The sequence below is a fragment of the Rhinatrema bivittatum genome, chromosome 12 (genome assembly GCF_901001135.1).
Source record: "Rhinatrema bivittatum chromosome 12, aRhiBiv1.1, whole genome shotgun sequence".
Taxonomy (NCBI): domain Eukaryota; kingdom Metazoa; phylum Chordata; class Amphibia; order Gymnophiona; family Rhinatrematidae; genus Rhinatrema; species Rhinatrema bivittatum.
Genome location: NC_042626.1, coordinates 56,598,524 through 56,711,075, shown reverse-complemented (window position 1 = coordinate 56,711,075; position 112,552 = coordinate 56,598,524). Strand labels below are relative to the sequence as shown.

At 47.5% G+C, this 112,552-nt stretch overlaps 2 protein-coding genes across 6 annotated transcripts; both read left to right on the top strand.

Annotated features, from left to right (window-relative positions):
* The first annotated feature begins 6,745 nt into the window (after positions 1-6,745).
* Positions 6,746-46,842, top strand: ITGA2B (integrin subunit alpha 2b). The gene is made up of 30 exons (XM_029573688.1): positions 6,746-6,999; positions 7,766-7,896; positions 9,044-9,141; positions 9,943-10,108; positions 17,786-17,835; positions 18,153-18,198; positions 18,734-18,859; positions 18,968-19,012; positions 19,992-20,035; positions 20,340-20,399; positions 21,303-21,355; positions 22,431-22,639; positions 23,175-23,357; positions 23,510-23,555; positions 24,002-24,109; positions 25,126-25,181; positions 25,874-26,025; positions 27,668-27,793; positions 35,916-35,983; positions 36,485-36,636; positions 37,676-37,767; positions 38,281-38,360; positions 39,006-39,086; positions 39,460-39,565; positions 41,697-41,849; positions 42,534-42,683; positions 43,274-43,387; positions 43,639-43,740; positions 45,457-45,579; positions 45,853-46,842. Exons 1-30 carry the CDS (start codon positions 6,821-6,823, stop codon positions 45,919-45,921), a joined length of 3,168 nt encoding a protein of 1,055 aa, XP_029429548.1. The 5' UTR covers positions 6,746-6,820; the 3' UTR covers positions 45,922-46,842.
* A 2,244-nt stretch (positions 46,843-49,086) lies between these two features.
* FAM171A2 (family with sequence similarity 171 member A2) lies at positions 49,087-104,371 on the top strand. Of its 5 annotated transcripts, none has more exons than XM_029573684.1 (9): positions 49,087-49,344; positions 80,821-81,048; positions 83,246-83,338; positions 86,884-87,048; positions 87,253-87,429; positions 90,777-90,893; positions 92,749-92,884; positions 100,619-102,200; positions 103,590-104,371. In XM_029573684.1, the coding sequence occupies exons 1-8, from the start codon at positions 49,215-49,217 to the stop codon at positions 102,192-102,194; spliced, it is 2,622 nt and encodes an 873-aa protein (XP_029429544.1). In that variant the 5' UTR covers positions 49,087-49,214; the 3' UTR covers positions 102,195-102,200; positions 103,590-104,371. The 5 variants fall into 5 exon arrangements, 4 of the variants coding, with proteins under 4 accessions (XP_029429544.1, XP_029429546.1, XP_029429545.1 ...); XR_003852219.1 differs by having other exon boundaries at positions 49,088-49,344; positions 100,619-102,402; XM_029573685.1 differs by having other exon boundaries at positions 49,088-49,344; positions 100,619-102,051.
* The last annotated feature ends 8,181 nt before the right edge of the window (positions 104,372-112,552 follow it).

Here is a 112,552-nt window from a genome sequence, read left to right as displayed (position 1 = left end):
TTGCTCAGCCACGTGGAGATCCGATGCTGCTGGATATTTTTTTTTTTTTATTGTCTCCACCGCGTGCAGCCTGTTCGCCTCGGGTGTGATATGGCTGCCAGGTTTGGGGCTGCTGCGGGTTTGCTGCTGCTGCCGCTGCTTTTTGTCGCCACCGCTGCAAAAGAGAGCGATGGCGGCGACCCGTCCTTTTATTCCGGCCGCGATGTGCATTTATCGCACGCCGCGGGCCGATGATGTCAGGAGGGGGCATGTAGGCCGGGGCCGCGCTCTCGCGAGAGGCCCCGGCCTACATGCCCCCGGAAACCCTTTCGCTGCCAGAGGGGAGCGGAGCACGCTCCCTGTGCCCAGCGGCGCCGCCGTTAGCGACGGGCTCGCACACGGGGCTCAAGCCCTTGTATATATGTTTCTCCAAGATTTCAAGCCAATGAAATGCAATTTTTTTTTCAAAGTTATATACAGCATGTGCCATATGTGGTTCTTTCATTAGCAAAATATGGCTCTTGTCCTCCTGATCCCATGGCAGCCAAGTATTACTGCAGAGGGCTGGAGCAGGGAGCATGCAGAGCAGAGAAGAGCCTTTCTGCTCCAGCTCCTCCCCTCCTGTCCTCCCAGTGTGGCTGATTGCTCCCTGCTCCAGCCCTTTTGTTTGCACTGCAAAGGCCTTTCCCTGCTCACTCCTGCACTGCCCCTTCCCTCTTGGCTGTATGTAGCAGTACTGGCCAGGAGGGGATGAGGCTGACAGGACAGCAAAGAGCCAGTCAGCACCCTGCTTCAGCCCTCCCCATCCTGTCCACCCTGCCTGGAGCAGATGGCTCTTCTCTTTTTTGCTGTCTGGAAGAAAGAGACCTTAGTGAACGTTGCCTCGGGTCCAGCAGATCACTGTGCTCCCAGGACTTGGCATTCAGTTAACAGCAGCGGGTAGGATGGTGTCACCCAGAGTTCCCGTCAGGCCAGAATAATTTGTGGCCAGGGAAAGGGGGTAAATGCTGAAAGGGGAGGGGGGGAGCAGTGTAGGAAGTGAATGTTGGTGAAGTGAGAGCTGTGGAGGAGTGGGGTAGAGAAGAGGGAGGTGAAGTAATCCGGGAAGAGTGATGTAAAAGGAGGGAATATTGGAAGAGGTGGGGATAAATACTAGGAGGAGGTGAGAATAGGGTTGGATGATGGGGACAGCACAAAGAGAAGCTAATGCTGTGGGGGAGGTAAGGAGGGGTGAATGTCTCCCTGACTCCCTGAAGCCAGGAATGGACAGTCTGGCTCCTTATTCCTTGCCAATGTCCATGCTGGCATGTATTCTGCAGCAGGTGTGAGGGGGAGTAATGGAGGGATGGAGAGAAAGATGCTTGAGAGCCATGTGGGAGTGGGATTAATGTGTGAGATGGGCTGAGGAAAGTGGAGTTCACATGATTTAGCCAAGGCTGGGGTTAGAAGGGGTTTGGAAGAACTGGGGAAAGGCAGTAGGGGTACAAGAAAGCCAAAGGGGAAGAGTATGGGTGAAAGAAACCAGAGTTGGTTATTGTGAGGATTGGGTGAAAAAGTCTCAAATGGTCTCAGGCTGGTGGTGGTGAGGAGGAGGTGTGAGAAAGCGATTGAAAGGGGGTGAAGTGTGGTAGTTGGTGAAACGCCTTCTGAAAATTCAAATACACTACATCTACCGGTTCACCTTTATCCACATGTTTATTAACCCCTTCAAAAAAAGAAGCAGATTTGTTAGGCAAGACTTCCCTTCGTGTGCCCCAGGTCACTGTTTAGTAACAAACAGTAACAACTCTCCACCCCAAAAACTCTCAGCTAACAGATTCTCTATTTATTTATTTAAGAGTTTTTTCTATACTGAGGTATAGCTAGCTGCCTTCACTCCGGTTTACAAGTACAACAACCTATTACATATAACAGAGATATTTGCCAGTCTTTTACTCAGCACCCTAACTAAAGGATTCTCTCACAGCTGATTAACAGACGGACCCTCTCTTGGCCAAGGACTCTTATGCAATACTCTTACAGCAGAATTCCCACAAAGTCTATTCTCCCACCATTCATCTTCTTCCCAGCTCTCCAGCAGACGCACTACTGCTCCACACTCCACTCAATTCAACTACCTTAACATACAAGAAGACAAGCATGACACAAGGCTACCCAATTCCCATACTACACCACAGTCTCCGCACCACTTGGAAATCACTCACGCTGAACCGGACTCGCTCTAAAAGATCCTTAATTCCAATCATGATCTCCCCCATTACACAACTTCTAGGTCTAGCACTATTCTCACTGACTCTCTTTAACACTCAATCTCTCACTAAGAAATCACATATTCTCAATGACTATCTCTTCGAAGCTAAGCCAGACATCTGTGCCATAACGGAAACCTGGCTCAAACCTACGGATATAGCCTTGCTAAACCAGCTTCCTACCCATCTATATGATCTCTTCTCACTTCCCAGGCAAAAGAAAAGAGGCGGTGGCCTTCTTCTAGCTGCCAAAAAAGAATTGAAATTAACCCTACAACCAACCAAAGCTACATCTAAGCTAGAGGTGGGCCTCTTCAAATCTAATTCGCTACAAATACTCCTCATTTATGCCCCACCGGGAATTCTAGACTCAGACGCCTCCCCTTTGGTAGAAACCATAGCTAAATATTTAAACCTGGACTCCCCAGCCATAATCTTAGGGGATTTCAATCTTCACATCAACTCGAATCCACTCTCAAGCAACTGTGAAGCATTTCTCACCTCCATCTCGGCCATGGGCTTCAAGCAAATAATCAACAAGCCCACTCATAAAGCTGGCCACACGCTCTACCTCATCTTCATTAACTCTAATTTCATACCTTCTACACCCCCCTTATGCACCCCAGTCCCCTGGTCTGACCACTCACTGATCTCTACCACTCTCAAGATGAAAGGAAGCCCTTTATGTCACCCCCCTTCCCCAAATCTACCTTCCATTACAGGAGATCATGCACTTCGGAGGTCCTCAGCAAATATCTAGCCAAAGAACTCCCTAACCTAGACATCTCAAACCCTGACTCAGCCCTTCTCTCATGGCATAACATCACTGAAGCGGTGGCTAACAAATTATGCCCACTATCGACTAGAAAAATCAATCCAGCTCAAAAAAACAATCAACCCTGGTTCTCTAACGAGCTCCAAAATCTAAAACAAGACCTTAGACAGAAAGAAAACAAATGGCGAAAGGCCCCCGGCCCCAGCACACTAGCTACATATAAATCCGCCCTCCACTTCTACAGGCACGCAACACTAAGAACAAAAAGAGATTTTTATGCTCTCAGAATTCATGACCTTGTATCTGATGCGAAGGCACTATTTTCCTACGTATCGGAACTCACAAAAACCACCACCCCACCCATTCCAGATGACCAAGCACAATCGAAAGCCAATGAACTTGCAACCTTCTTCCAAAGTAAAATTTCCAACCTACTAACTTGTCTACCCCCCAGCTCCACTCCTCTTCCCAGTTTTTCATCCTCTTTGTCAAATACAGGAGCCTCATTTGAATCATTTGAACCCACCTCCGCTAAGGAGATTGAAACCATACTAAGAGAATGAAACCATCTACTCATCCGTTAGATCAAATCCCGACTAAACTTCTCCTATTGGTGCCGGACTATCTCTAAGTATTTGGCTGATATCATAAACTGCTCCCTTTCACAAGGAATTTTCCCAGACGCGCTAAAACTTGTCACTCTCAAACCCCTTCTTAAGAAGCCGAACCTGGACCCTAGGGACCCCAACAATTTCCGCCCTATTTCCAACCTGTCCTTTGTTGCTAAGATCATGGAAAAAGTAGTCAATGCTCAACTCTCGGAGTATCTTGAAGACCACAAAATACTCCACTCTACGCAATATGGATTCCGCAAATCGCTAAGCACCGCAACCCTACTTATCTCCCTCACAGACCACCTCATCATGGGCACGGACAAAGGGCATTCCTTCCTACTAGTGCTTCTCGATATCTCTGCGGCCTTCGACACAGTGAACCACGCCATCCTACTAAACCAACTAGCAGAAATAGGAATAACAGGAACTGCACTCAGATGGTTCGACTCCTTTCTCAGCAGTAGAGGCTATAAAGTCAAAGTCAACAATAAAGAGTCACCACGCATTAACTCTTCACTTGGAGTTCCGCAGGGCTCCTCCCTATCTCCCATCCTCTTCAACATCTACCTCCTCCCCCTCTGCCAACTGCTTACAAACCTAAAACTGAAACACTATCTATACGCCGATGACGTACAAATTCTGATCCCTATAACTGAATCCCTCACAAAATCACTTAAGTTCTGGGACAGCTGCCTCCAAGCCATAAACCTCCTCCTCACCAGCCTAAACCTAGTACTTAACTCTGCCAAGACGGAACTCCTTCTCATATCACCGGAATACAGTAATACCCATCTACTGCCCCAACATACTGTCCCAACACATGGTTCCAAAACACTGATCACACAAACAAGAGATCTCGGAGTAATAATTGACAACCATCTAAGCCTGAAGAAGTTCATCAACCACACAACCAAGGACTGCTTCTACAAACTACAGGTGCTGAAAAGACTCAAACCTCTCCTGCACTTTCACGACTTCAGATCTGTTCTCCAGGCCATTCTGTTCTCCAAGGTAGACTATTGCAACGCTATTCTGCTTGGTCTCCCAGCTTCCTCTACTAAACCCCTTCAGATGCTCCAAAACACAGCTGCTAGGATCCTAACAAACACCAACAGAATAAATCACATCACACCCATCCTCAGAGATTTGCATTGGCTTCCAATAAGCTTCAGAATCCTTCACAAATCCCTTACTATCATTCATAAATCTATTCACCGCTGGGTCCCCATCGACCTGCAAATCCCTCTCAAACTCCACACCTCCTCAAGACCTATCAGGGAAGCATACAAAAGTTCCTTACACACCCCTCCCACCAAATCCACCCATCTGTCAACCACCAGGGAACGGGCCTTTTCGACAGCGGGACTGACCATCTGGAATGCCATCCCCCCAGACCTCAGACAGGAATCTTGCTTACTGACTTTCAGAAAAAAACTTAAGACATGGCTGTTTCAACAAGCCTTCCCCTGACCAAGGCCTACATCAGCCATGCCACAAACCCAATACTAAGGCCTATTAAGTACACACATTCGCTGTTTTTGTAACTAGTTATTGAGTTCTCTCTGTACTTCTGTTTTCTTCCATCACCCCAGTTCATTACCCCTGTTCTTTGTAACTTTTGTTTTGCTTGTGCATCCTCTTCTTCTGGTTAAGGTTAATGTTATTACCCCTGTTTCTTGTAAACTGATATGATATGATCTGTATCATGAATGTCGGTATTAAAATAAAATAAATAAAAATTAGTAAAACGGAAACAAATAATTAATTTAGTCTTTCTGCAATGGCTTTATCTTCCCTAAGAGCCCCTTTAACCCCTCAGTCATCTAATGGTCCAACCGACTCCCTCACAGGTTTCTTGCTTTGAATATATTTTAAAAAGTTTTTATTATGAGTTTTAACCTCTATGGCCAACTTCATTTCAAATTCTCTCTTTGTCTGTCTTATCAATGTTTTATACTTAACTTGGCAATGCTTATGTTTTTTCCTATTTTCTTCAGATGGATCCTTCTTCCAATTTTTGAAGGATGTTTTTTTGGCTAACAGCCTCTTTACCTCACCTTATAACTATGACGGTAATCGTTTTACCTTCCTTCCACTTTTCTTAATGAGTGGAATACATATGGACTGCGCCTCTAGGATTGTATTTTTAAACAATGTCCATGCCTGTTGAGCACTTTTAACCTTTGCAGCTACACCTTTCAGTTTTTTTCTATTTTCCTCATTTTATCAAAGTTTCCCTTTTGAAAGTTTAGTGTTTGACCTGCAGATTTACTTATTGTCCCCCTTCCAGTTATTAGTTTAAATTTGATCACTGTTGCCAAGTGGTCCCACCACCCTTACCTCTCTCACCAAAATCCATTACCTGCTATTAATTAAGTTGACTTAGATAATAACCACCGCTATTACTAGCAACGGTAACATGGAATAGACTTAGTTTTTGGGTGCTTGCCAGGTTCTTATGGCCTGGATTGGCCACTGTTGGAAACAGGATGCTGGGCTTGATGGACCCTTGGTCTGACCCAGTATGGCATGTTCTTATGTTCTTATGTAAATCCTGTTTTCCACTAAGAATTAAATCTAAAATAGCTCCCTCTCTTGTTTGTTCCTGAACCAATTGCTCCATGAAGCAGTCATTTATTACATCCAGGAACTTTGTCTCTAGCAAGTCCTGATGTTACATTTATCCAGTCAATATTGGGGTAATTGAAATCTCCCATTATTATTGTGAGACCCTCCCCCAGTTCTTACAAATGTGAGGCTCTTAAGGTACTGTGCATTCTGATTCCTTGGCTCTTGGAGCATAAAATGTTGGCCACCCTGCACTAGGCAATGGTTGTACAGTGGCTCTCACACTCTGCCTTCCATGCTTGCTTACAATATTGTTATAAACTTAGCTTCTTTTTTACTCCCTGTCTAACGACAGTTGCTCTGTGTGGGGTTTTTTATTTTATTTTATGACTTTAATAAGGACTTAAATACTGGAATTCCCCCTCCCCCCAGCACCATCTGAGGCACCATGATAATGCCTCTTGTGGTCCGTTTCTGATAGGATGCAGTAGGAATGAGGTTGCATGCAGGAAACGGGGTTATAGACAAGTGATGGGAGGGCCAGTGTTTCTGCTGCTGCTGCTTTGGGAAGCTCTCATTTCAACACCGGTCTGGGCGTTGCCTGAGTTGTGTGGGACAGATCAGAGCAGGTTACAATGGCCATGGCCTGCACCCCGTTTCCTCCACCTTCCCTGGTGACTTGCTGCTGGTGCCTGCTGATGCTTCGAAGCACATTGGCTTTGAATCTGGATGGGAAAAATCCCCAAATCTTCTCTGGCCCCCAAGGCAGCCACTTTGGATTTTCCCTGGATTTCTATAAGGCCTTTGATCAAAGGTAAGAACCACTTGGGGTTGGTGGGGGGAGGGGGGGGGGGATCAGGAGTTTCAGCGTCTTTCATTTACGCTGTAGATAAGTGTACATTTGTGCTGGTTCACTATCCCTGACAATAGTGGGGGGACCCTCTGGATTATTGGGGGGGGGGGGGGGGGAAGAGTGTCAGGCACCTCCTGCAGATCTATATTCTGGTTAATATCAGAGTGTGCATGTTTATAAAGCATATTATAAAAAAGCTGCACCACCAAGGCCATAGCAGCTGCATTCTGTTGGGATTCCTGGATCTGCAAATCCTGCTATCGTTATTGTGTAATGCATTTTGATGAGCTACATTTATTTGTGACGCGCCTTAGGGTGTGGAATCAAGAACTACTAAATAAAAAATATACTTCCCTGGACCTATATAAAGCGCATGTTTTAATATCTAACTTGGTGTACAGCAGGACCGTGTTATCACTAAAAATAAAATATGTCCTGCAAGTATGGTGAAAAAAAATATATAAAACTGAAGTCCAAATGTTCTACTATGCCAATCCGTCCGCTAGCAGTGCTCTGTTTTGTGGTGATAGGTAGCGTTGGGGGGGGGAGCCTATTTTTTGTCTATACATTCAATGAGAGACTGTATTAAAACCACAAAAATACTGGCCAAATCTTGAAAGCCATACTATGCATATATCCATGGTGGATCTAAAATGGCTGGTGTTGAAGAGTCCGAAGATCAGGCAGTAACTGCTTCCCTTCTCATTGGCTCCTGTTGCGCTCCCAGCATGAGTATCGTGGTGGGAGCTCCAAGGATGAACACCTCTCAACCCATGGTCCTTGAAGGGGGAGCAGTATACCTGTGCCCTTGGCAACCTGAGGAAAACCCCTGCCGAGTGATAGAGTTTGATGGGACAGGTAAGTGCTTTGGAAAGCAGGCCCTGTGACATAAAATGATGAACTCCTCATGCTTGCAACCTGAACGAGCTTAGCCTTCTCAGAAAAGATGAGAGCAGGGAGGAAGCTTGGTATGCCAGTGAGAGCAAGAAATGAGGGGGCTGCAGTCAGCCCCTCCGACTTTGAGGGAGCGGGTGCTCTAATGATGAGAGGGGCAGAAACACATTTCTGTGGGATAGAAACTAAACAGAATAATCTGAAGGCTCTGTTCAATGGTATTCTTAAGGTTCAAAAGTTTGACTCTTCCTAAATTTGCCAGTCTTTTTTCCATAACGAAGTGTAAGGGGACGCGAGTTCCAAACGTTGGGGTTAGATAAGTAAAAGTCAGCTCTGGTTCTTTCATAAATTATTTCTCTGAACGTAGGGATTCTCAGTCACTCCTGCTGCAAATATTGTAGAGGAGTTTATTTTACTTATTTTTATTTTATTTCCGGATTTCTAACCCACTCGATCCTGGGTACTTGGCGGCTTACAAATTTGACATGCATAATAAAAATTAAAATGCAAATACAAAGATTAAAAAAAAAACTGTGAAATAAAACAATAATAAATACAAATGAATAAAAACAAATTACAAAAAAAGAAAAAGACATAATAATTGATATTGTAAATTACAATGGCCTAACCGCCACAAAGGTTAGCAAGAATTGAAGGAGTGCCAATGTGAAAGGCTCTAAAAATGAGGCAACCAATTTCAAATAGTATTTGAAGCGAGGCAGGAAGTCGATGGAGTTTATGTAAAAGAGTGGGAGACATGGTCATGTTTTCCCAAAAATAAGTTTTGCTGCTGAGGGACAGAGAGATATATAAACAGACGGAAAGACGGAAAGCATGAGGGACGGGGTTGTCAAGAGCTATAGAGACATCTGTCTAATGTGAGTCAGAGGGAATTCTAGGGGAGAAAATCAGTGTAGAACGCATAGGGGTCAAATATACAGAGTCAGCCCCATCTTAATGTAGGAAAACGGTAGTTTTGGGGGTAAGGAGAGGAACTGTATTTTCATAGATTTGTGAATCCATTTCTGGCCAGAAAGGTTTGCGGAATGGGTCTAGGTTTGGGGTCTAGGTGGGACCACTTGTATAACCACATTTTACATTTGTGTTTCAGGTGATCAAGTTTTCAAAGACGAAACTTTAACTATGAAAATCTTTAAGTCTCATCAGGGTCTGGGAGCCTCAGTCAGAGTGTGGGAGTCCAACATTGTGGTGGGTACCAGATGGAGGCATGGGCACAGAGAAGATCTCCCTGCATCGCCCCCTACTTAGGGGAGAGTTTCAGAGACCCTTGCCATCTCACTCTTCCTCTGTTGTTTAAGGCCCTTCGTACTTGACAGAGGACCATTCCTTCTGATATAAACCACTCATCCAAGGTGGGAAAAAGGAAACCGAGGTTTAGAGAGATTGTGTCGACAATAGGGGTGGGAAGGGAGGAACAGAGGTTAGGCAGGTTCTTATGAAAACAAAATAATCAAAGGTGAGGCTAGGGTCCCTTTGAGCTGCTTGAAGCGCTGGGGAATGTCAGTCTCCATTTGCCTAGCACTGGCCATGTTTGGAGGTCAGAAAGTAGAGAGATGCAGATGAAGCTCTGGAGGGTAAGAGGGGCGTAGATCATTCCTTCTTGCTATGGGACTCACAAAGATGGAGATAATTATTGGCATTTTCTTTTGTTTGAATTGTTTTTTCGATTACTGGTATTTCTCTCTGTTTTAATTGTAACTTATAGATATTTTATTATAAACCATCCAGGGCTTCCGTATGGGCGGTACATAAACCATAAAAAACAAAGGCTGGGTGATGGCTATGATGTCTTCCAGGGTCATGCAGCTGCTTATGTAGTTGGGTTTCAGGGACAGTAAGTGTGTCTGGCCTCATTCTTGGTGATATTGGCTGGGGAGAGGAACTTGAAATATGCAAAAATGCAAGACATTCTTGTCAATGTGCTTGAAATGAAATGACCTGGAAGAGTCTTGGTACTGATCATGTCTTGTCTCCTTTTCAACCTCTCAGGCCTGTGCTCCCCTGCAGCATTGGAATGCCATAGAAGGGGATCTGGAATCGGGTATAACACCAGTGGGGGGCTGTTACCTAGCCAGCAACAACCTGAAGACATTTGTCGAGTATTCCCCCTGCCGCGATTCTAAGTCAGAAGAGATATATAACAAAAGCTCCTACTGTAAGTTGTTTAGCCCCGCCCCCAATCTACACCCCCCCTCCCCCCACTGTGCACGTGCTGCTCCATGTAAACACACACGCTGTGCCCCTTTCAAACAAGGATTGAATGATTGTTGAGTAGACCATCTCATGCTATCATGTTCTGCTGACTTCAGAAGTCATGGTGAATGAGCTGGCCTCCCAACTTTTAAACAAACAACTGAAATCAGCCCTCCTACCCAGAAAAGGAGAGAAAGTGCTAGAGTAATGGTTCTTAGCATAAGGCTAGGGGATGGAAAAGGGGGGTCAAGCTCTATTTTTTTTCCCCATGGGTGTGACCATATATTTTAATTGCCTTCAGAAGAGTTTTTATAGATAATTTCCATTTAAGTGAATGTAAACATATTGGAATACAAAATTGCTCTGACAAAAATATGACATCAGGATGGAGGAAATTACACTAATAAGTGACACAGGCAATAGATCTAGCATATTTGCATATATGAAAATAAGAGTAAAAACAAAACCATTGTTAGCAATACGACAATGTACAGAAGAGCAAAAAGAGAGCGAAATATATTATAATACAACAGTGCAATAAATTATTGGTTTACTTCCTTTATCTCGCCCCTAACAGAAAAGTAACATGACCTGTAGTGTTCAGGTGTGCCTGATACTTCACTTTCGATGCACATCCAGCATGGCTCTCTGCTTCAACGGCATGGGAGAAGACTTATACATCACACATATCCAGCATAGCTCCCTGCTTCAACGGCAGGGGAGAAGAAAAACAACCAATAAGGGCTAATAACATAGTCTGGGTAAAACAAATAAGCATGGGTGCAGCTTGCTTATTGCGGCGGCTACTACCCCTAACGAATCAAGCTAGATATTTCACTTGGATGCAGCTCCATCACTGCTCTCTACATTAAAGGTGGGGGTGGAAGGGAAATAGAACCAAGAGCTAAGAGAAACAGATAAGTATGAGAGAAAATATGTGTGAAGCTTGCTGGGCAGACTAGATGGGCCATTTGGTCTTCTTCTGCCGTCATTTCTATGTTTCTATGTTTCTATATGTTTCTATAATGCAACGTACTCCCATAGACAATCTCCATTATTTCATGCATTTATTTGGATTTAGCTCGCACCTTTTCATTGGCAGCTCAAGGCAAGTTACATTCAGGTACTGGAGGTATTTCCCTATCCCCAGAGGGCTTACAATCTAAGTTTATACCTGAGGCAATGGAGGGTAAAGTGACTTGCCCAAGGTCACAAGGAATGTCAGCGAGATATGAACCCTGGCTTCCCTGGTCCTCAGCCTGCTTCTCTCACCATTAACCTGCTTCTCAACTCCCATCATATCTAGGGACGTTCAGTGGAAAAAAATTAATTTTTGGTTCATTTTTAGGAGTTATTTTCCCCACAAATTTCAGTTCATGGCTTGCTTAATTTAATTCATTTCATTTGTATGAAAAAAATGAATCAAACAAGCAAACAAAAGAAAAACACATAACGGCCAAAAAAACCAAAAACTAGGCCTCTCTCCTACCTTCCCGGAAAAATGCCCGGACCAGGAACCCTCTAGCCCCCCACTTACCCGGTCCGGTGGGGATCGCCAGCTACGGGCCTAGCCTCAGACTTATATAGACAGAGGCCATGGTTGGTCATCACGGCCCAAGTTGGAGCCCAGACCCAAGCCAGATGCTGTGACCCAGCCCCGGAGGCTGAGTCCTGATGCCGGGACCTTGGCCCAAACCCAGACACAATGCCGCGGCCCAACCCAGTCTGGGTTCCAATGCCTGGGCCTAGGCCTAGGCCAGAGCCCAAGCCTGGGCCTGACCCTGGCCAAGGCCCTGGCATCGGGAACCGACCTTTGGGTCGGGTTGCAGCATTGGGACTGGGTCCGGGTCTGGGCTCTGGCTCCAAGGCCCAGGCATTGGGACCAAGCCTCTGGAGCGGGTTGTGGCATTGGGCTTGGGTTCAGGCCAAGGCCCTGGCATCTAGTCCCAGCCTCGGGGTGGGCTGCAGTATCAGGACTAGGCTTGGGCTCGGACTCCGAGGCCCAGGCATTGGGTCCCAGCCTCCAGGCCAGGTTGCGGTATTGGGCCTGGGTCTGGGCCAAAGCCCTAGCGTTGGGACCTGGCCTCCGGATTGGGTTGCAGCATCATGACTGGGTCTGGGCAGAGGTCCTGGCATCAGGATGTGGTGTCGGGCTCCGGCCAAGGCCCAAGTGTCAAGACCTGGCCTCCAGGGTGGGTCAAGGCACCGGACCTAGGTCTGGGTTGAAGCTCCAGTGTCGGGACATGGCGTCAGGCCTGTGCTCAGGCTCTGGCCTAGGCTAGGGCTCCAGTGTCAGAACCCGGCCCCTGGGGTGGGTCACAGCATTGGCCTGGGTTCGGTTTGGACCCAGCCTTTGGATTGAAGCTTAGGTCTGGGCCCTGGCCTAGGCCAAGAACCTGGCATCGGGACCTGACAGATCAGGGTTTTTTTTTTGTTTGTTTTTTTATTTTCGAGGGCCGAGGCTCTATCATTGACCTATGCCTCTGCTGAGACCCCAGTGCTGCACTCGGGGCTAGGCTGCGGCCCCTGCTTTGGGCCTCAGCCTCTGCCCTAGGCGAGGCCCTGGCTTCAGGCTTAGTCCTAGGCGCAATGCATTGGTTTAAAATGAAATGACCAAATAAGGTTTGTTTCATTCAGGGCCTCATTCATCGCGTTTTGCACTTCATTTTAAACAAATGCACAGCCCTAATCATATTTTCATCTTCCTATTTTCTGCAAAAGTCACTGGTTGTAGATAAAACACATTGGTTCATGTTTAAAGTGAAGTGAAGTTTCGGCACCTATCTGCAAGATTTCGAAATAGACTTGGATTACTACGAAGCATCCTCGTGTGCCCATTACATTTCATCTCTGCGCTCTTGTAGGGTAGGGTTGTTCAGAGAGATTAGTGTAAGATTTAGTTGTTAAAATAAAAAAAATGTATATAGGGAGTAGTGGAACAGAGCAGGACGATTAACTAAAGGACACCTTAAAAACCATGGGGGACTGTTTTCCTTTTGGTAAAAGCAGGCATCGCAGATTTCTGTAATTTCATGTAAGTGATGCACTTTTGTTAGGAACACACAATTTAGACGTCCATGTGCCCGACCCAATAAACTTTTGAGCGTAAAAAAAAAAATCCCTCCTTAGCACGCCCTTTTTGTATGCAGCTCCACTTTCTCTCACATTTAAATATCGCATCGAGCACACACGGGATGTAGAAGCGTGCGCGTTAGGAAAACGGGCGCTGGATATGCCCCTCTCAGAGCTCAGCCAGAAGCCTCACCCCCCCCTCCCTTTCTGTGACAATAGCTTGCCCCCACTTCTCAGGGCCTCTCCCCCTCCAGCACTTGCGCATTGATTGTGTGCTACACAGTCGACTGCTTTTATGGCTCCCTGGGCTCTGCTCTGCCTTCCTACTCCCGGGGAGGGGTGGCCCGAAGTAATCTCTACTGCCTGCTTCCGCCAGGGTTTAAGGAAAAGAAAGTTAAGCCGTGGCCAAGACTGTATGCGTCGCCGCTGCAGCCGAGAGTGGAGAGAGCCTAGCCCAGGACAACACAGCTCCAGATGAAATTCTGCTTCCCTGCATGGAGCCAGTGCTCCAGATCTGGTGCAAGGGTATTAGGTATTCTAGGCAAACCTTATATGCTCGCACGCCCAGTCTCCACCCCCCACCCCCTACACACACAATTGAAAATTATGCATTTCTAATAAGATTTTGTATGAAAAAAGGGCATTCAAAGTTCAGTCTTATGAAGTAAATAGATCACAACTTGTATACTCTTTTTACATGCACTGCTGTGGTGCCAACCAGAAAACCCTGCACAAATGTAGACAAGATTGGAACTCGTATGGTATTAGGGATATTGAAATATGCGTTGAATGTGGGCCTGGGCTCTGGAGGTGGCTCGCAGCCCTCTCTTCTCTTTTTTTTTGGCTGCTGGCGGCCTGAAGACTCTCCTGTTTCTTTGGTCGCCAATAGGATGAGCTCAGGTGGAACTCCTCTGGGCCTTTCCTTCTATGCTCACCAGAGCATGGGGGACACTGCAAACAGAGGTCATGTGGCCAGTTTGACTGGCCACATGACCTCTGGTCACCAGGAGCGGCTTGGCCTGTTGGGGCCTGAAGCCCCGACAGGCCAAGCCGCTCCTGGTGAAGGGATCGGAGAGGCTGTGGGTTGTGTGGGGGAGAGGGGAAAATAGCGAGTAGAGGATCAAAGATGCTGCGGAGTATGAGTGAGGGAATCTGAGGGACTATGAGATGGGCAGCAGCGTATGAGTGAAGTGCTCAGAAGGATGGAGAAAGGATTGGGTGTGGTGGAGAGAGAAGAGTGAATTGCGTGTGGCATTGCTCCTTTCCTTTCACCCCCAAGGAGGTAAAAAGCAGGTCATGCTATTGAATTCCAGGCCCCACACCCCTGTATGAGACTGAGGACAGCAGACAGTGCTCACCAGTCTGCTCCTGCTCCCTAAAGCAGAGGTGAGCCAGAAGAGGAGGTGGCTTGAAGAAGAGGCCTCGATTTTATTGGCTGATGAGGGAAAGGTGATTTTCCAGGGAGCAGAATGTCTTGAGGATCACCAGGGATAAGACTTAAGAGCTGTAGGACTACTATGGGAAGGAGGGGGACAAGGACCAATAGGGAATTTATGGGGGGGAGCTAGGGATGGAGGATCAGGATCACCAGGGCAGAGAGTAGGAGGGAGTTAGAGAGAGCCCCATCTGCCTTCTGCCATCCTTCTCCTGCCAGTGCTCATCGAGCATTTTAAGAGTGTGAAGAATGTGTTCGGGTACGAGTGTGTGTGAGAGTTACATCTGGCCCTGATCCTGCCCTTGCCCGTCTCACCACCCTCTTGACTATAAATTAAGCCTTGCCTTTAGGGCTTAATCTGAGACCAGAGTGGAGCGTTTTTCTGTAATTTCTATGTCTTTACATCTATAGAAAATAAAGGGGGAGTATTTATTGCAGTATGATGTAATTTTTTCTTGTGGTTCCTGATTGGTTGCTAGCTGGCCCGTAGCCAGAATCATTTTATATAATGTGGGCCATTTAAATGGGCTTCTGATTGGTGACTGCAGCATTGGAGTTCCCTTGTAGATACAGGTTTTTGCTTGTTGATTAACGTGTTTGAAAGCTGCATTGATGTGGGTAGTATATTATGCTCATATTTTGTAGATTTTGTACATTTCTTAAATTAATATTTTCAATTCTGTTATTTTTTTTTAATTTAAAGGTTGTGGTTTCTTAGATTATTTCCCCTGAAGAAGCTCTTTATAGGACAAAACATGGACCATGATGGGTTTTAGCATTAGAGGGCCTTCAGTGTGGTTTAATTGTTAAAGGATCTCCAGGATTTAATTGCCAGGGGACTTTGATTGTAGTTCAACCATCAAAGGCCCTTCTCTTTCAAAGCTAACGTGACTTTGGTCAAGGGGCTTAATCGTTGGAGAATCTGCAGTGAGGTTTGTTCATCAAAGGACCTCCAGCACAAACATCTGGCCAAGGGTCAATTTTTGTGCAAGATATGTTGAACCTTATCCCAGCATTCATGGAATATTGTCTTGTCAACTGAGACCTTTTGAAGGTAGACTTGATGATCCATTTTATAGCATTCTATGCCCTTTTGCATTGTGATGAGTATGTTGTTGTGATGATTAATATAAAAAACATTTGTGTATTAAAAATTGTTTGAAATTGATCTTTTATCTATGTAAAATAGTTTATTGAATCTTTAATTTTGTTAAAAAGTTTGTTTATACCACTATCTATTTTTTTTGTATTTAACATTTGTGGTATTGTTTTAGCCACCATTTATTTTATTTTCATTTTAACTCCCAAAACAAGAGTCTTGGCTGTTCTCCTACCTGGGCAGGATTGGCTCCTGGGGCAGTAGTTTGCACAATTATTTCCCTAGGAGCCAGGGCCTAGAAACCTATCAGTGAGCCCTTTCACCCAGCTCCCAAAATCTCTGTGGAACCTGGTTGAGCCAAGAGAGTAGTGATCTGCCCAGGCAGGTGTGCCTGGGATTTTCCCCCTTGAGATCTTCTCCTCCCCCCCCCCCCCCCCCAGCACTCTCTCTAGCTTCACCTTAGGGCATTAAAGTTGGCATGCACACAGAACCCCCATGGATACATGGCGAAGCCTGAGCGGATACGATGCTGAGGGAGCCAGCACATGAGCAGCGCGGTCGGCTCCTATTGCCCCACATGCGACGGAGGAAATGATTCAAGGGAGTCGAACAAGCAGGACTCCATTTACCCTGTGAATGGCAAGCCTACCACCATGGAAGAACGAGGGACAGCAAGTTCCTCAGCCTGCGCGCGCATGTTATAAGATCGGGCGTACGTGTGCGTGCACCGGGTAGCGCATGCCATGGACGCCCGTGCGTATTTTTGAAAATCTACCCCTTTATTTGGAAGTTCCTATAAGAGTGAGTTAGTTTCCAAGTTGTCTCTTTACAGACAGTTTCAGAAGATGATTTCCTCAGCATTAACTGAATGGTTGTCAGGTTCTGGAAGTATTCCATGCTCATTCTATGAGGGCTCAGGCTGCTTCGTGGGTAGAGACTACAGTTCTGGCTCTGGAGGACATTGGTAAGGGGGCTACTTGGTCTTCCTTGCTTTCTTTCACTGAGCAATGCAGATTACATGTACATGCCAAGGGCTAGAGTGCTTTTGGAGTAGGTGTTCTCAAGGCAGCCTTGTCTTCTTCCTACTCATATTAATATGGGTTTGGGTACTTCCCATGCATCTGGACTGGTCTATCAGGATGATACGGATGGAGAAATTTAGTCTTACCTGTCAATTTCCTTTCCTTGAATCCTGCTAGACTACTCCTGGATCTTGGTTGAAAGCTTGGGTTTTGCAGAAGCTTATTATAACTCCTTAGGGAGAGATCGCAAAGTTTCTCTTATATAGTTTCTGTCTGACATATCAATCTTTCTGATCCTCCTTTTTCATTCCCGATGTGGCTTGGAAAGCAGGATCTATTTTTAAAGTTTATGATAGCGTTTTAGGAGCTTTGCTTTGACATAAAGGTAGCTGGCATTTGCCTGGCTAGACCATGCGAAGTTCTGGTGATGATATTTAAAGGTTGTGGCTCTCTGTCTCCATCTGCTGGGAGGGTGGTATAAACCCACACATCTGGACTAGTCTAGCACAATTTAAGGAAAGCAAATTAACAGGTAAGACTGAACTTCTCCTTCCTTTGGGATCATGGTAAGGAAGGTTTCAATTTGCATGCCTATGGGCAATCTTATTTGGAGTTGGAGGGCCTAATGTGGCTGTTTTTGATTCCATGTGATCTTACAAAAGCTTTTGTCTTGCCTGATTTACCACAGGCCATGCCAATGCCAATTATCTCTTAAGAGATGGAAATTGTACTTGCAGAGTTTACTGATTTTTGGCTTCTTCCTCAAAGAGCAGACCTCCCACACACCTGGTAGCAAGCTCTCTATTGTGCCCCTTCTCCCCAGGTCACCAGGGGTTGTGAAAGCCTCAAAGAGCTCTGTACAGGGTGTCGCCTGTCCTGAAATGAGTCCAAGAGCAGCATCTTGTGGTTGTGCTGGGGATGAAGTCTTTTGATAACTTCCATTCTCCCTTACAGCCTGGCATGGGCTGGTGGGCCTGCTGCAGAGCTAACAATGCTGTATTCTCTTTGCAGATTATGACAAACGTTACTGTGAGGCTGGATTCAGCCTGGACATTGCGCACGTGAGTACTGGACGCTCCACTGGGCTCCCATCTGCCTAGCGGGCATCCACTTTAGAACCCTAGAGAAACAATTGATGGGAGATTGTGGGAGAACATTTGCATGTTTATTCTGTGACTGTGATCATAGTCTGTAAGGATCCTTTGCTATGAAGAATTTCCTTAAAGCTCTGTGTATTTCCCAACAAGACAGAGGGAATCTGGATTATTGGGGATTTTGAGTAATTGTAGTCAATATGAAGTTGTAAATGACAATATTGCTGTGTTTGTGTTTGCTGGAGTTCCTTTTGGCGTTACCTCTTATGGCTTCTGTTTTTTAGGATGGAAAACTCCTGTTTGGAGCCCCAGGTGGATATTATTTTACAGGTGAGTCTTGCTGCTGTCCATATGTTCCGCAAACCCCATTTGTTTTTGAGGTGGTAACAAGTCCTTGGTCACTGCATCATGCCTTGACGACAACATGCGGTACCAGAATGCATCGACTGGCAATTACAAAACCTCTTCAACTGGACTAAGACTAAATCTGCTCAGGTAGGCCAGAGAAAGTCAAGAGTCAGATGTTCCAGAAGCACAAGAAAATCCTAGCACATTCCTATTGTCTGGCATGAACACATTACACAAAGTTATCACTCTTATACTCCATAGCATGAAATGCTGTTTGGAATCCCTTGCCAAGATTGGGGGTCCAGTTGTGCATGTGGTTAAGCTGAGCATTAGTTAAGACTGTAGGCAGTAACGATTTGGGGTCTATGCCAGTATGGGTTGCTCTATTGGAGAGGTTTTGTTCCCTCCCTCCCCATGAAATACACATGAAGGAAGATGAGAGTCCAAGAAATGTTTGCAGGATCAGAAAGTGTGCTGTGATGTCTTATTCTATCACTTCTCATCCTCCTTGCCATAGGCTTGATTGCGTTACCCACATTTTCCTCTGTTGTAAGCAATTACAATCCCGCCAACCCTCTGCAGCAGGCACCAGGGAGGCTGTCCAGGGACACCAACCACAAGGATTACTATGACTCTTACCGAGGTAATCTCTCCTTCTTCTCTCTTTCTCTCCTTACTGCTGTGGTGGCTTGAGGCTGTTCATTCTTGCCGGTCTTCAAAATGTTAACGCCGGGCCTCTGTTCTCTGCTAGGTTTTTCCGTGGCGTTTGGGGAGTTTGCGGGAGATGCTTCTGTAGGTATGTAGCAGTTTCTCTTGTAACTTCTTCACCTTTTAGTGAACATAAGTCTTTGGGATCTTGGACCCTGGGACTTTTATCCCTGTATCAGCACAGTGCGCCCAGACCATAAAAACAGCAAATTAAAAGTGTAATAACAAGTGTGTCTACCTTTAATTCTATATAATAATCACGAACATTAAAACCAAAAATAGCATCCGACGCCAAACAGGAAAAGTGCAGCCTTGTCTCCCCAAGTCCTATCAGCATGGCAGCAGATACAAGGGAGATAGCCCGTCTGACCCTGCCCCTCACCCAGCCCAGGTCTTCTCCTGTTCTCTTTCCGTGGTCTCTTTTTTTCCCTTCTCAGCGTTCTCTTCGTAGGAGCCCATGCTTTTGTCCCATTTTGACATCACATTCACACCTCGTGATGATTGGCCGGATTCTAATTACGGCTATAATCCCTATTGGTATATTCAGTACTACCTAAAGTTTTCTTGCAGCCTTTGTATTTTGTTTTTGGTAGACTAGGTGGTACGTTTGGCTGAGCTAGATACCTTTTATACTTTGGAATGTACTTCATTATATCTGACCTAACGAGGACTCCTTATTTCTGACCTATGCAAACTATACAAGATGCATTGCAGTTAAGAGTTTGCACGGGTTAGATCCTGACCACCAGCAGCCCTCTTTTATGTTTGTGTCCAAGGGTGAGAGGGCTTTTCATGTTTCTGGGTCGTTGCAGTTCTTGCCGAATTTCTTGTGGCAGCGTAGGAACTCAGTTACTCTTTGCAGAGGCCTGTGGGCATTTCAGGACTCCCTAGCAGAGGCTTCTGGGAGTTTTGAGGAGTGTCCCAGGCTACGCATCAAACCTTGCCTAATGGGGTTTCACGATATATTCCCAGTGTCCTTTGGGGCTTTACTATTTAGAAAGGAACCTAGAGCCAAGTCATTCTCAGTCCTTTGTGTTCAGCAAAGACGTTGGTGTTTTGTTTTACAGATTACGCTGTAGGAATTCCCAATTTCAAGAACACACTGGGAGCTGTGAGTATGGACTTTGTTTCCACTCCCGATACTCTGTGCTGGGACCAAGCAGACTTGCACACAGACCTTCCCTATACGCGACAAGCCCTTTTGTCTAATTTCCAGTGCTCAACCTATATCCTTTCTCTTCTCTGCTATATGTAGGCCAAGAATCTCAGTGCCTCCTGTGACTCAGAGCAGGATATGCTTTCACACAGTTTCACTGAATGTGGCCTCTTCACCAGGGGCTGAAGGAAGCCTGGCTGATTGGTCAGCTTCCTCGATGCTCTTTCAAGCCTCTTACTGAATGTCTTCCTTTTGACAGGTGGAAATCTACAATGGAAATTACCACAACAAATTTGTCCACCAATTCCTCGGGGAGCAGGTACAAGAAGAAAAAGCAAAGCAGTGCAATGTCTGTCTGAGACTGTGTGCGTGCGCTTGGTCTGTGGATGTGACTCTTCTGCACCCCGAATGCCATGTCCTAAGAGCCGGATCGGAGTGCTTGCCCCTGCAGGAGGAGCACCATTTCTGGGGGGAGGGGGCAGGGTTGTGGAGCTTGTATGGTGCTGTGCCCCTCGCTTTCTCAAGATGTCTTTTTAAAATCTTTTTTTTTCACGTTGCTTTCTGTGATTCCTCCGACTTAATATCGCCACGATATTAAGTCAGAGGGACAACAGAAAAGCAGTATTTTCTGCTTGTCTGTAAACGTTTGGGGCTCCTCAAGACTTAACATCAGCTCCGGGGCTGGCATTAATTTTTGAGGGTAAAAATGTGCGCATCAGGCATACATTTTATTTTTTTTTACATAAGAGGGTAATAGCTAATATCCTCATCAACGTGGCTGTGATGAATGCTATTAGTTACCCGCTGGTTTGGATGCACTAATCTCCTTATTGCATCAGGGGTTATGGCTGCGCATCCAAAACGCGGGTTAACCTGTGCGCTAGCCTGAGCACGCGGTAATGCATCATCGGCCTGCTTGAGCCTCCAATTCAATCGAAACCGTTCCCTACTGGGGTCTGGAGCGCCCTAAGCATCCATTCGCAGCTGCCCGGGGTTTCACCCCCTTGTGTTTTTTTCAAACCCCTTCCTTTGCCCCTTTCTGTTTCAGTCATCACAACAGGCAGGGCTCAGCCTGCACTGTGATGAACGGGCACCTCGATTCTTATCAGTGAGGGCTGCTGTACGAGAATGGGGAGTCCCTCCCTCCCTCCGTCCGCGACCTTCCTGTCCTGACCTCCAGTAGTGCCTCGTGCCGCACCTTATATCCTGCCCTTTGTTGCAGGTGGCATCTTACTACGGTTACGCAGTAGCTGCAGCAGATATCAATGGCGATGGGTAAGGACTGTTCCGGACGATGACGAAGCACATCCGGGGGCGATGCTCTGTTTGTAAAGGGGGAGAGCGGGAGAGACGTGGAAGAAGTAGCGCAAAACTTTGGAGACTTCCAGTGTGGGATTTGTTCCGACACAGAAGTAAAAATCTCCCACACTGATGTGACTGCACATGGGAGAGTAGGACAGAGAGCTTGAGATCTGTGGGGGTTTTGTGCCTCCTGCGGCAGATGTTGCCTGAAGGTCGTTGTTTAACCTTGAGGCCTTTGTCACTAAAGAAACACATCGGTTGGCTCACTGCCTTTCCTCGCTCAGTCGTCCTGCCAGATTTATAATGTACTACTGGCTGTTTGAAGGGAGTTCAGGCAGGCAGGACGACCTTCTCTTCTCTTTGTGTGTGCGCTTGAATGGTAGAGATGGGGGCAAGAGCCTCGCCTCCCGCAGTCTGAAGCAGTCAACGCTGTGCACCTTTGTCTGTCGCTGGAACCTTTTCCTTTCTCGCACGTCGGTCCAGCTGGTGCTGCCCCCTGGTGTCCTGCTGCAGGTCCTGCCTTCATTCAGAGCCTTGAAATCTCTCTGTTTGCTGCGGGCCCGGACTCTGCCAGCTGCCTGTCCTGATTCATGGGCATTCTCCACATGGGGCACGCACATAGCCTGTGGCTTAGCTCGCACATTACATTGATTGGGCAGCTTTTCAGGGTTAGATATCCTCACTTTGATATCCCCCAGACGACCACCAGGCTATGCCATGGGGGTCCTTTCTGTGATGCTGGGCTGCGCCATGCGCTCACCAGGAGCACTTGCACTATTACCTACGCTTGCTTCTTGCGCATAGTGTGCACACTGGCACTAATCCACACGCTCTCTGTGGGCTCTTGCAGAATCTCATGCTCTTTGTGCTTTTGCGCTATTGTGCACTGATAGCAGAATCTCACACTACCGTTTTTTTTGCGTAGGTTTCAGGGGCAGATTGCCAGGAGGTGCCCCTGTTTGCTTACTTGGTGTGACCCACATGGTCCTTCCCCCTACTCGGCACAGCTCTTGAGTGTTTTCCGTCTCTTCCTCCCTTTCATTGGCAGGAGGGATGATGTTTTGGTCGGCGCCCCGCTCTTCATGGAATGGCGGTCTAACAGGAAGCTGTACGAGGTGGGCCGCGTCTACCTGCACCTGCAGACCAAGGCCTCCCAGTTCGCGCCCGGCCCGCAGCTCCTCACTGGCACTGACCTGTATGGGCGCTTTGGCTCTGCCATCGCGCCCCTGGGAGACGTGGATATGAATGGATACCAAGGTAACAGGGGGCCTGCTGGGCATCCACCCCCGTCCTCCGCCCCATGCCTTTCGGAAGGGGGGGGGGGCCTGTGTGCCTGTAACTTTAGTGGCGGCAGCCTCCTCTTCCTCCTCCTCTTCCTTTGGGTTGCTTTACTGTCTCCTAGGGCCCCACGCATTATATGGGCTTCTTCAGGGTCACAGCCACTCTGTAGGCCGCGTTGCGTGCATACCGCCTATCTCAGCCCTCATTACTGCCCGTTAGCAGAACTAATCAGTGAGCAGGTGAGACGCACATCCTGCTCAGTTAGTAATTGCCGGGAGCGATGTCGCTTATGGAGAAACTCTTTTCTCTCGAGATGGATAGAAGTGCTGCACTCATTTTAACATTTCCAGGGGAGGATGGAAAAATGGCTCCAGGTGTATGGGATCAAATCTCTCACCCAATGCTACTATGCATGGAGCACTTTTTGCCTTTTCTTTGTGGGTGGTTGTTTTTGGTTTTTTTGGTGTAGACATGTAACAGATCCCATCACCTTCTGTTGTCCCTTCGGTAGATGTTGCCGTCGGAGCCCCATTTGCTGGCCGAGACGAACGAGGTCGCGTGTACATCTATGGGGGGCAGAGCACGGGGGTCATAGCCCACCCGACCCAAGTCCTGGAGAGCCCCTTCACCGGGCGTTCTGCGTTCGGGTTCTCATTGAAAGGGGCCACGGACATCGATAAGAACGGCTATCCAGGTATGTGCTGTGGAGGGAGCGGCGAGGGAGGCAGGGCTTGGGCTGCCCCCAAGCCTCCAATGCAAAGCAAGAGCTGAGCACTTCACAAGCTGGCCTGCAACCTTGCTTTTCCCTTCCTCGCGTCATTTACACCATCTTCCTTGTCTCTGCAGATCTCTTGGTCGGTGCCTTCGAAGCTGGAAAGGCTGCCATTTACAGGTGAGCATGGAAGGATGACTTGTGTCCTTTGTATTCCACCAGTGGATTCACTTAGTAACTTATTCATCGTTCTTCATTCCAACCTCTTGCTTCAGAAGCTCACCTCACCCCTGTGCTAAGGCATCGAGGATACCACTTTGAATCTGATTCTCACTGAAGTGCCAGACTGTGCCCCTATGATTTCACACGCATGTCCGTGAACACTGTGCACATACATACAGGTGGGGTTGTGGGCAGATGTGCTTTTTATTTATTGGTGCGCTTCGGTGCACATTTACATGCAGGCGTGCATGTGTTCACAAGAAGCTAGCGCTCTGGCATCAGGTTTTTTTGCTTGTTGGTTGGGATCTGCAGTTACGCTTCCATTATGCTTTTCTCAGTATTGGCAGCAGTAATCTCTCTCTCTCTCTCTCTCTCTCTCTCTGTTTCTCGTTCTGTATTCACAGAGCTCAGCCAGTGATTTTGGCAGAAACACAGCTCTTTTTCACACCAGATGTGCTGAATCCAGATGTAAAGAACTGCAAGATGCTTGATCTAGTGGGCCTCGTTAGCTGGTAGGAAAAGGGGACTGGGGAGGGTCCATTGCTGCCCAACAGACGAGCTCTGGTTTTTAATTCCCCCTATAACTCATCATCAATATATCAGAACATAAGAACTGCCATGCTGGGTCCAGACTAAGCCCAGCATCCTGTCTTCAGCACTAGCTAGTCCAGGTCTCTTGGAAGTACTCAGCAGGTCCAAATGGGGAGATCCATTTCCTGCTGCTCATTCCCAGGACAAAAGAAGAGCTACCAAAATGATAAGGGGAATGGAACAGCTCCCCTATGAGGAAAGGCTGAAGAGGTTAGAGCTGTTCAGCTTGGAGAAGAGACGGCTGAGGAGGGATATGATAGAGGTGTTTAAAATCATGAGAGGTCTAGAACGGGTAGATGTGAATCGGTTATTTACTCTTTCGGATAGTAGAAAGACTAGGGGGCACTCCATGAAGTTAGCATGGGGCACATTTAAAACTAATCGGAGAAAGTTCTTTTTTACTCAACGCACAATTAAACTCTGGAATTTGTTGCCAGAGGATGTGGTTAGTGCAGTTAGTATAGCTGTGTTTAAAAAAAGGATTGGATAAGTTCTTGGAGGAGAAGTCCATTACCTGCTATTAAGTTCACTTAGAGAATAGCCACTGCCATTAGCAATGGTTACATGGAATAGACTTAGTTTTTGGGTACTTGCCAGGTTCTTATGGCCTGGATTGGCCACTGTTGGAAACAGGATGCTGGGCTTGATGGACCCTTGGTCTGACCCAGTATGGCATTTTCTTATGTTCTTAAATGATTATAGAGCTCCGAGGTTAATGGCCACCCAGCTGCCCAGTGGAACATGCCCTCCTCTGGGGGAGAAGGGAGGATGACAGGCGTGGCTGGTTTGTGTTTAATGGTGGCCTTGCTTGTGTCCAGGTTCCATATGTGGGATCCACTTGACACCAACTGAACCCCAGAGAGTGTCCCCCACCATCCCAGCATGGCATAGGAAACTTCTGCCTTTCTTTTGCTAATGATGACCTTTCCCATTTCAGCTTCGCCGTCCACGTGTGTGTACGAGTTTCAGGGAAGAACATCCCAGAGAGGGTCGGTGAGTGCATCTGTGCATTCTTGGTGGTGGGGGTGGGTGGTGCCATGGGTGATGAATACTGTCAGAGCAGGGTGGGGAGAAGGGGAAGAGACGCACGACACCCAGGGTACTTACGAGTGCTTTCGACAAGGCAGAATTCAGTGCTGGGGGGTGAGGGGGGAGGAGAGAGGAGACGAGGCCAGCGGGGTGAGTGACCAAGGAGGGAGAGAGACGGCAATAGTGGAAAAGAGTGACAGTGATAAGAAGGTGGACCAACAGTGTCAGAGACAGATGACGTGAGAAGGGAAAGAGAGGAAAGAGGGACAAAGAAGGAGCAAGAGAGAGATGGCATCAATGAATAAACAGAAGGCTGAGGCGTGAGGCTAACTTTGGTTTATCGGTTGGACCCCACTGAGGGGAACATCGACCCCCAGCCCCACTCAGAAAATATCACAGAAAGGAGAAATAAATTGCCCTGTCTGTCAGAATGTTTCCAGTTGCTCCTGGCAAGACCCTGAGTACGCGGCAGGTGGGAGGGTAAAACCAGATCCGGAGAGTCTGTCCTGAAAAAAGTGGAAGCAGTTGATATCCTTAGGTAGGCCTGGTAGCGACAGGCCCCCACTGCCTTATATCAGGGGAAACTTCGCAGGAGGAGACTGCGGGTGGGGGTGGCTGCTCCAGTGCTGACTCAAGATGGGCTCTCGCCCTGCCAGGTCTGAATGCCGAGGTGCAGCTTGATCGCCTGAAGCAACGCTTTGCTCGTAGGACCTTTTTCCTGGACTCTAACCAGCCGAGCAGAACTGTCCCTCTGGAGATCACGAGGAACGCCAAGGCCGACTGCCGCAACTTCACCGCCTACCTCCGGGTATGCCAGGACTAATGCCATTGAGTGCCGCGGGTGTATATTTAACCGCACACACATGTGCCCAAGGCAGTAGCTAAGGACTGGGCCCAGTCAGTGCCAGGAACTCTGAAGCTCTGCTTCAGTGCCATCATCCAGTTTCACCAAGGAGACCTTGGAAAATTGCCCTGCTTGCCCCTCTTAATGCTAGCTCTGCATACATAGCATGGAGGATGAGTGCTCCCAAATATGTATCATCTCCTAACGTTTTGCTTGGGTGCCAGCAGGGGGCACCCTTCTTTAGCAGTGACCATCCTGCTTCCCTCTCTCCCTCCCAAAATGGGCCCGCCCCTCGCTGCTTCTGACCAGCAAGACTTGACTCAAAGGCAGGTCTCGTTCGCCAGGTTGCCCATCACTCCTGCCAAGCTAGCCAGCCATGCACTGTTTAGGGCCGGGGTCACTTTTGTTGCAATAATTTTATCAGTGATTTAGAGGAAGGAATAAAACAACAGGCTTCCCATTTGATGATACCAAACTCGGTTGAATTGTAAATATGCTGCAGGACTCCTCTGATCTTACAGAAGGAGGATGATACTTTAGAAAAATTGGCAAATACTGGGCAGATGCGATTTAATGTGGACAGGTGTAGGGGAACACGCTTGAGGCTCACGATTAGGCAGGTGCAATGTACTTTAGGGTGATACTTGCTAACACTTATTAGGGGGAAGACCCGGGGATATTCAGTGATTCTTGGCACCCAGCGGAAGACAAACCCTTGGTTCCCGTGACCTAAACAATATCTTCTACCTTTTCATAAATTAAAGGTGAAAGGGTGGGGTAGCTTTACGGTAAAGCAGGGAATAAATAAAAAAATAATAAAATATAACCACTTCTTGTCAAGTAATATCTAAAATTAGACATTGACGTTACTTGTAAACAGTTTTAAACATGAGATAAAATAAATGTGGTAAAACAAGTCGACCAAGTCCATTTAATGTGATGGGTGGTTCAGCCTTTTTCTGAACTCCTGGACTGGGTCAAAAGATGAAAGTGCTGACATAGTAGCTTTGTTCTTCTCTCATTTATAAGGTTGTATCTTACCCCTCAATTGATTACGTTCTCACCCTCCAAAGCCCATTGCTTACTCTCTTGCTCTTCCCAACCCCCACTACTCACTGTCTTATCCTCAGCCTTCAATTATTAGCTTTGACCCTACTCTCACTTCCCCAATCTTTAATTGCCCACTCTCTCATCTGGCAATAACTCCCTGTCACCTCCCCGGCCCTCATTGCTCACTGTCAGTCACCCTCAGCCCTCGCTTCTTACTGTTACCCCAGTCAAGGATACCCCAAGCGTTTACAGCCCCTCGAGGAGAAAGTCATAGTTATTGTGCAGTGGTCACCCCTAGCGGCCAAATGAAGAACCCAATATTGTAGGGTTGTGGAACGAGTTCTGCTATGTGCCCCCCCCCCCCCCCCAGCTGAGGACTGTCACTGCAATGGGAGCCCTGGTTCTGATTGATCTGAAGTCCAAAGAATCAAGAGGAAATTGCTGGGTCAGCCTTCACCAAAGCAAAGGTTTTAGAAGACGTAGCCATGTTGGAGAGTAGCTTCCTTGGTTGGTAAGGGCCTCTTTGTTTCCATGCTTTGTTGTTGTTTTTGAACAGGATGAGTCAGAGTTCAAGGACAAACTGAGCCCGATAGTCATCAGCCTGAATTGCACCCTTGTAACCTCACCATCCTCCAAGACATTACAGCCCATACTCCATGGCCAGACTTTCATTCAAGAACAGGTGAGGTTTGTTTTCTGTTTTATAGCTTGAAATAAATGCCTGCTGATAAAGATGGGTTCCTGTTGATATGAGGAAAGGATGATGAGGTTAGGGCTGTTCAGCTTGGAGAAGAGAAGGCTGAGGGGGGATATGATAGAGGTCTTTAAAATCATGAGAGGTCTTGAACGAGTAGATGTAAATCGGTTATTTACTCTTTCGGATAATAGAAGGACTAGGGGGCACTCCATGAAGTTAGCATGTAGCACATTTAAAACTAATCGGAGAAAATTCTTTTTCACTCAATGCACAATTAAACTCTGGAACTTGTATTGTTTTTATTGCTGTCATTGTCAATAAAAATTTCAAATAAAAAAAAAACAAAAAAAACTCTGGAACTTGTTACCAGGGGATGTGGTTAGTGCAGTTAGTGTAGCTGGGTTTAAAAAAGGTCTGGATAAGTTATTGGAGGAGAAGGCCATTACATGCTATTAATCAAGTTGACTTAGAAAATAGTCACTGCTATTACTGGCATTCGTAGCATGGGATCTACTTAGTTTTTGGGTACTTGCCAGGTACTTGTAACCTGGATTGGCCACTGTTGGAAACAAGATGCTGGGCTTGATGGACCTTTGGTCTGACCCAGTATGGCAATTTCTTATGTTTTTAGGCTCCTTCTTCAGATGTCAGATCAGAGATATTCACATCTAAAGACGAGTCCTATATTGTCTCAATAGCTCATGTACAGTATTTTGAGATAATTTATTTATTTATTTATTAAAGGCTTTTATATACCGACTTTCTTGATACAAATCAAATCAACTCGGTTTACATCGAACTAAGTAATAACTATAACCAACCAATCAACAAGAGACATTTTAAGAAGGAGCATAAAGTTACATTATAACAAGGATGCCTTAACTGGGAGTAGGAAAAAAAAGAGAGGGAGAACGAAGATAAAGTACTATATACAATAGAGTATGGGAGGGAGGCAAGGAGCCGACCTCATGATAACTTGTAAGCGTGATTTAGCGTTTGTTTATTTACATAAGTGATGGAACAATTCTAAGTCAGGCTGTTGGGCTAGTGGCGGGGAAGGCTCGGCAGAACAGCCATGTCTTTAGTTTCTTTTTAAAAGTTAATAGACAAGTTTCCTGCCTGAGGTCAGGAGGCATGGTGTTCCAGATGGAGGGACCTGTGATAGAGAATGTCCTGTCTCTGATGTTTGAATGGTGTACAATTTTGATTGGAGGAACATACAAGGATCCCTTGTATGCATCCCTTAAGGGTCTGGCCGTCGAGTGCAATTTTAGAGGGTGTAGCAGATCAAGAGGGGTCTGATGGTGAATATTTTTGTGGATAATTGTGAGTGATTTATGGAGAATCCTGAAGTTTACTGGGAGCCAGTGAAGATCTTTTAGAATGGGAGAGATATGCGCTCTCCGATTGGTATTCGTTAAAATTCTCGCCGCTGCATTTTGGAGCAACTGGAGGGGTTTTATAGTAGAAGCCAGGAGACCCTGCAAGATGGAATTGCAGTAGTCGATCTTGGAGAACAGAATGGCTTGGAGGACAGATCTGAAATCGTAATGGAATAGGAGCGGTTTGAGTTTTTTGAGTACTTGTAACTTGTAGAAGCACTCCTTTGTAGTGTGTTTTATAAATTGCTTTAGACAAGCAATTTATATAATTTATATAAATATAAATTTATATAATTTATATTTATATAAATTTATAAATGTATATAATTTATAAATTTATATTTATATAATTTATTCTTATAAATTATAAATTTTTATAAATTCTTATAAATTATAAATTCTTATAAATTATAAATGTATTATATAAATTTATATAATTTATATAATTTATATAATTATATAAATTGCTTTAGACAAGCAATTTATATAATTCTTACATAACTCCAATAAAAGCTATCACAGCCTACCAAGAACACAGTTTACCCCAAGAGACAAATCTGCCATATCAAAGCAACACTAACTCCCAGAACTCAAATAGCATTAACTCTAACTAGGAATGAGCACCACTACATATATTACATCAAAAAAACAGGAGACATTTCAAACAACATCCAACAATTAAAACTAATAGTGATTTAAAAAAAAACAACATACCAGGGAACTTTTGATTTCCAGTCACCTTGAGATTGTCCTGGATTAGTTTGAAGGGGGGGAGCGTACAGATCTTATCCTCTTTCTCTCCTTCATACACACACTCTTAACTCACACACACATACTCAGTGGATATTTCTTCTTTGCACGTGCGCTCACACATATACACTCACATGCATTCATACACATACACTTTCTCAATCTGTGGCTTTCTGTCTTGCACAAATACAAAGGCACTCACTCAAACTCCATGGCTCTCTGGCCCTCACACACACAAAGGCATGCTTTCACACTCAGTGGCTCTCTCCCCTTCTTATTCACACACAGGCATTCTCACATTCGATGTCTCTCTCTCCCTGACATACAGACCTTCTCTCACATGCTGGCTCTTACACATACAGGCACTCACACAAAAAAGGCACTCTCACACTCAGTGGCCCTCTCTCCACCACACACCCACCCAGGTACTCTCTCACACTCAGTGACACTCTTCCCTCACAAACACACACATACATACTCAGACATTCTCTTACATTCAGTGGTTCTCTCTACACAAACACACATATACTTAGGCACTTTCTCACATTCAGTGGTTCTGTCTCCCTCACACTCAGGTATTCTCTCACATTCAGTGGCTCCCTGCGCATATACACACACATATACACTCAGGCACAAAAAGACACTCTTATACTCTGGGTTTTACACACAGGCTCTCATACAAAAAAGGCACTCTCACACGCACACACACTCACACACATTTTCTCACATTCAGTGGCTGTCTGCACACACAAACACACACACACAGGCACCGGCACTTACATTCGGTGGCTCTCTGTGCACCTGTACACACACATGCGCATGTATACACACAGACCGTAGCATTCTCTCACATTCAGTAGCTCTCTCTCCTTCTCACACACACACACACACACACACATATTCTCAGGCACTCTTACATTCAGTGGCTTTCTCTCCTTCTCACACACACACACAAATACACACACATTCTCAGGCACTCTTACATTCAGTGGCTCTCTGCGCACACACACACACACACACACACACAGGCACTCTCTCACGTTCAGTGGCTTTCTCGCTCTCAGACACACTCATGATCTCTCTCACTCACACAGGTTCAGGGCCTCCCCCTCTCTTCGTCATGCTGCCAGGTCACAAGTCCTCAGTGGCCTGCTGGGACTTGTCTTCAGGATTTTACCCTGAAGTTCCTGTGCATACCCAGGTCAGTCGAGACAAGTGGGTTTTGCATCCCTACCAGCAGATGGAGACAGAGAATAAAAACTTTTCAAGCACTGCTACTTAACCAAGAGTGCCACCTGCAGTCCCTCAGTATTTCTCTGTCTCCAGCAGATGGTAGAGGTCCAAACCTGCAGTCTGGAGTTCCACGAGTAAATTAAAAAGGGAATAAAGAAGATACCTAGCAGGAAAGATCCCCGAGGTGTTAGGTTCCTTCATGGGCCATCCCTTAGGTAGAGCAGGGCAAGTGGGGGGTTGGTGGTCCCTGATCTAGCTCGACTCTTGTCTTTCGGGGAGGGGGGGGGTGAAAGCTGGTGGCAGGTTTGGCTATTCTGAAGGATGTCCAGGATAGGAAACTGGAAATTCTGTTAAAAAGGCTATTTGAGGTTTCGGCTTTAAGCCTTTGTGCGGTGGTCTGCGGAAGCTTGATGCAGAGAGCCTGCTTGTGCTGGGTCCAGAAGGCACACGAAAAGATGTCAAGGACGATGAGTGAAGGTGCTCAGGCTGCCCACTTGGAAGCGGAAGTAGCCTATGTGGCTGATGCTCTGTACGACATGGGTTGGACTTCCGCCAGGAATATGGTCTCCAGTGTTGCAGTGCGGAGGCTTCTGTGGTTACGGAATTGGTCAGCGGATATTTAGTCCAAAGCCCATCTGGGTAACCTCCCCTTTAAAGGGAAGTTGCTGTTCGGAGAGGATCTGGAGCAACTGATGAAGCAGTTCGGGGAGTCGAAGGGAAATTACTCGAGGATAAGAAGACCACCAAGAAGACTTTTCAGCCATTTTCGAGATGCGAGGAGATTTCGATCAAGCAAAAGTTCTTTGCCTACAGCACAGAATCAGGGCTCGGGCAGGCAGCAGTCTTTTCAAGCGCAGCATAGGACTCCCCGTGATGGTTCCGGCCAGGGGGTTGGTGGAAGTAAGATTGGCCAATGAAGGCAAACTAGTCTGCTCCTCTCTGGAGAGAGATTGTCCCTCTTTTATGAGGAGTAGACCAAGATCACATCAGACCAATGGGTTCTGGAGGTGGTAAGAGATGGTTACGCCTTAGAATTTTTTTGTCCTCTCAGGGACACCTTTGTAGTCTCCCATTGCGTCTCCCTGTTCAAGTGGGAGGCTGTGCAAGACACCTTATAATGGTTACAGTGCCTACATGCAATTGTCCAGGTTCCCACTAAGGAGCGGGAACAGGGAAGGTACTCAGTGTATTTCATGGTTTCCAAGAAGGAAGGGACTTTTCAGCCCATTCTCGATCTTCAGAGGGTGAATGCGGAAATCTGGATGCCATGTTTTCAGATGGAAATGTTGCAGATGGTGATAGCGGCAGTGCGCAAGGGGGAGTTTCTGGCATCATTGGATTTAATGGAGACCTATCTCCATTCTCATAAGGGCCGATCACCAGTGGTTCCTGAGGTTCGTGGTTCTAGGGGAGCATTTCCAATTTTGGGCTCTTCCCTTTGGGTTGGCGACAGTGCTGCAGACGTTCTTGAAGGTGATGTTGGTAATAGTGGCGACAGGAGGGAAGGAATCCTAGTGCACCTATACCTGGATGATTGGCTTACCAGAGCGAAGTCGGAAATGGAGTCGTCATTCAGTTTAGGTCATGCAGCTCCTGAGTTCGTTGGGCTGGGTGATGAATCTGGCAAAGAGTCACTTAGAACCAACCTAGTCATTGGAATATCTGGGAGCTCTGTTCGATTCCCAGATTGGGAAGGTATTTCTGACAACAGAGAAGGTGGTCAAGTTGCAGGATCAGGTGCTCTGACTTCTGCGACTTTCAGTTGCCTAATTCGGTATGGTTCGGGGAAACCTAAAAACGAATTAAATTTTTCTGAAATTTCAGAAAAATTCATTTTTCGGTTAGAGCGCGTTAACTTTGACCAGTTAGCGCACACTATCGGGAGTTAGCGCGCACTAACACGAAAATCAGGGCACTCCAAAAAAAAAAACAAAAAACAAAAAAACCCCTCCAAACCACAGGAAAAACTAAATTTCCCGCGGGGGAGGGGGGCACAAAACGAAGCCTGAGATGATAAAAAAAAACAAACCAATGCACATCTCTAGTAGTTTCTGCATTCCATCTTAGTCAATCAGTGGAGCTTCTTCTAATTTCCGAATTTGGATTCAACCGCGCCTCACATGAAGGAACATCTGGTGTTGGATGTACGGCACACACTGCTGAGGTATCTCAAGGTTATTAATGGTTTCCAGATGTCAGATAACCTCTTTGTACTTTCAAGTGGTCTGAAGAAGGGATGTAAAACGTCCAAGGCTACAATTGCGCATTGGCTGAAGGAAGCTATTGGCTCAGCTTACATTTGTAAGGGTCAACCGGTGCCAGAGGGGCTGAGTGCTCACTCATTTTGTTCACCGACAACCTCCTGGGCCATGACAACAAGTGTCTCCACAGGGGATTTGTCAGGCAGCTACTTGGAAGTTGTTGCACACTTTCGGTTGGATGTCTGGGCTCCAGATTCCATGGGCTTTGGTGAGGGTTTTCTGCGAGTGAGATTATCAAGGTCCCACCCTGATTAGGGGAGCTTGGATATATCCCAGGAATCTGGACTGATTTGGGGTATGAACAAGAAAGGAAAATTGGTTCTTACCTGCTAATTTTTGTTCCTGGAATACCACAGATCAGTCAAGAGCCCCACCCAATTGGGAAGTCTGCTCGTGTTGGCAGTATGTAAATGATGCAGAGTTGTTGGGAAAAGGATTTTCCAATTTTGAGGCTTCACCTCCCTCCTGCTCATTGAGGGGGTTTTGAGATCTTTGGTTATTATTATCTTGTCTTGGATATAGGACGATACTGCAGATGGCACACTAGGTAATATGGCAGTGTCATTGAAACTTTTTTCTTTGTCTCCCTCTGCTGGCAGGGAGGCAAAACTCAGGAGTCTGGACTGATCTGTGGTATTCCAGGAATAAAAATTAGCAGGTAAGAACCAATTTCCTATTTTCCCCTTTTGGAAGTCTTAGTGACATTTTTTATGCCAGGTGTGTGTCTCAGGTTAGCTGAAAAGCCAACGTGTACAAGTGTGTAGCTATATTAAGGAGTCCCCTTCTTGCATTCATTAATCTCTAGAGTGATGCACTTTTGGCTTTCTTTGGATCAGACCATTTCTCCCGCAAATTCATCACTCTAATGTCATGACTTTGTGGCAGCATATGTGGGATCAGTAGGGGTTTGGAAAAATCCATTTTATTTATTCCTATTTGATTATGTTCATTTCCATAAGCAATAGTCTAAGTAAATCCAATGTTCCCCCCCCCCCCCCCCCCCCAAGCAAAACAAAAAAAAATCAGAACCTACTACACACCATTATTAGCTGGGCAGATATGGGAAAGCTACAAGGAAGGGATCTACTCCTTGGGATCTGCCAGGTTCTTATGGCCTGGATTGGCCACTGTTGGAAACAGGATGCTGGGCTCGATGGACCTTTGGTCTGACCCAGCATGGCAATTTCTTATGTTCTTAGTCCTAAGACAACTGCCAGAAGGAAACTCAGCGAAACTGGAACCTCGTGTTGGGCGCCAGTTGTGCTCTGTTCTCTTCAGGTGTTTTCAGGACCTTCACAAAGGTATTATTGTAAGAATTAGATGCCTGTTTTAGCCCAGAGCGCTGATTTATAAAGTTCTGCATCAGAGTAGTTGCAAAAGAATGATGTTTAAGAGATTGAGTGAATGATTATCCATGTGCATATTATGTGGCCACTTGCATGGGCTAACCCTCAATGATTTATAGTAATTTGTTTTAGGTCACCTTTCACATAAATACAATGGTGGAACAGGGGAACTTTTCCATTGTCATTTCCAGAAAGTGCATTGGGGGAGGGGGAATGGTTAAGATATTTTTTAAAAATAAATTACAGTAAGAGATACAAACCATTTTATAAACTCTGTAATGCAGAGGTGACTGCTTCTTTGTGGAATATAATAACATTTTGGGGCCAGTGCAGTATCACGCAAGTAAAATCGTGCATCCAAACTGGGGGGCCTGTTTTTTTCAACCCACACACATCCACATCTCCTGGGCGCCCGATGCAATAATCAAATGAGCTGCCGCGCTGAAAAGGACACACTAGGGATAAATTGTGCGTCCCAGCATCTCCTTGGCACGGGGCACCCAGGAGATGTGGCTGTGTGCGGGTTACGAAAATGGCCGCTCAATATGGTGCCCGTTATATCCCGCGGCAGCTGATTTACCAGCACAATAGACATGTCCTGGATTGTGTATATTGTGCGCCCAGAAATTGGGGTTTTTTTCCGTCAAGCCTTTTTATTTTTTCATGATGCTGCTTTTGGTCGTTCCTCCTACTTAGGTATTGTGACAATACTAGTAGGAGGAACCACAGAAAAGCAGTATTCTTTACGCCAGCTCCGAGGCAGGTGTTAAATCGCCCTTGTAAACACTGCGCGTTGGGCGCACGGAGATTTTTTTGCATCGGGGATAATAGTTAATAGCCTCATCTACGTGGCATTTACATGTGATGAGTGCTAGTAGCTTCATCTTTGTTTGGACGAGCATTTTGAACGTGCTGATCCCCTTATTGCATCGGGGGTTAGTCTAGCGCCTCCGGCTGCTTGTTTACCTGTGTGCTAGGCTGGCCGCACTTAATTGCATTGGCCCCTTTACGTGGCAGTTGTATTGAAAGTCACCTGAGAGGAACTTGCTGCTCTCCCCTCGGTCTCACGCTGGTTCTCCCTGCTTCTCATGCAGTTCTTGGGGCTGGGGGTGGGTTCTGGCTTTCTTCACTGCAGACTCATATCTTACTGGACTGCGGAGAGGACAACGTCTGCATCCCGGATCTGCGGCTGTCTGCTGAAAAGTGAGTGCAGCCCCCCCTGCCCTTTCTTCTTTATTACGTGCATGGACCAAGTCTGGTCATAAGGGTCCCGCAGAGGTGGAATGAGGCTCAGTGCGCGTGTCCGAGATCCGGGCGCTTCCATTTCCAGTTCACCGTTTTCTAGTTTGACTTTGTTCCCTGCTAAATGTGATCAAGCTGGCTTCTGTGTGCAGTTCCTAACGACTGTGGTTTAGCAAAGCTCATATGGTCTGTGTTTCTCCTGTACCCCACCCTGAACTTTGGAGAGAGTGAGAAAGAAACATTTTCAAATAGATAAATTTCCTATTGGCCATGAGCTGCTTCAGTTTCCCTATATCGTGCTGAGTCCTGCACAGTCTATACTCATTGAGCTAAAGTGACTTCTGAATGCTTCCTAATAGATCTTATTGGCTAATTATAAAAAATACATTTCTATGCTGTTCTTGTTTTTTGGGGTTTTTTTTGCTGCTGTTCTAATTGTGTGTATAATTTATTTACCCTTAGGATTAAGGATCCTCTTCTCATTGGAGATGACAATGTAATCCCAATCCTGTTTAACGCGACCAATGAGGGTGAAGGAGCCTATGAGGCGGAGCTCCACGTCCATCTCCCTCTGGAGGCTCACTTCATGCAGGCCCTCTGGGACATGGAGGTGGGTGCAGGAGTCGGGCACGGGTAGAAGGCTCACTTCATGCAGGCCCTCTGGGACATGGAGGTGGGTGCAGGAGTCGGGCACGGGTAGGAGGCTCACTTCATGCAGGCCCTCTGGGACATGGAGGTGGGTGCAGGAGTCGGGCACGGGTAGGAGGCTCACTTCATGCAGGCCCTCTGGGACATGGAGGTGAGGGCAGGAGTCGGGCACGGGTAGGAGGCTCACTTCATGCAGGCCCTCTGGGACATGGAGGTGGGTGCAGGAGTCGGGCACGGGTAGGAGGCTCACTTCATGCAGGCCCTCTGGGACATGGAGGTGGGTGCAGGAGTCGGGCACGGGTAGGAGGCTCACTTCATGCAGGCCCTCTGGGACATGGAGGTGGGTGCAGGAGTCGGGCACGGGTAGGAGGCTCACTTCATGCAGGCCCTCTGGGACATGGAGGTGGGTGCAGGAGTCGGGCACGGGTAGGAGGCTCACTTCATGCAGGCCCTCTGGGACATGGAGGTGGGGGCAGGAGGCTTGGTTCTTGCCCCATTACAAGTTTGGAGATGGTATTCTTGGTTTCCTGAACAACAGCGGGTCTATATGTCTGGCCATGCAATGGAGAAAAGCCAGGCTTGACTTGGACATTTGGAACACAGAAATAGAAGCGTGACTCTCCTCAACTAACTCTGTTTGTTACATAGTTCAGCCTTGTTTTATCATGTTGTCATCAGACTTTGTGACTTAGACCAGTCAAATGTTCATAGTGACCCACATTCTGTTTTTATTTAAGAAATTTCTATTTTCACAGACAGTTGGGGGTCACTTTAGGATCATTTGTATGTGATCTGTCTAGGATGTTTCTCCTGTCTTGTCTTATGTCATTTGTTGTCATATCTTATGACTGTCCCCTCAATTTGGGTTCTTAGGGTTCAATCTTGGCCAGTTGACCTCCTTTGGGGACTGTATGGGGCCATCTCGCCTTCGCTGGGAGATAGCAGGCACTTGCTTGAAGTCACTTTGCTGTTTTGGTCTGTATCTTAACTGTCCTTATACTTTAGGGCTTGAGAAGATCATTTGCCTTCCAAGGAAAGAGAATCTGACCCATGTGGTGGTTTGTGAGCTGGGGAACCCTATGAAGAGAGGCCAGAAGGTAAACACGGCCAGGGCAGTTCCCCTGAGGCTCGCATCCTGTTCTAATGCCAATCCTTTGAGAAGCATCCCAAGGCAGGAATGCTACTGGGCAGCCCTTTCTCCTAGCCACAGGCAGTATATATTACATTGAAATAAATAAACAGGTTTCACTGGTATTTCCCAGCAATCGATGCATTAGCCAGAGGGCTGACTGTTTGAAACAAGCATTGGATTCTGGGTGCATTTGTGGTACCTCTTGTTGAACTAATGATAGAAAGATGCAAAGGTAATGCAGCACTCGGGTCCCTTCTTCAGCCGGAAACCTCAAATGCTTTAGGCAGCTGGAGACGGGATTTTCAGAATGGTAAAATGTGCTGGAAGGTGGATGAGCCGTGTCGGATTTCTGCTGAGGTGTGACCTAATAACTTTATTTATCCGTCCAATAAATAAATAGACCGGCAGTGCTCCCCCCTCCTCTTCCTGTAGGCAGTGCTGACTGACCCTTACCTTTTCTCTCCTCCGTTTTTCTCAGATCCGGGCTGGCTTGCAGGTCAGCGTGAGTAACCTGGAGGAGGTGGAACGAGGAGTCACGTTCAAGCTACAGATAAAAAGGTAGGTGAGAAGGCTACACTCCCGTGGGAATGTGTGCACGTGTGATCCAGGGACCAATTAAAACCAAGGGCACTCAATGACCCTGTCATGGCGGGGGAAGGAAGCCATGGAGGGCAGGACTGAGGTTCCGTTGACTGAAATTGTATTTGGGGGCCGAAGCCTAAGGCCAGGCTGATTGACTGCCAAGGAAGGTGGTCTCCCTTCCCCCACCCCAGGAAACTCGGCTTTCTGGGACATGAATTGAGAGCAGGGGTGGTGGGGGAGTGCTTATGATAATCCGGCAGTGTGAGGAACCCGAGTCTTGATTGGCCATAGATATTGTGTTGACGTTTGAAGAAGGAGGTTGAAGGAATAGGGAAAGAGCTGAGAAGCCCAACAATGAAAGTGAAAAAACCTGATGACTGACTGAGTGGACAACCTAGAAACTCTCTGCTGGTGTTTTCCTTCCTGATTCTTTGAAAAACATTTTCCCTGAATGGCCCATGCCCCCATCCTGAAACTGACAGCATATGCCCACTTTTAGCAACTTTTCTCCCTCTTCTTGGGATGCTCTGGAAGCAAACCAGGCTTCCTCCCCATGGACATTTTTGACTCGGTGATTGGGTTGATTTTTTTTTTTTTTTAATCTCAATTCTCTTTTTGCAGCAGAAACAGTCAAAATCCCAACAGTGCCATTGAGCTGGTGGAGATACCAGTTGCTGCCATGGCAAAGGTTGAACTGCGAGGGTAAGAAATTGTCCGAGTGGCGTGGGTCTGTCTGCAGGGGAAAAACTCTTGCCCTCACCCTCCAGCAAAGTAATGCACTCTCGCCCTTCTCGAAATGCACACACACAGGCTTCACGCAAGCCGGCATAAGGCAGGCTTACTGATGCTCAGATCTCGGTGCCTGCTCGGCACACAAGGGAGTGAGGGAAGGAAATCCCGGAGCAGCGTCCAAGCAAGCCCTTGATCTCTGCACCGTATCTTATTTTAGGGCAGGGTTGGGGCCATTCTTGTGTCAGGCAGTATAGGGGAAATAGGACTCCCCTGGAGTCTCGACCGCAGGACCTCTGGAGAAAGGGGGGGTCTCATGGCTACGGGTCTTCGTTGGATTTGGCAGGAGCTCGGTGCCAGCGGTTATTATCCTGCCACTTGCTGACTGGGAGCTGAAGGAGGATTCCAAGAAGCCGGAGGAAAATGGAGAAAAGGTGATGCACATCTATGAGGTGAGGGTGGACTTTATGAATAAACATCCCCGTTCAGCTCACAGCTAGGTGCTGGCAGCTTCACATCCTGCTGTCATGACTCGTGTTGCAGGACACTCCGGCACTCAAAAGGTTTCCATGCACAGGAAAGGAGGGTCTAGAGTGAGGGGTCAGGGGATGAGGGTGAAAGAGGAAGAATCTTAGGAAATATTTCTTTACCTCGAGGTGTTGCATATATGGAAAGGCCTCCCACTGGAAACAGTGGAGACAAAAACAGGATCTGAATTCAAGAAAGCATGGGATAAACACAGGGGATCTCTAAAAGAATGACGGGATTTATAATGCTAAATTAATTGGGCGAATGGGCAGACTTGGACGGGCCATGTGGTCTTTTTCTGTTGAGGTTTGATAGTCGCGTGCCTCAGGGAACGGTCCTTGGGCTGGTGCTGCTCAATATCTTGCGAGTGATATTGTGGAAGTATTAGGAGGAAAAGTTTCCCTTTTTATGGATGATGCTAAGATCTGCAACAAAGGGAACACGCCTGACGGGGGTAAACAAAATGAAAAGTTATCCAAGAAAGTTTGAGGAGTGGTTGAGTGCTTGAAAGTTAAAATGAAATGCACTAAAAGTGCAGTCTCGTGCGTTTGGAGTGTGGAAACTTGAAGGAGCTGTGTGAGTTGGGGAGTTAAGAGGCCTCGGGATGATAGCATCTGATGATCCCCAGACAAGAAAACAGTGCGATAAGGCAAATGCTAGAGTCAGAGGGATCATGGCGAGGTATAACTAATAGAAAAAAGAAGGTGATAATGCCTCTGTATAAGTCCATTGATGAGACCTCAGAAGACTGTGTGTAGTCTTTAGGGGAACTGGAAGGGATTGATTAGGAGGGAATTGGTGGTGGTGGTGGTGGTGGGGATTGGTAGTCTTTACGGGAGCTGGAAAGAGTTGATTGGGAGGGGAAGGAAGGAAGATTGTGTTTAGTAGTGGCCTGGGATGGTTGGAGGACGAGGATGAAGGCTTGAGGAATGGCAATGCTGGTGATGATTTGGTTGTTGGTGATGAGGTTGGTTACTTTTTAAAAAAAAGTGTTGTCTTTAATGTCTTATGTCTATGATTTTTATTCTGCCAGTGGTTGAGTTATGTACAGCGCTTTGCGTAGTCAGAGATGAACATTAAATGAAGATGTAGGCCGTGACAGGAAGGGCCTTTTTCAAAACGATTTACATAGAAACTTGATGGCAGAAAGACCATGCAGCCTATCTACTCTGCCCATTCACTCCAACTAATTCAGCTTTAAACCCCCTCCCCCCCAGCCTCAGAGATCCCCTGTGCTTATTCCATGCTTTCTTTAATTCAGATACTATCCTGGTCTCCACAGCTTTTATGGGGAAGCAATTCCACACATCCACCACTCTCTCTGTAAAGAAATATTTCCTAAGATTACTCCTGAGTCTACATTCTCATCCCATGACCTCTCATTTTAGAGCCTCCTTTCTGTTGAAAGAGGCTCACTTCCTCTACATGGAGGTATTTAATTCTCTCTAACATATCTCTCCTATCTCACCTTTACATGGGTAAAGAGAGTGAGGACAGTTTGCAAGTTGCACTGTATAGAATTAAACTAGCAGCTGGGTCTGTCTGGCAGACTGTAAGTCCTGTAAAACAAAGTCCTAGCGGAGAGGCAGGTGATCGCTCAATCGGGTCTGTCAGTTAGGTTATGCAGGGGAAAGAGGACCTAGGAGGCTAGATGTTCAGGCAACGGCTTGTGGTGTGACATGTGAAGAGAGGTAGTAGTAGGGGTGAACAATACGGAGGGAGGATCTTGTAGGCTCCTCTGCTCAAGATGGGAAGCATTAAGAAGGAAGATGACAAAAATGGTACTAAAAAAGGAGCAATATCTTACAAGTTGTTATGCTCTATGGCTGGTAGCTAGGATATATTCTTGCAATGCAGATAGGAATAATTGGGCAGAATGTAATGGGCCGCCTGATATTTTTCTTCCATCATATCTGAGAAATATTTTGAATGACACTAGGACAGAAATTTGATCTGGGTTGACCTTCGTTTGTCATGCTGTGCCTTTGCGCTTGAGTGTGTGCAGTTCATGTGCTGTCCTGTATTTCTCCCTTGGGGATTGGTGGTGGTTGATAGCTGCATAATGCAGGCCCTGGGACTGTCACAGATGTGGATTTGATGCTAGAGTTTCCAGACCAGTTCCAGGATGACTATTTCCTGTACATTCTGCAAATTGAAGCTGATGCCGGGATCCAGTGCCTCAACAGTATGGAGCTGAACCCGCTAGGGGTAAGAGAGGTGGGGCATGGGAGTGGGGGTGGAGTTACAGGGGCAGAAGGGGTCACTTATGGGGTTCTCCCTCAGCTTGTGCTAGTGTCCTGCGAGGAGATGGGGTGTCTCAGCCTGGGCTGGAGCTGAGCACTGGAGACCATACTTATTTTATTTATTTAGTTAGTTTTATACCGTGATTCACATTCATAAATTACAATAAAATAAAACCTAATTAATTAATTTAATTTATTTATTTATTTATTTATTTAGAGTTTTTATATACCGACATTCTTGAAAAAAATATCAAATCATATCGGTTTCCATTGAAACAGAACAATCGCGGTTATGGCGTTACATTAAAACAAGTAATCAAATAACAAATATAGATAAGTATAAATAGAACAGCAAATAAAAATAACAAATATAAATAACAATATATAAAATTGTTTTTATATTATATATATATTATATATTATATATATATAATAACAATAACAAATATAAATAACAAGTATAAGTAGAACAGCAAACAGTGGTAATAGGTAGCAAGTCGACAAATATCATACATAAGATCAAAGACAGTTATTCTAATTTTAATGAGATAATACAATATAGGCACATACATAAAACATGAGGCATTTTGGGAAAGGGGGCTGCCTATTTCTATTTTCCTGCCTTCCTGAATCCACCCCGCCATTTCAGCTGGAGATCCAACGCACCACTGCACCCCCCACAAACAGAAGCAAACAAGAAGATCGCAACCGGGAGAAGCGAGAAGCAGACCTCCCGGAGTCTGAGCCGGGGGAGACGGAGGCCGGGAAGAGCCCCTTCCTCCGGGAGCCTGTTCGTCTGGTAAGTGTCAAACTAGGACCACTGCAGACCCCAGGGCAGCAACAAGAGGGGGGAAGGGAGAGAAAGAGACTATGTTTAGACCTTACAAACCCTGAAGGACCCGGGAACGCCTCCGTGCAAGGCATCAGGTTGCCACATGTTGCTTTAGCGCCAGCCGCCAGCAGAGGGGGCCGGCTGTGAAAAGGTGAGCCATGTTCCTGCCATGCGGAGCTGGACGGGCGAGGCACGGAGCAAGAGAGCGAACGGGCAAGAATAGAAGTAATGCAATCCATAGAAAGAAAGGTGGAGAAGGCAGGAAAGAGACTGGGGGAGGGGGGGAGAGAGAATGCAGGGTGGAATAGGGAGATTAAAAAGAAGGGGGGGGGAGAAGAAAAGGCAGGAGGACTGGAGGACCAGGAAAGGCATAATGAAAGATGGTAAGAAAATCAAACCAGAGAGGGAGCTGAGAAGAGGAAGAGAGTTGGATCGAGAAGGGATGGAGGGGAGGGGGTGGGGGTGTAACTGAATGGGGAAGGCAGGAGGCAGAAAATGTGAGCAGGGGAAAAAAAACAAAACAGGACAGTGGCGTTGTGCATTTTCTCTCCTTTCAGAACTGTAGCACTATGCTGTGCGCAGAGGTAATCTGCCACCTAGAAAGCCTGGAGAAGAGCCAGCGGGTAACTGTGAGGATCCAGTCCATCCTGTGGATGCAAAGCTTCCTGAAGGTAAGGGATCCTGGCAGGGTGCACCCCGGACGATGTGGCAAGGCAAGGCTGAGGTATGCCGGCAGAACTGCAAGACATTTTGATGGCTCCAGCTGTAGCGAGCGATATTGGCCCGCCCCTCTCTTCAGCACTGAAGTTCAGTGAACCAAAGAAAGGAACTGGGAGACCCATGAACTTGCAGGAAAGAGAGGAAAGCCGCCAGAGAGGTGAGATGATGGCCTGATGAATCCTTTTCTCCTCTCGCCCTCCAGAGGCCCTTGGAGCAGTTCATCATTGAGTCTGAAGTCTCCTACGTAGCGCACAGAATGCCGTACCGCATCGAGCCAGCGAGCTTGCCAAGTGGCGTGGCAATGGTAAGCACGTAAATTCAGCCCCACGCTGTTGGAATCATTTTCTGGTTTTCACCGTAGATTAGAACATAGATTCTCAAGCAGAATTCCATCTCGTTTCTCTTGATTTACCTCTTGGCAGTCCCCTCTTCTGCTTAAATATTCTCCCTATAGACCCGTTCACAAGAAAAGCGTTAAACGTGTATTTCAATAGAAAATGTGACCTTTAGCAGGCTTTGCTACTGTTATGTGACTTTTGGCAGACTTTACTGCAGTTTTTTAATTTTCGGCACTTTTTTTTTTTTGTGTGATTGCAGCTTTTGCTTCTCGCCCTGGTTTGTATGTTTTTTTTTTTTATTTTTGACTGCTGCTGGTTTCTTCTCTGCCAGCCTCATAGATTGTGAATTTTGCTATCTGTTTTCACCGGACCTAAGAAACATGTAGGAGGGAGGGGAGAAGTGTAACCAATTGTTCCCTCCAAGGACTGACTAGGTGTGTACGGTTTTTTTTTCATATGAGCAGCAAATATTTTTTAAACCAACAATTTTTGAGCACCAGTATTAGCATTGCATTTTTGTATTTAGCACAAAGCAAAATGTATGTGAGCGACCATGTAAAACCTGTGAGTGATGCTCCAAAATCTATAAGCAATTGCTCATGTGTTCAGCTTAGAGGGAACTATGTAAACCCCCCCCAAATTGTAAGGAAGTGAAGCAACTCCAGATCTAGAGTGAAGGTGTTCCAGAGAAAGTTCTACAAGATAGGTGGCAAAATAAATTCCAACAAATCTCCTGCAATGTTTAAGGGAAATGTTCATTATTTATTTATTTAATAGGGTTTATATACCGATAACCGTTTGCACATCGTATCGGTTTACAAGGAACATTGCGTTTATATAGAGTAGCGTAAGAGTTACATAGCACAATTGGTAACACATGGGGTTAACAGATGTATAAATAATTAAAAGCTAAGTACAAGTTTATAATATGGCGAACGTATAGAGTTAAATGAATGAGTAGAACTATGTACAAGTTGGTAGGTAGTGGAATAATTGGAGGGGTATTAGTCGAATGGCTGTAAAACGAGGCAAAAGTCACAAATACCAGTGATAAATAATCAAACTACCCTTTGATCAGGGGGATCAGCAAGCCAGTTCACGTGAGATTAAACAAACCGCCGCCGGACTGTTCAATCATTTACCCCAAAAAATACTTAACACATTTTTTTTTAGATTTTTGTTAAGTAAAATATAGTTCTCAACGTTCACAATGGGCATTGTGTTGAACATTGAGACCTTTCGCATTTATTTTACTTGCTAAGAAACATCTAAATAAATGTGTTAAGTACATTTGGGGTAAACAATTCAACAGTCCCGGTGGCGGTTTGTTTAATTGCACACGACCCGGCTTGCTGATCCCCCTGATCAAAGGCTAGCTTGATTTATTTATCACTGGTATTTGTGACTTTGCCTCGTTTTCCATTGCTTAGTTGGCTCCATTTGTGCACCCCTTTGGATTATAAGGAAAATGTTCTACACTTTTGTTCTGATTTTTCTTATATGCCAGAGTGCAAATGTACAGACCACTGGAAGAATGTGTCTTTTTAATGCTCTACATGTCTGAAGTCCTTATTATTGATTTGTCTTGTGAACCATGAGGGACAAATAGCATTTGGTTTTCATGCCCTCCCTGTTCCGACTGAACCTGTGCTGAATGCCTTCTACTCGTTCCTGTTTCTCAGGCAGCCACGCAGGTCCTGTGGGTCAGTCCAGGGGGAGAAGCGGAGATTCCTACCTGGTGGATAATTGTTGGAGTACTGGCTGGGCTTCTTCTCTTGGCCATCTTTATCTTTATCATGTGGAAGGTGAGATTCCGGGCCTTACAGAGGAGCAGGTCTGGTGTGGCCTCCGGCAGTTATTTATATGCACCACACGTCGCTAACGTGGTAAACTTGATTCTGAAGAGGTGTGGTGGATAGGCAGGGGTGGCACCACGTGAGCATGGCCCTTTGCAGATGCGGTGCTCAGTAGACGTGGCGGGTGATAGGTGAGGTGTTTCATGGGATAGCAGATGGTAACATTCGCACCAGGGTAAGCCCACGGAGGCACCATCTAACGTCAGTTCTCCTACTTGGCAGCTGGGGTTCTTCCAAAGGACTCGCCCCCCCACGGAGGATCAGGAGGATTTAACCAACGATGAGGATTAGGAGGCGATGTTTCCGTGCTGGATGAGCTCTCCGGGGATATTCAGTTTTGCCACCTCCGAGCAAGCCGAGTCCCCTGACACTGCCCTGAACTTTGGGGAGACACGTTTGCTACAGAAGGAAGAGCACCAGAAGATAACGCTTCTCTCTGTTTCCTTTTCCAAAGTCATTTTTATTCTGTGTGAGCACATATCAAAACAGCCATACAGGCCACAAACACTGCAACATTAGAAATCATCGCATAGCAACATTAACTGACTAATATCTGGTTATATATTGTACTAACACACATCGAACTTTCCATTTCTAAAAAGAAACACAACCATAACCTGACAAAGCAGTAACTCCCCCCCCCCCACACTTCCCAAACCATCCGTCCTCCTCCTTCAGGTAGTCCCCACTATCTTGGACTCTCCTTAGCTGTCTGTCCTTCCATGTTGTCCATCTTTTCTCCTTCTGCCTCTCCCATTCATGCTTTATGATCTCAGATTTCTTCCCGTTGATCGTCAAGCCCCATTTGCACCGCATTTATCATATGCTAAGGTTTTCCGGTGGCTTGCTGAACATGGGGGCAGTGGCTGATGATATCATCTCCTTTTTTTGGGGGGGGGGGGAGGGGCATAGGAGATATTGCACATGCTGTGAACGATTCTCCGTGTGTGTGAGGGGGGGGGGGGGGAAACAGTTTTAAATGTAGCGTCTCCCCGCCGTGATGCAGGAGTTAGGCCCCAGCCTGCGCAGAAAGCACGAGAGAGGACTTCATTCTTCACCCTGCACTTATTCACACATCAGGCCTCATTCAAAGGAACTCATCCTCTCTCTTTGCATAAAAGAGCTTCCTGAGGTGCATACATTTGGGCTGGATGAGGTCTTGCTTGCGGCTTTGGAACATCTTATTAGTAAAAGTGCTGTGGCTGTCCATTGCCTGGTGGTGTATTGTCTTCTTTATTTCAATTTATAGAGCAGCTAGGTCTAGCAGGAAGTGGGATTGGCTATACTGGTACACTTTCCCAGTAAGCAGTTCTGGTTCCCCTTCCTTGTATTGATAAGGACACAACAAAGGAATGACCATTAGCATGAGTTACATGTGTCCAGCAGAATCAGTGCTTTTATTTCATTGTGAAGAACAGGCCTGGAAATCCCATGCTTTGGGAGTATAAAAAAATTCAAAACAGAACTGGACATAAACGTTCCAGTGTCCCTAGAGTTATCTGTTAACTTCAGAAGAAACAGATATCCCATTGCTTTAAAGATCTGCCCTGTGCAATCAAACACCCTTTCGCCATGGATGATTCTGGATGCTGTTGTTTAGGTTGTGGGTGATGAGGGCTATGAATTGTACAGTAGGAGCTGGACACATGTGACAGTGGTGGAAAACAGACTGTCAGTTTGCCAGTTTCTGCGGGAATCATGCCTGGCCCTATACATCGGGCTATATCTGAGCCTGATAATAGAAAATGCTGTGACTGTGGTGGCAGGGCCTGAGAAGGCAGCACCCTCCACTTCCATCTTCCTATGCCTATGGATTCCATATGGCTATGTGTGTGAAACATATGTGGAGAGAAGCCAAAATCCTGAGGAGCAGCCCCAGTGAATGGGAATTGCCCCATCCGTGACCTATGGTCAGAGTGCTCTCAGCCTCTCCTTCCCTTTATCCTGTGTCTCAGGAAAGAAGAATCAGAATGTGCAGTCTTAAAGTCCAATAAAATTCAATGCATTGTCTCTTGGTCTCATGTTAGATTGTATCCATTGATTTGGTTACGTCACTTAAGTACTCAGAATTGATGGCAGTTTGACTTTGTCAGGAGTCATCATTTAATACACAGGATCACTTTGATCCAAAGATGAAGAGACTGAGAGCTACTAAGATGGCCAGGGACAGACTGATTCAGGCCTGGTTCTACCCCATTGCATGCTGTAGAGACATAATTCTGCTTTCCTAAGAAAAAAACAGGACTACGTGTCTATAGATGCAAAGGCATAAAACTCCGTTTGACATTCTGGAGCCATCTGCTTTCCTCAATATGCCTGCTGTGTGCACATAAGCAACTAAGACATCCTGGGGATTTTCCCTCTAGCAGTCCCACGTGTGTGTGTTAATTTCAAGCTTACTTGACCAGATTTAATGACATCCATACTAAAGCATTCTGAGATTTGCAGGGGTTTTTTTTGTTTTTGTTTTTAAATTGAGCAGACATGATTGCAACTCCCAAAGTATTTTGATAGTATCCTGATGCCTTGTTTAGCAGAAATAATAAAATAAAATAGTGATTATATTAAAGGGCAAAGAAGGGGGGGGGAGGAGAGACAGAAAGGCAGCCATTTTGGTTTGCAAGAGCCTCCAATTCCCATGATGCAGTGCTGGTGCAGAGGTCGATATTTAAGGCACTGTGCAAGAGCCTCCAACTCCTATGATGCAGTGCTGGTGCAGAGGGTAGCCAGCACTGTGCTGAAAGTCAGGCACAAAGCCGGGAAACGTTAATGGCTGGACAAGCCTGGAGTCTTGAAATTTACAGGGTCTGTCGTTGAGAAATAAAATAGTCTCAGATCAGAGTCCAATAAGATTCAGAAGATGATCAAAGCAAAGCAAGAAAAAAAAAAGCCCAGGAGAAAAAAAAACGGTGATCAGTATTGGATGACTCCCGTGCATAAATAGGATGACAAGCTGAGCCAGTCCTGGTTTTACCTCGTTGCGTACAGGGAGCTGTAGTGCTGCTTTTCTTATGGAAGTCAATGGGGAAATCGGCGGGACTGGCCGAACGTGTACCCCCTTGATGTGGAGCTATAGGCGCCCCCTATGTATAAACGACATTAAAAACCGCCTTTACGAAAACAATCTGAAGCCGCCTCAGATGTTCCCTTTGCAAATAAAAATCTCCGTTTGTAGGTGACGCTGACATACACTCCATTTATCATGGAAAGAGTCAGTCTGTGTAATGGTGGTTAGTGATGATGATGATTTCCACTCCTGTTCCACTCCTGTTCCTGTTTCCTGATCCTAGAAAGGTGAAGGATCCTCAAATCTTTCCCAGGGCGCTGGGTGGGGGGGAACTGGGGGAGGAGGGAGTTGGCCTACGAGGGGGTGCAATACCAGTGTCGGCCTGCAAGTGGCACTGCTTTCAGCCCGTGAGCTGGGGGGAGGGGGCAGCAATTTTTGGGGGTGTGTTGCACACGATCGCTTCTTGTAACTGGATCCAGAGTGCGCTGGTGTTGTGTTTCCTGGGTGGATTTTATTTTGATTTTCCTGCATGGCTGGGGGAGATCGCGTGCATGGGTAGCGGGGGAGGGAGCCTGGCATGGAGGGGGATGCATTGGCGCTGAGGATGCAGTCCTGGGGTGGCTGCAGCCGCTTCCTCCTCTTCTTCCTGCTCCTCGTCGGTGGCCAGAGTCATGGCAAGTCGCTGGCGGATCCCCCGAGCCCACAGGGTGAGTATCCTGGGGGAGGGGGCTAGCGAGATACAAGCTCTGAAAAAGGGGAGGGCAGGCTTGATCGGGGGTTGACTCTGGTTTGGATTTTGCTGTTTCTCCTTTGTTTTATGAAGCTGGAGGGAAAAGGTTTGCATTGCTGCATGGGGCGATCGCAGTTGTTGGGTTGTTTTTTTTTTGAGGGGGAGGGATCAGCTCCTTGCACTTGTTTTCCTTTCGTTGGGACTGCAGTGAACACAGCTGAAGGTTGTTTTTTTTTTTTTAAATATATTTTGGGGTGGCGAGGCGGAGGCGATGGAAGTGCCCGATGGCCCTCTCTGGTCATGCCATGCTTGTGTTAGGAACTGGAATGATTTTTTCCCCTCGCACTCTTCTCCCCATCGCAGTGCAAAGATGGATTCTGCTCCATTTAGCAGGGGTTTGCTTGTATTATTGTTGGAGGTCCCATCCCCCCGTCCTCTTTTCCGCCCTCGAACCTGTGCGATCCGACTTAGAATTTCTTTGGAAGGCTTTCTAAAATGCAGGACAGAAGATGGGGATTTGGCACTGAATGACCACAACCCACCCCCTCAAAAAAAAAAACAAAAAACTAAAACAAAACCCTATTAGAGGTAGAGGAGGAGGTCATTTTTGATTCTGTCGTTCCCTCCTGGGGAAGATGCAGTAGCCAGTGGCTGGCGACAGGATACAATGGCTGGGCTGGCAAAGGTGGCCGCTCCCTTCTTTATCTGTCTGGGCTGCTGAGAGGTTACTGTGGATCCCCCCTCCCTCTCCCTCTCTAAGAGCTGGGGGCTCGGGGGAAGGGTGGCACCAGTACAGCGGCTGCACCTTAGTGACTGCATTCTGCTCTGGTTTCTTACCCGAGCTCAGGTAGGGTGGGGGAATCGGATGGAAAAAGGTCACGACTGGGTTACACCCAGCAGAGCTAGGGAGCACGATCAGCCAGCATAGGTGGGAACGGACACGTCGCCCTTCCCTTGCCCAGACACAGAGACTCTCCTTCTGTATGTGTCTCTCTCTCTCTCTCTCTCTCTCTCTCTATATATATATTCACATGCATCGTATTATATATATATATATATATATATATATAACTACTAATATGATGCTATTTCCTAGGATTGACATATTTTTGTATTTCAAACTGATCAGTAAGTGTGTCAGACCTACACACAAGTGCTGGCATACTAGTGTGTGTAACCTCTGAGCCAGACGGTGCTGTTTTTATAACGGAGCCAAACTAGATTTCCGGCCCCCCCCCCCCCCCCCCCCAATCATTTGTGGTGCAAAAGCTTCCCATGCAGCGTTTGAAAAGGTAGAAAGGACACAGGTACACACCAGTGGCTGACTTCAGGCAAAGACATTCTGCTTTGTTACCGTGGCAGAAGCTTTTTTACAAGCTTCCTGACCTCCAGATGCTTTTCCGTGCTGGGGACTCGTGTGTTTCCTCCCTGCACGGAGGAAACTCGAAGATCAGGAGATTGCAGAGGAAACCTGCCTCCTGCCCTTGTACACAAACACAAATCCATCCAGTTAATGTTGGCAGAATACTGGAAGGGATAATTAGCTAAAGATCTCGGTTTTGTGTTCCTCTCCCAGCTATTCAAAAGTTGGTGAAGAGACAGGAAATGAAAACAGATTTTTGTAACCCCCGGGGCAAAAACTGTATCCTGAACGGGGGAGGGGCAGGGCTCCAGGACAGCTTCATCTGTTCCACCGCCCTTCCCTCACACTTCACAAAATGGGCCCCATACCAGTGAGAGAAGAAAGATTAAGGAAAGCACAGAGAGACAAAATAATAATAATAAAAAAAAAGACATCAACTTTGCAGACTACAAAAAGATTTGCAAAACCAAAATCCTCCCTTTTGGTGACTTAACGGGAATTATTAGAGTCTTTTCTCCACTTGAAGGGTGTACAGTGCTCTTTACCCAGGGGAAGGTATTTACTCTTTGCAAAGCTGGCTCTTCCATTAGGCCAACTAGGTGGTCACCTAGAGTGCCAATTTATTTATTTATTTGGGGGGGGGGGGGTCCTCCTGCAGGTGCCATATACCTGGTGTTGTAAGGCCCAGCACCACCAGAGAGAAGGGATGCTGGCTAGATGTGGGGGTGGGGACTGGAAGCTAGGAGAGTGGTGGAGTTGTTGGGAGAGAGAGAAGATTCTGGGCAGGTAGGAGGTGAAGAGAGAGAGAGAAGATTCTGGGCAGGTAGGAGGTGAAGAGAGAGAGAGAAGATTCTGGGCAGGTAGGAGGTGAAGAGAGAGAGAGAAGATTCTGGGCAGGTAGGAGGTGAAGAGAGAGAGAGAGAAGATTCTGGGCAGGTAGGAGGTGAAGAGAGAGAGAGAAGATTCTGGGCAGGTAGGAGGTGAAGAGAGAGAGAGAAGATTCTGGGCAGGTAGGAGGTGAAGAGAGAGAGAAGATTCTGGGCAGGTAGGAGGTGAAGAGAGAGAGAGAAGATTCTGGGCAGGTAGGAGGTGAAGAGAGAGAGAGAAGATTCTGGGCAGGTAGGAGGTGAAGAGAGAGAGAGAGAAGATTCTGGGCAGGTAGGAGGTGAAGAGAGAGAGAGAGAAGATTCTGGGCAGGTAGGAGGTGAAGAGAGAGAGAGAAGATTCTGGGCAGGTAGGAGGTGAAGAGAGAGAGAGAAGATTCTGGGCAGGTAGGAGGTGAAGAGAGAGAGAAGATTCTGGGCAGGTAGGAGGTGAAGAGAGAGAGAGAAGATTCTGGGCAGGTAGGAGGTAGAGAGAGAAGATTCTGGGCAGTAGGAGGTGAAGAGAGAGAGAGAAGATTCTGGGCAGGTAGGAGGTGAAGAGAGAGAGAGAAGATTCTGGGCAGGTAGGAGGTGAAGAGAGAGAGAGAAGATTCTGGGTAGGTAGGAGGTGAAGAGAGAGAGAGAGAAGATTCTGGGCAGGTAGGAGGTGAAGAGAGAGAGAGAAGATTCTGGGCAGGTAGGAGGTGAAGAGAGAGAGAGAAGATTCTGGGCAGGTAGGAGGTGAAGAGAGAGAGAGAAGATTCTGGGCAGGTAGGAGGTGAAGAGAGAGAGAAGATTCTGGGCAGGTAGGAGGTGAAGAGAGAGAGAGAAGATTCTGGGCAGGTAGGAGGTAGAGAGAGAAGATTCTGGGCAGGTAGGAGGTAGAGAGAGAAGATTCTGGGCAGGTAGGAGGTGAAGAGAGAGAGAGAAGATTCTGGGCAGGTAGGAGGTGAAGAGAGAGAGAGAAGATTCTGGGCAGGTAGGAGGTGAAGAGAGAGAGAGAAGATTCTGGGCAGGTAGGAGGTGAAGAGAGAGAGAGAAGATTCTGGGCAGGTAGGAGGTGAAGAGAGAGAGAAGATTCTGGGCAGGTAGGAGGTGAAGAGAGAGAGAGAAGATTCTGGGCAGGTAGGAGGTGAAGAGAGAGAGAAGATTCTGGGCAGGTAGGAGGTGAGAGAGAGAGAGAAGATTCTGGGCAGGTAGGAGGTGAAGAGAGAGAGAGAAGATTCTGGGCAGGTAGGAGGTAGAGAGAGAAGATTCTGGGCAGGTAGGAGGTGAAGAGAGAGAGAAGATTCTGGGCAGGTAGGAGGTGAAGAGAGAGAGAGAAGATTCTGGGCAGGTAGGAGGTGAGAGAGAGAGAGAAGATTCTGGGCAGGTAGGAGGTGAAGAGAGAGAGAGAAGATTCTGGGCAGGTAGGAGGTAGAGAGAGAAGATTCTGGGCAGGTAGGAGGTGAAGAGAGAGAGAGAAGATTCTGGGCAGGTAGGAGGTGAAGAGAGAGAGAGAAGATTCTGGGCAGGTAGGAGGTAGAGAGAGAAGATTCTGGGCAGGTAGGAGGTAGAGAGAGAGAGAATGCTGGGCACTGCAAAAGAGGCAAAAAGAGAGGTAATGCTGGATTGCTGAGATGAGATGAGGATGCTGGGCACTGAGGACAGGGGGCAGAGGGAGGCAGGAGAGGGGGAGGCGGCTGCTGTGCAGGAGCTGCTGCCGGTAGGGGGATGTGTAAGGAGAGAGAGCAATGGGATTGAGGGTTTGCCCAGGCTGCCTAATACCCTTGCACCAGCCCTGACCTCTTTGGTGAGTGAAGGAGGCTGAACCGCCCTTCCAAGAGCTGCTGAAAGGCATAGCCCGGAGCACGGGCCTTTGGGGCAACAAAGTGGCAAGTGTTTCATTGGGGCGATTGCCAGCATCTTAGTCGTGTGTGGGGGGAGGGGGAATGCGCTGCTGCTTCTTACTGGATGGGGGGATATGGAGATTTCCAGGTACATAGGGCACTGAAGATCCTTTGCTTTCTGTCCTGGCCTTTGCCTTGGCACCGGGGGAAGAGGCCCCTGTGGGTTGCTCAACAACCTACAAATATTCCAGCTTTCTCCAGGGCCCAGGCGGCTCCTGAAACTTGGCTGTAACTGGACTCTGGGCCTTTCTTTACATTAGCCTTCCTGTCTGCATCTTCTTTTTCTTTTATTATATACTTTCCTTTACCCCGTTTGTTGCTCTTCTTTTCCTCCTCTGCGTTCCTGCCTCCCTTTCCTGTGTTTGGAATATTCGGTGGCGGCGCTCGGGGCCCAGCCCCTCCTAATCTCTTGGCTGTGAATCGTCCATGTGGTTTGCAGCCACACGCAGCGGGGAGGAGGGGGGGCTGGTTCCCAGATGCAGCTGCGTGACTTAGAGTGGCCAGGAATCTGGGGTAGGGGGCACATTCCTGCCTTCTGGTGTTTGGAGACGGCCTGCCCTGGCATGCGGTGCAGGCGGAGGCCGGGCCACGGCAGATAGCCCGCCCCGGACAGTGCAACCGCGGAGGGGCCATGCTCTCTCCTCTCCTCTTGACTTGGAGGAGGTGGGCAGGTGTGGCCCTCAGAGCGCAGGCTGAGGCTGGGGCCTAGCTAGAATGATAATAGGAGTCGTTGGCAGTCACGGCCCCCTCAGTCTGCCCACGTGCCCTTGCCTGCCACAGACCTTGCTCAGCCTCCAAGCCTCTCCCTGCCTTATCACCACCTGCTACTGCCTTGGTTCCTACCATTTTTGCTGGTGGCGATTCCAGGCTTCCACCGCCTCCCCCCTAAAGAAGGATTTTCTCGGAGCCTTCTTTCAGCTTTGTATAATTTGGAAACAGGAATATCCAATCAGCTCCAATATCATTCGCCAGTTCTTCTAAGCTGCCCTTAAAGTTTCCTTGAGGTTGCACCACTGCTGTTAAAACCTCCTTCCCCCCCCAGAGCTTGGTTCCTGGTTGCATGTCTGGGGCAAGGCCCCAGGCGATGTGAGAGCACCTCCTGCATTCCCACTGCAGGGGCGGGGTGGGAGTTTAGACTAGGATGAGCTGGGCGGGTGATGGCCCCGGTTTGGATCTTGAGGGGCGGTCCTGGCATGGCGGAGCACCCGGGAATGGGTCGCGGAACTGATGAGATCTAAATGTCCAAGCTGAAGTAGCATCCCTGTATCTCTTCCCAGCAGTCTCCTGTCAGCATGCATTAAGGTATCCGAGGGCCGGATTGATGCTGTCTTACTTAATATAATCCTCTCTGCTGAGCTTATTTATTTAAAAACATTTCTACCTCGCCAATCCAAAAGGCTTGTTCGCAGCGGGGCACGACAGATCCAGTGTTATCCCACCATCCTACGAATTTCAGGGGCGGCATCATCCACGCTGCAGAGTACGGGTGCAAGCCCTCGGCATTCTCTGTTCTTTCTCACCCCAACGCCGTTTCCTCCCCTCCATCCTCTGTCCAGGGCAGAACATTTCAGGGAATACTTGCTTGTGTCGAGCCAGTGGCCTCCGTGCGTCCTGTTTCTAAGTCTGGAGTAAACTATGTTCCTCTACAACCTCTGTGAGGTGCTTTGTGGCAAGCGGTGCGTGGGGGTGGGGAAAGAGGGATTTTGGACCTGAGCTCACATTGGAGAGGGTTTGAGGTATTGCACTAGCGCCAGTGAGGCCTGACTGTTTTTGGTTGGGGGAGGGGGCGGGTGGATGGATGTGACTCAGGTCAGGTTGAAACCTGGCTTCAAGTGAGACAGAATGTAGATTTTGCCCCTGAGTTTGCAAGTGTGAATCCTGGCACTAATGCGCTGGTGGGCAGATCCTGGTGGCAGGCTGGCAGTGACATAGAAGCCAGTTTTGCAAAATGATTGGGATGGTGCAAAATGCAATACAAGTTATCCCTCCCTAGACGCACTGAAGGAGTTTGCTCAATATTGAGTGTGCTGAGGCACCCACAGAGCTGGCCCCTATGTGCAGTGTAATTCCAGCACTGGTTTCCTCATGGGCAGAACCTGATGAGGGCAGAAACTTGCATATGATTCCTGGCACTAGGATGCTAGTGGGTGGATCCTGGTGCACCCAGAGGCTTACAGTGTGAATCCTGGTACTAGTGCACTGGTGCACCCAGAGGCTTTCAGTGTGATTCCTGGCATTAGTGTGCTTGTGTACCAATGCGGGCTGGAGCTAGCTTTTTGCAAGCAGTACTGTCTTGCAATTGTGGCTCTCTTCTAATGTGAGACAGTCGCTGAGCACCATGAGGTGGCGGTTTTTTAAATCCATCTACACTAGCTGCCTTTACTATGTCCTCCGGTAGTGAATTCCAGAGCTTAATTGTGCATTGAGCGAAAAAGAATTTTCTCAGATTTGTTTTGAATGTGCTACTTACCGTACTAACTTCTTGGAGTGTCCTCTACTCTGTATTTTTTGAAAGAGTAAATAACTGATTTATACTTATCTGTTCTATTCTACTCATTATTTTATAGATCTCCATCATATCCCCCCCTCGGCCATCTCTTCTCCAAGCTGAAGAGTCCTAACCTCTTTAGCCTTTCCTTATAGGGGAAAAGTTTCATCCCCTTTATCCTTTTGGTCACCCTTCTCTATCTTTTCTATAGCAACTAGATCTTTTTTGAGATGTGGTGATCAGAATTGTACAGAGTATGACATTCGCCATTTTATTCTCCATTTCTTTCCTAATAATTCCTATCATTCTGTTTGCTTTTTTGACCGCTGCTGCACACTGAGCCAAGGATTTCAAACTCCCAGGCCCTTTTCCTGGGTGGCATCTCCTAGTATAGAACCTAACCTCGTTTAAGTACAGTGTGGATTACTTTTCCCCATGTGCATCTCTTTGCTGTTGTCCACATTAAATGTTGTTGGCCATTTAAAGGCCCAGTCTCCCAGTCTTGCAAGATTGTCTTGCAATTTTTCACAATCCGCTTGCGATTTAACAACTTGGAATGATTTTGTATTTTCGGCAAATTTGAACACCTCACTCATTTCCCTTTCCACTCGCCCCTCAAGGTGTTCTTTCGTGATAATGTTCCCCTAGCTTGGAAGCTGCAGGTTAGCGCCGATGATAGTAGGACCCGGGGGCATCCCAGGGGTTCAGGTGGCTGGGACATCTGGTCTAGGGTCCACCAAGGCTTGGGGACAGGGACAGGGTCAGCTGGAGGGAAAGGGAATCAAGTCAAGTCTGTGGTATTGCAACAGTGAGGGAGAAGGGAGGCACTGGGATACCGATCTGCACATTTTACACTCAGAAATTAGCGCCTGCCCAAGGGCAGCCTGAAAAAGTGCAGCACTATTGTCAGAGGAACCAAACGGTAAAAAAAAAAAAAAAAAGTGCCGGCAGGTCAGGTTAGGAAATCGGACGCTCGTAAACTTGAGCGTTGGTTTTCCGAGCCCGCTGAAGGCCACTTCTGGACCAGGGAGGCGCTAGGGGCGCCTAATGGGCCCTGGTGCCTCAGGAGAGGTGGCTGGGCGCGCGTTGGGAGAGCGGGCGCTCAACACCGAGCTCCTGGTTTCCCGCACGCTTTACAGAATCGGCCTGAAGGACAGGCCCAGAGGATTCCTGCTGGCACAGAAGTGAAGAGGAAAGCTGGCGGTCCCGCGGTTCCTCGGGCAGACTGGACAGGCTTTACGGCCCTGGTCTGCCATCGTATTCTGCGCTGCTGCGACTGGGGCAAGATCGGATGGGGCCTTGGGGGGGGGGGGGGTCAGGGTGTCTTTATCTTACTGTTGGTTTCCGTGCTTGCACACAGTCAGCTAAAGCAAATCCTGTGTGCTTCCTTCTCGTCTGTGCTGAAGGCTCAGGGGTGATAAACACAATTCCTTGAGACAGTTTTGCGTCTGCTTTCTGTTTCCCTGGCGCGCGCAGTGCCACGTCTCTGACACACAGCCCTGTACTTGGAAGCAGACTGCGTTCATGTGGCTGTGCTTTCCCTCCTCTCTCCCATCTCCCGGGCTGGAGAGAGAGAGAGAGACTGGGACCTCTCAGTGGCGTCGGCGCCTGTGTGTTTGGCGACTCAGAAGCAAGGAAGGGACACTGGCAAATTCCACTGTGACACCGGCACCACCATCTCGGGCCTGGCACCTGCAAAACTCCTAGAAAGTCACCGCAGTCAGGGAACTCCCTTTATTAATGAAAAACATTTATATTCTGTACTAGTGTCAGAGAGACTGCATGAGCCCGAGCTGCTGCGGGGGACACTGAGTCTATGCAGGGGTCAGAGAGACTTCCTCAGTCTGTGCAGGGGTCAGAGAGACTGCATGAGCCCGAGCTGCTGCGGGGGACACTGAGTCTATGCAGGGGTCAGAGAGACTCCCTCAGTCTGTGCAGGGGTCAGAGAGACTGCATGAGCCCGAGCTGCTGCGGGATGCGCTCTCTTACTCTACAGGGGTCAGCGAGACTCCCCCCAGAAGGTGTGCTGCACACTTTTTTTCTGCCCCAGGGCACAGTCACCTTTCTCCCTGGAGCATTATTTGATTTCCAAGGGCAGCTCTTGCGTCCGAAGACCCTGCCAGAGCTGGTAGGGCCGGAATAAGAGAGGTTTTTCCCGCACGAGTGTGTCTGTGGTGGGCCTAGGGGGGGTCCCCCTTTGAAAAATCAGACAGGCGCTTACGTTCCTTAATACTGCAGCAGCGAAGGGAGCAGACAGGGAATCCTCTGCTCACCTCTCATGAAGGAACATCCGCATCGTTATTACATTTTTACATTTGCACCAATGAAAAAGAGAAAACCCAGCTTTTCTCCTCTTATCAGGACGTGATAAAAAGCTCAGTCCAAACCCAGCTCCTCAATGTTCTCTCTGTCCAGCTCATCTTCTCGGTCTCTTCCTTATTTTTTAAAATCCCATTATAAATCGTCTCTTTTCTGTCCTTTGATATCCAGGATCTCTTAAATCTCTTAGGTCTTGCTTTGCTCCTCTTTCCTCTGTCTCCCAGTAATTCCAGAAACCTTCCCTATTCGGAACGGGTTGCAACCAGAAGCAAAACCCAAGTTCTCAAACTGAATGCCAGCAACAAATCCTAAAATAGATTGCACAGCTTTTATTGATATTCTATAATAACCCAAATGCATTTAATATCACCAGCAAAGAAAAAGGACAAATACCAGCAAAATTAGAGAAAAGGCTAGAAATACATAATAAAGTTAGAGAATCCAATAAAACTATATCATAAACCTGAAGCCAATAACCAAGGCAAAAATAGAGGAACAGGGAACCAGCAATCAGCATACGAAGGATGGATGTGTGAAATAGCAAACACGGAACAAATATCAGCAGAGAAAAGAATACTTGGCACACGTTGCTGTGATGCCAGTCCCTAAATAAAGGTACAAGAATGCAAACGTGAAGGAACAAGCCAGCTTTTGGCTTAAAAAAAAAAAGTTTTGCCCATTGAATGGTTGATCACATTCTGTGCGCTTCCTTTACCTTGAGCTTGAGAGAATTTCAAAGTTCCAAAAAAAAAAAGCCTCCTTTTTATATTCCCTCATAAGAAGATGAGAAGTCCCACACTGAAATGGAATAGTGATCCCATGGTGCCCAGAGTCCTGTCTCCGACCAGCCTTGCTGCCCTGACCCAGACTGATCCTGGACTGGTGAACGAAGTGTGCATGAAAAACAAAACCCCAATTCGTACCCTGAGAGAGGATGCAAAACGGCAATCAAACAACACTGTATTCGTACTATTTACGTTTTGTAATTGTATGTTGCTAATTTCTATTATTGTATTGGTGTTAATTGATAACTTTGCATTCTCCGTCAACAAGCAGGGCTGAATTAGCCTTGACCCATGGGCGATGTCGTCCGACGGCGCTGCGATGGACCCATCTCTCTAGCTCACCTCTGATCATGTGCAGGAGTTCCCACTTGTATGCTGCCTTGTGGACCCCTCAATCTTTTTTTTTCTTCATGGCTGAGCTACTGCATGTACCTGTACCCCTTCTTACAATTTTATCTAACTTTTTAGTGTTTCCTTGTTTTGCCTCAGCAGCCCCTCAAACAGCACTTTTCCGTGCTCTGAAAAAAAAATATTTTTGGGGAAAAAAAAAAAAAGTCTGGTTCCAAGAAGGGCCACCGTTAGTGGCTGCAAAGACTGTGGCTGCAGGCTGTCAGTCACCGATGACCACGTCATCTGCTACAAGGGCCTGGGACCGGACCATGTCTGCGGTTGGATGTTTCCAGCAGACCTGAGCCTGGAAAACGGTGGAGCTCCCCCAGGTCAGTGGAGAGACAGGAGCCAACTCTTCCCAGAATGCGGCCTCCTCCAGCTCCTTGAACCGAGCCAAGCGTTGGGCTCCCCCTCTGTGGTGCAGAACTCCAGATCCACCAGAGCCCTGGGGGTGGAGCAGGGCGCGGAAGCACCTGGCGTAGGAGCCGGACGCATTCTTTAGCCTCTTCCTTTTTTAGAGGCTCGTTGACATCAAAGAAGGAGCATCCCTCAGCTCCAATGGCACAGATTGTGCTGATTGTGCATCAGCTCTTGAAGCGCATGGTACTGCTGAAGCACACAGCACCTTCTGAGTACTCAGTACCATCCATGACACAATTGGTGCCATTGGGACAGAAGACCATGATACATTTGATGCCGTCAAGGTCCATAAAGGATTGGGCAATGATGGGCCCCAGGGAGATACAACTCAGGTGCCCATACTGTGCCGTTAACACAGCTTGCCTTTTCTACTTGGATCCAAGGCTCACCAGAGCCCCCTGTTGGCAGCATCCAGCGCAGATCCTTCCCTCTGTGCATGGAAACGCCAGATCCTATTTGCTCCATTGTGCTCCTGGTGTCACTGCTCCAGGATGAAGGTGCAACCTGAAGTCAGGTTCACCTTTCCCAAGATGATCCTATTTTAGTATCAGAGGAGGGTGTCTCTTCTCCCACAGTGGCCCAGAGGACACCACAATCCATGGATCATATCACAGAACTGGTGAAGACTGCCTTTTCCTTTTTTCATGGCAAGTAATGAGGACATCATCAGCCTCTCCTGTCCAGGATGGGGGATATATTCCCACACAAGGGAATCCCCTCCACTTCCACGCCACAGGAACTCCTGTCCGAACCGCCAGTGGTGGAAGTTAGCCCATGTCTGTTGGGGAAACCATCCCTTTCTGCAGAGGATTCCAGCCAACCGTTAGAGGATGAAGCATGGGGCACAGCCAATTCTGACCTTACCTGAGATTATTTCCCTCCGAGATGACAGAGGTCTCTGCCTTGGTTGCCTTTATCTTCATCAGGGTCATGGGTTTCCATTCATCTACCTCTTGGTTCGAAGGAGGGATCAACAGGAATTCCCTCAAACCCTTTACCTGACCTGCTGGAACATTCGTCCGGAATCAACATCCATAGGGACAAGGATCCACGTACAGAGTTCTTGGGTTTGCTTCTGACTCTGAAAACCCCTGTACATCAGATTCTCCAGGACCTGCAAAAGAGAATGTGGGACACTATAGCCACCTGCCCCCTCCCCTCCTTACCCGGTAGCCAGGAAGCTGGATCTGAAATACAGAGTGCAACAGGCTCTGGGCTTTAGTGTTGTCCAGTTGCCCCAAAAGTCAATAATGGTCAACTCGGCAAGGACCCTAGATTACTAGAGAGATTTGGGAAGAAAGTCTTCCAGATATGCTGAAGGCCTGCCTTAGTACTTGCATGACTGCATCAACAAGTTAAAGCCAATGGTGGAGTCCCTGGATAGGGAGCAGGAAGGCTATTGTCAGGCTCTCCTGGATGCAGGAGAGGTGCCTTATCTGCTCAGTATATGAATCCTTTGACACAGTGGGTAGATCTTCTGCAGGGACCATTAGGGCTTAGAGAATGGCCTGGTTGAGAGCCAGCAGTCTGCAGGAAGACATGCATGACAAATTATCCAATGTCTTGTGTTCTGGGGACAATTTCTGGTGACAAAGTCAGGGAAACTGTCACACAAATCAAGGAGCAACATGTGGCTATCCAGTGGACACCAACCAGCCTTCTGCCTCCACACACTCATACTTCTCTTATAAGAGACCTTTCTCCCAGAGATGCCTCTTTCCTCAGTTTCAGTGGTATTGTGCTCCACTTGTGCTGCCACGGCAGCAACTTCCACTTAGAGGATGCACGTGAGAGGCGACAACCTAAGGCCACACAACAGTCACAACCTAAGCCGGGGCCTAGATTTTAATGACCCTCTTATATCCGGCTCCAACCTCTGTGGTACAGGGCGATCAAACTGTTCCTCAGTTAATGGAAGAAGACACCAAGGATCATTGGGACCTCAAAATTGGTGGTGGTGGTGGGGTCTTGCTAAGAAGCTCAGATGATTTGGGAGTGGGCTCTTCGTTACAGGGCTTCTCTTCAGGCAACCTACCTTCCTGGAGTCTCCAACACGGTGGCTCATCTCATCAGGATCTTTCAATCTCACGAGTGGTCCTTGGAACAAAGTGTCATGAACTGGCTGTTTGACCTCTGGGGTCATCCGTTGATGGACTTGTTCACATCGGAAAACAGGAAAGTCGAAAGATTTTGCTGCATCCTTCGAAGCAAATTCAGATCCGCTTTGGATGCTTTTCTGCTACAGTGGGATGCGTTTCTGCTGCTTCCGCTGGTGGCGAGGGCAGCGCAGAAAGTGCTGAAGAACCAGGCCCGCCTTATCCTTTTTTTAAACTTAAATGCTTATTAAACCAACCGGTGTATACAACAAGAAAAATACTTCAACATGCACAATAAATCAATACTAAACAAAATCAAGCAAACAAAATTGTCAGATCTTTTCTTCCTCTCCCAGCACACATCCACAAGTATCAGCAAAGAACATCCTATACACCCAGTTTTCTGGTTTTTAATTTTCTTTCTATTTGAATTTTCCTTTAAATACAAACATTGACTTGTACCAGAAAATGAGATACCGTTACTACAAAACTTACATATCACAAGAAACATACCAAATTATTAAGTAAAAAAAGAAAAACAATAACAGTGTCTCCATATATCATAAGAAAAAGGAGGAGACCGAGGAAAAATATAGAGCGAAAATCAAAGGAAATCTTACTAAAAGAATTGCTTTCTAGACATCCCCTACAGATATTTTATGCCAGACGTTCCTTAGGAGGCAATATTGGGGTGTTTTGGAATACTTTACCTATTGGAAGAATCCCTGGGCAACTGGAGGAGACTTTGTTTCTGCTCTATGTGAGTTATTGCTTGCACCCGCTGTGGTGTGAGTTTGTTAACTTTCACATGAGATTCCTGCTACCGTGACCCTGACGTCAGAGGGAGGAGCCTGACAGGCCCATAAGATTGGTGATTTGCCGGCTCGCAGATGAAGCCACGCGCGACAAAGGGGCGCGCGGCTTTATCTGGCTTCATCCGGATTAGTGCGGATTATTACAGTTGGTCCGTTCCCTGATTGTTTTGCTGTGTTATAAATTTAAATTTGAATTTTCGTTTTTGAAATACTGAACCACCCCATACAGGAGATTGTTTAAATTATTATTGGCTTGTATGAGAGAGTTCTTTTAGGTATAGAGATTGTTAAATTAAAAGATTTCCAATTGTTTTAAAAATGCCTCATAAAAGAAAAGCTAAGGTTAAGTTCTTTTCAGCTGAACCTAATTCCTTAACTCAACAACGACTCATACCTGAATTTACAATTCCAGTAACACAGGGGGTAGCACCCATTGGTCGAACTGTGGGAGGAACAAAGTTATTACCCGGGGAAATATCCTTAAGCCCCCCTGAACCTCACCAGTTGGTAACAACTTCCTCCCCAAATCTTGCCCTAGTTGCTGGTGGACATGAAGGTATTCCTATCACAGTACCCCAGCCAGCTGGAAATTTAGGGGAAGCATTGGAGATAGTCTGAACCTCTACTCCAGACCATAGTTTGAATGTAACCCAGGGAGGGAGTGCTCCTATGGGAGGTAACCTATCTGGTATAGGTAGTGAAGAACACAAACAAGGATCTGAAGAAGTGAGGGTAAATCTGAATAAGATTGAAGAACATACAACTGTGTCATTGGAGTCCTTGGCGGACTTAATGAAAAGGCTAGCGAATAGCATTCAGGAGCAATCTTTAATTCTTCAGAATGTCTCTAAGAAATTAGATTTTGTTACTCAGGATCACCAGAAAATCCTAGCAGAGCAATGTACACAAATACAAAATCTGGGAGAAGAAGTTAAGGAGTTGAAAGAACTAACCTCAGAGTTTTCCCATGAGAAATTGGTAACATCTAGAAAGATGGAATACCTTGAAAACTCTTATCAAACATTTAAATGTTCGGATACTTAATTTTCTCAGAATTAAAGAAGAACAATTGCTTATTACCTTTAAAAAATATTTGGTGGAAAATTTAAAAATTCTACCAGATCGTATACCGGATATTAAAAAATTAATTCAGTTACCATACAAGCAAAATGTTATTGATAATAATTTATCAGGGAACGCCATAGACTTTCAAAATTTGACATGTTTTCTAGAGGAATCTCAGGTTGAAAAAGTAGCCCGGATCACATTATTTATTTATTTATTTAAAAACATTTTCTATACCGTCGTTTAGTGATATACCATCACAACGGTTAACAAATAGGCACATAAATAAATTCAAAATGGATTATACTTTAACTAGGGGGTGCCGCAGTTGTTCAGATACATGATTCAATATTATAAGCTATATGTAAAGTGTATTAAAATTCCCTTTATGGGCTAACCGTAGATGTGGTATACTGTAATTCTTTAACTTAATACTTAAGTGTGATAAAATAAAAATAAAAACACACATATGTTCTCAGGTGACTTTGCTTGTGCGTATAAGTCCTTTTCTTGTTTCTTAGTACTACCTATTTCCCATTCTCACTTTGAAAGGCCTTTTTGAAAAGCCATGTTTTTAAGCTTTTTTTGAAGAGTTTTTGATTATTTTTTGATTACTAATAACGTTTTGATTATTAATAACGTTTCAATCTACACAGGATATGAATTTGGTGATGAAGGCTTATTTCAAGAACATGGGTAATTTCTTTGTGGGCGGGAAGGTAAGGATGTTTCCTGACCTGGCCAGAAATACACAGGCACGCCGTAAGGCGTTTTTACTTTTAAAGCCTGAAACTCTTGCAGTGGGGGCTACAATGATTATAAAATATCCATGCAAATGTGTTCTAAAATTTCAAGGGACAACATATATTTTCTTTGACGTTCATCAGTTGAAAGATTTCCTGAGTGCGAAAGCTAGGTCTTGATTGATGGAAATGTGAATAGAGGTAAATTAATAATAGGCTGGAATCATACAGCTAATAATATTACTACTTAGTTATAGTTTCCTTATCATTTTTTTCTAATTTATTTACAATCTCCTGTAAATTAACTCTTTGATGGATTAGCAGTTTGTGACATACATGGATAGAAGGGAAAATCTTGAAATATTTTATAATGATTTGATGATTATGTTTTTTCTGGTGGTTATGATCTATCTATTGTATGTATATCAAAGGCTATGGTATTTCATTTACAAAGTTTTTAATTTTCTTTGTAAAATTTTGAAAAAATAATAAAGAAATATTAAAAAAAAAAGGAGGCAACATTAGGAGTGTGAGTCCAAAAATACGCGTAGTTGAGATGGCTCAAAAAACAAATAATTAGAATTTTGATAATTGAGTAAGCATTTACACGGATATTTCAAACAGAATCTAGCGCTAAGTGATAGAGCTTCTGTTTTCATTGCAAGAAACTTCTTTTGTCACTCGAGTAATTCTTGTTATGTCTGGATACATCCAGATCTTCTGACCATGGAACAACTGTGTTTGATTCCGAAAGAAGAATCTTTATACTGAATTTCTTTCTGATGAAAATGCAAAAGTTACTAACAAAGTCCCTCTTGTCTGTATATCCATTTCTTGAGAGAGTTCTAGAATATCTGCAATATTTGTAGAAACATCTTGTAATTGGTCACTAGAAGCTGCATTTAAGGATGATGGCAGGTAATACATTTTTGTAATTGCCGGGACCTCTTCTTTAGGAAGTTTGAGGATTTGTGTGAGATAGTTATTGAATAAGTCCCGAGGAGAGACCAATTTCAAATAGAGGAAATTGAAGACCCTCAAATTTAAACTTCTTAGTGAGTTTTCTAGGTTTTCCAGCTTCTTAGAATGAACAGTGTCCGATTGAACCAGCTTGGCTTGGACTGCTTCCATAGAGGACATTTTTATATCTAAATCTCAGTTTGGTATCAGAAGATGCTATTGGAGAATGCATTATCATTGCCTCAGTGGTGTTTTCTTTCAGAACTTGTGTTATGAATGAATAGTATTTTCCAGAGAGGTTAATGCATTCCATATTGAGTCTAAGGTAATTACTGGTGGTTGAACCAAAGAGGGTTGGAGAATCAAATGTATTTTAGAGTAACCTTCTCCTCCTTCTGAGGGATTCCCATCGCTCAGCTCAGCACCATGAATTTGTAGGATTTCCAAAGAGCCAGTGGAATCTCCTAAATGGCGATTCTCCGAAGGTGGCATCAAAATGGCGTCCCTTCTTGGGGCAGAATTATTTTCCTCATTGCATAATCCTTTTTGTCAAAGATGGTAACAAATCCCCCGAAGTATCAAACTTGGCAGATGACGGCAAGAGTATCTTCGGGGCACCGGGGCTCAGAGATGTTTCCTTGGCCATAGGAGCCGGCGTTCGCTCACCACCAGACTCCAAAGCAGTCCTACCCTCTGGTATATGTAGGGGAGACAGCTGTATCCGTTGTTGGCGAAGTTCAGGTAAAAGAGGGGAAGTTGAGACTTTCCTCAATCTTGCCTTTCTCTTAGTGTGCGGCATTACGAGTAGTGGCAAGGAGAAACTACTGAGGTATTCACGGAGAGAGTGTCTCAACATGCACTCTAGAGAGCGGCCATCTTGGTCTCCCCCACCCAGTTTTCTATTTCCGCCTCCCTACATCTTTCCCCCTCCTAATCCTTAATTTAGCTAAATACAACCAAAGAGAAAAGGGAAACTCGACATATCAGACAAGCTGAACGCAGTTATAGTTCCTTAGCACACCACAAGTCAAATGGTCTCCTGATCTCATGAAATTTAGGGCTGTGTCCTTTTTAACTTCCGTTAAATGACACATCAAACGTACCCTCCATATCCAGCACTGTAAAAACTCCTTCCCAGGAGGCCTAGAGCCCTTCCAGTGAAGGGCTTGCACCTAATTGCTATAATTATTTGGAGAATCAACTGCTAGCTTTTTCCTAGGCATATCCAAATCCAAATCAGTAATACCCAATGAAAACATCTTAAGATCTTTAGGCAATGTAAACCCTGGTATTTAAAAAAAATCATTAAAATCACCCTTTCCCAATAAACTTGAATCCTGGGACACTCCCAGCATATTTGAAAAAAGACCCCATACCTCTACAGCGACTCCAACATACATTCTTGACTCCAGGATATAGCTGATGCAACCATTGAGGTGTCAAATTTCATCGATTTAAAGTATTTTATATCCATTCTCGACAGAGAAGAACTAGAACTCTTTTTGACAAAACATACTGGTCCTCATCAATTTCCATCCCAAGATCCTCTTACCAAGCCAATATATGTTTAGGTTCAGCTGATAATTCTTTATTAAGTATAGAGTAAAGCTTAGAAATAAGGCCCTTCGAATTTTGAGAAGCAGAGCATAAACCTTCAAGCAGTGATTTCCCATTATCAAAGTCTGCTAAAATCTTTCAACTCAGTAATATCTGTCTGTGTCTGTAAGGGAGAACTTGGTCATTAAGGCAGCAAAAGCAACATAGCTGACCCAAATGAGAAAGTCCCATTTGTTCCCACTTTCTAAACAGCATAGAAGTTTTAATCCAGATGAGAAAAACTTACTGTCAGCAATGGAAGTTAGAATAGAATAATCGTTCTCTCCGATTAATAAAGATTTCCGCCGTTCCCACACTTTCAAAGAAAATATTGTGAAGGTGCTAGCCTGTATTTCAGGGAGAAGAGCCTGCCTTGGGAGCCAAATCAGAATCTTTAAAGGGGTACCACCCGTCAGTATTTGTTCAATAGTTACCCATTGCCTAACTTTGACCTGATCATGCCAAGCTATTCACGTGTGCTGCTATATAATAATATTTAGTGTTAGGCCCCCACAAAGCCTATTTGAAACAACACCGATCTAGTTACCCTAGGCAGCCTGTGTTTCCATATAAATCGAAAAAATGCAAATATGGAATAGCTTAAGAAACCTATCAGGAAACGTAATTGGTACCATAATTTGGGCAACCAAGGTATTTTAATTGTCGCTCATCTCCCCAGCCAAGACAAATGAATATCAGACCATACCTCTAACAACAGTAACGAATCTTTAAGCAATGGGGAATATTTAGTGAGTACATTTGTGTTATGTTTGCTGGAATTTGAACTCCCAAATATTGTATGTGCCCTTTAGCCCACCAGAAAGAAAATTGTTCTTTCAAATGAGCTACTAAGTGTTGAGAAAGATTAACATTCCAAATCTCAGATTTATCCATGTTCTCTTTAAAGCTGGCTACCCTCCCAAATAATCCTACCTCCTCTATCAAAGAAGACAGAGAGTGCAAAGGGAGTAAAAAGAACCTCAGCAAACCCATTTTTATGCCACAAATATCTTAAGTTTTTTCAAATTCTTTCTGCAAAGGGCTCCATAACTAAAACAAATAGACGTGGGTACAATAGACTTCCTTTCCTAGTTCCCCTCCCAGTGGGAAAGGACTGAGAATAGCCTCCATTACCTTAACCCATGCATTAGGAGCGTCATAGAATTTATCTACCCATGTGTCAAACAATCTCTCAATCCCAACATGAAGAGCCAATGCACCCTATCCAAAGCCTTCTCCTCATCTGTAGTTTTTATTTGCTTATTTGTTGTAAAACATGTATGGTCTGCACACATCACACAAAATGCTTGTGGCGAAGTACAAAAAAAGGAAAATGTACAAAATCATATAAACATCATTACAATAAGACAAACCGCAAGGAACTTAAGTTGTCTACTGCTTTCAATATGTTCTCATTTAAAGATTTTAAACACTTGCATCCTTGGCCCTAATCAGAGAGAACCTGTGTTAAAATCTTTACGAAAACACTGAAGACTTATTTGTTAAGATACGATATAGCACGGACACTATTTGGAAGAGACTTCTAAAAGATGGGCTAAGCTACTGAAAACTGTCGATCACAAGTGAACTCTAGATGTGTCGTACGTGTGAGGGTACCTCAAGCTGATTTTTGTTAGATCTTAAGGATCGTGTTGTTTTATAAATCCTTAATTGCGATTTCAGCTATGTGGAAGAATTCCCATATATCAACTTGTGACTTGGCGTTGTTACTTGGCCCTCCTTATCGCCCTAGCATGGTCCAGGCAGGTGTGGTTTCCTTATCTTGTCAGGTGGTCAGTATTCAACACTATTCTCATAGAAGGAGGGTCGATTTTATCATCAAAACCTCCTTTCCCTCAACTTGACAGCATGGATGTTAGCGCTTGGCAGTTTCATCCTTGCCTCTATCCAAGGAGGTGGAAGATATTATTTCAGCCAGGGAGCAGTCCATTAGAGAGTATGGATTTAAGTGGGAGTGGTTCTCTTCTTAGTGCCAGATGAGCTCCCTACACCCTTTTACTTGTAATCCTAGGGATCTGTTTCAGTATCGTTCACCCTCTCTGCATTGGTTTTCTGCACATCTTCGATGAAAGTGCCATATCTGCTTACAAGCCTCAGGTGGAGGGTAAACCAATCTCACTTCATCCTCTTGGTGTCAAAATTCATGAGGGATTGTGGTTAATAGAGATTACACTGGTTAGTAAAATGGGCAGCCCAGTAATAATGGGAGACTTCAATTTCCCAAGTATTGATTGGGTAAATGTCACATCAATACGTTCAAGGAAGGTAAAGTTTCTAGATGCATCAATGAATGCTTCATGCAGCAGTTGGTCATGGAAACATTGCGAGGTGAAAGGGGGAACTACTTTAGATCTAGTTCTCAGAATAACATAGGACCTGGTGCAAGAGATAAGTGCTGGATCCACTTGTCAACAGTGATAATGTAATAAAATTTGACAGACTCACTAGGGCGAATACAAAGGAAAACTACTGCAGCAAATTTAATTCTAAAAAGGGAGACTATAATAAAATGGAGAAATGTGTTTGGAAAAAAACTGAAAGGAGCAAACCACAAGGTTAAAAACTTGCAGGAGACATGGACACTGTATAAAATTACCATTAATGAGGCCCAGACAAAATGTATTCCATGCCTTAAAAAAGTTTGAAGGAAAACCAAATGACTGCCGGTGTGATTTAATAGTGAGGTGAAAGAAGCAAATAAAGTCAAAAGGGCATCATTCAAAAATGGAAGGCAGACCCACATGAGGAAAACAGGGAAGAGCATAAGCACGGGCAAGTTTGATATAAATAATTGAGTAGGCTAAGAGAATTTGAAAAGAAGCTTGCCAAGAGGTAAAAACAAGAAGTAAAATCTTTTTTAATTACATTCAACGAAAAAAGCCTGTGAGGGAGTCATTTGGGCTGCCAGATGACTGAGGAGTAAATGGGTTGGTCAAGAAGGACAAGGAAAAAAGCAGAGAAACTAAATGAATTACATAAAACAAGAATTGCCATACTGGGTCAGACCAAGGGTCCATCAGGTCCAGTATCCTGTCTCCCAACAGTGGCCAATCCAATCACTAGTACCTGGCAAGTATCCAAACATTAAATAGATCCCATGCTATTAATGACGGCAAACAAGCAGTGGCTATTCCCTATTAATTGATAGCAGTTTATGGACTTCTCCAGGAACTTATCCAAGCCTTTTTAAAACCCAGCTAAACTAGCTGCCTTAACTACATCCTCTGGCAATGAATTCCACAGCTTAATTGTGCGTCGAGTGAAGAAGAATTTTCTCTGATTTGTTTTAAATGCGCTACTTGCTAACTTCATGGAGTGCCCCCTAGTCCTTGTATTATCCGAAAGAGTAAATAACAGTTTTACATTTACCCATTCAAGTCCTTTCATGATTTTGTAGACCTCTATCATATCCCCCCTCAGCCATCTTTTCTCAAAGCTAAACAGCCCTAACCTCTTTAGCCTTTCCTCATAGGGGAGCCGTTCCATGCCCTTTATCATTTTGGTTGTTCTTCTTTATATTTTCTCCAGTGCAACTATATCTTTATTGAAATGCAGTGACCAGAATTGTACACAGTATTCAAGATGCAATCTAATCGTTGAGTGATACAGAGGCATTATGACATCCTCCATTTTATTTGCCATTCCCTTCCTATTAATTCTTAATATTCTGTTTGCTTTTTTGAGTGTCACAGCACACTGAGCCGACAATTCTTTATCTTTGTCTTTACTGAAGAGATTGTCAAGGTCATACCCACACCAAAAACATTTATTTGATGGTGATGACTCTGAGCGACTAGATGGAATCACTGTGAAACTGGAGGATATAATAACAGATTGACAGACTAAAGAATTACAAATCACTGGGACCAGATGGTATTCACCCTAGCATTCTGAAGGAACTAAAAAATGAAGTTGCATTCCTGTTCCTGGTGATTCGCATCCTTTCATTTAAAACAGCCACAGTACCAGAAAATTAGTGGGTAACCAATGTGATGTCAATTTTTAAAAAGGGTTCCAGGGGTGATCTGGGAAACTATAGATTGCCAAACAAAATAATTGAAGCTATCCTTACAAACAAAATTACTGACCACATATATAATTATGGTTTAATGGGGTAGCATCAACATGGTTTTTGCAAAGGGAAGTTTTGCCTTACCAATTTAGTAGATTTTTTTGAGTGTGTAAATAAACATGCGGACAAAGGTGAACCGTTTAATATAGTATATTCAATTAATCATTTATTTATTACAGCAGGTGAAATGAAATACGTTGTTTCACAGTGTGTTACATTGCTGCAGAAGAGAACTGCACTGATAACAGTAAAAAGAGAATTTTACATAAAACCAGAAAACAGTCATAGATACAATGCATCAACTAGTAGAAACCAAAAGGAGAAACTAATCAAATACAGAACAGCATCAACCGAGTATTGTCTTTGGAACAACAACTGGGAAAAAAATCATATGAAAACATCATCTGAAACAAAACTGAAGAACCATCATCCAATGAAAGACATGGGGAGAGGGTAACTTGAGCAAATATCATGCAGATAAGTAGCCAAAAGAATATGTAGGTCCAGGTCAGGCAAGAGGTCGGGAGCACCTTTTTGCTAAGGGCCAAAAGCAACTATGACTAGCCATGTTTTCAGGTTCTTCTTATAGGTCACCAGGTCCGCCGAGCATCTTATGACCAGAGGCAGGGAGTTCCAAAGCGCTGGGGGCCAACCTAGAAAGGTTCTTTTCCTCATGCAGATGGGGGCCGGGACTATTATCTGGGTGTTAGGTAGCGTGCATAATGGCAGAGCTGGGGTATAAAGGGAAAGTCGGTTGGCCAGGTAGACTGGGGCCAGGCCATTGAGGGCTTTGAAAGCCAGGATTAGAATTTTGAAGATGGAACGATGAGAGATCGGCAGCCAGTGGAGGGCTTTCAGCAGAGGAATGACTGGTTCAACTTTATTGGCATTAAGCAAGATCTGGGCTGCAGTGTTCTGGATGAGTTGCAGTTGGTGAGTATGTTTTTTGGGAAGGCCATTATAGAAGGAGTTGCAATAGTCTAATTGGGAGATAACAGACTAGCTTAGGCAAGGACATCCAACAATTGTCAGAGATGCAGAAGTTGGAGGAGATGGAAAAAAGCAGTTTTGGTGTTAGAGCAAATCTGAAATTCCATGCTTAGCTTGGATTCTAGGCGGACCCCCAGACTACGGACCTGGTGGGAGAATGGAATCGCAGTTCCATCCAGCACTATATTAGAGTGGATGGTAGATTGGTCTGATTTACCAATCCATAGTACTTTAGTATTTTGAGGGTTGAGCTTCAGCTTGTTGAGGTGTAACCAGTCAGCAATCCTCATCCGGCAGGTAGTGAGATTATGAATGGCTTGATCAGGGTCAGTATCCAGAGGGCAGATGAGCTGACTAGATGTGGAAGGGGATTTTGCAGGATCTGATTAACTTACCCAGGGTGGGGGGGGAGATGGGGCAGGTAGATGTTGAACAGAATGGGAGAGAGGATGGAACCTTGTGGCACCCCACATGATAGATGGCAGGGAGTGGATGAGGCCTGTCCTAGGGAGATGAACTGGGTGCAATCTATGAGGAAGGATTTGAACCAGGCCAGGGATGTTCTTGAGATATCTAGTTCAGCCAGGCAGATTAGTAGAAGTTTTTGGTTAACTGTATCGAATGCTGCTGAGACGTCTAGGAGCACTAGAAGGACTTGTTGACCTTGATCTAAGTATAGGCATAGGTAATCTACCAGACAGGTTAAGGCTGTTCTGTGCTGTGAAGAAGTCTGAACTTGGATTGGTGGGTGTCTAAGTAGTTTGTGGTGTTGTCGAAGGACATCTTTCTTGATCAGTTTGCTGAGAAAAGGGAGCTTAGAGACAGACTGGTAATTGCTGAGGTCATCTGGGTTCAGATTTTTTTTTTTCAGAGAAGGGTTTAATTACTACATGTTTGAGGAAAGTGGGTATGTGACTTTGGCAGTGAGTTATTTATGATGGTCTGGATGTGGGTGAAGAACCCCATTTTAGCCTGCTTAACAAGCCAGGAAGGGCAAGGGTCTCAAGCTAAGTAAGTAGTAGGTTTGAGGTCACGGAGGATAGAATCCACTTTTTCTAGACAGATGCAATTTAATGTGGACAAATGCAAAATAATGTATGTAGGGAAAAATAATCCCAACTACAAGTACATTGTGTTGGGTTCCATGTTAGGAGTCAGCACCCAGGAAAAGGACTTTGGAATGCTTGTGGATAATACCTTGAAATCTTCGGCTCAGTGTGGATCGGTGGTCAAAAAGGCAAACAGAATGTTAGGAATTATTTGGAAAGGAATAGAGACCAAAACTGAGAATATCAGAATGCCTTTGTACAGATACATGTTGTAACCGCATCTTGAATATTGTGGGTGGTTCTGATAGCCCCATCTCAAAAACGACATAGTGGACATAGAAAAGGTACAGATAAAGGCAAGGAAAATGATAAAGGGGGTGGAAAAGTTCCCTTATGGAGAGAGGCTGAACAGATTAGGGCTCTTTAGCTTGGAAAAGAGATGACTGAGACGGGTGGAATGGGTAAATAGGGAACTGTTATTTAGTCTTTCAAATAACACTAGGACTAGGAGACACTCCATAAAACCAGCAACCAGCAGATTTAAAACAAATCATAGGAAACATTTTTTGACTGGGTGCACAATTAAGCTATGGAATCTATTGCCGGAGGACATAGTCAAGGCAACTAACATATTGGGTTTCAAAAGAGGGTTGGACAATACCTGAAGGAAAAGTCCATAAACAGTTATTAGCCAAGTAGACTTAAGAAAGCCAGCGCTGATCCCTGGGAGTGAGATATAAAAAATAGATCAACTATTGGGGATCTGCTGGGTACTTGTGACCCAGAGTGGTAACTGTTGGAAACAGGATGCTGGGCTTGATGGATGTTGGTCTGACCCAGCATGGAACTTCTTATTTTCATATGAAGTCTCTAATTTCAAAGTCTCCTGTACCATGGAATCTCGGTGTCATCTTAGTTCAACTGGTGAAACCTTCCTTTGAACCCATGGAGTAGGCCTCATTGAAGCTTCTTACATGGAAGGTGGTGTTCTAAGTCACGTTCATTCCAACTAGGGGAGTCCGAGAAGTTGAGGCACTAGTCAACATATTCGCCTTCAATTCTTCCATGACAGTGGTGCCTTGCACCTCTTCCAAGTTCCTGCCTAAAGTGGATTCTGCTTTTCACTTGAATCAAATTAGAATTTTATCCATGTTCTAAGACCACATGCACATAAAGAGGAAAAGCTCTTTATTCGATGGGCTGCAAAAGGGCACTGCCTTCTTATCAGAGGAGGACTCGGCCACATTGACAGGCCTCTCAGCTGTTTGTTTCCTACATTCCCAACAGACAGGGTGTAGTTGTTGCAAAACATACTTTGTCCAACTGGTTAGTGGACTATCACATATTGCTATGCACTAGTTGGCCTTCAGAGTATGGACTCCATCAAGGTCATCAAGTAAGGCCCTTGGCTGCTTCCATTGCTCACCTAAGAGCCATCTCCATGGAAGACATCTATTAAACTGCAATCGGATCGTCAGTTTATGCCTCCACGTGCCACTATGGTCTAGATAATCTCTCAAGAGGTGATGGTAACTTTGGGCAAGCAGTTTTGCGCAGCCTGTTCCTCTAGTAGTCCACTGACCATGGAAGGTCTGGGTTGCTTATTTAGTAAATGCTCTTCTGCATCCCTCAGCTTAGGACTCCCCACCTGTCATAGCCAATTTAGCCCTTTTGTCAAGAAAGAGAAAGAGAGTTTGCTTACCGTTCCCCGTAGATAGCAGGACGAATTATCCGTGCTTAATACCTGCCTCCCTGGAGAGTCTATTACCTAGCTAACGCTAAGCTCTGCAACGGTCTGGGGCTCATGAGGCAGCATTCGCACATGATCTTACGCTCAGGCTCAGAGGTAAAATCCTTGCTGAGCTAGAGAGAAGTGCCGGAAGATGTCACCCATGTGTCATAGTTAATTCATCCTGCCATCTACGGCGAACCGGTTAACGGTAAGCAAACCTGTTTTCCAGGTTTTAGTATGTAACTCTGCTCTGCCCCTAGAGAGAGTGGGCGATTTTGTTTAGCTATTCCGCTATTATGTATTGTATTTCTGTTTTGGTTTTTTTTTATTTGTGCTGTTATGTAATGTGTGCAGTAAACCACTTTGAGTGGCAGCTTTTGTGAATAAGTCCTGTCTCTAAAAAGAAAAACCTCACTACTTCACATGCATGTGTGTGGAGCTATGTAAAACATGTTCTTTTTTTCACTTAGGTTTTTTCTGATTTGCTTAGTTGTATTTCTTACATAATTTCCTTTTTAAATTTTTGGCGGGGGGGGGGGGAGCTGCTAGTATGAACAAGGTCGTTACCAGGGTAACAGGAATTTTGTCTGGAGCAGTAGGCGTGGAAGAGCTGGGGTTGGACGGGCTGTGGGCGCTTCCATGCACAGCCTGGGGCTCTGCAGAACCGCTTCTTCTGTGCTGAGGGTTAAATGCATTTGGATTTGTAATCTTTCCCTGCCTGGGGGGGAGTGCACACTGAGTAATGCTGGAAAGCAAAGAGGGTGGGGGGCTGGCTGCTCCCTGGATTGGGATTTGCTGAGACCAGCCATAGCTGGAGTTGCCATCTCAGGTGGGACGGGCTGATCCAGTCCTGGTCTTATCCACATTGGGAGCTAAAAGTCCCAGCATGCCATGGGGGGTAAAGCCAGGGCCAGCTCCACCTGGCTCGTCTGACATGGAGATTCTTGGCAAGCCTTGGCCATAAGATGGTCTGTGTGGATCCAGCGGGCTTGTTGACAAATCCAGGACTGCTTCCAGGGCTGCCCTCATGTCAAGCCTCCCCGCCGTCTAATTCTGACCTCTTGCCCCTTGAAGACGAGAGGTTGATATCCTACTATAGTTCCAGAAATAGCAGTAGCAATAACAAGCTATAGCTGAGACTTATTTGTGGATGTCTGGTATCGGTTGGACTGGAGAACTGGTGAAAAATGTCAACAGATTTGTTACTGGGAAGAACTGGGAGAATGTTAATAGCAGAACTCCAGTTACTACCACTGCTGTAGTCTTATGGGACCAGTAGGAACTGAAGTCGCTAGATCCCGTCACATTGGGTTCGACCGACACCAGCGTGTGAAACAAACCAATCAAGCTTCATCTGTCAGCCTGCTATGATATTGCCACCTGGCTCTCTTATTCTCTTTCCCCATCAGGCTGATCTTTTACACCTCCTCCTCCTCCTCTCTTCCCACCACAGGCTGCAGTCATGAGCTTGTAATTTTGATATGCAGCAGTGCAGGCCCATGCATTGAATGACATAAAAATAGTCATCAGGAATAGCAGGGGCAGATTGGCCTATGGGGGATCGGTCACTCCGATCATGCGCTTTTTTTTTCTCTCATCATCTTCCTGGCCTGAATAGGTATGATCTCCTTCACGGCTGACCACTTCCTTCTGACGGGGGCCCCACCCAAACGTGGCTGTTGCGGCGATCAGCCACCACTCAGGCCCTTCCTTCAGAGCTGTTCCAGCGCCTCTGTGCGTCCCTTGCGGCTCGCTCTAATCGTGGCCTACTGCTTCTGCCACTCCTGTCATTGGCGCTCATTTCGGGCTGATGCTGCCTTCGCCTGCAGGGAGCCCGACGCGCGCTCCCGCAGCCTTTTCATTACTTCCCGCCGCGACTCTTGGCCTCTCTCTGTGCCGGACGGGCCCAGCGCCGTCTCTTGCTGCCTGGGCTCCCTCCTTAAAATCACCCAGCACTTCTCTCAGTTGCGGCCTACCCTTTGCGGGTCCTCTCTCCCTTCATGGTTTACCGCCGCCAATCTCAGCCATTGCGACTTAATTCTGCCGCCCTCACAGCCCAGCTTAGGCTAGACTCCTTCCTCCCGCTCCGATCGCCACTCGTTCTATTGCAGCCCTTCACTGGTGCGGCCTTCCCTCTGCACTGTCACGAGGGGGGCTTGACACCAGCACTCATCGCTGGATCTGGGCCTTCTTGCTGCAGCCTACAGCCTTCTCAGTCAGGTTCTTCATGGGATCGACTTCCCTCTCATTAGTGTCATGGGGGGGGGTGTGGTAATTTTTATTTTATTTATTTATTCTTTGGGTACCCCCTTTACATTTGCGTGGCCGCGGCAGAGCCCATCCTGTTGCAGCCGAGGCCTTCCCACCCCCACCTTGCAGGAGCAGTGGGTAACTGACCGCCTTCCACCTCCCTTCCTGCAATGAGTATCTGCTCTGCCATCCCATAGCAGCTAAAGACAAGGCTAGAAGAAAGGGGGAGGCCTGATAGCTGTATGTGTGCATGCTGTATGTATGAAAGAGCGAGCGAGCCTGGGTGTGTGTGTAAGAGCAAGCGAGCGAGTGAGCCAGGGTGTGTGTGTGTGAAAGCGAGCCTGTGTATGTGTGAGAGACTGTGTATGTGTGACAGAGCGAGAGAGCCTGCGTGCGTATGTGAGAGTGAGAGAATCTGTGTATGCGAGTGAGAGTCTGAGTGTGTGACAGCATGTTTGTGAGGCCACCTGCCCCTAATCCTCAATAAAACAAAAGATCCCAGGTACAGAAAGCCTAGGGACCCATAAAAGCAGCAGATTGTGTAGCCTGCAGTCAATAGGAATGCACTGGATTGGTGGGAGGGTTGCGGAGAAGTGGAGGCAAGCTACAGGCACAGGAAAGAAGGGGGTAAGCCAGGAGAAAGTGCCTATGCAGTGTTGGGGAGGCTTCTGTCTGAGGTGACTGCACTGAGCTCTGAGAGAAGCAGCTGCCTCTGGAACCAGTGAGTCTCCTAGAGAATGAGACGGGGGGGGGGGGGGGGGGGGGGGGGAAAGGGAGGGGCTGCTGCAAAATGGGGAAGGGCTGGCAGCAAGCAAGAACTTTTCCCAATCATGCAGCAGTTCTGGCCTTGGGGCACTCACTGTGCGAGCACGACAGTAGCATGTCAGAGAGAGTGTTTGTGTGTCTGTGTCAGAGAGAGTGAGACACTTTGTGAGAGAGAGAGTGTGTGTGGGTATCTTTGTCTCTGACACAGACACACACACTCTGTGTGTGGGTGTGCCTTTGTGTCTACGAAAGAGTAGGTGTCTTTGTGGGTGTCAGTGTGTATGTGCCAATAAAGTTGCTGCAATCTAAAAATCTGGGACTGAGCGACTGTGTCTGACACTGGCTGGCAGTGTCAATACTTGCAACTGGGTCAGGCGCCAGACCAGGAATCCAGGATATATCTCTATAAGAGGTATAAGCAGATGTGTAGGGGACCCAACCAATTTGCATGGATGGAATGGGGGTTGCAGCTCTGCTCACCCCTGGTCTAGAATGTGTTCAACTTCTTAGTTATTTAGGAAAGATGAAGTTTATTTTGGCTCAGCTTTGCCGGGTTCCAGGGTTGACTCGGCGTGCTTTTGGGAGCTGACACATGTGGATGCAGGGAAAGTACTTGAGGAAGTCAGATACCCCATGGGTCAGTTTTGAAAAAATTCCCCGGGCTGATATTTTCCTGCAATCCACTCCTGGGCAGGAATGAGGTGCATGGGCAGAGCTGTGTCTGGGGGTCTCGGTACTGAAATAGCAGGGGGTGCTGCAGGGCAGGAGTGAGGTGCACTGGCGCAGAGTGCTGTGTAAATCTCAGTACTTGAATAGCAGGGGGCTACTGCAGGGCAGGAATGGGGTGTCCCAGCAGACCTTTGCTGGGAGAAATAGTGCATTGTGGTTTGCACCTGAACGGGGACCCTGCTGGCAGCCTCTCACGTTATAAGCCCTGTTACAGGGCAAGGAACTGAGACCCGAATATTAGAAGAAAGCACTGCCTGAAGGGTCTTTGAAGGCCTTTGTGGATGAAGGGAATCCAATACTTTTCCTGGAATTCCACCTAAGGAGGGGGAGACCCGGCAGAACCGTCTCACAGCGGTGCGAAACTCTGTCAGTGTTTGGGCAGGAGGCTGAATATACGCACAAAAAAATCTGATACGGAGCGGCCTGAAACCGTTACTGGAGCCCAATGATTTCAGAGCTGTGCTGCAATATTTGCTATTTTCTGGGTTTGGCTACTGTAATTGTTTATTTTTGGGACTTCCAAAATCTACAATGTGTTCACTACAACTTGTACAAATTTCAGCGGCCCGCTTACTAACAGACCACCAGAAATTTGAGCATATCGCTCCTGTCTTGGTGGCCTACCCAGTCATTCAAGAACAGAGTACGAAATGCTGGCGCTAGGCCGTAAGCCTATTGGTGTGAAAGCCCTTTGGTTGGGAGCCGTATTATGAATTTATGCTCCTTCTTGAACCCTGCGCTCCCAAAATAAAGGCCTATTGGAAATTCCATCTCTCAGACATGCGCAATTAGGAGAGATTAGGGACCGTCCAATATGCACACTTAGGAGAGATCAGGGACCGGCTTTCTTGGTAGCTGGTCTGCTTCGCTGGAACAATATGCCCAGAGCACCTGAGAATTATGGCCTTTTAGAAAGCCTTGAAAACTTGGTTGTTCCAGTGTGAATTTGCAGGTGAAGGGACCGACAGATCCATAAATATATCCTAAAGCAGGGTACAGGACTTTCGGCCTAACTAGACCACTGCATGAGGAGAATATTGCAGGTAAGATTTTACATAAGGTAACAGTGGTTTGTTTGTGTGCCTAATTATGTGTGTAACTATCTTGGACTTCTGGTACATTTGGAAACTGCTGTGACCTTTTTGTGAGTGAGCGGTATAAAAATAAATTTAAATAAGTCACACGCACGGGTTGAGCAGTGTAGGGGAGAAGCTTTTGCATGCTTTCCGAGGCATTGCATGTAGCATTGTACACGTAGCGTGGGCACGATGATAATCCCCCCTACATCTGTAGGGTTCGAATTCCTGTCCTTCCTAGAGAAACTGGAACTGAGAATCCATAGACGCAGTGGTAGATGTGCGGTAAAGCCAGGACAGGCTCAGCTTGACCTGGAGTACGTTGGCGGGCCCTGTCTGTCAGTATGTGTGTGGCAGAGCAGGCCGTGTATGGGGGGATGGGAACGGGCACGTAATCTCTCCGTCGGCAATAACAGAGAACCGTGGACGGGTGCAGTGTCTCTGTTTGTGGAAGCAGTATGCGATAGGCCAAATGCTGGCGTGTGACCTCACTAGACGAGTTGGCGCAGAGGATGGATTGTTTGAGTTTATCACATGCACATTCCAACCTCCAGTAACAAGCACTGATGTTACCAGATGACTTCTGGTTATTAGCATGCAGGCTGCCCCATTACACTCTGGGAATTGTAATCCAGCTCTTCCCTCCTATCCCTGATAGCCTGGCCTCATCTGGTAATTAGTAGTGATGAAGCAAGGAAATACAAAAATATATATCGTCATCAGAAGGCTGGGATAACCTGCTTGGAGCGGCCATGTTTACAACCCTAACATCAGGGAGCATGCTTGGGACAAATAAAGAGGGGACAGGTAAAAGACATGGAGGCTTTGGGGAAGCTGGTGTGGGTTGAAGTGGTAAAGAACCAGAGAGAAAGACAAATGGATAGGCCAGTTGGTCTTTTTTCTGTTGTCATTTACTATGTTACTCTGCGAACCCTTCCGTCCAGTAACGCCGGTTCTCTTGCCCTTCTCTCTTGCAGAGGTGCTGATAAAGGTCCAGGTATATGAAAACAACGACCTCTCACCTTTGGCCCAGGCTGCTGTGGAGATCTATGGGAACCAGACGTCCCTGGCGTCGGGGGCCACGGACCATGAGGGTGTGGCCATGCTGACCATCAGGTACCGCATGGGCACATGGATCCTGGTCACGGCAGCCAAGCGAGGTTTCATCACCAACTCCGCTCCCTGGCGGGTCGACAAGCTCCCACGTAAGATGATGGTGCCCTCTTCCTGTGGCCCCTGTGTGTGTGTGTATTTGGGTACGCATGTGTGCAGTATAAGGCCGCAGGTTGGACGATTGGGGTGTGTATGCATTTTTTTTTCACCTTTTTTCATCCTTCCAAGATTTTTCCTTGTTGGGTACTCTGTTACTGCTACATTAATGGCCAGTGCCTTGGTACTGGTCCTGTTTCAGAACAGAATAATTTTGCTAATGTCCTATGCATTTAATAGTTGGTCCTGGGCCATGTGGACTCCCTGCACTGGGAAGGTTTGCTGGGCCGTTCCCACCGTACCCTTGCTGTAGGAATATCATCTGCATAGGATGGGGATAGTTGGAGCTTGGAGACGGATCTCAAGATGCCCCTTCCAGAGCCAGGAAGCTGAAGCTATGGACACTTGGCTTAATGTACACTGTGCAGCCCTTCAGGTTCGCCCTTGCCATCCAGTGCGGGTCTTCCCTCTTTGATCAGGATGGCGGGGCTGCTTCTGAGATCTGTCTCAGGCTGTACCCCGGCCTCCAGGGACCTGGAGAAGGATTAGGGAGCCCATCCAGCTGTTGTGGGATGCTTTCGGTGTGAGTCATACAGTAATAAAGGCAGGAGGCAGAGGGTCCATCCATGCTACAACCCCCCCGGATGGTGGCTCCACCTGTTTCTTGCCGTCCTCGTGCTTTCTCATTGAGGGACTAGCCTCTTTTGCTCCAGCAGCTGCTGTGCTATTTATACGGCGCTGTACAGATGTCTCCATCCAAAGCCTCTGTGTGCAAGGGTTTATTTTTGGGAGGAACAGCTGGAAAGGAGGTGGTGAGAGTCATCTGAAGGGGAATCCCTCCAGCTCCCTCTCCTCATACTGGGGAGGGCCCGTTTCCCTGCGTGTCAGGGCCACATGCTGTGTATTGCTCCTGTGCTGCTGGGTTGTTTCTCTTTTCAGGCGCGTGAATGCAGACTGAGAAGGGGAGGAATCCTGCCCTTACTTGTGTTGGGTGTTAAGGAAGTCGGGTGACGTTTGGTACTGTCTGGAGGCCAGAGAACACAACAGATGTCTCCATGCCAGCTTTTCCCAACTCTGGTCCTCAAGAGCCACAAGCAGGCTTGGATTTTAGGATACCCACAATGAATATGCATATGAGAGAGCTGCATGCACTGCCTCCACTGTATGCAGATCTCTCTCATGCATATTTATTGTGGCTATCCTGAAATCCAGGCCTGCTTGTGGCTCTTGAGGCCTGGAGTTGGCTACGGGTTTTGTTTAGCTTTGTCCTGGCTCCTAGCCGGCTCCCCTTCCCATGGGAACTGTGCTGGCTGGGTGAGGAGAGAGTGTGTGTGTGTGTGTGTGTGTGTGGCTACCCAACGCTGATAACAAAACTCTCTCAGCCCCTTCTGTAGTGCTTCTGCCTCCGCTGTGAGGTTGCTTGGCACAGCTGGACTGCTCGTGATGATAGCAGCTGTTTAGCGTCTGTGCTGAGCATAGGGTGCGTGCAGCCAGTCCTCCGTGCAGCACCTCCCACTGATGGAAGCTCAGATTGGGGATGCTGCTGGCAGCGCCTTGTAGCACCTCTTACCGGGAGAAGCTGGGATTAGCGGTGCAGGACACTCCCCCTTTATCCAGGTCAGGGGGTGCCCCCCCTGCTGGCAGAGGCTAGGACCGAGAGAGATGGTGGGAGCAGGGGCGGGCACAGTGGGAAGGGTCCAGGTACAGTGCCCTGAGCACTGAAGTAACAAGGAGAAATGACAGCACCGCAGGGTCAGCGGTGTCCACATGCTGGGGTTTGGATTATCCAGGTTCTTCTGGGTTTGTGAAGGTGCTGGTGATGCGGTCTCCTCTGAGGGACCCCCCCACCCCTCCAGCCTCTGGTTTTAAAGGGGGGGGGTTATTCTGCATCCAACAGCTCTGCCTCTGTGCCCTTCCGCCCTCTTTACTATTCCCCAGCACCAGTCCCACAGCAGATGTCTCCATTCCAGCTACAATGCCAGACTGCATCCCCCCCGGTTCTGCCTCTCCTCCCACATTCCATTCCTCGCCTGATCCTGCTGCAGTGCCCTGTCCTGCTGCAGCAGCAGCGATGACAACCTGTGCTGACGTCACCCGGGCTCTCGCTGCCTGACTCACCAGGGTTCTCTCGCTCTCTCTCTCTTGCTCTGTGCGATGAGAGTGTCAGGTCTTCTTCTGCTCTTTTCTCTGCAGTGTATGCCTCTGTCAGCCTGTACCTGCTGCCCGAGCGACCTGCCACCCTCATTCTCTACGAAGACGTGGTCCAGATTCTGCTGGGGTCCCCGGGTGAGTGATCTGCTCGTCATGAATCCTGCCTTTTCTCGGCCTTAAAGCAGAAAACTCTCTCAAAGGTGAAGTAACGGGGTTGGCTCCCGGCTCATAGCAAGTTATTCCATACTCCCCTCCCAAAGCATTCTGGGGTTTGTAGGAACCGGGGCTGAGGGAATCGCCCAGCCCTGCGCTAGCCTTACATCCTGACCCCAGGTCACCGTAATGTTCCTTTCCGTTCCTGTTTTTCCAGCTCCCACGCAAAGAATTAGTATGCAGAGGGGTGGGAGTTAAAATGCCGGGCATCTGCCAGTTCTGCACGAGTGGCATTGTTTCGTGCACATCTCCTCCTCAGTGTGAATAAAACAGAAGTTTGCAAGAACAGTTGAACTGGATCAGTAACCCACAGTGGCATGGGATTTATGCTGGTGCAGAAACCCAGCTGGCCCCTTGGCATTACCTGTCCCAAATCTCCTGTAACATTTCTTTTTTCACGTGGCCCTGTGGTCATGAGTTACTCGTTCCAGGATGGAGGGTAAAACTTCCTTCTCACACTGTGGTCCTGTCCAGGGGGCCTTTGTCTTCTGAGTGGGGACTTGGCCTGGAATGGGATGGGGCCATGGGGGGGGGGAGAGGGCTCAGAATTAGAGGTTGGGATCAGATTTTAGGAGTAACGAGGAAATAATTCTTCACACAAAAGGCGGCGGATGTGGTAAATCTGGATCCAGCTGGGTCTGTGGGGTTGCAGCCGTAGGGAGGCCTCACAGCCGGGATACGCCTTGTGGTCTTTATCTGCCACTACAGTCTCACTGGCTGCTGTTAATTTTAAGGATTTCTGGGTGACCATTTCAGGCTGATCAAACTGCAGAAGAAATCCTTGCGGGATAGGATTCAGCATGTGAGAGAACTTCCAGAGAAGGAGACTGAGAGAGAGTGAGGGCGGGAGGGGCTCGTTCCTCCTCCAAATCATTGCCAGTTGAAGGGTGCGGAGGAGGGACTGCTCTCTGAAGGGGGGAGGTGGGGCACTGGAAGAGACCGTAGGGAGCTGCTTGCAATTAGTGCACTGGCGGGAGCTACCTGCTCAGTGACCTCCCACGAGCGAGCGTGCTCCTGTCTTTTTTTTTCCTTTTCTGGGTCCCTGCCGACATGGGCGTGTGCCTGGCTGCTGCTGCTGCCGATGGAAAGGGTGCCCGAGTGTGGAAATACAGAGCTGGGATGAGTTGGGGATGTGTCTGCCTGGAGAAAAACCACCTCATCCCCCTTCCACCAGAAGCAGTGCGCGATGTCCGAGCAGCGCAGGCGAACTCTTGCTGACCCGCCAGTAGAACCAGATGCCGCCTTTGCCGGCTGATCGGCCTGAGCCTACCCCATTCACTCTTTTTTTTTTGGGGGGTGGGTGTTTGCATCGATCCCAGGAGAAGGAAAAGAAAAAAAACCAAAACAAAACAACTTTCTTCTTGAACCCTCCCAAGGCAGGTCTTTGCTACCGAGCTGTCACGTTTACCTAGATTCTGATTATTGATTGGTGCAACCAACCTGCTGAGCAAGGGCCGAGCTCCATTCACAGAAAGAGTGAGGAGGTGGTGGAAGAGCGAGGGGGGAAAAGCCTGGGACAGAGCCCGCCAGATCCCTGCGTCCCAAGACGTGAGAGGAAAGCCAGAGCCAGCTGGAGTCGGTGGCCGTTGCACCAGGACAGAAAGCGGGCAGGCTGGAGGGGCCTTACGACCCTTTTCTGCCGTCAATACGCCTGCTTTCAGCGGCCGTCCCTTCCTCTCCCTCGTGCTGCTGACAGTGACAACAGTTTCCCCTGGATTTCCCCTCTGCTCAGATTCCCTGACAAACGTGAGAGGAGTTAGAAGGAATGAGGGATTATACAAAGTGCACCAACCCCGCCAACAGCTTCTGCTGTGCCCTGAGCATATTAATGATCTGTGCGCTTTCTTTAATCTCTGGCGGAGGTTGGACTCCCCGCTAGCCGGCTGGGACGGACGAAGAACGAAGAGCCAGGCGAAAGCGGGGAACACGGCAGAAGGCAACGAGCGGATCAGGGAGAAAGGAGGAGGTTGGGATTGGAGGGGAAGGGGAGAGAAAGAAGTTAAAGGGGTCAAGCTTCTTCATCTCTTGAGTGGGAGGGAGTGAACAGAGAGAAGGAGCTGGGGGGGGAGAGGCTGGAGACAGAGAAAGATGGAATGTGGGAGAGGAGTGGGGGGGGGGGGGGGCTGTAGCTCTGTGATGGTTTTGCATTAGTGGCAGTTCTCAGCTACCTCGGGGAAGCTCTGCATCAGGATCTCAGCGGTGGAGATTACCATTGTGTTGGGGGTAGAAGCAGCAGCACTCCAGAAACACAGGACGTTGCACGGAGCTGCTACCCTGGAGGGACCACCCTCTGCTGGAGTGAGAGCGCAGCTTGGTCTCTCTGTCCTCTCTCTCCCCCCTACAGTCCTCAGATAACCCTGCTCATCCCACTCCTAGTGTTAGCCCCAATACGATCCACCAGCTAACTTTATCCCACCAGCAGCACATTGTCCTGAGGTGAGGGGAACTCCTCCTCATATTATGCCCCCAATGGACCTCAAGTCGTGCTGGGCAGGGCCCCGGCGCCCTGTCGCTGCCATGAGACTGTACGAGGCAGCAGGAGAGACGGGTGGCGGGAGTTATGTCAGACAGTTTCCTTGAGGGACGTAGCTTCCAGCTCTCTCGGTTGTTCTGCTGGCAGTTTCTAACTTGGTGTTGGCGCGAGAGCGTCACAGCTTCCTAAGGGGGTTCCAGGGAACACAAAAATATCCTTTTCGGCTAAAGCGAGAGCAGGGCAGAGATCGTCCTCTGCAGTTGCCGGAGGGCAAGGGACACGAAAACCTGCATCCAAGCCTCATGCGGACAAAGAAAACTCCTAACAGATGCTTGATTAGGAGGGGCCTCAGAGGGAATGATGGCAGTGTAACGATGGCACCCAATGAGGCTGTGGGACGCGAGGCAGCTCTGGCCCTGGGGGTGGGGGCCTGCTCTGAGCTCGTCTCCAGCCAGACCCGGGGCCGTGTTGCACGGACAGCGACTGCCACACGGATGCGCAGAAGGAAAGGTCAAGCGAGTTGTAGATGATACCTTTTTATTAATAAATTCAGGATTAATCCCTTCTTTTAGCACATTAAGGACCCAATGTACTAAACTGCTGCTTCCCTTTTGAGTCTGCGGGAGAAGCTACGTTATCCCAATGAAACAGCTCTCACCTGCCGCCTGTTTGACTTTTCCTTCTACTTGACGAAAAAGGGGGAAGGGAGGAGTAAGTAGGAGGGAGGTAGAAAGAATCAGGGAAGGCGGGAGGCCAAGGGGATGAGTAAGGGGATCCCAGAGGCTCACACGATGGGGGCTGCGGCTCGGATGCTCCCTCTGGCTGGGCTGTGGGGGGGACAGAGGGCTTGTTGGGCTGTCAATGCGGTGCCTTGCGATGCAGAGCGGTCTGGGCCTGCATGCGGTCCGGGGGGGGGGGGGGGGGGGTTGCCCCCCCGCAGGAGGAATGGACAGCGCTTCTTTTAACCGTTCAGCTGCCTGTCTCCTCCTCTTAGGAGCCAGGAGCCAGCCGTGGGTGCAGTTTCCACGGAAGGCCGCCCGCCTGCCCAAGAGCTCCACCTACAACCAGCTGTCAGCGTCGCTGACGTCGGCCAGCAACGGGCAGGAGATCCAAGGCTTCCCGGCCTTCATTGGAGCCGACGGCAACGCCACCAGCACAGGTGAGAGAAACCGGAGGGAGCTTTGCCCTGGGAGTGATGGGCGAGGAGGGAGAGAGAAGGGAAGCACGGGGGGAACACTGTAGCAGGGGGCATCAGAGGGGCTCTTGAGGAATGTTTGTGACATGGACAAAACAGGATTGCATCTGGGTCAGACGCTTTTCACAAAAGCCCTTGCTCCATGTTTGTCCCCCCCCCCGTCTGCAGCAAACAGCTCCTGGGTGGAACTCGTCCCTCTGGCAGCGGTCAGCGCTCACCTCTTCACTGGGAATGGGACCGAGGTCCAGCTCTCTGGTTCCATCCAGTTTGCCATCCCTTTAGCCGTGGACCCAGGCTTCGTGACGGCCAGCAGCGTGCCGGCATGGAGGTTTGATGCAAAGAATGGTAAGGGAGACATAAACCTTTCAATCCCGGAGACTTGTGCATGCCCTGGCAGAGCTGTGTGTGGTCAGACTACTGGACCAGCAGATGGTGGGGCAGGGCAGGGGTTGGTGAGTTAGCAGAGCTGTGAGGGGGCTGTCAGTACTGGAATAGCAGAGTGAGTGCTGCAGGGCAGGAGTGAGGTGCATTGATAGATCTGTGGGGGAGGGTCTCAGTACTGGATTAGCAGGGGGTGTTGCTGGGCAGGAGTGAGGGGCATTGGCAGAGCTGGGGGTCTCAGTACTGGATTAGCAGGGGGTGTTGCTGGGCAGGAGTGAGGTACATTGGCAGAGCTGGGGCTCTCAGTACTGGGTTAGCAGAGTGAGTGCTGCAGGGCAGGTGCATTGGAAGAGCTGGGTGGGGGAGTTTGGGTATAGAGGTGGGGTTCATTAGTAGGGGGGCTGCTGGTGGGCATTGGCCATGCTGTGCATAACATCGGTTTGTCCAGCGTTCTCGTGTTCTGACTCTTCTTGGTAAAAACATAGACTTCACCCTTTCAGGAGCTGAGGGCAGGGGGGTGGGGGCAGCCTGGAAGCCAGCTCGAGAGAGATTCGGCCCCTGGGGCCAGTGATTATTGGAGGTATTGAGATGTTACAGTCGTGTAGGAACCACTTTGGATTAACGCTAGAGGTGCAGGGGAGGAGCAAATGGGAAAGGGGGATAGAGGTGAGAGCAGCTGCTGCTGCAGACAGGAAGAGGCGAGTGGCTGGCAAGTGCGTTTCCCATTCTCTGAGCCTCATGTGAAGGATCAACAGCTGGGCCACCCCTGGTTGTAAACTCCTCTGGGAGTGCACATATTACATTTACTTCATAGATGGTAATACAGTAATCAATACAAAAAAAGGCCCAACTGTACAGAAAGGCTCCATCCCCCACGCTCACTGGGGGATAGGTTACAGCTGTAATAAATCCACAAAACCCCCCCCCCCCTCCATCACATGTAATACGAGTACAAAATACTAAACTACCCAAGCCCCAGCAAACCTAAAGCTCTGCCTCCAAAACCAGCGAATACCTTATCACATCCCCACTAAAAGTACCCTCTGCTATTTTGGGCTTGAGCTTAGGAAAGCAAGGACTACCCTTCCCAGCAAGCACTGGGACCCAGTCAGGCTGACCTGGTGGCACTTTCTGATGGTTGACTTTCTTTCTGAAACTAAACAGATCCTAAAAATGAAGAGCCCGCTGCTCTTAGCTGAGTTTCTCTCCAGAAGGGTCCTGTCAGGTGGGAGCCTGCAGCAGGAGTCATTCTGCTAAGGAAGACGGCCCCGCTCGGAGGCAGCGGGCAGACATGCCCGTCCCAGTTCATAAGTGCGCTGTCTGGAAAAGCTGCAACCCTCCCCTCACCCCAGAGGCAGTGCCTCTTTTGTGCGCCTCGAGCTGTGTCAGGCATGTGAGTGTCTGAGTGTGAACCTGGAATCCCCCGCTATCGCCCAGCGCTGTCCCCTCCCTCCAGAGGCCGTTATCTTGTCCTCCTCGTTCCCTTGCCCGTTCCGATCCCAAGTGGGTGGCTTGTGCTCGCTTGGCTGCGTTCGCATTCCTCCCTGCCTCGCAGCTTCAGGGCACAGCACGCAGTTGGATAGCAAAGCCCCTAACCATTCCCAGAGCGCTGTGCCGTGTGGGTGGGTGGGGGGTTACCCAAGGGTGGTTCTGCACCCAGGACTTACAGCGACTCGGGTGCTGTAAGGAGGGATCCAGGGAATTCTGCACAGCCAAGAGGATAACGGACCGTAACCCCTGTTCCCCTGCCCTCACTGTGAAGGAGGGCTGCGGGTGCAGATCCAACTGTAAATGTTACTGAAATAAAAACATCTCCACTTGTGCCCGTCTGGCAGAAAGTACGCTGAGGTGGAGATGAAGCTGCTTCACGGGGCGGCAACCATGCAAAAAAAGATCCGCTTGCTTCTCCAGTGCAGGATCTCCTAATGGGCCGGTTCTGGCAGCCCATGGATCTCTCCACACCGCTCTGTGCCTCTGCAGTCCGGTCTCCTCTCCCTGTCCGCTAGCACGCGTACCGCTCTGCTCCACGCTGTGCTCCACGCTCTTCTCCTCAGCGCTCTCGCTCCTTTTTGCCACCGAATGATGCTGACAAAGAGCCAGATTGAAACATTCCTCCTCCCTTGAGAAACTGAGACTGCAGCTGTGCGGTTTCCAGCATCCCTTCTAGCAAACCCGCTGGACTCCTCTTAATCCAGGGTCGGGATCCTTTCTTTCCTGGGAAAAAAAAAAGCTCTTAAGAGCAAGAGCTCTCTCACCACACATGGACGGAGTGGAGGTGTAACCTAGTGGTTAAGAGCAGCGGGCGATGACCCAGGGAAGCCAGGGTTCAGATGCCACTGCCGCTCCTCGTCACCTTGGGTAGGTCACTGCACCCGCCGCTGCCTCCGGTACAAAACTTTAAGATTGTGAGCCTTCCGAGACGGGGAAATCCCTCCGGGAGCTGAATGTAATCTGCTTTGAAGTGCCTGAAAAGCAGAATCCGGTGTAACTAAAATAACATGGGTGGATGAGGGGATACCGGGCTCAGCTTTCAAATCGATGCTGATTCAATGCATTTTTGTCTCTGCCCACACACAGGGAAAACTCGCATGCCTTCTCAGTCCCCGACCTCAGGAGTGGAGAGAAGAAACTTGAGGCTTGCTTTCGCCTCCTTGGCGCTTCAAAATAGGGAACGTGCCCTCCAAACCCTGCCCTAGGTCATCAGCCTTTCCCCTCTACAGCAGCCTCTGCACCTTCCCGGTTTGCACTGCAAGACGAGAGAGAAATTGCGCCGTCTCTGAACCACATCAGACAGGACTCCCTAGAAAATTGAAAGGGGGGGGGGGGGAAGCTTAAAACAAACCATTTTGGCAGCCATCCAAAAGAGCTCTTAAAAAAAAAAAAAAAAGAGGATCGTACCAACTCCTACTTCCCAAAATACAGGGGATACATTAAATTAATGGGATCTCCACCCTGAGTGCCACAGGCTGATCCGTCCCTCGGGACTCATGGGCTCCTTACACCAGAGCAGTCAGCAATTAACCCTTTCCTTACCTTGCCATCAAGTGAAGTACAACACATTCAGCGCTGACAGGCAGGCCTGCATTAGTATTTGTAATTGGCTAATCTGACGGAAAGTTGGCTACTCCAACCCTTGGGGGTTTGCTCCAGATATGCTTTTGCCCTGGTGCTGGCTGGCTAAGATGTCTTGTGCGCTGGAGTTTGCTGGCATTGGTTGGATAGCAGGCAATGTTCAGGGCGCTGACTGAGCCGGCTAGACAAAGAGCCATGCAGTTATAATTCTCCTTTTTTGCTCTCTCTTTCCCCCCTAGGCCTCTGGGTCCGTGGTGGAACAGGGGTGATTAGGAAGGAGGGACACCACTCATACTGGACCTTTCAATCACATCAGCTTGGGTACTGGGCAGCAGCTGTGCCGTCTTCAACAGCAGGTAAGGCTAGTGGTGGAGGCAAAAAAGGCAGTGAGAAACAGCCCATTACTAATATCCTCAACGCTTAACTAGATCTGATCCATTACAAAGGAAGTCCCTTCTAGTACAAAGCTCAGCATTAGCCTAAGTGAGGATTAAAGGGAGGGGATGGAGACGCAGTGCTCAGACCACATACTGGGCAGGAGCTACACGTCGAATGACATCTGTTTTTGGCATTGGCCTGCTGGAGCTCTAATGCCGCTCTGTTCGCTCTTATTGCAGGGGTTTCCATCTCCCCTGTGTCTTTTGAAGAGCTGATGGCTTTCGCGTAATCTCAGAGCATTCTGTAACAGAAGCTCCCTCGTGGCCCGGTTACGTGCCTGAGACAGCAGCGAGTGAGAGAGAGGGCGAGAGAACAGAAGGAGGGACTGCAATGACAATTCTTTTTCACTCAATGCACAGTTGAGCTCTGGAATTCATTGCCAGAGGATGTGGTTAAGAAAGTTAGTATAGCTGGGTTTAAAAAAAGATTTGGACAAGTTCCTTGGAGGAGGAAGTCCATAACTATTAATCAAATTGACTTAGGGCATAACCACTGCTTATTACCAGCATTAGCTGCAAGGGCTCTGTTTGGGATTGTGCCAGGCACTTGTAACCTGGATTGGCCACTGTTGGTAACAGGATGCTGGGCTTGATGGACCCCAGGTCTGACCCAGTATGGCAACTTACGTTATATGTAGGACAGACCATAGTGGATAGAATTTAAGACCAGGTTCAGAATGGAGAGAGAAGCAGAAAGATAGAGAGAGAGGTAGCAAGGTAAAGACCTCAAGGCCTAGTCATTCTCTCTCCATTTTCCCATCCTGCCACAATACTGAAAAGAGTCGACATTAACTTTAGCTTCCCTCTCACTTGTCTCAGTAGGGATCTCCTCTCTGCTTCTTGAATTCAGTTAGGGGTGGATTTTCAAAGGGTTACGCGCGTAACCCCGAGAATCTGCTCCTGCGCGTGCCCAGCCTATTTTGCATAGGCCTGGCGACACGCGCAAGCCCCGGGACGCGCGCATGTCCTGGGGCTTGAAAAAGGGGGTGGGGAGTGGGCGGGGCAGTCCGGGGGTGGGGTGGGGTCGGAGCCTCCAGGCACAGCGGCCATTTGCTGCTGTGCCCAGGATCACGGGCCGGCTTTCGGCCAGCGCGCTCAACCTACTCCTGCCCAGAGGCAGGCGCAACTTCTAAGTTAAAGCTAAAGGGGGGGGTTTAGGTAGGGCTGGGAGGCGGGTTAGGTAGGGGAAGGTTGGGGGGTGGAAGGAAAGTTCCCTCTGAGGCTGCTCCGATTTCGGAACGGAGGAAGGCTGCGCGACTCGGCACGCGCAAGTTGCACAATTGTGCACCCCCTTGCGCGCGCCGACCCTGGATTTTATAACATGCTCGCGGCTGCGCGCGCATGTTATAAAATCGGGTGTACCTCTTAAAATCCGGCCCTTAGTGTTTGTTTTTGCCACCACCTCTTCCAGTGGGAGGCCGTTTCATGCGTCCATTCCCCTTCTCACTCTCTGTGAAGAAACAGTGGTATCTTAGTGACACCCTACCGCTGCCAGTCCCTCAGCTGAGTCACAGGAGCAGATACCAGCCAGGTAAGCCCGTGCCACCATGGGCAGGGGGACAAGCTGACCCGGTCCTGCTTTTACCCCTTCATGTACAGGAGAACAGGCCTGCGTTTCTTGGGTTTTCTGCGATCATCTCCTTTCTTTGTATGGGGATTCTTATTAGGGGAAGATGAGGCATTCACCGGGCAGCTGTGCAGCAAAATAAGGGGGGTGCTTTGGTTTCCCCCCCCCCTCCCCCCATCCCAGTAACTCTGCACCATGTCATCTTAGCTTTTGCAGGGGTCGTGACCTTGTCACCAGGCATGAAGGATATCGCTGCCTACCACACCATCTTCCTGCTCACCATTCTAGGGGCCCTGGCCCTGCTCGTCCTCATCCTGCTCTGCCTTTTCATCTATTACTGCAGGTGAGAGCTCGCCAGCCGCCTCGGCATAGTCTGAAAAAATACCCGCATCGATTTTGATTTCATCTTTTAATCGTGCTTATTAATTCTTGAACAGCTGCAGTGAATGATGCTTGCTGCATGGGAATATGGGGGGGGGGGGGTGATTTTTTTTTTCTGTGCATACAGTATTTGGTAAATTTGACCTGCAAGCTTTTGCAGTAGATCATATTGGGTGATAGCGCAAATGGTATCATGCAGAGATGGCATTACTGCATATAACAGAGTCCAATGTAATAAGGTGTGCTCAGCAATGCTTATGGTTTTACCTGCAGTTGTGCACACATTTTTATGTCCTAGCGTGTAGCCAGGTGGACTCAGAACCAATGGTTTATGCTCCCCTGCCAGCAGATGGAGACAGAGACAGATGTCAAAGCTGACATTACCTTAGATATAGCCCTGCAGTGACCTCAGCCCTTCAGTATTTCTCTGTCTCCAGCAGCTGCGGACGTGCTTTCCCTAAGGGGATCGCTGTACCTTTTGGAAGAAGACATTTTACTTTTAAAGCTGGCAGGGGAGCATAAACCATTGGTCCTGTGTTCATCTGTCTACACTAAGGAAAATGAAATTATCAGGTAAATAATTTCTCCATTTTGTGAGCAAAGGTTACTCCAGATGCAGCAAGTTTTGCACTCAAAAAAAAAAAAGTGGGGGTCCTGCTTAGCACCCTAACATAGAAATCCCATTGAAATGAAGGCATTAGCTATTCTCCCACCCCTGCCCATGCACAGAGCTGTGCTGGTCTAACTCAGGTTTTCTTAATGCCGGAAATTTTACTTCTGATCAGCGGTGGAGTAAAGTTTCTGGCGCTGGTGTCAGTCTGTAGTCAGAAGCCAGAGTTCCAGCGCCGGGACCGGTGTTCAGGATGTCTGTTAAGAACATGCTGTGCACATACAAGGCCTGTGTTCTGCGCATGATTTATGTGCCCAAAATATGTTTTCTTCTCAGAAAGCACTTTTGTGCGCACAAGTCCCCCGCTGAGTTAAACTAGGCGATCAGCCTGAGCTAAGCACACATTTTAATTCTGGTCTGTGCATGCCTTTTCCAGTCAGAGCCCTTTTTAACTCCCAATGCATTAGCATCATGTTAGCTTACTGCATTGGAAGGTAAACATTTGTTTAACCTGCATGCAAGGTTTTAACCCACACCTTGTTACATTGAAACCTGACTGAGAAGGATTTCCAGTTCTGCTTGCCCAGAGCGATTCTTAGATTACATCAGGACACAAAACACCTTGATGCAGGTAGGGCCTGCAAATACCAGGATACAATAGACTTTATTCAGCCCATGGCAGCAAATAGTGGGTCACAATGCTCCTTCCCCAGCCTGCCTTGGGGACTTTGCAGAAAGGCTGAGTGTTCCTGTAACAAACACTGTCACAGAGTTGGGACTCATATTGGGGCGGATTTTAAAACGAGCGCGAACAGCCTACTTTTGTTTGCGCTCCAGGCGCAAACAAAAGTACGCTGGATTTTAGTAGATACGCGCGGAGCCGCGCGTATCTGCTAAAATCCTGGATCGGCGCGCGCAAGGCTATCAATTACGTATAGCCGGCGCGCGCCGAGCCGCACAGCCTACCCCCGTTCCCTCCAAGGCCGCTCCGAAATCGGAGCGGCCTCGGAGGGAACTTTCCTTTGCCCTCCCCTCACCTTCCCCTCCCTAACCCACCCGCCCGGCCCTGTCTAAATCCCCCCCTTACCTTTGTCGGGGGATTTACGCCTCCCGGAGGGAGACGTAAATCCCGCGCGCCAGCGGGCCTCCTGCGCGCCGGGCCGCGACCTGGGGGCGGGTACGGAGGGCGCGGCCACGCCCCCGGACCGCCCCGGGCCGTAGCCACGCCCCCGTACCCGCCCCCAAAACGCTGCAGACACGCCCCCGAAACGCCGCGACGACCGGGCCCGCCCCCGACACGCCCCCCTCGGAGAACCCCGGGACTTAAGCGAGTCCCGGGGCTCTGCGCGCGCCGGGAGGCCTATGTAAAATAGGCTTCCCGGCGCGCAGGGCCCTGCTCGCGTAAATCCGCCCGGTTTTGGGCGGATTTACGCGAGCAGGGCTCTGAAAATCCGCCCCATTATGTACATAAGTTTGCTATTCCGATTTCAAGCCTTAGGCTATCGCTCCCACATGCATCTGACTCTGCACTTCCCAGGTCTCTGTTAACCTGTTTTTTGTAACTGCTCTCTTCCTGCTTTGTTTTTACCCCTGTTACTTGTAAACCGGCATGACAGCTCTGATGATGGGTCGGTCAAGAAAAAACACAACTAAATAAATAAATAGAGCAGTGACTTGGTAGGAGTGTCATATATCTGTTAAACGCCTACCAGGAAGAGATTGCTGAGTTGAGTTGGTTTGGGCTCTTGGAAAGTGTAAACCAATAAAGGAAGGGTAGTGGGAAATTTACTAGTAATGGACTAAATGTTTAAAAGTACCACATCGCTGAAGGTAATCAAAACGTAAGACCTTTTATAACACACAAATCAAAAAATATACAACTAGTGTAACATCAATATACTTACTAATAGTTATGTCATTTTATGATTTATATGGATTGAAATATAAAAGAGGCTTCAGCTATTAAAAACTTTTTACACCATTTTGATTTTCCATCTTTCCTCTTTGAGTGCTTTATATATATTTACCATAAAAAGACTGTACAAGTTATGAATTTCCATTATCATCTCCCACTTTGTTGATGGAGTAGTTTTTTTTTTTCTTTTTGACATGCCCAATGTTTGATAGCAGGCTTTGCAAAAGGGTCTTTTTTACTCAAAGCACAATTAAACTCTGGAATTTGTTGCCAGAGGATGTGGTCAGTGCAGTTAGTATAGCTGTGTTTAAAAAAGGATTGGATAAGTTCTTGGAGGAGAAGTCCATTACCTGCTAATAAGTTCACTTAAAGAATAGCCACTGCCATTAGCAATGGTTACATGGAATAGACTTAGTTTTTGGGTACTTGCCAGGTTCTTGTGGCCTGGATTGGCCACTGTTGGAGGCAGGATGCTGGGCTTGATGGACCCTTGGTCTGACCCAGTATGGCATTTTCTTATGTTCGGACTTGGGTAAGGTGGAAAGCATACCGTAACTCAGCGTTTCCCCAACTGGTGTGCCGTGGCTGCAGAACGCATCCTGCAATGTCTTTTAAAAAGATCAATGGCGGGAGTGAGGCACAAAAATAATCTTTCACCCTCAGGCGTGCTTGTGCAGCAGGACGCAGACTCGCAGCCGCTGCGTGCCTCACAACCTGCAGAAAAGTAAGTGAATGCTACTAAATAGAAAGGGGGCAAGGAAGGAAATTGTTCTAAGTCTCTGCAATGTACTTGAATGGCATGAAATCCTTCCTTTTCCTAGCATGTAACGTCGCGCGCATTCGTGTGGTAGTGAGCATCCATATGCGCACACCTCCTTAGGCACAGAATTTAGGTAAAGCCGGGCACACAAACTGTGTGCGCGCCTCACCGCGGCCTGTGGAGGCGCTCAAAATCTGCGTGCACACGATTTCAAGCACTAGCTGGCTGAGCACACAGTTCCTGTTCCTAATGGCTCCGGCAGCAAAGAAACATAAGCACCATTCTCTGTGTGCTGCCATATTATTGTTACACAGTCTGACCTTGATTCTTACTTATGTCAACACTGTGAGGAGGCCCAGGGAGAGTTGGCCTCCCAAGGCTTTGCTAAGCCTGGCTCCTCCCATTCAGAGGATGGGTCAGCCAGAACCTTAACCAGTAGTACTCCAGGGCTGGGTCTTCCATGGAGAGGGAAATCCAGCGGCGCTTACCCCAAGAGCTCCTGGGCTAGGCATGGACCTGGTGGCCTTCTCTTGGGTGGAGTTTTTTCAAGGCCTTCAAGCCTTCATACAGGCACAGTCTGCTTCGCTTGCCCCTGTCCGGACAGAACTCCAGCCCGTCAGGCCTCCCGCTCCCAGCCCTATCGGCAGGCCTCAAGACATGCCTCGTCTCACCAGGGGTATCCCTGGCAGGGACCCAGACACCACGCACAAAGAAGGGGATCCAGATTCCTTGGAAGATGGGGAAATCCCAACAGGTTTGGAGCCATATCAGACCATATTACAGTTTTTCCACAGAGATGAATTGCTGGCCCTGGTTTCCTAGACCCTGAAGACACTGGGAGTGCCTGGGACAGACTCTATGATGGAACCAAAGAAGAATCCCATCCAGGTGGCTCCATGGAAAGCCTCTTGCTATTTTCCAGTGCTGGAAAACATCCAGGAATTAACTGACTGGATGTCCCCTGTAGGGAGTTTTAAAGGTGGGTGAGCATTGGAAGCTCTATACCCACTGGATCTGGCGGCGAGAGAATGCCTGCCTTTCCCTAAAGTGGATGCGCTGGTCTGTGCAGTTTCGAAGTGAACAACTATCCCAGTTGAGGGAGGAGCTGCATTAAAGGATGCACACGATAGGCGGATGGAGTCCATCCTTAAACAAGCCTTTGATGCGACAGCAATGACTTTACAGATTGCTTCCTGTTGTGCCCTGGTAGCTTGCTCATGCCTGCTCCTCTCTAGAGAGGTGGATGACTCAGGGACGCATTCCAGAGAACCTATGGAGTCTGCTGCTGCCTTTTTAGCTGATGCGAGCTCTGACCTAGTCCATACCTTGGCCTCAGTGGTAGCAGCCAGAAGACAGCTATGGCTGTGAAACTGGTCAGCTGCGACCTCTAAGGCAAACCTCATGAAGATGCCCTTTAAGGGATCACTCCTCTTCGGAAGCAAATTGGAAAAGCTGGCCAGGAGGTGAGGTGAATCTCCAGTGCCCCGGCTACCGGAAAATAAGAGAAAGCAGTTACAGCACCCCTTGCCTATGAGGGATTGGTCCAGGGGCTCCCAATGCTTTCGGCCCTACAGAAACTCGACATTTCAAAGGTCTTGGTCCTCTGAAAGGTCTTGGTCCTTTTGGAATTGACAGCCCAAGAGAGGGGCAGGTTCAGGTTCAGCTCGAACTCCCCAATGAAGTTTTGCTGACCCATCCACGGAACGGGGAGATAGGGGGTTGACTTATCCCTCTTCTACCAGCGGTAGGTCGAGATCATGTCGGACAAATGGGTACTGGATATCATACGAGAAGGATATGCACTGGAATTTCGCAGAACTCCTCGGGACATGTTCATGATGTCTCCTTGCCTCGCCCAGCACAAGAAGCAGGCAGTGGAATCTACCTTGATACTTTGGCCTGCCCACCACCCCCAGAACATTTTCCAAGATTATGGTGGTCGTGGCGGCAGCACTGAGGAAGGGAATTGTCCTGCTGCACCCATACTTGAATGACTAGTTGATCTAGGCAAAGTCATTAAAAGATAATCTCCGGGTGACCAGCAGAGTCGTGTCCCTGCTTCAGAAGCTTGTTTGGGTCGTAAACGTGGACAAAAGCAGTCTCAATCCCTCCCAGTCCTTAGAATATCTGGGAGTCTGGTTCGACACCAAGCAGGGCAAGGTCTTCTGCCCTCGCGGATAAGGAAGTCAATGTTCCAAGTGTGACAGTTGACGAATGCGTTACGCCCCAAGTTATGGAGCTATTTTCAGGTCCTCTGAGGACCTGACGATAGCTCCGTGGGCAAGGGCACACATGCAACCACTTCAACATTCCCTGCTGTCATGTTGCCACAAGACTATTCGATTCACCTCCACCTACCGATGGAAGTTTGTTCTCGACTCCAGTGGTGGCTACAGGAAGTTCACCTGGGCAAGGGGGTAAGCCTGTCCCAGCCAAACTGGTTGGTTCTCATGACAGACACAAGCCTCCGGGATTGGGGAGTTCACTGTAAGGAACTGATGGCCCAGGGGGGTTGGACCAAGAAAGCAGCATGCTGGAATGAACTACGTGGAAGCCCAAGCAGTCAGATTGGCATGTCTGCATTTCAGCCACATATTCCAAGCTCATGTGGTCCACATAATGTTGGACAACGCAACAGCGGTAACCTATATCAACCGCCAGAAGGGACCAAGAGCCAGCAAGTGTCTCTGGAGATAGGTCTCCTTATGGAATGGGTGGAAATACATCTACAGCTGATCTTGGCCTCCCACATAGCAGGAAAAGAAAGTCAGAGCAGACTTTCTATGCAGGGAGAGTCTGGATCCAGGAGAATGGGCATTGTTGGCCAGAGCCTTTCAGCTGCTGGTAGATCGCTGGGGCCTCCTGTCTATCAACAGATCAGCAGTCCCTGGAGATCGACGCCCTTGTTCAAACCTGGCCAGAAGAGGACTTACTCTACACACCTTCCCTCCATGGCCTCTGCTGGGCAGGGTCATTTACAGGATCAAGCGCCTCCTTTCACACCTGGATGTTCAGGCCCGAGAGGATGCAGCCTTTGCAAGGGCAGTGCTAACCAGACTACGAGCAGCCTCCTGCCCCGATCAGGAGTAACTTTTGTACATCCCATTAGTCCTGAGTCCATCTGAGTACATGCTAGGAAATGGAGAAATTACTTATCTGATAATTTCGTTTTCCTTGGTGTAGACAGATGGACTCAGCATCCTGCCCACGGACTCCCAAGAACAGTGCCAAGGAATTATCGTTGATATGAATATTGATTCCAAGAGGTTACGGGTAAGCCATCACCCAATCCCTAGATCAGGGCATATCTAATCTTGCTGGGAGTTGATGTTTATGTTTGGTTGAGTACAGTTATGGTTATCCGTTTTTAATAAAGTTTTAATTGTTTTTTTCAATGGTATGTCCATAATGGCTTTTGAAGAGAATACTGAAGGGCTGAGGTCAATGCAGGGGTGTATCTAAGGCGATGACAGCTTTGAAACCTAACTCCGTCTCCATCTGCTAGCAGGGGAGCACATAACCCCTTGGTCCCATCTGTCTACTCTAAGGAAAACAAAATTAGCAGGTAAACAATTTCTCCAATCTCTCTCTCTCTGCCTCTCCCTCCACCAAACCCAATCTACAGAGCTGTTCTATTGCCTTAGTTCCATTGCCCCATCATAGCCTTTCCCTTGCTTTTCCGTTCCATTATACTCTTCCCCTTTTCCATCCACGGAGGAATGGAATGGGGCAATGGAACTGAGGGCCACAGTTTAAGCAAACTTAATAAATAAAGTAAAAAAAATAGAGTATATTATTGATTTTTATTAATAATAATGTGCTGGGGCCAATGAGGTGTCTGTTGTGCAGAGGGGGGAAGGGCAGCGAGCAGGGAGCAGGGTTCTGGTGCGCCACAAATTTGTTTTGTTTATGTATCTGTGCCTTGGGCTTGATAAAGGTTGGGAAATACTGCCATAACTGGTGCTTGATTAGTTTACGCTATTTATCTTTGAACAAGGTTGTACCCAAGTGAATTACAGCCATGAATTCCATAGTTACAGCCCATTGCTTTCCTGGCCAGGGCTCCAGTGCTAATAAGGTGCTTCGGGGCTCCTTGAGTGATTGCATCTCATTAGCTGCTGCCACTCAGCACTGGGTATGTGCACTCGTTTCATTAGTTATGCGTGCAAATTACAGACTTTATAATACCCGCATAACAGACAGTATGCGTGTATTGTTAAGGAATTATGTGCACACTATCCGTTTTATGTGTGTATTATAATGTCTGTGAGTTACGGGCATAAACATGGAAACAAATGCACATTCCTACTTGGCCTCCACTTTCATGAGTCACTTAAAATGCCAGGCTCTGTTGTGGTGTTTGGCTTTTAACTTCATTCATAATTTAATGCATGGCCTATTTTGATTTTAGGAGGAAATGCCTGAAGCCCCGGCAACAGCACAGGAAGTTGCAAAGATCTTCAACGCTGGATGAGTCCAAGAAGGACCAGGCTACTTCCATGTCCCAGATCAACCTGATCAGTACCAGTCAGATTGAGACATCCTCAAATGGGGACACCGATATGCACACACCCATCCTGAAGTCGGCCTTCTCTTCATCACGAGACTTTGAAAGCTCCCGAGAAGAATTCTTCAAGCAGGCCTCTGGCCAGAAGCTAAGGCATGTTAGCAAAGCCTCCAATGATGCCCTGAGCCATCGCCCAGGCTCAAAAGAGGACTATCAGAGGCAGATGGAAAGCTTTGCTCTTAAGGCAGCTCGGTCCATGGATGTGCCTGGTGCTCTTGAGCCTCCTGCACTGGAGGACTACAAGCGAAGCTACAGCTCTATGGCTTCCCATGGACGAACAGAAGACAAAAGCACAGAGACCCATAGGAAACATTCAAGGAATGAAAGCAAGACTTATCTTCAAGAGCCACCTTCTCCTCCACCTCTGCCGCCTCCATTTGAACACTACCTGGGCCATAAACCAGAGGCCAAACCCCCTGATTTTATGATGTCTCAGTCGGTTGACCAGCTGGCAAGACCCACATCATTGACTCAGCCTGGCCAGCTGATCTTCTGTGGCTCCATTGACCATATGAAGGACAATATGTATAGAAATGTGATGCCAACTTTAGTCATTCCTGCGCATTATATGAGACTGGCCTCTGAGTATTCCACCGGGGACCAAGCCGGGCTGATGGAAAATCAGCAAGACCTAGAAGGGTCATCTGTTCAGGTGGGAATGGTCAACCCACATCAGTTTGGTCCTCAAGAGCAGCAGCGGCAGTTACTGCAACAGCAATATCAACAGATGCAACAGTCAAATCAAGGCACAGATGACCCTGAGGGCAAAGGATGGGGGCCTCACTCTTCTGTCAGTGGCTCAGTAACTATACCTGTTTTGTTCAATGAATCCACCATGGCCCAGCTGAATGGAGAACTTCAGGCCCTAACAGAAAAGAAGTTGCTGGAACTTGGTGTTAAGCCCCACCCGAGAGCCTGGTTTGTGTCCTTGGATGGACGCTCCAATTCCCAAGTGAGGCACTCTTATATTGACCTTCAGACCAGTGAGAAGAACCGCAGTAATGATGCCAGCCTTGATTCAGGAGTGGATGTAAATGAAGCAAAACCCCACAAGAGGATCAAAGAAGAGCGTGAAAAGCCACTCCCAACCACCATGGCCTACTCCAAGCTGGTCTTCACCGATGATATGGAGCAAAGCAGCAGTGAAAGTCGGACAGGTATTTGCTCCCCAGAGGACAACTCCCTGACCCCTCTTCTGGATGAAAATGCTGACCACAGTCGAGCCACCATCCCCAGGAGAGGTCGGAGCAGGGGCAACAGTTCACGGAGCAGCAACAGTGAGTTACGCAGGGACTCCATGACCAGCCCCGAAGAGGACATGAATGACCAGTCTGAGGGGGGCGATGAGCAGGGGGGAGACAGAAAGAGTCCCTGGCAGAAACGGGAGGAGAGGCCACTGATGGTTTTCAACGTGAAGTAAAACCCGGTACTTATGTATTGTGCACGCTCCCTCTCACCAAGAGCTGTTCCAAGTCTTTACAAACAAAAATCCGATGACCGTGCTTCCCTTACCTAAAAGTAAAAAGCGCTATGCTCTCTTCCATGCAGGAAGACAGAGCACGGAGAAGCATACATGGAGCCAAACTCTTAGAGGACTGAAAGCAGGAGAGGCTTTCTTAAAAGAAAAAGTAAGATAAGGAAAACCCACCTTTTGCCAGAGAGAAGTAATCCAGGAGCTGTTTACAGCTGTAGCTAGAGGCCATGCTTAGGGGGTGGAAGGGATCTTTTCAGGGCCTCCTTTAGCCATTACCTATACTAAGTGCTCTGGGATTTGGATAGTAAATCATAGTCCTTCCAGTGGAGGAGGGTAAGCTGGATGCTTTTGGGCTTGAGATGAGAATACAGTTACTATAATAAAAAGGACAGACTCCTTGAGTGGGCACAAGGCTGAAAAACAAAATTATCGCAGCAGCCTGCCACAGAACGACTACCAATGTGCTGCCCTTTACCAACCTAGATTTGCAGCAGCCTTGGAAATGTAATGCCATAGTGTATATATACTTGTTAGAGGACAGGAAGGCAAGAGACATTCATTTATAGTTGGTGTGCAGCTGAGTGATTACATACATATATATATATATATATATATATATATATATATCTATATATAGGTATATATGCATTGTATAGAGAGCTATCTCTGTAAGATAACGAGCGAAGATATTGGCCCTGTGTTCACTATTATGGAAGGAATAGAAGTGGCTGGTGCCCCACCTGAGATCAAATGGTAACAGGTGGTGGATAGGCAGGGCTTGGAGATAGTACTTTCAGTGCTGGGATGGGGCTGTGTGCGATGGAGGCTCCAAGCTTTATACGGCAGATGAGCACACTCACAGGGCTTTGAAAGAAGGCTGGCTTTATCACACACTAAGTTAGTGGCAGCTTTCTCAATCCTCTTGAAGCTTTTGCTGAAAGGGGGTGCAGCAAACTGTTGTGAATCTTGGCTTCGTTAGGCTTGTAATATCACATATCAAGACTTCTCTCCTGTTCTTGGAATGAAGCCTGGAATTTCCATGGGTGCTTTGTTTTGGAACAGGTGGTTGAATAAAACTAGGGGGGGGGGAAGGGCCAAGCCTTGCTCTTCTATCAAAGCTTTTCTGCCTGAAAGGAGATTTGCTATGGCCCAAAAGAGGCTAAAACTAAGGGAGATGGGAAGTGGAGTACAGCACGAGCTTGGAAAAGCTGCTCCTCCTCCTCCTCGTAGGACTCAGACTGTCTAGCACAAGGTGGTCCATGTGCTGTCCAGTTGCTGCAGTGAGACTTGTCATGCTCTTTCTACAGCCTTTGCCTTTCTCTCTCCCTATGCCTAATACAGCACTGCCAAGCAGGGAAGAGACAGATGGGCACTGCCCGATAATGCCAGCACCAGGCCACTTCCACAGGACTTGCCCGAGGTAGAAAGGATCCAGACAGCACCGTGAGCACAAAGACTGAATACCTAGCTGGAGCCAGAAGCTCCTTTACTCTCCGCACCCCATAACAACAGAGCGAGGCCGAAAGTGGCTCATTGCCTCCCTTACAAGGCTGCCGGGCATTACCTGGACTTTCTACATTGCTTTAATGGTGTGATGTATTTTGCCCCTGCAGGGAAAGGCAAGACCGGACAATTGGGAGGGGGTTGGCGGCCCGTGGAACAAGAGCTAAGCATGTCTTCAAAGCCAGATCTGTTTGCACCGAGCAGTCACCTGCACAGAGGCAGAGGGCAGAAAGTTCCCCCCCACGTGTGCAGATTTTCCATGCTTGGTGCCAAGGCAATGCTGGATAACACAAGAGAGGCATTGGGAGACTAAGAGAATCAGGCACTTCTGGGGGAGGGGGGGGGGACGGGACTGGGCTAAACTGTAAGATGGGCTCCATCAGATATACGAGAGGTGTGGGGTAACCTGCATGGAGCAGTAGCAACAACCTTTAAAGGCAATGGTATAATGTTGAGGGGTTGGGCGCAGGACATGGGGAAGGGGGGAGTGGGTGTCAAGTTCCGTATGAGAATTTATATACACGTCTATCCCAAAAACAGGAGACTGGATGGCCCATTTTGGTCTTTATCTGCTGTTATGTACAATGTTCTTGTGCAAGTAAAGGAAGGGGATTCTGCAGCACTAAGGGAGTCTGTCTTATATTTCACCGTCCTGTTAATTAACTGTCGTGTCGCTAGTTGGAATAGGCTTGGTGGGGGGGCAGCCTCTTGCTTCCTGCTGCACAGGGTCCCCTGTTAGAAACAGTTCTCTCCTATATGTACACCCATCCTTCCCTTTTCCCCCAAGTGCCCTCTGGCCCTCCAGGAAGCAGGGGGGAGGTCAGACGGTGAAAGCCAGATAGGATGGCTACTAAGAATTCCAGGGTGGGCCAACGCTTGCTAACTCATTTGTCGCTGGCCATTTTAAATGCCAGCCTCCTTCTAAAGTCCCCTCTGGCTGCGTGCTTGGCTCTGGCTTCTGGGGATTACTGACGGCCTGGGGGGTGGGGTGATAGTTAAAGTAATTTTTCCCTACCTCTAGAAGGCACCAGCCTTGCACAAGGGAAATACATTTCAGATAATTTTCACTGTTGAATTAAGTGAAATGGTTTTGGTTTTGAGCATGCATAACAAAGAAACAAAATGGCTACAACCTAAAAGCACCAGCTACTACAATACTCTCATGCCAGAGATGGGACGAGGGGAGGGGGGGGGAACGGCCACCCTCTGGAGGAACGTCACAGCAGGCAGGTTCCCTCCCTAGGGGGCCTCTGCAAAAGCAGCCTGTAGTTTTGAGATTTAAACTTGAGGAAACGGCGCTAGGCACATGGTTTGTTACTGGCCTGCATGTGCATCCACCCAGTGGCTGTCAAAAGGATATGATGAGCACTGAGCTGAATGTGGCCCCCTCACGCCATCAGTGTTTCCAGGCAAGACACCTGCCCATTTGTCATTAAAGGGGCAGCAGGCAGCTGCACATTGATACAGTTTGGAAGAGAAAAAAAAAACTGCAGCCCACTGCTGTTCTTCAGTAGAAATGGAATTAGGTTGAGAAGATGAGCTCATCATTGCATTACACTGAGGTTGTAGGGTGGTACCTCTAAACTGGGTATATATAACCACTCAGACCACAGCTACAACCCACCCCTCTCAGAACAGCACTCCTTAAATTCCCTTCCACCTAAAGAAATACCCGTCTCCCCTATCTTCTTGACCCCAGAAGCAGGCAGGTTTCCAGCTAATCACAATGAATAGGCATGGAAAATCTGTATGCACTGGAGCATATACAAATGTATCTCATGCATACTAAATTGTGAGTATGCCAGGGATCCCTGCTCTAACCATTGACCCATAGCTAGATGCCCTAACAACTCTCTAGCTGTCTGCTCATCTTGTATATCTACTATGTCTATCTCTTGGGGTCAGCCATGCCAGCCCTAACATCGAGTAGCCGGATTCCTAATCTCCTTGCCCCAACCCACCCACCAGTAGAATGCATCCAGTCTGTGAAAAGACAAAAGTGTTTGGGTTATACATTGAATATCTAAAACTGTTCTGCTAGAAATCACATCACCCCTATTATTACACAGAGGAAGTGAGTACAGTACTCTTGCTACTGGATACGTGTCATCTTTCCCCTCCAGTGCTCGGGTCTTGTCCTCCATGGTGCTCAACAGACTAGTGTAGCAGGAATTAATACTACAATTCTCAGCTTAAGCAGAATTGTTTACAGCCTTAAAAACCAAACCAAAAAAAATAAAAAACCCAGCAGCTGGCACATGCAATGGTAGGCTTTTACATTTACAAACAAACTTACACCAGAGATGAGGAAGCATGACTAGGGCTCGACCTGAGCTAATCTTGTCCATTGGAAAGGAAGTGACCTAAGGGTTCTTACTGGGCATGACAGCACAATCAAAAGGCAGGTGAAAAGAAAATCAAATCTAGCAGATGACGATGCATCAAGGCAAGCGCCAGCTGAGCCTTTATTGTATTCTGATGCCCAACACAGACATAGCAGTGGGGCGGAAGGCCTAACCCTCCCCCTCTTCAGTGAAGAAAGGCAAATCTACCAGCATTGGCGCTCACTGAAATCTTTGAAGAAGAGAACGCAGCTATGTTGTAAGCTTGTAATGTGAAAACCATTTATAAAATTATAGTGTGAGAATTACTTCCAAGCATTTCACTGTCTTTTGTCTCTTTAGCTAGGCAATACGGGAAAAATCCCCCCCAAATGCTCCTTAAATCCCACCTCCCTTCTACTACGAAGAGAGAAAGCCAGAGTGCCATAGACTTACTTTCTTCAGAGGAGGAGCAGAGACCCAAGGCCTGCTCAGCCATTTAAAGTCGCTCCAATCTATCAGAAGGATCCCTTGCCACTCCCACAGATAGTCTTGCCAGTGCTGGAAAAGAGGCAAATGTGACAGACCTGCCCTCCCTAAATCTGAGTATTTAGCAGCTCCTGCAATGACAGGATTTGTTAACCCCACCAGTGACTCATGTTTCATCCATTAAATGTACCCTCCCACCCCAGCCTAGCTTGAATACCAACACAGATACCAAATGCTGAACAGCACTGCGCTTCAGAAGGGGCCAATTTTGGACCTCGAGAGCACCACTCGGGTCTGCATAAACTGTAATTATGGGAGCATGATCAGGTGGCTTATGGCTCAGAAAGGAAGATTGGTTCTTACCTACTAATTTTTGTTCCTATAATGCTTGGGTTTTGCCTCCCCTCCAGCAGATGGAGACAGAGAAAATTTTACTGACACTGCTACATAACACAAGGTGCCACCTGCAGTATTGACCTGTACCCAAGCCAAAAAATAGAACAAATACCAATACAATAACTAGAGGGGAGGAGTAGCCTAGTCGTTAGAGCAGTGGGCTATGAACCAGGAGACCAGGGTTTGAGTCCCGCTGTCACTCCTTGTGACCTTGGGCAGGTCACTTCACCCTCCATTGCCTCAGGTACAAACTTAGATTGTAAGCCCTCTGGGGATAGGGAAATACCTACAATACCTGAATGTAATTCACTTTGAAGCCCTGAACGAGCAGTGGAAAAACTAGAAAAGAGAACAGTGCCCACACCGAAACCCGTGTAGGACTAAGAAAAAAAACCTATGCCATTCTTCTGCATAATCATAAGTTGAGCAGACTCTCCTAACTTCTCCTTTCTTCCGGGGCGTGAGACTCTGGCCTGATCTGTGACACTACAGGACTGAAAATTAGCAGGTAAGAACCAATTTTCCTTTCCCTGTACATGCCCAAATCAGTCCAGATTTCTGGGATGTACCAAAGCTTCCCTAAACAGGGTGGGACCTCGAGAGTCCTGCTCGAAGCACACTATCAACAAAGGCCATGGCCTCTGGGGCCTGGACATCCAAACGATAGTGCCTGGTGAAAGTGTGCAGAGATTTCGAAGCAGCAAAAACGTGAACATTCTGCGCAGGAAGCCGCATGAGAACAGGTAGAATGAGCCTTTAACCCCTCCAGACCAGGGCGACCTTGACAGATGTATGCAGAACTAATAGCCTCTTTCAACCACCGAGCAGTTGTGGCTTTTGATGCCTTATGACCCTTTTTTTGCACCACCCCATAGCACAAAAAGATCCAATAAACGGAAGCTATTAGTAACCTTCACGTTCACGCCCACGCATCACAACTCTTTGGCCTGAGACACAGAAGGATCCAAACTGGGTTCATTCCACTGACTGGTTCAAGTGGAATGACGACACTACCTTCGACAGAAAGGAAGGAACCGTCCTTAAGGAGACCCCGGTATCTGAAAATCTCAAAACAAGGCCTGAAGTTCCGAAATCCAACGACCCAAATAAATCGCCACCAAAAAAGCCACCTTGAAAGTGAGATCCTTCATAATAGCCCGCTTCAATGGTTCAAATGGTGCCATACAAAAGCTCTTAAGGATGACCTTAAGGCTCCAGGAAGGGCAAGGTTTCCTAACCGGAGGACGCAAATGCTTTGCTCCTGGGAGAAAACGTACCATGTCTGGAAGAGCCGCTAAAGACTCTCCTCGAACCTTCTCTCAAAGACAGCCTAAAGCCGCCACCTGAACCCTGAGGGAACTGAAGGACAAACCCTTGACCAGGCCATTCTGCAGAAAAGCCAAAACATGAGCCACTGAGGCTCGCATAGGATCAACCCCTTGCTCCGAAAACTCTCCATACTCTCACATAGGCCAAGGAGGTGGACATCTTTCTAGTCTGCAAAAGAGTAGCGATGACTCCTTCAGAATAATCCTTATTCCTTAATTGCTCCCTCTCAAAAGCCAAGCCACTAGACAGAAGCAATCTGATCAAAAAACATGGGGTCTTGACATAGAAGATGCGGCAGATGAGCTAGGTGCAATGGACCATCCACTGCCAGGTTGGCAAACCAAGGACGCCTTGGCCACTCTGGCGCTACCAGAATTGTGTCACTTGGATGGATCTTTATGAGACGCAAGACCTTGCCCACTAGAGGCCATGGCAGAAATACATACAGAAGAACATCCTTCGGCCAAGGCAGAACTAAGGCATAGACTCCTTCTGCTCCTCACTCCCTTCTTCAACTGAAGAACAGAGGGGCCTTGGCATTGCGGAAAGTTGCCATCAGATCTATGTGTGGTCTGTCCCATCTGCAACTGATAAGGCGCACTGCTTTCTCTGACAACTCCCACTCTTCGGGGTCCAGCTGTTATCGGCTCAGATAATCTGCTTGCATGTTTTCCATTTCCATTTATTAAAACTTATTAAACACCTAACACAAAAAGGTCTAGGCAATTTACAACATGCATACATAATATCATTAAAACAACATGACAAAAGAAAACAACGCATCAAGTTTCATAGAAACCAGTCTCAACAATATTATGTAAACACATACTACAATTATAATCAGACAAAAATAAGTCCTGAATCATACCTAAAAAGGTATGAAAATCTGTCACAGTCATAGATTCTAGAAAATACTAAAGACCCGATGGAGCAGAAAATCTTTCAAAAGCCTCTTGAATTTCTTTACATTATCCAAGGAACGCAACTCAAAAGGAATGAGATTCCATAAAGATGTAGCAACAATTGAAAATGATGTCTCTCTCGTATAGAATTGGCGAGCTTGCCACATAGAAGGAACATCAAGCAAATTTAGTTGAGAAGATCTCAAACCTAGTTGGTTTGTAAATACGCAGCAATACATTTGTCCATGCCCACTATGTGGGAGGCTAACAGCACTAGATGCTGCTCCGCCCAGTTGATTAGTTACCGGGCTTCCTGAGCCACCACTCGATTTTTGGTGCCACCTGGCAGATGACGTAAGCCACAGTCATTGCATCGTCCGACTAGACTTTCAATGGCTTCCCCCTCAATAGGGGCAGGAACTCCTGTAGGGCCAAACACACTGCTCTCATCTCTAAATGACTGATGGACCATAAGTCCTCCTCCATCAACCATTGCCCCTGTACGGACTAGTCCTGGCACACCGCTCCCCAACTGGAGAGACTGGCATCCAGACTGGGACTTCCAGATCCATACCTTGTCTCAACTTTTCTGGAACTAGCCATCATGAAAGACTGAACCAGGAAATTCTGTAAGAGGAAGTAGCAGGTGAAACTGCTCCAATGAGTCCCATCGGGATAGTAAAGCCAACTGTAGAGGCCACATATGAGCAAATGCCCATGGGACCAATTCCAAAGTAGAAGCCATAGACCTGAGAACCTGCAAGTAATCACAAACCTTGGGTACCTGCTTCTCCAACAATCCGAGAACCTGAGCTTATAATTTGGAAATCCACTTCTCAGTGAGAAAAACCTTTCCCAGTTTTATATCAAAATGCACCCCCAGAAATTCCAAAACCTGGGAAGGAGAAAGTTGACTCTTGAACAGATTGACTATCTATCCCAATGATCTCAAGGGCCAGAGGACTAAGTCCACTGCCTCTCCACAAAGGCTTCTCTGATTTTGCCTGAACCAGCCAGTCATCCAGCTAGGGGTGAACCCAGACCCCGTCCCTCTGGAGAGCTGCAGCTACCACGACCATCACCTTGGTGAAAGTTCTAGGTACTGTTGCCAGACTGAAGGGCAGGATGCAAAACTGAAAATGTTCCCCCAGGACCATGATTCTCAGATTTCTTTGATGATTGGGCTGAATCCCTATGTGCTTCGGTCAAATCCAGAGACGCCAGGTACTCTCCTTTGTGTACTGATGCAATCACAGTACACAGGGTTTTCATTTGAAAACAGGACACTTTTAGAGCCATGTTCACCCTTTTTAAATCCAGAATTGGGTGGAGCATGCCCTCTTTCTTGGGGTCTATGAAGTAAATGGAATAGCGGCCTGTCTTCTGCTCCTGCAGGGAAACCGGAACAATGGCTCCCAGCCTCCAAAGATGAAAGATGGTTTCCAACACTGCTAACTTCTTTTCCTGGTAAGTATACAGGGAGACTATGAACAGGTCTCTAAGTGGGCGAGCAAATTCTAAAGCGTAACCTTGTTCTATTACGCTTAAGATCCACTGGTTTGACGGGATCTTGACCTACTCCTCGTAGAAAAGAGACAACCGACCCCCTATCACAGGAACCAAGGAGTGGATCAGGCTTGCCTCGTTGAGAGGATTTGGCTCCGGCGCCACTCTGGAAGGAGCCATCTCTACCTGATTTTCACCCATGAAAGGACAGATTCCAGGACAGCTGCCTTTCTGAGGACTGCCTTTGGGTATGGTACCACTTGAAGCTCTGAAAGGACAAAACCACCTATTACCTTGGAAGCGAGAGTGTGGGGGAAAAAGACCTCCTTCCCTTTCAGTTTATTTTCAGGCAATTTGTGAATCTTATTCTCCCTGTGAAGTTAATCATCTCTTCCAAGTCCTGCCCAAACAGCAACTTTCCTTTGAAGGGCAACACTCCCAATTGTCACTTGGATGAAACATCTGCTCACCAATTCCTCAACCAGAGGAGTCTAAAGGCTGATACCGCCAACATCAAAGTTCTGGTTGAGGTCTGCCAACAGGAATGGGAGAGGGGTCCAGCTGGGGTTCTATCTGGACAGGGGCAAGCGAGGATGTAGACTGTGCCTGTACAAAGGCCTGTAGCTCCTGGAAAAATTCCACTCAAGAAAAGACTGCCAGGTCCATGTCTAGCCCAGGGGGAACTGGTGTGGGCCCAGATGAGTTTCCCTCTACCATGGAAGACCCAGCCAAGGGGTTACTCAGATCAGAAGTACTTCCAGTTAAGGCTGCCAATCCATCATCTGAAGGGGAGAAGCTGGGCTCAGCAAAGTCCGAGGAGGCCAAATCCCTTTGGGCTTCCTCACAGTGCTGACACAAGTTGGAATCCAAGTCAGACTGGGAAGCCCTAATATGACAAGCAGCACAGAGAGCCAGGTGCTTAGGTTTCTGGACTGCTCGTGCCATTGGTGGCAGTAACTGTGCATTTGATCGGCTTATGCTTAAAAATTTATGAACACAAATTTAGAGCGCCTAGGCGGGGCATGGTGAGGCGCATGCAGATCCCATGCGCCCAGCTTTTCCTGTATCCTGTGCTTACTTTACTGTGTGCTCGGCGCGTACCGATGTCCTATGGAGAGCAATAAGACACGCGACAAGATGGTGCCACCGCGGCCTACCATGCAGACGCCAACCAAGTTTAATGCCTAACCCACCGGGAGGACCGCTCAAACCGCTCGTAAGCCCACTTCCCTATGCCCCAGTGGGATCGGGAATGACGTTGGTACGGTGCGCCGAGCAAGGAGACCTTTAGATATCACCGCAGGAGAGTGAGGATCAATCTTTTCTCCAATTAAAAAGTAGAATTTCTTCTTCCAAAAAGGTACAGTGATCCCCATAGGGAAAGCTTTGAAACCGGACTCAGTCTCCATCTGCTAGCAGGGAAGCATATAACCCATTGATCCTTAGCCCATCTGCCAAATGCTAGGAAAATGAAATTTGCAGATGGAAAGATTCCCCCATTACATGCAGTACACATATACAACCAGCAGATGTCAGCAGTACATTCAGTTCCACACAGCAAGTTGCTAACCCGACTGGGAAAGGTTTAGACTACAGATACATAATTATAATGCAGAATATTTATAGAAATCACTTTATTACTTTTTTCTAATCAATTGTATAGCCTAAAACAAAAAGCAGTGCACAGAAGAATCAAGCCCTCCCCAGCAGAGATGAGAACCCTTCAACGAAGAAGGATAGAGAGGTTCTTGTAGCGGTGCAACCTCTGGACACCGACTGGCTCCACTGGCGCAGGACAGGCTGGATCCAGTCCTGGTTTCACATCTAGCAGTTTTTGTGCCTTATGAGGAGAGTAAAA

Bases quoted from the DNA above. Each gene is read 5' to 3' on its own strand.
- ITGA2B (XM_029573688.1), top strand. From the start codon at position 6,821: ATGGCCATGGCCTGCACCCCGTTTCCTCCACCTTCCCTGGTGACTTGC. The intron at 23,358-23,509 runs GTATGTGCTGTG...TTGTCTCTGCAG, and splicing joins CGATAAGAACGGCTATCCAG to ATCTCTTGGTCGGTGCCTTC. The intron at 39,087-39,459 runs GTAAGAAATTGT...TGGATTTGGCAG, and splicing joins GCAAAGGTTGAACTGCGAGG to GAGCTCGGTGCCAGCGGTTA.
- FAM171A2 (XM_029573684.1), top strand. From the start codon at position 49,215: ATGGAGGGGGATGCATTGGCGCTGAGGATGCAGTCCTGGGGTGGCTGC. The intron at 49,345-80,820 runs GTGAGTATCCTG...TCTCTCTTGCAG, and splicing joins GGATCCCCCGAGCCCACAGG to AGGTGCTGATAAAGGTCCAG. The intron at 87,049-87,252 runs GTGAGAGAAACC...CCCCGTCTGCAG, and splicing joins CGGCAACGCCACCAGCACAG to CAAACAGCTCCTGGGTGGAA.